The sequence below is a fragment of the Poecilia reticulata genome, chromosome 15 (genome assembly GCF_904066995.2).
Source record: "Poecilia reticulata chromosome 15, P_reticulata-male-v2, whole genome shotgun sequence".
In the NCBI taxonomy this organism is placed as follows: Eukaryota; Metazoa; Chordata; class Actinopteri; order Cyprinodontiformes; family Poeciliidae; genus Poecilia; species Poecilia reticulata.
In genome coordinates this window covers 6,065,008-6,175,291 of record NC_088844.1, presented here as the reverse complement: position 1 = coordinate 6,175,291, position 110,284 = coordinate 6,065,008, and the positions used below count along the sequence as shown (strand labels likewise).

The following is a 110,284-nucleotide window of genomic DNA, read 5'->3' as shown; positions in this document are numbered from 1 at the left end:
GCCGCTCTGCGTAACATGCGGCGACCGGCTGCTAATGAGGCAATGAAGCTTCAAGCTGCTTCGCCACGTAGAGACCAAGCAGGCTGTGGATATAAGCAACACTTCAGGTGTCATTGTCTCCCATCACTCCCAGATGGGACCGTCTTGTTGCAGAGAAACAAGCTCAGGGCTCCCGTTAGTCAGTATTGTGAGTTAAAGCTTTCACGAAAGTAAAATGTTTGTTTTTGTGGCGCATCTGTGTCTTATTTTGAAGGGATATGTAAACATTACAATAGCGACCAGAGTCAGAGCGTTTGGGTAGTGGTCGAGAGGAGATGAGTAGAGCTTGTGAGTCTTAGGTCTGGTTTAGACGGCAAGATTTAAGAATTGTCGGCCGATTCTCTAAACCTCTGTGACCACAGAGCTGATAAAAGTACAACAGGTTCGATCGGTTCGTGTCTCCGGCCATAAGGCAGGAGCAACACACCACACAAACACGAACATCGCGATTCCAGAGGATAATCCACAAAACCCCCAACATAGCATACGGGAATTTAGAATAACCAAACACGGATGACGATGTAGAAGCAATAGTGATAGTTTGTGGAGTCATTTTAAGAGATAAAAGACGTAACAAAAAGAAAAGGCTGTGGATAAAAGACGACGGGAGCAGCCGCTTTATTTGCTACACTATGATTTGGAGGTGACTGTTTTTTCATAGTTAACATTTTTAACTGAATAAACATAATAATGACCTTTAGATTTAATAATAAACATTTCCATATATCATCTCCGATGTGTACCGGACTCTCAGTTGCTCAATATGTCAGCTGTTTAAGATTCCCCTCTGTTTTTACGGCACCGCGCTTTCTGATTGGCTACCTGTCACATTCAACAGGTTGGATTCTCGTTCCAAGACAGAGAAAACCCATGGAAGATTTTTTTTTCTTTTTACGGTACTTTTGCGTTCCCTCGCAACAGATTTTGTGTTACCTCACAATAATACTCATCAGTTTATGCGGCGTAATTGAATACTGCAAGCCTTTCTTACGGTGCCCATCGTACTTTCTGCTATATATAAGGTTTTCGTAAAGTTTTTCCATGTATGTTAATATCTCGTTGTGAACTATCTGAAGTTTATATCTTTTTCTTTAGGACAGAAATGCACCACAGACCTGATCTAAACAGAAACTTTCTGTAAGAAGGAAAGAAAAAGAAATACATCCAAACTATTTGGACTATTTCTGAGTTATTATCACAGGATAATAAAGTCATCAGACAGTTTGATTGTGTCTCTTTGTGTTGGTCTGAATGATTTAAAGGGACGTTTCCATGTGCAGATCCATCTCAGCCTCACACAAACAGACATTATCATGCATCGATTTTCAAACAGTTTTGTGCATCAAAGAGTTAAGAATAAACACATTTTCACTGAGGCTCTTTAATCTGTATAAATTTCACATTTTAAATTGACATTTATCACTGTGTACAAATGTAATTCCAAGAACACTCATTTAAAAGGCAAACCCAGCCTGGCACTCCACAGTCCACTCAAGTGGGTCAGTTAAGTGATGCCTTGTGCCGAGTAAAATTCTGCACAAAATGCTGATTGTATTTGCATAGGCCCATAAAAGCATAAATCTCAGTTGCTGAGGTGTGGGAGGCGGGCAAGCTCACAACCTTCTTTGTGTTCCAGGGATCAGGAAAAGCAAACTGTAGACAGTCCATGCCCCAACACCGCATGATCCCTCATAAAATGACTTTTCTGTTGTAGGTCCTCCTATTGCATCAGGGACAAAAGTGCTTCCAAGTGATCTAGGTGTACTAATAAGGTAAACTTGACTAACACATCCCATTCAAGATTAAGTAAAGTTATGTTCTTAGAAAAAACGTCCTGTCCAGGCAGGGAACAGTCTGAGGAGATTCCATCTGTACATGGATAGTGCTGCTATGAGTACGTCTGTTCCAGACGTAAAAGCACATCAATCATCCCTAAATCGTCAAGCGCTCATGCAGTGAAGAAAGTTCCTCTTCAAGGCTGATTGCTAAGGGTGGGTACTGCTATGTGAAACGTTTCACTGATCAAAGACTCTGGTTCTTGTCTACGGGACAGGGCGATGGTAAATCCACTCTAACATTCCTACTGAGCAGGTGTCTGTCACTTCATTCAAAAATGGACCTGGACGGATTGCTGTCTTTCATATGGTTAATCAAATGAATTAACTTCATATTCTCTCCATCTTTTTTTCCAAAGGCATACCATTTCCCCAAATAATTTTCTTCAACTTTGTCTGGTCCACGGATAGCGAGCCAATGAAAGAGATAAATGTACATCTACAATCAATTGTGAAAAAGTTCTATATTTTTTCCATTCATTTTCAGAAAGTAAAACCTTTACTTTCTGAAAAACTATATAGAATATATGTCAAGTGAAATATTCCAAGCCTTTAATTGTTAAATCTTAAGGTTAGGACTTACATATACAAAATCCCAAAATTGTGTCTCTGAATATTTGAGATAAAGGGATTCTTTACCTCAAACTACTTAAAAATGTAATATTTTGACAGCACTCATGAAACTCTACCAGAAAGTCATCTGGCCCTGGGCATTTACCAGATCGCATTGATTTAAAGGCCGTAAAAGAAACCTGTGGTAGTTATTTCACCCATACATCCTTCCATTGTCTTCTGTTTATGCGGGATCTGATCCCGCAGCAGGAGCCTAAGCAGGGAGACCAAGACTAAACTCTCTCCAGCCACTTGGACCAGCTTGTCCAGGGGAATCTTAAGGCATCTCCTGGCCAGTCAAGTTACATTCTCAATCCATCATGTTCTGGGTCTCCTCCTAGTGATACGGGCTTGGAACACCTCACCAGGAAGGCATCCAGGAGACATCCTAACTAGATGCCCAAGCCACCTCAACTGGCTACTTTTGACATGGAGAAGCAGAAGTTCTCCTCTCAGTCCCTCCCAGATGACCGAGCTTCCCACTCTATCCCTAAGCGAGAGCCCTTTTCTGTGACCAGGATAAGGCACTCACTCTATCCTTTTCTGGGTAAAGACTGTAGTTGGAGGCATTAATCCTCGTCCTGGCTACCGATCCGGTGTTCCATGACCTGGACGAAAACCACCGTGCTCTTCCTGAATCTGAGCTCTGACTATCTGATTAACCCTCCTCTCCAAACCTCCTGAATATACCTTACGAGGGAAGCGTAGGAGTGTGATCCCCTGTAGTTGGAATACACTCTGCAGTCCCCCTTTTTGAATACTGGGACCACCACCGCAGTCTGCCATACCACAGGAACTGCCCATCTGGGTTCTGGGCAGACGAGTACCTCACTGAACCGTCACTAAACTCAATTTATCTCGTTGACCAGAAGTTGAAACCATGTAGAAGAGTTATGGACAGGATGCTTTGAAGAGCGCCTGGTTCAGAAGGTCATTCAAAACTTTGGTTGAAGTGACGCTTTTAATTCCAGTCTCTAATGTGGCAGAAGAGTGCAGATTAGCACTTAGATATATAGCCTGAGCCTGACCCAAAATTTGGGCCTTGTAAGACAACTAAATGATGTTGTATATCCAATGTATATCCGAGAGGCCTGGGTCACATTCGAAAAAAATCTGACCTGTGTTGTTCAGACTGTCATGAAAAGATCAGATACAGGTCGCATTACGTCAAAGAAAAGGAGAAAAATTCAGAATTGTGTCACTTCATGGATATCTGATACAGTGTGTCCGATTCAAATGTTACCTTATGTCCAGGTCGCATTTGTCACTATTCTGCGTCCTGAAACCTGCAGGCAGGAAGAAAACAACAACCATGGTGGATGATAATGAGGATTAAGTTGTTAATATGCTTCTCAGGTCGGACAACAACTTCAAATGTGTAAGCTATGCTCCACCTTTAGCATCAATGTTTACTTCTGCAAATACTGAGCTCTTCTTTTTTATGGCGGTTGGCAAAACACTGAGAATGCTGATGTTAGAAGTTCCACCGGGGGGAATCTAAGTGAATGGGAGAAAGCCCACTCACCAAATCGAGTGGAATAGTGTAGGTCAGGTCAAGTCTGCTATGGATCATCCCAGAAGTCCTATAACAAAACACTAGATATACAGTCCTATATGTTTAAAAAATGTCCTGCCTGAAATACTCCCATGTAGCTCAGAAGTTTTCGCGAACACTAGCTTATACATGTCTATTTACTCCAGATCAAACCCATTATTATTAGCATTTTGTAGCATCTAGGTAGCACAATAACTAAAGATGGTTTATAACCAACAATTGTTGTTTGCTTGTTAAGTGTGAACTCTGCTGTGCAAGTCTCTCAGACATTAGGCAAGGCAAGGTAAGCTTATCTCTATGGCACCGTTGTCACAGCCATTGCTATGAAGGAAAAATAATGGAACAGAGATTATAAAAAAAAACTTAATATCAAAAACACAAAGAAAGCATCACTTAAAGCATCAAATATAAGATATAATTACATGAAGGGAAGGAGTGTTAAAAGCAACCTTTGGTATTTATGAGTAAGCAGCAGGAAACCGTAACATCTTCAGTCCTGATTTGAAAGACAAGACAGGTTCTGTACACCTCAAGTTTTCAGGCAAGCATTTCCAGAGATGGGAAGCAGTGAATTTAAATTCCTTCAGTTTTGTACCTAGAAACTTAGGGTGAAAATGTCTCTGATGACGTGAGGGATCTATAGTTCTATAGTATATAAAGTATTCATTTCCTTCAGCTTCTTGATTGACATGAAAATAAGTCAGCATGTCAAGCTTTTAGCACAGAACCTAAAATTTGAAGAAATATTTTTTTGCTTTAAATTACTGAAAAATGTACAACACATAGGGTCAAAGTTTGCTTAAAGTCATGTGTTTAATGACATTGTTGTTCACAATAAATTAACAATAAATATTGTCTCAAACGTTACACAAAAAAATCCGTTGGTTAAATCCAGACGTACAGATTGTATTCAAATTAGAATACAATCATCATCAAACAATGCAGTCAAATTCAGTTCATTGTTCAAACTGGTAAAAAAACAAATGTCTTTCTTACAATTATTATCTTACAATTATTAGCTGAAAAGTGAACAAATAAGCAGCATTGTTTTTTTTATCTTCACATATATAATTTTTAATGCATCACAGAATAAATTATTATTGATGGCGTGAAACTAATGTAAATGCTGTTGACAGGCACATCTCCATCTATGTGTTGTTCAGGGAGAATTGTGGGTGTAGTGTAAAGGTCTGCTCTCGCTTCCTGTTCAAGGTTCAGGTTTTCTAGATTGTCACATCAAAATAATTAGTAAGCGACATCTGATCATATCGTGTGATATTTGTCTTATGAACCACTGGGTTGGATTTATAGTTCTTGTTGGATTGAACATCTATAATAGTGAGATCCTTTGCTATATACATTTTTCTTTGTAAAACAGTCATCAAAAACTTGTCCTGTCTAATAACTAGTCAGTATTACACATGTTATCTGCTGATGTGACCGGAACACATAATAAACAATAATTTTTCTTATGTAGAGATAATTTTTTTTCTTTTTCCAAGATGAAAACAATTATTTGACCTGAGTAATTGTGGAAGTGGACATAAAAAAAGAAACACACTTTTAATCAGGATTTTAGAATTTGATATACCACTCCTTTAATCACAAAATGAAAAATCTATCATTTAATTCATTCACGAATTTCAAATACTGTCATCTTGTACAGGAATCTAAATAATTACTACAGCTTAGATATTTTCCCACATTTTTAAAGATATTACAAAATAACTTGTTGGGTGAGGTTTTTAGAAGTGGTGCTTTTTTTTTTTACAACATATTTGTGTAAATTGATGATAGGAGCAAAAATGAAGTACACCACGAGGGACACTAGAGGGCAGTACAGATGCAGAAACTGCAGGCTTCCACCGTTATTAAATTACAGCTCAGACAAAGAAATCCTCACAGGTAAAAATCATTATATTAGAAGGCTGCACATTGTTGTAAAATCATTTCGTCTCTACAAATGTCCTTTTGTCACTTCACTCATTTGTAAACCCACGAGTTAAGAATTTCACGGACAGTATCTTTTGATTCGGTTCAGTTTCTCATTAGAGCAAAATTCTGTATTTCATGCACGCATATAAATTTGTCAACATGGATTGTAATAATTCCAACAATTTTACTAAACTTACAGGTTCTTGTGAGCATCGTTAACCAGCAGAGAGGAAGAATCTGACGAGTCTTGGCCATCAGCCAGTTTAAATCCTCCAGTTTAACTCCTCAAGACACTCAGAATGGTGTTACTAGCAGATTTATAGGTCTAAAAAAAGTCTTCTGAAAGCTCAGTAGTCGTTCATGTTATGGAGTTTGAAAGTCTGGATTGATGAAGAGATTTTTTTTAAAGTGCAATATAAACCTAATAAGTGTTTTAGGTTGAAATCAACAGGCAGTTTTGTACATGTGTCAAAGATGATTTTTCAGCCAATGAAGCCTGATAAAACAGCAGTAACTTAGATCACTTTCCAATTTGAAAGGTCGGTACAGAGTTAATATTGGACAGAATAATTATTAATAATTGGCTACTATGAATAACGCCATTAATAATTAATATAATCAATTTTAAAGGCACATCAATAGAAGAAGAATGAAAGATTAAAAACATTCCTAAACTGCATGCTGAAATATGATGGCTGTATGGAAGCGTAAACAAAACGCTTCTGGGCGGCTTTAAACAACTTAAAAAATACGTTACTATGGTTTCACACGAAAATATTGTACTTTTCATACAAAAAATTAAAAAGATATTCTACCAATAATCTTCCCCATGTATAATCTAAAATATTCAATAGTGAAATAAAACAGACAGGATTAAAAATAAAGATTAATATGTCTAAAGTATCGTTGGACATTATCATATTTGTTTAATTTTAAAAAAGCAAAAAGTTGTCTCTTTTAACTCTATGGAGGTTTGTTAAAATATCCATTAAATTAATTACGTTTTGTTTAAGAGTTTTAAATTAACGTGATTTAGCTAATCATATCATTAAGGATGTTTTCACATTTGGTGACACAGTCACAAGTTCAGTGCTGAACCAAACACACACACACTCCCCTACACACACAAGCACACACACACACACACACACACGCACGCACGCACGCAAGCAGTGAGGCGTAGATGTTTGGTTTCCTCCAAGCTTTCTGCATCATCGTCGCAGGCGATTCTTCTTCCAGATAAAACTCAGGAACGTGCTCCAAAGCCCACCAGTGTTTCCATTCAAACCACACCTGGTCAAGTTTGAAAACACGATTAGGGGGATTTTAATTAGATGCAATTAGAGATGGTGGTGGCCATGTGGAGACCTGGATGCAACAACTGCTTTTTAAGCTGAAGAAGAAGAAAAAAAGAAAGAAAAAAAGATGTGCTAATTAGGCCAGAGGCTACTTTTATTCATGTGACCTGTGGAGACCCTGAACAAGCTGCATAACGTCAGCACTCCCAACAATTACAACCGGGATTCATTTGAATGACATAAACACCATTGCGCCTCGCCTCGCCTCGCCGCGCCGCACCGGGATGAGTCGTCTGGTGAACCTTGAAAAGCTTCTGAAAGGACAGACAGCAACAGGTGGTCACCGGAGATCTGCCTGGTAGGAGAAACACTGAGCAGAATCTCCCTGCACATATAAGGTAAAACACATACAAATTAACAGTGATCCAATGAACAGTGTTTTTTTTTTTTTTTTGGTGCAATAATTTTTCTCTCTTTTGTATTTCTCTTTCCATTTAGCTGACCCCAAAACATTTGGAGTCAGCTAAATGTTTCTTTTTTTTTTTATCTTGGGGGAACAAAAAAAGAAAAACACCAAGTCCAAATATCTGAAAAGAGAGAATAACAGCAACATTGAATTGTTCCCTATTTAGCCAGGACACCCAGCACAAAGCCTCTCTAAGGATCCCTAAAACCCCTCAAGGACTCCTAGTGGATCCTTACAACGGGCAGCAGCACTCTAACAAAAAGATGCTCATAGTTCGTCCTGTGACAAATTAGTTCTAGACACTTTTCATACAACCCAATTTATATGCCATTTGAGTCACTTAGACCAAACTGGTCATCACACGTGAATCATTTTCTTTGCAGCTGCTCCATTTTTTTTAAAAGCCTATAGGCACCCTAGAGTTTCTAGCTGGAGGTAAAAAGAGGAAAAAACACACGCACACACACACACACACACGCACACACACACACACACGCACACGCACACGCACACACGCACACACACACACACACACACACACACACACAGAGCAAAAGGAATGACAGCTCTATTATAACCTTAGATGTTGCTGGAGAAAGTACAGGACTAACCCGGGCTTTAAATAAAAGCTACACTTTCTTTAAGGATCTCAGCTTGAATGTGGAGTTTCCTGAGTGGATTTTACTTTCTGCTATGAGCCGCCTGAGGTTGCGGCTCCTTGCCGGACTCCATGTCTGTGCAGCGTGTTGTAAAATTTGAGCTGTTAAAACATGAGCTTCTTTCTGACTTCCTCTTTTGTGAATCTGTGCCATATTTACAAAGGAGATTAAGACAGAAAAACTGAAAGCCAGACTTGAAGGAGGAGGAGAGAAGAATAATGTCCCACATGGACCCAAATTCTTTTGCTACAGAGATTTGCTGTAAACCGTATACCGAAATACAGTCGTATTTTGGGTTTTTAGTTGATTTTCTAAAACAAACAGCATGGCATTAAATATGTGTATTCAGTCAGACATTCTGAATGTCATATATGAATGAAATGGTTTCAGATTAGATTTAGTCTGGAAGGACGGGCTTTGAACAAAGATTTTGTGGTGAACATCTGCACTTCTGTCTTTCCCCGGCGTAGCACATCCTATTCTTTGTTTCTTCTTTTTCAGCCACACAACAGAGACACAAAGAGTCCAATTTGGTCACCAGTTCCCTCACACATGCTTGATTTCCTGCGCTGGATCGGTGGGCCACCCTGGAGCACCGGGGGCTTGTGGGCCCTCTGACCATCCAGCCAGAGGCCCCCCAACCAGAACAACGTCTTCAATGAAAACTGAAAGTTAAAAGACTAAAGCAGTGTGTTTCAATTTGTGGAGAAAAGTTCACTTCTTATCTGTTTATTTACTGGTTTGGTTTTGTTTGTTGCATGTGTGGAGGTAGTAAAAAAAAAAAATGCATTGACACATTATTATTACTATAATAATTAGAATAATCCTTTATTGATTTACACAGGGTGAAACAAAATCCTACAAAAATAAAAAATAAAAAAATGGGGGTCAAAATAAAATAAATAAATTCCTTTGTTCACTCCTTATACTTTAAATATCGACCATTAAAAAGCCCTGCGTAATTTGCTTCTTCAGTCTGGATTACTTGAAGTGTGTTGGTGTGTCTGAGAGAGCAGCGTGATACACAACAAAAGGCTGACGACACGAGGTGCTGTCATCACTTCCACACTGCTGACAGCAGGCGCAGCCTGGACACGAGCTGCGGCTCACAGTCATCCTGGTGTCAGGAGGAAACGTTCGAGCTTAAAACTAGTCCAACATCATGGTAGGACTCGGGATTTCTTGATGGGAAAACTTTTAAATGAAGGCCTGTGTAACATAATAATAATAATAATAATAATAATAATAATAATAATAATAATAATAATAATAATAATAATAAATAATTAATTACATCAAGTTTTTCTCCATGTCAGATCACCGTGGCTCACCGCACAGAGCCGAGCACAGCAGGCAGCAGCTCGGACTGCGGAGGAAGGGGAGATGGGGGGAGGGGGGGAGAGGGGGGAGGGTTTGGACCGGTCAGCGGAGCGTTTTGCCGCAATCAGTCCAGCGTTGTTCAGTCAACAGCTCTTTGAAAATAACATGATCAAAGTAAAAATATAAAAAAATAAAATTCACAGAATTCCACAAGACATAAATTCTATTCTAAACTGAGAGCTTTTAGGTAGGACTGGTAAAAAAAAAAAAAATAAAAAAAAAAAAAAATTATTTTCTTTTCCTTTTTGCGATCAAAAAGTAGAAGGGACGCCCCGTGATGACATGACCAAATTAATCCTGACAGAAAATGTTACATTTAAAGCAACGACTTCCACTTCCACTGGACAGTTTGGAATAAAACTGCCAAGGCCTTTCTATTCAATGAAATAAGAAATCAAGAATAGGCAACCAACTTGAATTAATTAATAACAAAAATAACAACAACAATAATAGTAATAACAAAGATAACACTTTATAAGACGGTGTGTGCACATGACATGACATAAACATGACATCACCCGTCATGGCGATGAAAGAGTCTTTATGAATGTTTATGACTGTTGTCATGAAGTGTCATCCGGTAAATAATGACACTTTTAATGCAAAGTTGATACTTTTAATTGACTTTTAATAAAACCTTTAATACAACTTTGCATTAAAAGTGAAAAGTGTCTTCATGTTCATGACCGTTATGTCATGTTTATGACAGTGTCATTTCAGTCTTATGCACGCTCCGTCAAATCAAGTGTTATAATAATAATAATAATAATAATAATAATAATAATAATAATAATAATAATAATAATAGTAAAAATATTAACATGTTTCTATTTTATTTGCTTGTAAAGCCTTGATTTGGCAGCAAGAAAAGGAAGAAAACAAGACATTTCCAGAACATTCTTCTTCCGCCACTGTAAACACGTTCTTTTATTGGCCCTGCACAATGTTGACAATCACTAATAATGGGAGGAATTCTGGCCAACCCTGGCGGCCTTGCAGGGATCAGTGATGAAGTTGGATGTGCATCAGAGCAATCACAGCCGACTGTAATGGGTTGACACCGGCCGTAATGAAAAGCAATCGGGGTTAAGGCCTTCCAAGCCACGCTCAGGGGCGTCCTTATTCCAGGAATATCCCCTAAATTCATTCTCTTTTTTTATTGCTGTGATTGGTAGTCATGGTATTTCCCCTAACATTGTCACACAAAGGTATTGGATTACTAATTTAAATGGATGAACAAAACCAGAGTCAGTCAGTAGACGAGCAGATGTCAGTGAGACTATGAATAAAGAAACTGAATATAACTTAAAGGTATAGCTTCCTGATATTCTGTTGTATTAGTTAATATTTAGTGGATGTGTGAGTATAAGGTAGCAGAAAGAGTTAATGAGTGTAACTTGTTCACAAGAACATCCTTGTTTATGTTTGTCACGGCTCATAAACAAACCTACAGTTTGCTGTGAATGATAATTGGCCCCGTTGACTCTTTCAAATAAAAAAAGGAAAAATGATCGCAGCACTCGACTTCGACTTTCCATGCACCCGTTGTCACCTGTGCATTATGTTTCCATGGTAACACACAACATCAAAACTGTTGAAACAGTTCGAATTTGTCTGTGTGTGTGTGTTGGGGGGAGCGGTTGGACAAAAAGAAAGAAAAAAGAAAAAGTCTACATCAACTTTAAGCAGCCCTCGCCCGGAGGAGATGGACATACACAAAATGAGGATCGCGGCTGCCGAGTTTTACCGGAAGAACGGAGTTCCGGCGATAATAGAGAGAGCTCTGAATGAGCTCTTCCTCCGGCAGCCCGCAGACGTTCATGGCTACCTGGTAGGAGGTTGTTTTCTTCTCCCCGCTGAAGGGGTAATTCACACGTTACGGTTAAACCATCCGATTATAAAGCCAATTAATCTGAGATAAAAAGCCACCACTGTTTGAGTTATTCTAAATATGTTTAATTATCAAGTGTTTATGTTATTGGGCCCTGTCATTAGCATTAGATAGGGAAGAGCAGTGACTGCCTTGCGAAAAAGGAGCGAAATTTTCAACTGCTGAAACTGGATTAGTGTGGCCATTTAAAATGAAGCTTACTGAAAATTTCAAAATAAAAGCCTTTGCAGGTTTCACTTCAGGTAAGTGCTTTTTGGGCTTTATGTGACTGGTTTAAACGAACCACTGTTACACATTGAATTAGTGTAGTAATTCAAATGAAGCTTACTGAAAGTTTCAAAATAAAAGTCTGTGTATTCCCTCTCACGTCAGTGCACCGCTGTAGGCAGTGCAATAATATTAGCCTTTTTTATGGGTTTTTTCTCTCAGGAGAAAAATGAACTGCCTTGCCCAGCAAGGCAGTTCATTAACATTAGCGCAAACATTAGCATTTCACTGCCCTCCACTAGTGCATTAGCATTAGCCTTGTCCCTAAAATTTTCTTATTAATTAGAGATGTTTAGTATACTGAATGGAACAAGTCAAATTAAAACAACATGCTGGTGATGCTCCACATGCTACTGCCAGCATTTAGGCTAGCATTAGCATTTTGGCTAATTTTAGCTTATAAACTAATTTTAGCATATAGATTGGCATAAGTCCATGCTACTCAACAAGCTTGAGACTCTCCACATGCTGTAGAGCAGAGACATAATATAAGAGTAGACCCCGCATTGGCTGCTCCGGTGCAAAAAATACGACGGCCATCTTGGAGCGGTCGTCCCTCCTACTTTGCTCAACCAAAACAGCAGAAGATGCCTCAGCACTGAGGGATATTGTTGTTCTGATCTATGGATTATTGATGTGAGAGCTCCACAGACAACATTTCACAAGTAAGATGAACATATTATTGTGTATATTTTGTGATTAGAATATTACTTTACTGTATTTATGTCCACTGGTGAGATACCAGCTAATATTAGCTACAGTGCTTGGTGTAATACGGGTTCAGCCTCTCTATGAAGGCTAACTGAGATTCTGTAAATCTAAAAAAATTAATTATTCTCTAACATTGACTTAGATTATCAGACACAAGAGCCTATTTTAGAAATGAAACAATATAACACATATTATAAAACTTATATTATGTGTTATAACATTCACCAGCAAAGTTTACACAGGTGGTAGACTATTATTTACATGTAATTCTTTCACTAGTAAGATACATCCCACATCTTCCGTTTTTGTTTTGAAAGTTTCATAAAGACACGATGTGAGGAAGAAGAGGGAGACATCTTTAAAGAGAAACAGATTCACTGCAGCACGGATGAATCTCACATCGGATTTTGGACTCAATCTCAGCTGCTGAATCTCTCTGAAGCTAGAAATCCTCGGGTGAAAAACACACATATGTTTTTCAGCCAAGTATGTATGTATACATACATACATACATACATACATACATACATACATACATACATACATACATACATACATACATACATACATACATACATACATTATTCAGTATTAATCATTATTTATTTGTGTTTGTATAGTTATATAAATATGTATTGATGTTACTAAATAATTTATTAAATAAATTATGAACGGCTGTGTGCTTTGTAATATGCTCATCATACATCAATATCAGAATATTCAATTCCTATTCCATTGTTATAGCCACTAAGCATATTTAAATATGCTGAACTATGTATTAAAAACATACTTCAATAATACAATTGTTTATAAATGTAGCTTTGATAGATGTTTGAATATGGTTTTCAGTAACAAAAAAGCGTGTTGTGATCGATTAAATGAGCTGATACGTAATTTTGCCTGCTAAACACATAAGCTGAGTTGAGTGGTCCACCGCTCCAAGATGGCGAGAGAGGTACATGAGGCGTCTATCCTTATATTATGTCTATGCTGTAGAGTACATTGCAGCTTTCTTTAGCATTGATGCTAATTTTTAGCATCAGAATACTGGGTTCCAACCGACGGGCACACTTTGGCAGGCCCCGGTTAAATTTCTTCAGGAATTTTCTAGTTAAGAACGCTATTCTGGTGAGAAGGCTATCTGTGTCAAAATTGCAGCACATATGGAATCGCATTGGAGCTGTTTTGTTTTTCTTTTTTCCCACTGCTGGTTTCCACAGGTGTCATTAATATAACCAAACATTTTTACATTTTCACAGCCAAATTCAACAACTAAACTGTCGCTTTTGCTTCTATTGTTAGTGATTACAGAGACCTGTTATGTTTCATTATGAAACTGGATCCCTGTAATAGTATCTGTTGTTCTCTGTTTCAGAAATACTCAACAGCAAAGGACCTTATGACATGTTTCCAGAAAAAAATTACATTTCTATTCTATTGCAAACATGCAAAAATGATGTGGGATAAGCATTTTGAAGTTGAAGTATAGGCTCCGTCTTCAGCTCTCTTCTGTTTTTCTCTGTACAGCACTTTAACTTACCTTCTGGAAGAATGATGCTGTGGGCTACTAATGAACTTGCTTTCATTTATTGAGGTTTTTTTTATTATTATTGCTAAGAACTTTGTCAGAAGAGAGCTTTCCACTTTCCAAGTCACGGAAAAAGGGGCAATGTCATGTTCTCAGGTTATCTCAGTCAACACAGAAACAAAAAGTTTCTGGATTTTTTGTTCTCGTCTTTAGAAATATGCTAGGCTTTCTCTTAAACTGAATACAGTTGTTATGCTAGTATCAAAACAAAAGCTACAGTAGGAAAAAAGACTTTAAAACTACGTGGCCATAGTCAGACTAACAGTAAAGATTTTTACATGAAACTGGAATATTAAATCCTTTATATAAATATTGTTTTAATTTTTGTAATTTGGAGAAAAAAAACTAGTAGATGTAATTTAAACATTTTTGGAAATGCAACATCCTATTGTCAGATTACCAGAGATCTGAGAGTGTTGGAATTGAGAAAGATTTTTTTTCTCTGTGCTTTTAATCTTTAGAAATAAGCAACTTTCTTTGGATATGACATTTTTGTGCATTTTTCATGGGTGATTTTTGTTAAAACAAATACTTTCCTTCAGGCTAATTTCTTTTTGGAACTGTCTACACCACCAAGGATCAGTAATCTGAGAGGAAGAGAGGTTTTTTCAGAAAATGGACAGCTTATCGTTGAGGTGGAGGTTTTCAGCATCGTCTGTAACAGAGAAAAGGTAAAAGTAATTCAGAAGTCATCCACCACATCCACACAGATGAAGAACAAGTTGGTTGTCAAATAATCACAAGGTTAGATTATTTTAATATGTCACAAATTTATAATATCTCACTATTCTTTGTTCCATTGATCCCATTAATCCCAAATTGCAGCCTTAATTTCCCTTTTTTTCTATATTCAGTAAATTTATTTAGGTTAAAATCTGCTAATGTTTTAATCACAGCAGGATATTGTTGAGGCCGGCCATAAAGGACAGAACTTTTGACGAAAAAAAGAATGGTAAGATTGAATTCCAGAATGCACTCCATTAAACTTTTTTTTTTTTTTTTAAACATCGTAAACTAAGGAAGAAAGAGTGTCTAAGCAAAATCAAGGTGTAAAATGACTGAGATTAAAAAAAATAATTTCTTCCTTTTTGGTGCATCATTACTTCAGACACACATTAAAATCCTCTTCCCTACTTGCCAAGTAAAAGACTTCATTTTTGAAAAAGCTTTGGATCCAAGCTACATCTACCACTCTACTGTTTTGGGCATCTGGTGACTAATATCCCAACTGAAAATGAGTCTTAGACTGGCTTCAGCTGTCCTGGGAGAAGAGAATCACAGCTCCACACATGGTGCCCTGGCCGAGCCGAGCCCTTCTCCAGCTGCTGCAACAGAGTGACCGCTACAAAGGCTTTCTTCTTTTATCTGGCCCAACAAAATGCCACAACTTATGTTTTGAACAGTATCATAAACCATACTGCTCAAAAGAATGGTTAAAGTAAAGAGGTTGTGTAACAAAGATCAAATTAGGACATAAATTGCTCTCTGCGTTGTGTTTTTGCATTTTTGATGCTTGTCGATCAGAGCGGAGACTGTTGGTCATTCAAACTTTTGAGCACTAATAACATTTTGTTGCTATCTTTCTTTTTCCCACTTTCTTCACTAAGCTATGCATCCATAGTTTATCTCCAGAACAGCCATGAAATGAATTGTATTTATGTATAACTGGATGTTATAAGGGCAGCATGACTGTTACACTATTATTTGTATTATTAAAAATACCAAACGCTATCAAACAGATACCCAACTCTGTTTACTGAACTAGTTCATTCTCTCGTTCAGAGCATGTCATCAGCAGCCGTCGTAAGTCACTTTGCACCAGTGGGAACTGGAGAGAGTCAGAGGAGCTCAGATCATGTGGAGACCGCTCTTCAGTGGATACATGAACCGTTCAGGAACCTGCTACTGAACCAGAACCCGTGCGATCAAGCTGAAATTGATCAAATGCTGAGGTGATGACTTCACTTGTTCAAGTTAACAAATGACAACCAACGTAACAAATACAGGAGGCATTTTTAGGGGTCTGTAACCAGATGCAGAAGAGGGTTTAATGTGGTCCTGACAGCAGGGAATGGGAGTTTTAAAACCTAGAATCATATTAATTTGGATTCTGTCTATTGCAGTCCACAACTTCTCTGCTTTAATGCTGCTAAATCCTACGCAGAGTTTCTGAGATGTTTCAGAAATGTCCGTGTTTCGATTGATTGTGTTATTTCCTGGCAGCGATTTCTTCACGTCCTACCAAGAGGAGGAGAAAGCAAGGCGTGACAAGCTGAAGGCTGAAGCCAGCGAGCTCGAAGCACCGGCTCGCACACCGCCAGCAATGTCATCAAAGGACAAAAAGAGCACCGGTAAAGGTAAAAGTCACTCAACGTAACCCTGAAGATGCTGCTGGAGTTCTAGAATTGTGCCCGTCAAGGTGGCAGCCATGTTGGACCAGCTCTGTTACTTTCCTTATGAATCAGTCTGAAAAAAAACAAACAAACAAATAAACAAACAAAGAAAAAACTCAACCGCAGCCACAAATCCCAGAGGAGATTTGGAGGCATCATGATCAAATAGAGAAACGGAGGAAGTCCAAACCATCTCTTTCAAGAATCCTAATGTGAGATCACTGGCAAACAGTCCTCATGCATTCATCTTTCTGGAAGAAGGTAAATCTGGACTCATCAGAGCACATGACCTTCTTCCACCTCTCTAGAGTCTAATCTTTATGCTCCCTTCCAAACTGTACAGTCTATTTCTGTGTTGTCTCACAGATTAGTGGTTTTCTTGTGGCTATACAGCTTTTCAGACCAAACCCCTTGAGTTTCATCCACATTGTGCGTGTGAAAGTGCTCTCACCTTTACTATTGGTGACATTGATGTCATCAAACTTTTAACTGATCACATATTTTTCTCATGCGGGTTTTTTTTTTTTCAGTTTTTGTCCTCAGAAATGTTGGTTCCCCACTATGCTTCTGGGTTTTAATAATGTGTTGGTTGGACAATTCTCAACCCAATTTTAGGAGTTTCTCAAATCTCCTTGGACGTTTTCATTACTTTTTGCCAATGAAAATGTAATCGGCAAAGGATGTTTACATTTGCCAATGACAGGTCAACCGTTCTTAAGACAGTTGATCCGTCTTAAGTGCTTGAACCCCGTTGGTGGAAGCACCCCTCAAGAATGATTAAAAATATTAAAGCTTATATGTAGAACTCCAAGATACATATCTAACACTTGACATGTTTAGTTTCAGGGGGGAAAAAAGCCACTAACTTTTCATCTTTTTTTTTTTTACATTTCAGGCAAAAAGAGCGTTGTTGACGAGAAGCAATTTCCTCCAGCAGAGCCACCAGAGCCAGTTCTGCTGGAAGGCATGGCTGTCGGCTCGGTGTCCCTGGCTGTAGCTAAATCTGGGGCAAAAATAAAGGGAATGCCTCTTTACAAATATATATCAGCTCTGAAGAATCAAAAGGTTTGACTTAAAGCAGCAAAACAAATATTTTACAGATATTTTTACAGAAAATTGAAAGCATTCAAAAGGTTGAACTCATTTCGCCAAAGGAACCGGCACATTTTCATGTTCCTGTCCCCTGGATCAGTCTGCTCAGCTGTGGGAAGAAATCCCCTGGGAAACTATGCTTACTGGAAGAAATTATTCTCATCTCCAAAGTGGGACATCCAGTCAAACAGGTATTGATCTGCTCTACCATACTTTGCCTTTTTTGTCCTTTACCCACAGCAATGAGTTAACAGCTGTGATGGACTGATTTGCTGTTTCTAAGGTAATTTTTTCGTGCTTGCCCCATTGCTTACTTTTATTTGTCTGAATTTAGCATATGGATAACTGTGGATGTTCTACATTTTACTACATTTGTCACATTTCCCAACATCATATTTAAAAGTCACAAAGACGTAAACGTCTTCAACAGAGTGTCACGTTGGCCTGTGAGTTACAGAAGGAGATGATGAGACTGATGAGCATGTCAGGAAAAGGCGGGGTGAGAGACACTGCTACATAAATTATATGTTTTTTACTTGAAGGATTTGCACATGAAAGAGCACTTTATGGGTCATCTTCAAATTAGTATAATGCAGGATGACAGAGAAAGCATGAAGGTCTGAAAAGATATTCAACGCTTCCTCTACTTCACCTAGCTGAATGATGTTGTCTTAGTTTCATCAAACCTTAGAATCGCTTGATTTAATTTATTATGCATGCATACTGTACTTGCCATTCACATGATAGCTTAATCTAAGCTGTTTTTGTACAAAGCCAAAAATTTAATATGCATGTTAGTGTCATCCACTACTGGATATGTAAAAAACCTTTACATCAAAGCTGTCGGGTTGTGTGAATACTCCAAGATCACCCTGTCCTCGGTGTCGCACAACGGAGTGCTCACAGCGAGTTGTGAACGACCCGAACAGCCTCTGGATCTCATCAGTAATGCCTGCACCAACCTTAAAGTGCCACTGGGAGTTGATGTCTTTCTGGCTCTGAACTGTGCTGCCCCGAAACTTGTGGACTATGTAAGTCAACCAAAGATTTTCCAACTACAATAGTAATACTACCATAGTGATGGGGGTTCTTATTTTTTCAGTCATTTATTACATGGACACAGGTCAGTATAAAAGAACCTATCTGCTTCATTTCAGTCTAAGGGAAAGTATGAAGTAGCAACAGGAGGTCTGAAGTCTCCGGATGAATTGATCGAGGTGTATCACAACCTCATCAGCAAATACCCGGCAGTGGTGGCCGTGATCGACCCTTTTAGGAGAGAAGTGAGTTCAAAGCATCTGAAGTTATCTCCTTTGATTATTACTGTATGCAGTTTTAATTGTTTGCTGTTATCGTTTTTATACTTCTGCCCAATGTCCCAAACTTTTTGTTAGAGGGTGAAACAGAAAATGCACGAAATCATCAATAACTCACAATAACATTCAGAAGGTCATTTGTTTCACACAAATCTGTCTTCCATTCATAGTGAACGTTTTTACTGACGTGCGCTTTAAATGGCTGTTTGTTGGGCAAATCTGGCTTTTATGTTTATTAATTACCATTTAGTTCTGAACAGTTCTTCAAACATGTGACCTGATTCTCGTCTGTGACTGCTTTAATGTGTCTTCTATTAGGAGGCAGAGCAATGGAAGAAACTCAGCAATAGGATTGAGATTTCATGTTCACTGCTGTCTGACATCACACACAAACCACAGGCTCCAGCTCTGCCAGGAGTCCATGGTTATGTCTTCAGACATGCCAACGAGACAACGGTCAGCGACATCATCCATGCTACATTCTGCTACCAAGGTGGGAGGTGTTGTGTGTGTGTGTGTGTGTATACTAGGTTTTTATATCCTAATGGGAACCTATTTCTATCAAGATTGTGGGGTTGTGGGAACCATTGCTCCTTTGGGGACATTTTCTTGGTCCCCAAGAGAGGAAATGCTGTTTTAGGGTTGGGGTTAGGATTAAGGGTTAGGCTGTAGAAAATAAATGGAAGTCAATGGAAGTTCCCACAAGCCATGAAAACATGACTGTGTGTGCGCGCGGATAAATATTACTAAAAACATGCTGTTTATCTGCCAACTGTTTTATGAACTTTACATTTGTTCTCATCTGTGTTCTTTGTTCACATAAATTTGCACATTTCAATAGTTTTGTATCTAAAACAACTGGTTTTAAAAATGTCATTTAATTTTCTATTAGAAATGAAATGCGTTTGCAAAGCTCTTCATTAAGAACACATGTGCTTGCTGCCACTTTCAAAGCATTTAAAGGATTTAATAAAAAAAACATCTGTAGTATCTGATTTCATAAAAATCTAACATAAATTACAGTTAGAAGTATAAAGTTTTTTGCTGCTGCAGTGTGCATGCTCGGCATGAGCATTGTATGATAACTAGGATCAAACTGAAATGTGACTTAGTGTGGCTGATCAATGATAAAAATCTGTCTTTTTCATTTATGGATTATGGGTGCTCACTTACAAGACTCAGAAGTTTAAAAATGCATTCGTAGCCTCCCACATCACTATGTTCTTTGCAACAGGATAATATTTAGTTTCAGTTCTCTTTGCTTTTTGAATTGTGTGTGAAATTCTTTGCGAGTGAGAAACTTTTATAGACGAACATTAACTATTAACCTTGTTGATATCAGGTGGATGCTGAGAATAAGCAAAGCTTGAGTTATTTGGACAGTTTCCTCTTTATGAGACAGGCAAAAGGCTCGGTTGGGATGTTCCAGACTAACTGGTGTGGCAGTCCCAGTTTTCAGGGTCATACTGACAGCAGGTCCAAAGCAGGGAATTGAGATTGAGCTGGTCCGGATCGAGTATGGTGTTGGACCGGCGACAATCCTGTACGAGTTGAACAGGACGTGCAGATGGGTCAGTCGCTTGTCAAACCTACCCAGAGTACATAAATGGCCTGAAGGTGTTACAGCACACAGCTTCACAACAATTTGATGCAGAGCAGGAGGAAGATCCGTCCTTTTACATAGTAGCTGCTGTGCCCCAAGAAGACGATGTTAAAGTGTGATGCTCACAATTCAGCAGCAGGTGTGGCATATTTCAGCTATAAAATATATATTTGATAGACCTGCCACAATATATCAATTAATTGTGATTTATTGCAAATTGATTTGTGATAAATCAAGCAAATTTTCATTTACTTGACTTAGTGTTTTTATCTTTTATCTCTCTCTTTTTTTTTTTTTTACTAAAACCTGAATGATATACCGGTAAGTCTTCAATCTGGTGTTTTGCTCTCAACTATCCATTTTTTTAAAAGACATTCATAATTCATTTTGCTTGTTGTGTTTGTTGTTTTCTTTATTTATTTTGAATAATCCAAATATCTCCCAGTTCCAGTGTTTAAATGTTCATTAGAGTTTAAAGTTTATTGGTCCTTCAGAATGTGTCCTTGCATTATTATGCCATTGTTGCTATTGTATTACTTGAAAATGGTCCCAAAACAACAACATTATCGTTTATCGCCATACGTTCTGGTACAATTTATCGTCCAACAAAATTAGTTATCATGACAGGCCTAGTATTTGAGAAGAACTGATTCGAACAGAACACACACAGGCCTTCCTTTGATAATATTCAGAGGATATTATCCAGATAGAATATAAATCCTTTTTTTTTCTGTCTGCTTTTTTAATCTTTACAAGTTTTCAATGGATTGCAAAAAAAATCATTATTTCCTTTTTGTGTGAATCTTTAAATTCTAACCTGCAGGTTCAGTGGTGTTGGATACGATGCTCAGTGAATCCAGCACTGACGGGTCCTTTGCAGACTTAGTAAGCTCTCTTCTCTGTCATTCTGTGTTCAGTGTCACATGTTCCTTTATATTATGTCACTGTAACCTTTCTGCTGAACAGCAGCTTGATTTAATGTGCTCAGATTCATAAATTCTCCTTTCACTGTTTGTTTAATAACTCAAGTAAATGTCAATAACTCAGAATATCACTCATTAGGCAATTCATTCTTGTAATTGTGTGAAGCTAAGGAATTAATTCAGATTTTTGTATATATTGGTGAATAAGTCTTACAGTTTATAACAGAAAAAAAAAAGATCAGCTTCTCGGAAAGGTCAAATTTGACAACAAAATAATACAAAGGGATTTTTAAGACAGTGTTACAAAAGTCTTGGCCACTTTACGGCCTACAGACGTTCGGGAAGACGGCCAGACGGAGGTCATAATGTTACAAAATAAATTATGAATTTATCAACTGTGATGACTCATTGGTTAACTGTTTTGAAGGACATTGGGCTGATCCAATAAAATGTCTTGTTATGGAGCCCAAGGCATAAGCAAACTAAGTGGCTGTTTGTGGCCCCCTTGGCCACTAGGGGGCACCCCAAATGGAATTGATTTGGGGGTTTTTTTCTATGTGGTTGCATTAACAAAAACACCCCACCTCTCGCCCGCTGGAGATAGGCACCAGCACCCCTGGTGACCCCAAGTGTGTTAGAAAACGGACGGACGGATGGAAAACCTGTGCACCTCATTGAAACGTTCTCTTCTCCCTCAGGCTGTGGGGCTGGGGCTGGACTATGTCAAACTGGGAGGTCTGGGTGGCGCTGAGACGATGGCTAAATACAATCGCCTAATAGCAATAGAAGAAGAACTGGCCCAACAAGGACTTCTGGGTAGGTGTTTTTCTGTTTTTCTCTGACTTCTTTAGCTGGACAGAGAAGGAGGCGCTCACAAAGCAGGGAAAAGTGAGGTCTCAGCTTGAGAACACATTTCTGTCTGTGTGCTGGATGTGAAAGGATGATGTGTGTGAGGAATCATGCAAACATGTATTGGTGTGGGGGAGAGTGGAAGAATGAGAACACCCTGCCTCGCCTCCCCCCTACCTTGAATCTGTTAATTGGCCACTTAATTACACACAAGGACAAATAAGTTCCCATTCATCATTTCTGGAAAAGCAGGCGGGGACACCAGAGGTTTAATGAGCACTGAGTATGTGAGTCTAATCAAAGACCATAAGACAGCTGTAGTCAGGACGGCTTTTCAGTGTTTACTGTTTGTCTTGATACTTTTTGCTGACTTCAGAGTTGACTGAGAAACAGAAAAAGAGCATATGTGTATGTTTAGTAAAGATTCGCAATGTTTAGCTATTTCTGTTATTTTGGTCTTGTCCCCAGTCTGTAAGGAACCGCCGCTCTTCAGTGAAAAGCCAAAGGAGCAGCCGGTTACAGCAGAGGAAACCATATGACTCAGCCAACAGCCCGGCCTGTTTAAACAAGCCTTGAAAACCTGCTGCACAAATCAGTCCCAGTTTTCCTGCTGTTGTTACTTGTGAGCACTAATACAGCTCACTCAGTGGTCGGCATTAATCTGAATGTTCTTTTAGCCTTTTTATTTTTATTTTAGCCTAGATATGAAACTCAATCCAAACCACTTCTGATAAAGCAAGAGTGGAAAACATCTGTTTTATTCATGTGTTCAATGAAAGACCACACAAAATGTTCAAGCATATCAACAGCCAATAAACTGTAAGTGAAGAGTGAAGATAGAAAATAGCAGTTCAGTTCTTTTTGGAAACATAATTTATGAATTTATTTTGCAGCAAATAAAAACATGTTATGATTGAGGTTAAAATTACGTTTTAAAAGCTTCCAAATGATTTTTGGTATTCTTTGATTTCCAACTTTGTGTTATGCAAGATCCACAAACAGACTAAAATTGAAATTGCATTAGAAAACAAATGTTTCAATAATGGTAGGGTAACTGTTTCATTGGGCACTTTGAGTAAAACAAGACCTGTTTTATTTATTTATTTATTTTTATTTTTTTGCTTCCTTCTCAGTAAATGTTAGGTTGGCTTTTAAATAAAATGAAATTACACATGTCTTTGGCTGCCCTCAGTTTAACTTCTTGACTGTTTTTATACAGTTTTGCCGTAAATGTCAGAGAACAAACCTTTAATCAACAAAATATGCAGAGACCAGCAAAGGCTGGACACACAGCTGTGTGTGAGTGAGGGGCCCACACTGTGTGTTGTGGAAAAGTTAATAAAATGACTGACTAAACAGGTCACGTTAAGTATTCCCACAACACACACACAAACACAAAAAAACCTCCCTAATTGCTGTTCCCTTATAGCAATTAGAGAAGAAAACAAACGAAAAACAACAAAACAATTTATTCCATTGCTGTGCTGATTAACGACGATCAGAGGTGTGGCAGCGGCAACCAGGCAGAGGGGAAAAAAAGGACACAGCAGCACGGCTCGTGTAATTGTATGTTTTGCCTCGATCAAAACGTGTGTATATCTGATAATTAAAGTCACCAAGTCTGGCGGGCTTTAGTAGATTGCAGAGGGAAAGAACGAAGCAAGTTGTTAGCTCATAAAAGGAAGAGGGAAACAGTAGAGTCACTCCTCAAAGCTGTTATTAAATATGGCCTTACTGTTGAGCCTAAAGGACGGCCTGAACCATAAAAACATCTTTAGTCGTGGAGGATTTAATGAGGCAGCAACATAAACCAACACAAACAACCTGAGTTTCATTTCATGTCATAGGAAGGTTGACTGTTTAACGCCGTCCTTCAATATGCAATCCAGGATAATCTACACGTTATTCCGCTGTAACACACACTCTGTATGTTGTTTGTTCACACACCTTCACCCTGTTTTTACAGACATGCTGCTAATATTCTGCTTTTGCACCCACAGACAAAGTGTGTGTGTGTGTGTGTGTGTGTGTGTGTGTGTGTGTGTGTGTGTGTGTGTGTGTGTGTGTGTAACATTGTTTCTGTAGCATGGAAGAAAAAGGAAACCAATAATTGTGCACTTCAAAACGTGCTGCCGCTGACTCTGGTCAGAGATACGTCAGTTACATTCGTCCACAAACTGTGTTAGGTGGATCGGTTGGGGAGGAAATTGTATCTCAGTGCTAAATGAAGCTTAAAGCCTTAATTAACAGCCCAACACAATAGGTGACGGACATCTGTCATAGTTCACAGCTCTCGTGTTTCACTTCCTCGCCGGAGCAGGAATCTGGGAAGTCTGGACAGGTGTCAGGGAAAACAAAACTGAACCAGGAAAGCCTAACAGCGTGGTTTAATCAGCAGTCTGGCCATTGTTGCATTCAAAGGATGCAGGCTTATCCTCTGGTCTAAACCTGACTAAAAGCCATCACTAGCTGGAGCTTTGAGGGGAAATCCAGCCAAAGACACTGTAACAAAACAGCCGGCAGATATTTTAGTCTGATCTCTGTAATTCTGAAAATTCTCAGTGGTTGAAAAGGTGGTAATAATTACTGATTACACGCATGCACACACACACGCGCACACACACGCGCACACACACACGCACACACACACATTTGCGTGGCTATTTTTGTGGGGACTTTCATTAACTTCCATTCATTTCTACAGCCTAAACCTTATCCTAACCCCATCCCATACTCAATTCACACCATAGTCCTAAATCTAACCCCTGAGCACAAACACATGTGTAATGTCTCTCTCTCTCTCTCCATATATATATATATATATATATATATATATATATATATATATATATGTATTCCTAATTGCTTTTGTCAGTCAGATTTGTTCCCAGAGTTCCAGGGACTAAAAACCATCCTGGCTTCTGAAGAGGTTCCTGCAGTGAATATCTTCAGTGAGTCATATTCTGCCGTCATCTAACAGGATCAGAGCCAGTAAAAAAGCTCAACAACCTAATAAAAAAAGGCTGCTGCTGGGTTAGGGATGACTCTGGAACCTCTGGAGATTGTTGCACAATGAAGGTTTTTGCATAAAATGAAAAACATAACCAAAAGATAAAAGGTGTCCTCTTCGTAAGGTTGTAATCCACCAACAGTGTCTTCAGTCAGAGGCTTCTCCTGAACTGCTGCAGCACAGACCACAGCAGTATCTACAAAAACTCCTGGGAGAAACTGACAATGAATGTGAAGTGGCCCTTGACTGTTGCTGCTCTGTAACAGTCTCATGACTGGATATGGTGATGTTAGCATTTTATGACAAGCAGCAGCAACATAATTAGCATTGCTAATCCACCTCATTTGCTTTTGTAGCTTCTCTTTAAATCTTTGTCTGGCCATCTGGTTAGGAAGCCAGGCAGAGAGATGTTGCCCACTATGATTAATGCAAGAGATTGATTGTTTCTGACCAGGAGGGATGAGTTTCTGCGTAGGGAGGAGCCAAAGGAAGTGGATTTGTTCACTATTGTCCTGTACTGTGAGGATATAGTGAATGTTTGAACAAATCATATATTTGTCAAATGTACCTATCGCAGCTTTAACTGTATCATTTGCCTGTAATTCTTGCTGTGCAAAATATCAATCTGTTTCTGTGAGCGTTGTGTGGGTTGGCTACAAGCGACCCACAGAACGCAGACATTTTCTGCAACATACTGTATTTATATTTTGGTTTTATTCAAAGAAATTCAGCAAAGAAAATATCAGCTGCAGGACAATAACAAAATTGCAAGGAAATTGTATGCTACTGATTTTAATAAAACGAGATATTATTTTTATGTCAATAAGATCAGGCGAAAGCACTATCAGTCAAAGTTGCTGCTCATCAAGCCTTTCTGTTGAAGATAGCTGTAAACTTGGTTTGACCATTGATTCAGGGTGATGCGTGGTTTTCAGCACACTTAAATATTTAAAAGTCACCAAGTATAAAACACTGCTGAGTGGATGCCTTGCCAAAACCACGATGGCATAAAGAGCAGGAATGACATCCTCTATGACCCAGAGCAGCCCACTGAAAGGCTGCCAGACCCAACCCCAGCTAAACCGAAACAATATGCATTGAAAAAAGATCAAGGCTACAAATTCACAACCTTATTCAACACATAGCAAATAAAAGTGCACTGATCGAAAAAAGAGTTTAATAAGCCTCAAAAAAGTGACGTTGCGTTTATAACTTTCATTTAACCAGACTAAGACTCTCAGAGCAAATCAATAGTTATTCATTTTAGTTCAAAGGCACCCAAACAGTTTCTATTTTTCCCTCTTTTATGTGTGGAAATCTTTTTATATGTAAAGTATATCAGGGATTCTTAGAATCAAACTTCATTGAAAATGCAGCTCTCTAAAGGTGATCTACTGTTTTCCACATCCAACCACAGGAAACCATAAAGTATCACTGTCACAGAAAGAAACGGAGACAACATCTGAAAAGAAAACCAAACCCAAACCTATCCAAAATATTGACTTAAATTTTCGTTATTTGTCCTCAGAAGGTAAGACAGTAAGTTTGTTGAGACAAAGGCTGCAGCCTGAAGTTACCCAATTCCGGATTTTTTATTTATTTTTTTTGCTGTAATCTGATGTTTTCATGACAGCCTGACCAACAAATGTCGGATTTTTTTTTAATGCGACCCGGATATCCGATACCTATCCGATTCAAATGAGACCAAAAGTCCATCTTACTATAATGAGGATTAAGTTGTCAATATTCTGGCTCCAGTCGGACAATAACTTCAAATGTAATCAGCTGTGCTCCACTGTTATCATCCATGTTTACTTCCACACTTAGCACTTCTTCTTCTATATGGCAATTGCAAAACACTGAGAACCTCTCTATGTGTGACGTTACTGATTTTTTTTCGACTGCGCCCTCTAGTGCACATGCTGGACACTTTCAGGTCGTTTGCCCGTTCACAAGTCGTGTACATTTGGAAGTGTGAAAAAAATGTGTGACAAAAAAAATTGGGTCACTTCAGGCTGCAGTGTGAACGTAACCAAAGGGATCATCCTGTACTACATGACTCTTATCCACTGAGGCTGCGTGAAAGCTTTCTTGACTTTAACCTAAACATTACACTTCTGGATTAATCCAACAACTTAACGATAGAAGCATTTCATGATGTAGACGACTTGTGGCGTTATGTTAGGACTTCAGGATGTCCCGCCTTCTTAGAAGAACCCTCTGCAGCTCTTCGTCCTGGCCTGGTGATGGTGACACAGCTTTGGGCTGAGGGCGAGTTTTGCTGAAATTCTCCTGGACAGGTTAAAAAATCATGTGGGACACATAAGGAATATTAAATACAAATAAATGTAATTCTTGAATTTGTTTTACTGTGAATTCTCGACTAAAAGAACATTTAATCAGACATTTAGTTATGTATGTATATCCAACCAGTTAATTACCTCAATCAAATAAATGTTTTGTACTTTCTAACTATACTGTTTTTGACTACTTTTCTAGAAACAGATGCTAAAGTAAACATTTCTGTAACACATAAAGAAAAAAAAGGGAAAGTTTAACTAGCAAAACACGGCTTCAAAGTCCTATTACCATGATTCCTTTAAGTTCTTGAATGGCAGAATTAGAGGGCAGCCTCTCCATCTGATAAAAGGAAAATAGGAGGAGAAAATGGGTTTGGTAAATAAACAGTGGCCTGACACATTATGCTTATTTTACCTCATTCAGCACTTAAAGAATAAATTGCTTCTCTCACCACAAAGATACAACATTGTACTCAAGCATGAAGATGTATGCTTTCTACAAGAAGCAAATGTGTTAACACATAAGCATTTTGAGTCATGACAATTTTTCCATCCTCATTATTTATAATGACCTTGCAGAGCAGCCCCTAATGCTATCTAATTTGACAGAGTTGTTAAGGAGGAACAAGGAGACTGAAAGAAGTCCTGACCGTACGTCATGTTTTAACAAAACAAGAAGCTCTTAGATAATCCCGAACACTGATGGATTTGAGAGCACTGAACAATATACTGTATGCTCAACACACATGGAGACACACACCCACATGGGCGCGCACACACGCGCAAAAAAAAAAGAAAAAAAGAAAACAGGCTTTGGAACACTTTATATCTGCAGCTGGTATACTTCAGTGATTTTAGCAGCAAAGACATTTTCTGTTCCAATCACATTTCCCATGTCCGCGTTTAGTGTTTAATGTATTCTGCATTTGGTACTGTTGTTCTTCAAACTCCCGACCATCGATGTCAGTTTTAGTGTGAAAGAAAAAAAATCTTTTGAGCGTAAAGACACAGAATAGCAGACGCATCTTGGTGCTCTGAAATAAATTCATGCTTCGTCATCTGAATGAAAGTTAGAACCGCGACTTGTTTGAACGTGCTTTGTAGTAAATGTCACGCGTCTGATTTTTAAATGTTTTTCTGTTGTAAAACTCTGCCCATGTCTGCATCAGATATCATAAATTTCAGAGGTGGATCTGAAGCTTCAATGAGTCTGTGTTAGGAATTCAGGTTGCACCGACTGTACAGCACAGAACTGGTACAATCTACCAAGTTATAAGCTGACTGAAAGATAAAACGTTGAAAATCCCAATGACATAAATCTCCAGTGTACCAATTATTTCCAAGCCCAGAAGACTGCCCATGAATTTTACCATGATCCTGTAGAATCAACCTTTCTATTTTCTATTTGTCCTCAGCCTAACTAAATCCTACAAAGAAACCCATTTTGACCATGTTAATTCACTCGGTTTGAGGACACACTACCAATTGGGTCTAACACAAACTAAAGGATAAATGAATCAGAGGAAAAAAATAAATAAATCTGGTCCATTTTTATTCACAAAGGCCTGCTGATGAAAACTTAACACCTCAAGTGCTTTAATCATCAACTTGATCACAAAAGGACACTGAGTGCAATGAGAGTGGTTTCTTGTTATTTTTGTTTTCTTTATGTAACCATCCAAAAATAATGTTTACAACACTTTTAGTCACAATTTTGAAAACACGGGCATGGTTTTTTATAACACTTCACGCAATTATCACCTCAGGTCAGGCCTCTTGAAATCCGGTCCTTGAGGCTCTGGTGTCCTGAAACTTTAAGATGATTCAGCACGCCTCAAAGGACCGAACCACCTCCTCGGTATGCAGTCAAGTCCTGCTGATGGCCTGATTATTTGACTCAGATGTGTTGAAGCAGAGACACTTCTAAAACCTGCAGGGTACCGGTCCTCCTCTAATCTAATAATAGATTATTTTCAGTATAGAACGCTTCAGCAGGTATACCCTTGTAAAAATCTTACAACACTCATAGCATTTCTACAGAGAAAGTGTAAAATCAAATTCACCAACGCTACATGACATAGACATAGACCTTCTTCTCTTCACGTCACACTTTTTTGTAATTACTTAAGTCCAAAAAAAAAGGTCACACTAAACATAACGAGCCTCTCTCTTTCCCCAGCCACAAGGCCTCGTCAACATTACAGGCAGTGTGCTGTCAGTTAATAATGCAACATGGGAAGAGTCTTCTGGAGTGACCAATCCATCGTTGTTTTGTTACATCAGTTTGGTCACAAGCTTCCTCTATAGCCTGGATGAGCAGACAGATATACACCTTTCACCACCATGAGGACAAGAACTCCTCATTGAGGTCCAGGAAGGGTGGATGGTGCAAAACTGTAAATTGTGGTCGTTGTGGACATGTTGGCCAGAGTGTTACCCTCACATTGACCTGGCACATTGACAACAGTCCATTGGCCAATGATATTTCTTCCTCTTTATCTCACTGTCATCCATCTATCCATCTTCTTCTGCTTATCCAGGGTCGGGTCACAGGGGTAGCAACCTAAGTAGGGAGGCCCAAACTCCCCGCTTCTCAGCCACTTGTTCCAGCTCCTGAGGGAGAATCCGAAGGCGTTCCTAGATCAGCTGAGAAACATCATCCCTCCAGCGTGTTCTGGATCTTCCCCAGGGCCTCCTCCTGGCGGGACGTGCCTGGAACGCCTCACCAGGGAGGCGTCCAGGAGGCATCCTAACCAGATGCTCGAGCCACCTCAACTGGCTGCTTTTGACGTGAAGGAGCAGCAGCTTAACTGAGTCCCTCCTGGATGCCCAGGCTTCTCATCTTATCTCTGAGGGAGAGCCCAGACACCCTACAGAGAAAACCCATTTCGGCTGCTTGTATTTGTGACCTCGTTCTTTCAGTCATGACCCAAAGCTCATGACCATAGATGAGGGAAAGTAGATCAACTGGTAAATCGAGAGCTTTGCTTTGTGACCCAGCTCTCTCTCTCTTCACCACGACAAACCGGCACAGTGCCTACTTCAATGCGGACACTGCGCCAATCCGTCTGTGGATCTCCCACTCCATTTTCCCCTCATTCGTGAACAAGATCCCGAGATACTTAAAATCCTCCACTTGAGGCAGGACACTCTCCCCGACCCGGAGAAGGCACTCTACTCTTTGTCTATAAATTCTTGTTGAAGACAGTTTACCTGGTCCGTTTTAACACAATCTGGGACTGAATAATGCTGTTTGGTCCAATGTCATCTCTGACCTTAACCGAATGCACATTTGGGTGCATCCTACACTAACCTTTTGTTTTTAAGTTTTTTAGTTAGCTCCTCCTTCTTCATTTCTTTTGTAAATTGGGAGTGGCTGCTCATTTCTCCTCTAATTATGAAAAATATCAAACTGGCCCAGTCAGACGGTTCACTGGCTATGAAGCACCAAAGCAGCAGTTCTGTCAGTTCAGCTGAGAGTCCACTGCGTGGCGTGCCCATGTGTTTATTTCCATGTGTGAATGGGTGTGTGTGTGTATGTCATGCTGCATACATTTGTCTGTATAAGTCAGATACCAAATCCAAATTTGATGTAAGGTTCTACTTTTGAAGCCTTACAAGCTAATAATTTTGACTCTTATTAGCTTCAACCTTCCTTGTATCAGTTTCTGCCTTCAGGTGCTTCATCATGAATTCACAACATTTGCAACTGAAAACAAATCCATTTTAAAATGTAAATATAAAGACAATGGATCATGTTAGCATAAAGGCTTCATAGGCTGTTGTTACCTTTGGTTCACTTCTGTTTGGTGACTGTTTCACTGGTCGAAGTTGAACTCCCTTTTTTATCCTCTGCATCATTTCCTCCACCGCCTGGTGCCGGACGTCTACTTTGCAGTGAGAGATGAACACAGGAGTCACATTTCACCACCAGCAGCTAAACATTTCAAATGTGTAGCTTTTACTGAATATATGGACACGAAAACTATTATAGAGTTAGTGTTAATAATGAATATAATTAGGGAGATAAAAATACAACATGGTCTTTAGATCAATGTTCCTACATTTGATGTCAGATGTTTAAACGCCCCAAAGAAAGAGAAACAACATTGTCCACATTGCTTGGCATTAAGTCACACAAATGTTTCCAAAAAAGAAAAAAAAAAAAACTTATTTGAAGTTTTCTTCAGCATTTGTTAGAATTACCTCTTCAGTTGTATGACTTGGGTGAAATGCTTTTAGTATATTTTCAAAAGCTTTTCATAAAAGTCTGCTAAGATTTCAGCCCATTGCTTCAGACACAACTGGTGGAACTGAAAGAGTTTTTTTTTTTGGCCAACTTGCTCACACACATCTTTGCAGCTCGACCCAGACATCTGAAATGAAGTAGCAGAACTGCACTTTACTAATCCTTCACCACTAAACAGTAAGTGGGATTCTGTGAAATTTTGAATGCCTGTCTCACCAGGACCTGAGCCGGACTGAACTTAAAACCGACGCTCACTGATTGGACCATCTTGTGGCAACATGAAGAATTGATTACAGAGTCGGTGGAGGAATTGAGGTAACCTTGATGTAACCCAGATCAAGGTCACATCAGGGCTGATGTGACCTTGATATGATCCTGTCATTGCTTTGTAGAACATGTGTAGAAGTGTTGTTAGAGGCTGTTTGTTTAATATTTACCATGTCCTTATCTATACAGCCTATAAATTATATTAAAATAAAGGTTCTGATTAGGCTCGCTTGTCAAAGTAAAAGTGTATTTTCTTTAAAAAAACAAACTTTAAGCAGGTGTTAAACATAGTTTTCATTAAGCTAATGAAAGTAGCTAAATGAAAAGCTACTTTCATTAAGCTACTGTCTTAAACGGTATTAAAAAATGTTTTTAAACTGATGTTATATACTGATTTTCAATGTTGTCTTGAAAAGAGGCCCAACATGCATCTTACAGCATTACATTAGCTGTAATGCATCTTACAGCATTACATTAGCTGTAATGCATCTTACAGCATTACATTAGCTGTAATGCTGTAAGATGAAAATCATTATAATAAAAAAAAAGGATTGAAAACATCAGTCTCGGTGTAATTAATCTATATATTGTGTGTCACTTAGGAAATGAAAATACGGAAATAATTGAGCTTTTCATAAATATTGAAATTTATTGAACATGACAGAAGGACCCTAGATTAAAAGTGTGTTTTTTTTTTGTTTCTAAAAGATATTAGCAGCATTAGAACTTTTCATTAAGTTTTCAACAAGGTCTAGAATGAAAGGTTGGTGAACAATCTAATCTTGCATCTTTTTGGCCGTTTGTAATATAATTATTTTTGATGTTGAGCTCGGCTGTAATCATGGGAAATTTCATAACTGTTACCATGACAACTGATTTAGCAGTAATCACAGTTCAGACTCTGTTAAATGGGAATATCTGAGGTTAGCAAACTTAGCCAAGAATGGTTGTCCATATAAAAGCACACGCGAATATGCAATTTTCCATACAAAAGTTTTTCAAGGAGAGGCTGAAAGAGATGAGAACAAATCATTTATTTCAGCCAAAAACTCTGCCCATTCACAAAAAAGGATGTTAATATTTAATTTTCTAAAATGGAACATTCAGCGGCGCTCACAATCGAACATTTGTTCCAGAGATGTCTTTTAAAAATGTTACATAAAAACAATTTTGTGTTAAAGTAATAGCAAAATATTTTCCTTCAGTGCTTAAAATGAAACCATTATTCAGGAGTCAGAGCAGAAGATCCTTGGTTGGTGCCTATTCAATCTCGTATGTAATTTTAAAATACTGTGTGCCTGGTGCTCAATTCAGACCTCACATTTTTGATCACTATTGGACAAAATGAGGACTCAACTCAATCTGTTTAGTCAACACGGACGACTCCGTGTTGAAGCCTTGACTTGCTTCAACAAGTCAAGGTTTCAATTTAAATTCACAAATTAAAGAATTTAAAATGTTAACTGAGGAGGTCAAACATGCAGATTTGGAGAAGGATGGCATCGTAAACCTTTTTTAAATGACACATTTTGTCCTAATAAGAAACTTTCATTTTTTAAAGTACGAATGTAAAATGAAAAACACCTTAAAGTATTTAAACCAGTTATGCCATACAGACAGAATACAATCCAGGGAAAAACAGAACTTAATTTGAATAATAAACCTTTGAACACGAAGTGCGCTTCTGGTTAAAGCAGCTGAAAGAGTATTTTAAAAGAAGGCAACAAAAGAAAAGGTATCATAAAATGTTGTTTTATGCCCCCCACTACGCACTGAATGGCACAGAGGAACAGGCAGTTAATTTTGTTCCTCAAAGCAGAGATCTAAAAAAAAAAAAAAAAAAGACAAAGAGATAAAGAGAATATTTTCAATCCTGAAATTTTGTTAACCTGTTAATCGAATTCAGAAAGTCACCCGATGGCATTTTCCACCAGCTTTTGAAAATCTGCATTGTGGTATAAAACTATCTGACCATTTTGCCACTAGGTCCCGAGAAATCCATGTTATAGCGTGTGGACTCTCTTATGAATAGTTGTAATCACGGAGTTTAAGTATCACCACTAAATGTGTGGCATAATAGAGATGTGAACGAGGATATGTTCCCATGCAAATAGTAAAATAAACATATCCTTTTTAATCAAGCACATACAAAAAGTATTCACCCCCCTGGATGTTAAACTATTAACATTGTTTTGCCATTCCAGCAGGGGGTCAGGGTGGACTCTCTATCGCTGCACTTTCCCTCCATTCTTCATGCTATGCTTTCCGTCAGGCTGCCTGGGGATCGCCAGTGAACAGACCACCACTTCTCCATCGGACCAGGCCGCTCCAGAACATCCACCTTGTTGTATTTAAATCATTTCTGTCTAACTTTAGGTGAAAGCTTGTTGTCTTGCTGGGGAAACAAATGTCCTCTGAAGCTGCAGTTCTCTGGCTGTATCTGCTTTTGTTTTACCTCCTACCTTCTCAAGTCTTCCAGGGCCTGCTACTCAGAAGGATCCCCCACAGCATGATGCTACTGCTACCATGGTTCATGTGAACCATGGTAGCAGTGATGTGTAGCATTTGACACAGACGTCTTGTCTGATGGCCAAAACTTCCATTTTGGTCCCAACAGACCAACTTTCTTCCACTTGACCTTGGGACATACTCCTTCCATATCTTGATGGATTTCACTAAACTACCTGAGATATGAAGTGCTCAGATTTTGTTGTGTCCATCCCCTGACTTTTACCTTTCAATAACATTTTCTTGGATTGGTTGTAATGTACTTTAGTCTTCCTGCTCTAGTGGTTAGCCAGGGATGCTATTGAACCAGGGAATGGACCTTCCAGAACCAGCAGAACTTAGACTGCAATAACTTGAGACACATTCGCTGCTGTCAACTCATCTCCATTTCCCTCATTGTGTGACTATCACCACTAGTTGGCGCTATCTCTGCCAGTTTTTTTAAAGGGGGTTTAATATTCCAGCAATCTGTAAATTTTTGTGATTTTTTTTTATTTAATTGCCATCCTTATGAAGAAACCAGATTTCCCTTTTCACTTTTTTTCCCTCATTTTTTCTCATTTTTCACCCACTTTGTTGATCATGAAAGGGGGTGAATACTTTGTAGCGACACTTTAGACATAATTTTCAAAATAAGAATGTGGCTAGGCAGGTTTTACTATGAGTCAGAGCAAATGTCTGGTTCAAAACAATCATATTGTGTTGACCTTGTGACGTAAAATGAAGCAGGCGGTGTGTAGATGTTTGCTGTGTACCTGCAGGTTTTGCTGACTCCTGCTCCACCAACGGGACGTCATGGCTGACGTTCTTTCTCTTTCGAATCAGTGACAGCAATGAGCTGAAGAGGGGGAGAAAAAAGCAAAAATCTTAGAATAAAAATGCAATATTTGTATTAGAGCAGATTGTTTTTTCATTCAAAATGCCCTGGAAAAACATTTTTGTTTCATCGGCACTGAAACAAAGTGGTTCCATTCTAGATTCTCAGGTCTAGAATCATGTAAAATGACCTAATCTAAAAGTTTTTATTGGTAAATATATTTCTATTTAAACATTTCATTGCATTTATTACATTACATAAGTGGATTCCTCAACAACTCCTCAAATACAGATGTTCAGAAAAAATAAAATCTAACCTGAGAGGGTTAGAGGTCGACTCTGGGGCTGCAGGAGGTAAGGGCGGAGGTGGAGGTGGAGGTGCTGGGGGTGGGTTGGTGGCAGCATTCAGCTTCTTCTGGAGTTGCTCAACTGGCCAATCAAACACAAAGACTTAAACAAAATATTTAGGAGCAGCTTCAAGTGTAGGAACCAGGGAATGAAAACAGTCCCATTTTAAGTAAAACTAAATCTTTTTAGAATTTAAGGATTTTTCTGCAACACAGATGGGAGGAGTGAATTTACTGCACTGTAAAAAGAAACTGGTTCAACTTAATTGAATTGCTTCGATTGGTTACGAGGAATTCAGTTAAGTTTATCCAACTTAATTTTCTAAAGGTTTTAAGTTAATTGAACACAAAAAAGTAAGTTGTCATCGCTAAACCAAAACATTAAGTGAGATTAACGTTAATAAAATGAACTACAGCCCAAATACACTTTTCAGAGTGTAATACTACATGGAATACCACAGCAGAATATGTTGTGCTTATGTCCAACACAAGCAAGCTTCCATCCATTTCCTAATACTGCTGCAGTCTGCTCAAAGGCTAAAGCTGTCCTGTTGTCAGTGCTTTGCGGTGTAGCTTGTGTGCTGAACTCCATTGACTCTCAGACTTCACATTTCTTAAGATTCTTACCTGTAAACTGTAGATCTTTAACTTGTTGTTCGGCGTTAAAGCAGCGGATACGGCACGCCTCCTTCTCCTCTTCCAGGAGCTCCAGCTTCAGCTTTAATGCTGTTAGTTCCTTTTGTGCTTCACAGGTCTTTAGTTTTTCTTCCATCTGCTTGATCTGGTGTCCAAACATAAACCATATTTATAGTCAGGCTAAAGAATAGTCACAAAATATTAAACAACTGTTTAATAAACTTTGGGTTAAGTGTTATAACCAATATTAATTGGCATATTTTTCACCATATAATAGGACGACTGTCTAATTAACTAATTTATTCCTCCTGACTAATGAGGGAAGGAAGGTAACCAGAAATAAGAGACATAAAGCTCAAAGTTCTGGTTACATTAAAATAATAAATGTCAGTATTTGTTTTATTTTCATGTCCTGTAACTCCTTTTCTCATGTTCCATACTAAATGCCAAAAGAGAGAAGCCAGTTCACCTGCAGTAAAATATCCCATGGGCCACTTTGATTTCTAAAACTGTATCTCCTGAGAAGGCTGCTTAGCGAGCAGCCTTACAAAGCTAGTACCCTTTGGGCTGCAAAAGCTAGTCAAGAACAAGCTAACTTAGCAAACTAACTTAAAGAAGTTCTTTAAGCTAGTTTAGCTTGAAGAACTAAGAAAGAACTTAGCTTCTTTCTTGTCCTTTTGGACAAGAATTTAGCTTCTTATCTGTAAGAAGCTAAGTTCTTATTCATAAGAAAGTAGCTTCTTATTTATAAGAACTATGAAGCTAAAGTTCAAATGTATAATTTGGTGTTACTGCTCATGGGCTTTAACTAAAACCACATCATTAAATCGAACAAATAAGATACTGTGAATATGCTTGTATTTCATTTTTCATTATTTGTGTTAGTTTTCACTACAGTTCAAGTTGGCAGTTTTTCTGATTGATTCTTAGGACAACTATACACAATATGACTTTTTCCTTTCCAAAGAATTGTAATGTAATGTGGATAATGTAACAGTTTTACATTATCCACAGATGTTAACTGATGTGAAACTAGCTTTAGATGACAAGCTACCAGCCCGTAATCCCTGCTGAGAGGTTTAGTATTCTAACAGTTTATATGTTTAATTTCATCCAACAGTTAGACATGTAAAAAACAAACAAACAAACAAACAAAAAAAACTTATAAACAAATTTTAAGAAGACAAAGATAAACATGTGAAAACACAGCTTCCATTTTCCAAGCTGATTAGTTTGTGTGGAAAGTGTTTTGCGGTTCGGATCGGACCTGGTTCTGATGCTGCAGCCTCTGGGTCTCCATCTGTTCAGTCAGAGCGGTCACCTGACTGACCACATCCTGCAGAGCTGGGCTGGGCATGCAGCTCTGCAGCAGGATCTGACTCTGCCGCTTCAATTTTGTCTGTTCGACCAGCATCTGAACACACCAATGAGTAAATAACAACAGCATAAAATAGATAAGACTCATGAACACAACGTCGCAGATGACAAAAGAGCGTGGGCTCACGTCTCTGGCAAAGTTTTCTGCCTCTGTCCTCAGGTTCTGCTCCAGGTCCAGGGTGTGCTGCAAAGCTTCGTATTCCTCCACAGCAAACTGAGAAACTGATATTAAGACATGTACACATTTAATTTTCTGTTAAACTGCATATTGCTAAATCCCAGTGAAAGACACCTCAGTCACTTTGTACAAGCAGCAAAGCCCAGCATGATATGTAAATGTCATATCATATATGTATGATCATTTCTCATTTTCTGCAAATAAATACTACATTTTTGCTTGGAATTTCAGAGACATGTTGTCAGTAGTTCATAGAATAAGAGAACAATGTTCATGTTATTCAAACATAAAACAAAAAGTAAAACCAGAGAAACTGATCATTTTAAGTTGCCTCCTAATTTTTTCCACAATTAAGAGGCAACTTAATTGCCTCTTAATTGCACATATATTTCACATATATAGAAATATATGTGCTTTTTTCTACTGAGCTAACATACAATATTTTGTGCAGATGCATCATATACAATTTAAACTTAAAAGCATTTAAATACAGCTTATAAAATAAAACAAAACAAAATATTCCAAGAGGAGTGAATACTTTTGTGTTACTGATTTCAAAGCTTCAATTGCAGATTTGTCCACTCATAAATACCTCAGTGCTACGAGTGCTACTCTTGACAGTCAGAGAGTGAAAAGCCCTTCCTACAGACGGTAATATTTTAAACCGACTCTCACCCAGAGCTTTGAATAACCTGTTAGATATTTCTGCTTTAGCAACCTGCCAGCCTTTAGCAAAGGCTTGAGGATTCCTTTTGCTCTGAATGTAGACGCTTCAGCGATGGGATTTGAAGTACAGCCTTTTGCTCAGTTACTGCATTTAAGCGTACATTACAAAAAACACTCTGGATAAAATTCTTTCACATACAAGTTAGAGTGGGATTATTCCTCATATAAATCAAAATAAAAAGAGAGTCTTAGGAGTCCTTCTTCTGCTTTCTGTGCATTAATGACAGAAAGCAGAAGATGTGTGGAAGTTCAGACTGACTTATAAGTTACCTAAAAATGTTCGCTCTGAAACTTCTGTATCATTTATCGCCCATCCAGAGCCACCGATCACTGTCTCTCTCCTTCATGCACAGATGACTGCAAAGTGGAGCGGAGGCACCAGGTGAAGGCAAAGATAATTATTTAGATGTTGACAGTGGCGATAACGTTGATTCAATACCTCAGCTCTGGGACAATGCATTTCGAAGAAACGTAATGACACATGTCACATTTAAAATTACACGTATTAAATAAAGAGTGACCCCTGTGAATCAGGCCAAAGTTCCCGTAACGGTTCATTTTGTGTGAATAGGACATTTTCTCTCCATACTGTATGATTCGTTCATTTTACTGTTGCTGTGGGTGAATGTGAATAACGAGAGGAGAAAATGTTGCACTATATGCGACCCGCAATGTGTGTTCATAACAAAATAGGTAATTTTTGCAAATCGATGAGGCGAATAATGTTTATTCCTTACACTAAAAGGGTTTACATCTTTTCACACACGGCATGAATAATGATACTGCAGCATCTCTGCAGCATGGACGGCTCTCTAACCTCTGCTGTAATGCTCCAGGAGCTTCTTTTGTTGCAGACGCTCGGCAATTAAATCCGTGTTGTTGTGTTTCTCTTTCATCAGCTGCAAAATAAATAAATAAATAAATAAAATTAAAACATTATGAAAAAAAATTAAATGGATTTGTCTCTTTTGTATACATGTCACTATTTTACGACGTCGTCTCTTAAAGTGAAACTGACATTAAAAGTCAGACATTAATCTATATGTGTGACAGATTAAAAAGCCTTTTGTCAAACACTGTGAAGGTAAAGATAACAGAAAGAAAGTTCATATACAAAGCACACAGGATTCAAAAAGATAAAACGTAACTTTGCAAATTTAAATGAAAAACATTTCTGTCTATACTTCCTGGACCTAAGGTCTCAATGGGTTGTTGAGAATTTGTTTGGTAGTTTATGGCTTATTATTTGGGATATTATAGTTTAATATTTAAGTAACTATTTGAGTTATAATTGTAATAAATCTAGTTAGTATTTCATAGTTAGTATTTGGTTCAAAACTGACTATTTGTGGACCTTTAATGGAATGGACTACATATCCCATGATGCTTTAGAACTAGAAGTTAGAAGAAGAAAAACAAATATGGAGGGGTTTTCCTGAAAGAGCTGTGTTTTCTGTGACACTATGTCATATAACATATCATGTATGATTCGTTCATCCTTTTTCTTCACTAAAGTTTGTCTGAATAATCCGTCCGACTCCTTTTCATCTGTGAATTAGTAGAATATACAACTTGGGTCTCCCAGCAGCATAAAATCTTGCTATTGTGGTAAAATCAACATGGAATGAAAACATATTACCAAAGATACGTTCACAAGGGATTCTAGGAGCTCAGAGTGGGATGACAGTGGCAAAAAAAAACAAAAAACTACATGTGAGCTTTACTTTTGGAAGGCCTCCTTTACACAGTAGAATAAGCAGTTGGACAATAGAAACATTACAAAATCTATCTTTTCTCTCGTTATTGAAAGGACAGGACAGAAACTGCGTCACAGGACTCAGTTTGCCAGGGGAAAAAAAATCAGATCAGTGGGTTCACCTGAAGAAAACCGCAGACAGTTTTTGAAAATTTTTGCAAGCCACTTTTGCAATATTGACAGACTGTAATCAAAGAAGACTTAAAGGTAAAAAGAAAAAAAAAAGCAAATGTGAATTTGCTTAAAAAATATGGTCTAACTTTTGCTTAAGGGTGTGCACATTGAACCTAGTAACTGCAGCTTGTTTGAAGTTTTTTTGCACCTCCCCTTGAACACATTTATCTGTTTTTCAGTTGAACTGCACAACTGTTTCAAGAGAAAATATTTTGAACACATGTTTTAATGGCACTAATATGTCAAAATTTAACAGGGCGTATAAACCTTTGAGAGCCACAGCAAATAAGAAAAACGGAAGAAACAATTCAGCCACATTTTATTATGTGTATTAATAAAATGGCAGTGTTTAGACAGGTGGACACAGGAGACAGAGTGTGATCCACTGTCTCAGTATCGAACGTCGTCTTACGTCTCCCTGAAGAGACGACGCTGGCCGATTTTAAAAGCTGTTTTTGCAAAGCGAGCCAAGCTGGTGTGTCACTCAGTCCACTTCGATTATGACAAATATTCTCCTTACAGGATGCTGCAAAGTATAAAACTATTAGAAATCTTAAACTTACTTCGTCACAGGCGGTCTTAAGTTGTTGCCTCGTGGATTCAAGATTAGAGATGACTTCATTTTTCTCCTTAAGTGTCAATTCCAACTTATTTTGTAGCTCTGAAACAATAACAAAGTAAACATCGTTATTGGATCGATGGTGATTTTAAACAAACATGAACGTCAAGGTTTCCCCTAGAAAACTTGCTAAGCCTGGCGGCTGGGCACTAGGTCAGTCATTCATCCAGCGGCCCGTCATGGTTTTGAGATAAAAAATGTTTAAAGTTGAGAGGAAATTTGAAAATATCACTTGATAATTATGTGTCATTGAAAGACACATAAACTATAAAGTTTAAAAATGCAAACATTTTAAAAAAGACCTAAATAAATAAGCAATGATTAGCCTGATGGCCCGCCAGGCTTATAATACACCCTGAACATAATAATTTGGATGAAAATAATATACATTTTCTGACTAGTAATTCTAGGTAATTAGGTAACTAGGTAATTCCCCTGCCACTGCCTTTTTATCTTTGCCCAGAAATCAGTCAATCCCGATGCTTTTAAAAATGGATTAATTACCAGCTTTGATTGTGAAGTTAACCTTCTGCTTCAACAAGCATGTAGTGGAAGGACGACTGGACTTTGTTTGCTCAGTTTGAAGATATCAGCTTGTTCCAGGACTTTATTGGTGGAATTTTATTTTTCACTCTGGATCCATGAGAACCTTTATTTTGTCATGAACAAATTCATCTGATACAAGTTGCTTCGTGCTAACTGGCCATTTAACAAGCTCTGCTGCACAATGTTGGTAATTTTCTTAACTATTCCAATGAGAAATACTGTTGCTGCAATAATGCCCAAGCTTTTTCGAATGGTATTGCTTCTCAACACTCACAGTAGTTTTTTTTTTCAGCATTCCCCTTAAATGATCAAGGATTTTCAGTGAATAAACACACCTTGTACTCTGGACTTTCTATAAAATCTGTTATTTTCTCCTATAAATTTTGATTATGACCAGTACTTTTTAATCATTTCTAGCAGATAAGTGGTAAAAAAAAACAAAAAACTTTTGAAAGTTTTGCTGAAACTCAGATTTCTGAGATTTCTGTCTTTGTTGATTTTATTAAACATGAAGTAAATGCAGATTGATTCAAAGGTGAAGAAATTATATACCTGAGATGAAGGTTGTGCAGTCGGCGGAGAGGCAAACTCTGGCAGCGGATACTTGTTCCTCCTTTTCATCCCCAAGGTTCTCTTCATCGCCAGCTTGCTCTTCTTCCTCCAGGTTGATGTCTTTGATGGTTTCTGGGCTGAGGTACGATATCATCATCATGCTCTTCCTCTTCAGAGAGCGGTTTTCACGCTTTAACTTAAGTTGCAGAGAGAACACAAGAACAATGCTTGTTTGCATACTTCCTTCTATTTGTCACAATACAAAAAAATCAAATCTCATTGTATTTTTGTTTTCACACCAGAAAAGTCCTTTGGACCATCAACGCATTCCAGTTGGTTGAAAAATAAAAAAATTATATATATATAAAGATCCTCACTCATATCAGAACTAGAATTCAAAAACCTAACAAAACTCTCCATGTCCAAGATAAATAATTTCTATCTATTCAAGGTTCATTCAATATATTCAAACTCTCATCTAAATATTTAAACTTTCACTTAGTATATATGATGCTTATTCAACATATTCAAACTTTCTTTCAATATATATATATTTTTTCACTCAGAATATTCAAGGTTCATTCTACATATTCAAATACGTACATTCATATAGATATATGTATGTCAGTTATTCTTGATGGCAGAAGAGGCATCGGTACAGTAGTGCACATTTATCTGTATAGTTCTGTGACTGAATTAAATGTGTTTACTCAAAGCTCTTGTGGAACATTTTTAGCCGTGTTTTTCTTTGTGTTTTGTCCGTTTGACATGATGTTTAACTGTGAGAGTGATGATTGCCCTTTTGAAAGGTCGTCCACCAGTCTATCAAATGTATCAACAAAGCAAAGACCCTCAGCACAACCGTCATGAGGCTCATCTGAGGGAGGGGAGTGTAAATTATGCATCTAGATGTCATCTGAAGAAAGAAGTGGGGACAAAGAAAAGGACACAAAAAAGTAAAAATAAATAAATAAATAAAATAAAATAAAAAGCATTATCAATGGCATCCCGTAGAGAGCAGATTGCAGCAAATCTTGCTTTTGATGACACCCTTCAGACTGCATCTGTTTTTTTTCCCCCTGAAATGCAATCAACAATACATAACATGGAATTGCATTCTTTCAACAAAATTGAACAGCTCAGCACAGATGCCCATATAAATTACATACTCAGATGAATCCAGACTGACATCGCATTGGCTTGCTCTCTCCGAAGGTCACTATTATGAAGCAACGGCCCCTTCATCTTACCTTGATTACACAACACCACAAAAACATTAAGTGTCAAAACCACGTCTTCATCTTTCCAGTTTTAAATTGCTGTTCCCTCGCAGCTACTTTTTTTTAATTCGAACGTAGGAGTGTCGAGAAATTTCACTCAGTCTCAGCATCTTTCCAGCGTTCTAAGAAATATTTTCGCTAACCTACCGTCATCGAGTTACTGCGAGTTTAATTTGTTTGTCATTTTCTATGGCTACTTAGACCTAATGGATTGACTTAAATATGTTTTGTGTAACGGTGACAATGTGATACGGAAATCTTAAGTTTGTAGTTCCATTTTTTTTACAGTTGGCTTATTGTTGGTGATCAGTGGGTTTGAATCTGAGCTCAATATCTGAATCTTAAGATCTACAGACTTAAGAATTATATCACTTTGCCTCAACATTTAATGTTGTTTTTGATTATGTTATTGTACTATCTAATGCAGTAATATATGTCAGCTGTGAAGCCATTGCAGTGTGAATTCACCTGGCAAATTCACAAACTGTTTCTCTCTGTCACTACTAACAGTGTGAAACATAAAAAAATAAGATTTGAATGTAAAATTTCAATGTAAACTTTATTAAGAAAATATATTTATTCATTATTTACTTACTGTATATCCATAAACTGCTCTGGTACAAATGTAGGATTCTTCTGATCATTATTGTGTGTTTTCTTTTTAACATAGGTATATTTCCTTTTTCTTTCTTCATTTCCCATTATTTTAGCGTTGACATTGGAGGTAAGTGCTAATGTGTGTCATTAAATAGCTACTTCAAATAGTATCTTCTCAACTTTGTGTAATCTAATGTAGGCACTGTGTGCTAATAAAAGTTTTTTTATTTATGGTTTCTGTTCAGAAATCCACTCAGATTAGATCCCCCCCTACCAACCCACTCTGATGAGAATTATATTTTTGCTTTGAATTAATCACTGAAGAAAGAAGAGAAATAGTTTTATGCTTTTCATGTCTTCATGTTATGAGTCTGATATGTGTCTCTTAGGTCAGGTACCGCCCTCCTGGTATCTCAGTCCTGTTTCCTGTCTGGGTTTTTATTTTGGTGTGACACCCCAACATCATCACTGGCCTCCGTTTAAGCCCACCTTAAAAACTTTCTGGATACATCCCTGACCTGCAGTCTCAAGGAGACATTTTTATGCTAATATAAAAATATATATTCCAGCATTAATACCTTTAAATTTTCTAAATGTGCTCTAAATTCAAACTTACTGAAGGGTAACAGTGAGTTAGTGGAGGAAGTATAGCAACGTACAGCTGACTATAGTAATCAGAAGAACTGCAGCCAGGCGAGACGTCGACTGTTAAAGAAATTGTGGTTATGGTGGTAATGAAACCTCCCCTCCTTTCAGTGCTTTAAACCTCCAGCATTTTCCATGTATGACAAGAATGAGCGCTTTCATCATCAGGCTTAAGGTGTGATTTAAAAATTATTCTCGACACTTTTTGTCCAAAAGTATTGGACTCATTTATTTGAGGATTTTTTAATGATCTGTCAGCATCAGAGGAATCAGTGCTATTTGAGAACAGTTGTTTGTAGAACTCTCAGAAAATATGTAATTCTCGAGAGACATTAAATGGTTTACCACTGCAGTCAGTGTTTACTAAAATAGTTTTTTTTTTCTTTAATCGTTTTTAGATGATTTGCAAGGAATGTACTGTGATCAACGTTCTCAAAGCATCGCCTCTGTGTCTGGAAATATGTCATTACCTCAGACATTCTACATAAGAGTAGAGATTTTTATTCATTTTTAGTAAACTGAGTTTTAGGTGAGTTAGCCCTAAGCTAAACATCCAAGCATTAAAAATGTTTAGAACTTTTTCAAAATCTTTGAAGTTGTTTTTCTATCTTCCACACTCTGACAATGTTTGAAAAATATACAGTTGAGGCGGTTTGAACTATAAATAAGTAACAATGTTTATTCTTAAACATTCATTCAGTTTTTGTTTTTTTATTGAACTCAACCCAGATTAATTATTACAATTCTTTTCCAAATAGCTTTGGGATATTCCTCTTTTTGCTTTATTGTAGATTAATGTGCCCCTAACAACACCTTTATCTGGTGCACTGTGTCAATGTCAAAGCTATTTTTAGTAGCATGCAGTGAAAGGAAAGTAGTTTTATACTGGAGAAGCCTGGTCGTTGCCATCCTATGGAACTCTGCTCGACTCTAATCTCTCTTACAGCTCCGTCTGGGCTTTCTCCCATTGACTTGGATTCCTCCAGTCCTGGTTTTTCAAAATATATGTAGTGATAAGAAAAGTGAAACAGAAACTAAAACAAGTGTATGTTTAGTTTTATTTTTAAAGAAATTTCCGCACTAAAAATATTGATATGCAAAAAACAAAAGAAAAACAAAAACAAAAACAAAAACGTTTTTGGGATACAGAAAACAACCTAACTTTATAAATGGGCTGATAAAAGTGCTACTTTCCATAAATTAAAAAGACCAAACAAGCAGAATGAAAAGACACTGAAAGTTCAAGTAGCAAGAAAAAAAAAAGAGGCTGAAAAAAAAAAGCCTAAAACTTGACCTTCACCATAATTCACCATCAGTCTCCCACTACCCCAAATTTGGTCCGGCTAGGTGGACTGTAGGGGCTTTTGTACAAAAATTGAATAAGAAATGATTACAGTTATAATCTCTGCACCAGTGGGCTACAAAATCACTATGTGCTGCCTCCCTCACACTCAATCACAGCCCACAATGGGAAGCGTCCAACAAGCTTGCTCTGAGGAAGGGAACCGGGGCAATTTTCACCCACGAGATGTGCTGTTGACGACCGCGCTTCTGATTGCAACATGTATGATTCAGTAGAATAATCTTCATGTCAACACACTGACCATAAAGCCATCCTGGGAGGCTTCTTTAATGTGGTATGGAGGATTCATTTAACCCAGACTTGAGGTAAACAAAGACATGAGTTAGTTGATTACATTATTTCTTTGGTCATGTCGTTTTAAAATACATTTCTGTTCATTAGATTTATATTAGTGTGACACAAAACTGAAGCAACACATCTGTGTAGGGGTACTGTGTACCTTTGAGGCCAGGGCTTCAGCACTTTCTCGACACATCCTTTCAATCTCCAGGTCTTCCTGAATCGCGCTGACTTCCTCGATGACTCTCTGAGACACTGAAAAATCACACATATTTTTTCTGCTGTTATTGGATGTTTTTAACACCCTATCCTGAGGTTTTTTTTTCCCCCCACACTCACACACTGTAAAAAGTTTCAGTCACATCACAGCAGTGATGTTAAATCCAATATTGAAATTAGAAAGTGCCGTAATCATAGTAATTGGGAAATAAAAGGTCATTTTTGTTTAACGCTCTACCTGAAATAAGTGGCACAGAGCAGCCCGACTGGTACATTTTAATATGGCAAGTGGTGCAATGGTTTTTTGGTTGCTCGTCTGTCCATCCGTCCAATAAAATATTATAGAGTAAAACAAAATTGTCAGAATTTTTTTATTTTTTTATTCTTCCCTTCCTTCTTTCATTTCTTCCTTTCTTCCTACTTTCCTTCCTTTCCTTCCTTCTTTCTCTCCTCCCTTCCCTCCATCAACAATCCTCTTTATCTGGAAGATACTGAATGACATAAAATAGACAGTTTCAGTATTCAAATATGAACTGTACCCAAGGTTCATTTACCTGAAACGTTTGGATGCATTCTGCATTAAACGAACAAGAACCGATGCTAATTTGAGAAGACTTAAGTCTAACAATGGAGTTTTTGTTACTATGCGCTGGTAGCTGTAAATTATTTTCATTTTAGTACATGAGTGCCGGACTCTATGGGAAAAAGTGGAGCGCCATAGAATCCGACTGGAAACTTCCAGTTGGAAGTTTCCAGTCGGTGATGGTTTTGTGGGGTGGCATGTCATCTGGTGTTGGTCCACTGGGTTTTCTGACATCTATGTTCAATGCAGCCGTCTAGGAGAAAATATTACAGGACTTCACGTTTCCTTCTGCTGACAAGCTTTTTCATTTTCCAGCAGCTCTTGGTATCAACCCACACTGCCAAACATACCAAAAGCTGTTTCCAGAGTAACTCAGCTGCCAGGGCGTTACTAAGCTTGACTGTCCAGCAAACTGGCCTTACCTGAGCCCCATAAAGACTCTATCAAAAGGAAGATGAAGGACACCAGACCTCAGAATGAAGATGACTTGAAGGCAGGAGGCTGATCGACTCTATATCACAGTGGATTGATGCGATAATTAACACAAAATCTCAATTCACTAAGTAAAATTGTGCAGTTAATCAGATAGATTAATTGCACACAGTTTTCAAGCCTTTATTTTAATCATTAGGATTTTCCACTTACATCTAATGATGTATATATATATATATATATATATATATATATATATATATATATATATATATATATATATATATATATATATATATATATATATATAACATATTTTAAATTCATTTCCCTTTGAAATTGGACGATATTCCCCACTGAAAAAAGAAGACCGGTTGATACAAAACTGCCTGGACCAGAATGAAAACCAGGTATTTGAAAAATCCCACCGTCTTAGTTGACCTAACTGATCTCCATCGTCTTTATGCTGCCATTGTTCCTCTTCTGTCAAAAATCGGGCAGCATTTTGAATAATTCTTTTAAATTAGAGAAGCAGTTAAAGTCCTTTGTCGAGACAAATTATAAAATTTTCAAAGCATTTAAGCAAATTTGTTACAGTTTAGACAATTCCCTCTTCATTGTTACCGATCATCTGATTATGGGTCCCGATTGTTCTAAAATGCTGCTTAATCAATAGGTAATAAAATTCTCTATCATATCAGTGTAGTGAGTTGCAACGATCAACCCTATAAAGATAGAACCTATATAACAATACATAGGGCTAAATAAATTAAATTAACGTTATTAACATTATCTGCTAATACTACCTATAACTTAGGTCTATTTTATCATTAAAAAATATCATATTTTTCTAACTTATGACCTTATATGCAGACATTTGGGTATATTTTTATTTTTCAAACCAGTATTAGGAATACTTTTCACATGTTAAAAGACGTTACAAATTACTTGGTGGTAAATTTGATATAAACAGTTGAAAACTGAAACGTAATTGTACAGCAAGAAGTGTTTTTTTTTTCCTACAGAGGTAGCAGCGCTGGTGTGATCTCTGCTATCAACATGAATTTGTTTCCAAAGCTTCGCATACACACTTCAAATGTTTTGCCCCCGCCGTTTAATTTTCCAAGCCGATTCCCCTTACAGGCTGAATGCTTTGCTGTGACCACTTTTGTGAAGGCAGAATTTGAAACAGGGCCCCACATGTCAAAAGATGGAGCAAATAGTTTGCCTTTGTGACGCTGACAGTTGTGTGGATTTTCATTTGAATAAATCTGGCATGTGCCTGTGTGTTCAATGATTCTCCAGCCCAAACACATATTGTGTTTGACTTACACATTAATAGTGGCTGCCTCACTGTGCCAAGCAGCTGCATATTAGGGCCTATTACGTGATTTCATAGCTCTTAGAAAATTGCTCCTATTCACAGCGAATCGGCTGGGGTGGGGCAGGGGGGCTGGTGGTGGTGGTGGTGGGGGGGGGTTAGGGGGGTGGTAGAAGGACAGGAGGAAAAAGCCTGCAACACACAATCATGCCTTTTCAACCGGAGATGGCAAGGTTGATGACAACATGACCATTGTGTTATAATGATAACACCACAAAGGCATCTGCCCTGCTCATCAAGGCTTTACAGAGGCTGCAGATACAATTTAATTCACTGCTCTGTTGGCGGCGCTGATACCATTATGCAGCGCGTTGGCACGGGGGGTAATCACTGTCTTTCTTGAGAGCAAAATAAAAAATAAAAAAAAGAAAGAAAAAAAAGACAAGCACAAAAAAAAATAGGGGAGAGAAAAAAGATGGAGTGATGATGATGATGGGGAAGCCAAACTTACAATTAAGACTTCCAATTCGGAGGTGTCAGAGCCCCCCTGTAGACTTGCGCTCATGCACTTGCAACGCTTAAAGTACTGTTTATTTACCATGGCTACCAGTAATTATAATTAACATATCATTCAGTCGTAAGTGTATTTTCATCGGTGGCTCGGTCTGGCCACTGTGTTGTTGAAACAGACAGACAGGACAGCTGAAAAGGTTGAGCAATGAAAACTGGATGCTAAGTGCTTTTGTGCGGACTGGTGTGGACAGCGCCGCCGTTACGTAGATATCACCCTGCACTAGCGGTGTTCATCAATTTCTTAATTAGGTGTCACCATGGCAAAGGAATTGCCCACATCAGTGGCACTAATGCTTAATTTCTTCCTTGCTCGACAGTCGTGTTTAATTAGTTTAATGGCTGAGCAGGGGGACTCTCTATAGGCATTCTCGTGCGAGCACAGCTTTAAATATTACGCCAATTTGTAATAAATAACTACATTTGGGTTGATATTTCAACATCAAGAAACGGAATATCGACCTAAGAAATATCGCTGGATAAAAGGTAAGTGTTTATTTGCATATTGGCGAGTGAAGTAAATACTTGGCTCTCTGCTCTTAAGAGAAACTTTCTAAATACCTTCGTTTTCTTAGCTGCTGCTTGGGAACGGTCAGCTTCGGTTCCCTCCTCTGGTGTTTCTGTGAGGTGGAGGGCTGGAATCTAGGTAGGCTGTATTTCTTCCTTAGCCACTCTTTTGTTACCATGGTGACATGTTTGGGTAAACACCATGCTGGAAGGCACACTTAGGGCCCATCTTCATTGTTCACATCCAACTTTGCAGTACTGTACGGCGCGTGGCCCTGCCCACTGCCCTTTCATGCAGTCATTTTGTCTTGTATCTTCGGTATACGGACACTGACAGCATTGAGCTTCCACCTCCTGTCTGTTTTTTTTCTTCCGGCCCTACAAAATCCTTCCCTCTTCGTTCAAACAGAAGTCTCGTTGACGCCAGTGAGCTTTATCTTGGTCTCATCTCAACACAACGTTTTTATCTCAAGCATTCTCTGACTCTTTTTTGATGTTTACTTGCAAGCTTAAGATAGCTGTAAGGTTTAAACAAATAAGATGTTTAGGGGCGTCCAAGTGACCGTACCCAGACAAAATGAACACACGGTTCAGCTAGAAGGCCTACAGACACACATCTATTGGCATTTAGGGTTTTTTATAAAAGTTTGAGTGAAATCAGACGTGTCTTGAGAGAGCTACATCTGATGAATGTCCTTCTGGGGAAAATAAAGAACATATTTTGTTTTCCTTTAGGGCGGAGCTAAACTGACTCTTTGCTAAGTTGCAAAGAATAGAATGTGTTCAAAATGAACAAAATGGTTCCTTTTGTTCAGGATTTCCTGCGGGGGCTAGACTACGGTTTCCAAAAGGCAACGTTGATTTGCTGCGACAAATCAAGTTTAAATACTAAGCAACATCTGCTTTGTGACACCTGGTACAGTTTAAAAGTTGATACTTTAAAAAGGGTAAAGCGGAGCCTCCACAAGAAAAACATGACTTTGTGTTCTCAGTGAACAGGCAATGTGAAAAAATTGTATATATTCTCAGCATCTGTGGTAACTCCATAACAATAATATTTTGTGTTATGAGTTATGCTAAGCTTGTGTTTCATGGTGAGAGGTTAAAGTTTTGGTTTGATAACATCAATGTCCACTGAATAAAATTCAAGATTTTAATTATTAATATGGAACACAAAAAAATCTATTTTGTTAAACTATAAAACAAAATATGACACAAAAAACATTGCGTCAATACTCATGTGCATATTGAAACGTGTGCATGAGATGTTCTGTAGAGACCACTAGAGCACCTGTTGGACGTTTCTCTTCATAACCATTAATGCATGTGAATTGTTATTGCAACTGCATTACCTGCACAATATTAGACATTCTGGCAACTGTTTAGGAGTTTAAAAAGGGAATTTATTTGTTAAAAGACGGAAGATGAGGAATGAGATTACGCTGATTAAAAAATAAAGACGTTGCAGCATAAGTCTTCCAGTGCTCAGGTCAAAAAATGTGCTAAAAATACCAATAAGATGTATTGCACTGCATATCTCACAGAGCATCACTTTGACACTGCAAAGATTTCTAATTTCCTTTTTTTCCCCCAAAATTTAAATTGCACTACTTTTTAGTGCTGTCTACTTCTGATTGCAATTTGTAATTTGTAAATCCCTCAAAATGAATTATGTCAGCCCCAAAATGTAAGCTATCTAAACTGGGAAATGTCAAAAGAACCTAAAATATAACACATTGATTATCCGAGACCTCGACTGATCCTGGGAGAGAAGACTCACCCATCTGGAACTCAGTGAGTTTCTCCACAGCCTCGTTTCTCTCCCTCTCCAGCTTTTGCCACTTTTGGAAGAAAAAGAGACAGAGCACGTTTCAAAAAAGATGTTAATTTCAAATCAATTGATAGTTTATAAGTAAGACAATAATAATACTCAGGAAAACATTTTCTTTACAGTAAACTAAGAGGAGCGACAGACTGGCGACCTGTCCAGGGTGAACCCTGCCTCTCGCCCGGAACGTTAGCTGGAGATGGGCACCAGCAACCCTCCTGACCCCACTGAGGGACAAGGGTGTAAGAAAATGGATGGATGGACGGACGGACGGATGGATGGATGGTAAACTAAGAGGAGTGTTTTTATTTTTATTTTTCCAAAATAATTTTTTTAAAGCCTCAAGAAATGATTTAATGTGAAACTGTACAATCTAAATCACACTGACTGGAATAAAAAGAAATAACATTGTGTGTTATGGATAAAATGTTGAGTTCAAATGATCTGCAGATCATTAAAAAAAACCAAGCTAATTGTGTCGGTTTCCTCTGTATGAGTTATAAATAGTTATAATAAAGTTATAATAGAGTTATAATAAATAATTATAAATAACTGTTTTCAAACTGAGAAACAATCATCTAAGAAATAACCCTAGATAAAAGGTGAGTGCTTATTTGCATTTCAGTGTTAAATACGTATTTGATCCCCACGCAAACATTGGATATTATTGAAGGAGCCCTCACCATGACCGTAGATCATTACAAAGTAAATTATGTACCAAACGATTGCTTGTCTGTACCAAATTATATTTTTATAGGAACATTACTTCCTGTTTTCACTGCCTCTCAGTCAATAGGTGCAATGCACTTAGTAGGTCTAACGCTAAATAGTTTTTAGAACGGCTTCATTAACATTACTTTAGTCTATTTTAATAAAGCTTTTAGGTAAAAAAAAAAAGACAAACTAGGGTTGTTTTTTGCAAGTATCAAAAATATTACAGATTCATTTTTATGTGTTAAACTTCTGAACAGATGCACCGATTTATCGGCCAGTCGATTTATCGGTGCCGATTTCACTAAATTTGGGAAATCGGTGATCAGCCGATTTTTACACGTGAAGCCGATCTTAACCATCGATTTTATCTACCTTGGCAAAAGTGTTTAACTCAACTGTTGTCTTCTTCTGCTCTGCTGTGAAAGAGGTTTGACTAGCAGACCAGCTCACCAGATCAGGTCTATATGTTTGCAGTTAACAACAGTCATCTCACTATTGGCGACTTATCAACTTTCTTGCTACATTTAGCAACATTTTAGTCAAAAGAAATCGGTATCGGCCAAAATCTTAATTGGCAGGTCAGGATTTTTAATAGATCGGTAATCAGTGATCGGCCAGAAAACTGCAATTGGTGAACCACTACTGCGAAGCAAGTTACTTGCCATTATTAGCAGAACCACATACCAAATTGTCAATATCTGAACACTTACAGTTCTATCTGCAGTCTCCTCCTCCTTCTCCTCCTCCTCGTTCTGCTGGGCCTCATCTTCACGCAGCTCTGTGGGAAGTAAAGGATGCCAGTAAGCCATCTTCATCACAATGTAAAAACATCTGTAGGAAACCCAGTGCTAAGATCTTGTTTAAATAGATTCAAAGGGACACTCATGCATCATGTGATTCTCAGCAAGCTATACTTGTGACTCATGTCTCAAAATAATTATAGGACAACGGGCATGGCTGCGAGGTGACGTGTTTGATGCTACTCCTACAATGATTCCAAGAATCCTCTTTTAAAAAATGACTGAACGCTCCAACAGTAATAACTGAACGTGGTTAGGGCGCAACAGCAACATCAGGCCCTGGAAGTCCAGAACAAAGATAATGTCAAGAATAACCACAAAATCTAAGTTGACAAACTTTGGACCGCAAAGCATGGAGCTTAGCACAAACAAGACAAAGAAGTTAGCAAAGAAGTTAGCAAGGAGTCGAGCTTTAGCAATGAAGCTGGCAAGGAGCTAACAGCTAATCAGGATGAAATTAATAAACCACCCGGCGACAAAGCAGAGATAATGGCAGCAATGAAGAACATAAAGTTTTCTGGAAGAGTTGATGGCATTATGACAGCCATGGAAATGAGATTTCATCATTAGATTGGTGAATCTAAGATGTCTGTGGATTTTTGGACAGTTGGATAGCAGACGCATTGGATTCTTGAAAGAGCTCATCGCATAGGACTGAAAAGAAACGCAGAAGCATCGCCAAGAACGGTAATTACGAGGTTTCTTAGCTATTGGCAGCAAATATGATATTCAAAGTCACCAAAGTAAAGATGAGTATCTTCTATAACAAATGTGTCAAACTGGAGGCCCACAGGCCAAATCCAACCCGCCATAACTAGAAGGTCACGATTCATTGAACTTTTCATTGTCCTTAAATATCATTTTATCAGTCAAATCAATTCAGCTTTCATTTGTACAACACCACTGTGAAAAAATGTTAAAAATTGGTACATTTTAAGTAGTACTAATTGAATGCAGGGAAAACTGTAATATTTTAACAGGTTAGCAGGTAATTTTAATACATTCTGCCACAAGCAGCCCATTGAGGACATTCATGATGTCATGATGTCGATGTGGTCCAAAATGGGGGTCAAAACACGTTTGACCCCCCCACTCTAAAAGAACCATTGGGTGAGATTTGTCACCACAGAGGTTCACCAGCAACACTATGATTGAATCTGACTGAATCCAATATATACTTTACTACAAGAATATACCTTTTGGTATGAACATTGCTGTGTTCATAATGTGTCAAGGAGTACATACTCTATTATATTTTGAATGTTTTGGTAAAAAATATATTGAACCAATATTGTGCTTGTTAGAGATCACCTCACATGTACAGGGCTAACTTGACTGTTGGAGTTGGAGGAGAAGGTTGAGAATTACGCAAACATATGTTTTGTTCGTTAAGGTTTAGTGTTAGATAATAAGAATCTAGAAATAACAGTGGACAGAAGTAGTATAATGGAAGAGTCTGACTCTGATATTTTGTTTTTGTTCCAAATCTGTTATTGTATGTTATTGTAATGTTCAATTATTCTTGTTACACCTCTCGGACTAATTTTTAGAGTTAGTGCATCATTCAGTGCACGGAACTCGTAAAGACTAACATAAAACCATAAAACCAAAGAAAGAAAAGAAACAAACAGGTCATGAATAAACTGAAAGACATGAACTCTGAAAATAGCATCACAAGAGACGATAACCTTAGAAGAGGAAAACAGAAGATTTCATGGCTGCTTCACGTACGTCAAGATCCAGAGGTGTAACAACTCTAATTCACAAATCTGTTCCTTTTTTTAGGTCACCAATGTTTTTTAAAAATAAATTTGGGAGATATGTCACTCTTCAGGGGTCCATCTTACAAGAAGATCTGAATTTAGTAAAAGTATGTGGTCCCAAAACAGATGATTATAGTTTTGTCATAAATCTGTCTTTAATCCTTTCATCAGAGATAGAGAACTGCTTTATTTGGAGTAACTGTGTTCTGGACCCCACTCTGGATTCAGGACCTGACCAAACACACACCAGAAGCAGAGAAACCATCTGTGATGTTATGAAAGAATTAATAGATATCTGCGTCTTTAGCGCCCATTTAAATATTATTATTATTATTATTATTATTATTATTATTATTATTATTATTATTATTATTATTATTATTATTATTATTATTATTATTATTATTTGTAATACTATCTTAGATTAAATTGGCTTTGTTCAATTAATCTAAGACAGTAGATTAATTCAGCAAATTAATCTACTCTATTTGTTAGACACACACATTCTTGCCCTCATTCTTTGGGTCTTGTGCTGACAAGTGGCATCAAGTGTGAATAAGAAACAAACTAATGATGTGATCAAGTTCTCTCTTTTTACTACAGGCTCAGAGCATCGTCTCTTTGTATTTAGATCTAGGCTTCCCATCCTGGACTCATCCAACTAAAGACTGAAAAGTATATTTCCCAACTCTGTCCTGTATTGTCATATTTCAAACCTTTCACAGTTTAACCTAATCAATTGCCCTGCCCCTAATAATATATATAGTAAATCTTCACTAGACAATTTTTTTTTTAGACAATGCTGTGACAACTGTTAAAGAATCTTTTTCATTGTTAATGTCTTTTGTAGCACAAAACAGCTCAGCAGAGGGCAGCAGCCTTATTTCTGCCCTCTCCCATATTAGTGTCAATAATCCTGGCCTCAGACGATGGACTCATCTCTATACTTGTCCTGTTACATCTCAGCACTCTATTCGATAACATCGACTGTGAAAAACAAGCTTTTTAGTCAGTCTCCATGGATGGCAATAAATTGTCTGGACATAATGTGAGGAACCTTAGTGCTATTCCATGACCAGGAAATGTCATGTACATCCCACAATAAACTGTGGGACTTCCTTTGTTCACCTCTGCTATTTCTCTTTTATTGACAAATCATCTGCCTCTGTTTAGTTTTGTCCTCTGCGTCCGCTACGCTGATGCCAACTAACTTCCTGTCCTTTTTGACTACATCCATAAATCTCCTTTTTGGTCTTTCTCTTGTCTGTCTCTCCTATGTCCAAACAGAACAGATACATAAAGAGCACAAATAGCTGACTAAACAACAGCTTTTTCCCAAAAGCTGTGAAATCTCTCTGCCTCCTTTCAGACACACCGTCACCCTTATGCTGCACCCTAAGAACTAAGATTATTTATCTATTTATAATTGAGGGTTCAATTTTCAATCCAAATCTGTTCTTGAAACATAATGACAAATAAAAACCTCATGTCTTATGTCTTTCTCTGACACCAATGAATGTCAAGTAACCTTCAACAAGACATAAAAAGTTGTGAACCAGATGATCTTTTCCCATTCTGTACATTTGTTGCTTTATTTTATCTCCACTGCGACAGACTGGCGACCTGTCCAGGGTGACCCTGCCTCTCGCCCGGAACGTTAGCCGGAGATAGGCACCAGCAACCCTCCCGACCACCACTAAGGGACAAGGGTGTAAGAAAATGGATGGATGGGTGAATTTTATCTCCACAGAAGAGAGAACCACAACATTTGACCAAACTATGGCAAAAATGAAACAGAAAGTATGCTGTTCTGAAAGATTTACCTTTGTTTGGCAAGTCTGTAATATTCACAGTCAGTCCCTCTGCAGCCATGGTGAGAAAGTCTTGGACTAACCAGAAGAGAGTTCCTCACTTGCGACACACCAGCAAACAGAAGGCAGATAAGGAGAGTGAGTTGAGATTACAGGAGACTACAGTCCAAGTGCAATAAAATGCACATTGTACCTCCGAATCTCTTAAGCATTGTAAGTAATTCGATTCATTAGTGCAAGGAAGTATATCCCCTTTCAGTTCCAGAAGTTTAGTGAAAAGCAGTGATTTGGTGTCTAACCTGGTTGTCAACAGGGTCCGAATTAAGAAGGTGTGTGTGAAAAATCCACTGCTCCACCTGCTGCTTCAACAAGGTTTAAGAAGTAAAAAACAGCAGAGAGGAATTGCTGATCAAGCACAATGATAGGATTGGTAGGGTCTAGAATGTTTCATGGGGTGGTACAGAAAAGAACAAGGTGGAAGATCAAAGTTAATACAAAACTAATTATACAAAAATTGGGTAACACTTTATTTGATGGGGTGTGCATAAGACTGACATGACAGTGTCATAAACACGACATAACATTTGTTATGAACATGAAGGAGTCTTTATAAATGTTTGACTGTTGCCTTGTGTCATTCAGTAAATAATGGCACTTTTAATGCAAAGCTGAAACTTAATTAACTTTCTATGCAATTTTTCATAGAACTTTACATTAAAAGGGTCATTAATGCAAATCCAAATAATGCAAATATCACACTTTTAATAGACTTCTCTAAATACAAATTTTAAAGCATTAAAACTGTCGTTATGTACTAAATAAAACTTCATAACAGTCATAAACATTCATAAAAACTCCTTCATGTTCATGAGTTACGTCACTCTTATGCACACCCCTTCAAATAAAGTGTCACCAAAAATGATATTATGATCATGATGATACCGGGTATATTATACCAAGTGTTTACTTTTTGCAAAGCAAGACTTGACATTGTGCAGCTTATGTTCCAGCGTCATTTGGTAAATAATGACACTTTTAATTCAAAGTTGCTTTAAGAGTTGCATTGAAAGTCCATTAAAAGTGCCAGTATTTCACTTAAGTGTCATTATTTACAAAATAATACAAAGTTGGCACTTTTAATGGACTTTCAATGCAACTTTGCATTAAAAGTGTCATTATTTACCGAATGTTGCTTCATGACAACAGGCACACATTCTTAACTCCTTCATGATCATAACAGATGTCATGTCATGTTTATGACACTGTCTTGTAAATCTTATGAAAATTCTGTCAAATAAAGTGTTACCAAATACACTTATTAAAAATGTCACTATGACGTGACAGTGAGACGTACATGTAAAAAAAAAAAAAAAAAGAAATTCAAGCCCTTCTAACTCTTCCATGTGGTCCTACTGCCATCTGCAGAAACACTCCACCCAGTCAGAAACAGGCAGTCAGAGCCAGGAGAGTCTTATCATTGAGTGAGCTGCCGCCTTCCTGCAGCTGTGCTAATAGTGGAGAAACAACTTAACGTTACAGGAAACCCGTGTATCCGCTGCTGAATCGGGGCTAAATTCTAAGTAGCCAAACAGACTCTCCTTCTCTTCACTCAAACAGCTGGGTGGTGAGTTTCCACAAATGACATTAAACATGCCTATAAACATGTTTATTTTTCTCAACAGTCCATATGAAATGCTAACGTCTCAGATTGCTGCCAGTTTAAACGCTCCTCAATCAGATAAAATGAACATTAAGTTAGACTTCACAAAAGTAAAACAAGTCAGTCACTATAGGCAGCTGAATTTAGAAGTTGGAATTTTAAATAGCCAAGTAACTTTATTAGCTCATTGTTTGTTCAAAGGCATCTTTTATTCTTTTGGTTTTTGAACAACTAATTCATGAGCATCTCAAGCAGCAGCGCCTTCAACCAGAACTTGATTTTGAAGGCCATTTTCTTTTCCCGATTCTGTGTTTCAGTGTAAGATTATCATAAATATACACTTCTATGCCTAAATTTTAGTAAGAAGCTGGCAGATCAGCTACTGAAGTGACCGGAAAAAAATATGCACAGATTGGTTCTTATATATTCAGAAAAATAAAGCTGGGTGATTTCAATGTAATGTTGAATTGTTAAATCAGGATTCAATTCATTACCCCTTATTGGTAAATCTAATTTTAATAATGATTAACTTAATGAGATTTTCACAGCTTTATCTAACATTGATGGTAAAAGAGCTTTTTGTTAGATCCCAGAATAAGCAAATAATTTATTCCAAGAGCTTTTCTTTGATATCATGGAAAAACTTCTTGATTTGAAATGTTAACAGCTAATCTGTTAAAAGCATTTCTATCATGAACAATCAGTTATCAGCAGGTCAGAACATCACCACTGTACGTCTAACTTGAATACTTATGTCAAACAAAAAATAAAGACGCCAACGCGGTTCAAGAAAGAGGAACAGCAAAGGGTTTACATATTAATTTATTCACATACACATGCTCACAAACGGCTATATCTGCACAACAAATCATTTTTTGCACACAGTTGGGAATGTTCATTATATGTTTATATAACCTTATCAACAAAAACACAAATAATGTAAACTTGCACCGTTATGTGATGAGGCCAGTGAGCCCATATAAGAGGAAATATGGGAAAACATACAACAAACTTCTGATCCGTTTAATATCCACATCTTTGGGTGGATTTTCTAAAGAGGTTTGAATTTGATGCGACTGCAATTAAAAAAAGAAAAAAAAGAAATTAACAGCAGTTTTCTGCAAGCAACGACAAAAAAAGAACAAAAAACATGACAATAAAAGCATTTTCAATTAATAGCAATACGGTACTAGGAAGTTGAATCAATGACGTTTAAATTTGTCCCTTAATTTAGAAATATAGATGCAACTTTCTTTACCTGGTTTGTTTCTGGAGTCAACGTGTGTTGATCGACAGAAGGTTATAATAAATAAGGACTGATCTCAAACTACTATGATATGTTCACCAGTTTGCACTTAAAAACAGATACTAGAACCACCAACACTTTCCACTCTTGACTGGAGAATACAGATAAACTACAGTACAACCACATATCGGAAAGGTCTGTCCTCTTCCTGAATGAGGGTAAGGGGAGGGCGGAGGTGCTGAAGGCGGAGGTGATTTACAGACAGAGTCGACCTGGAGGTGAAAAGTGAAGATGAGTCGAGGCTTGACGACACAAGCTGCCGAGGCCACGAGGGTGAAAGATTGTAGGTGAGGAAAAAGGGAAGGAAAAAAACAACGAGGAGAGGAGAGAGGCGGACCTAAACGAGCCTTAGTGGCGAGCAGCAGATTCTCTGGGGTAGAACTCAGCCAAGGTGCTCTGAGGAATCCTCTTCAGCATCTCCTTGGGGAAAATTCGCAGCAGCTGCCAGCCGATGTCCAGAGTCTCGAAAACAGTCCTGTTGTCATACGGGCCTGAGGGAGAGCAGGGCCACACACATTAACCACCAGAACCGCATATGCCACATCCACTCAAACAGTTCAGAGAGAGGCAAGATGGTGGGTGTCTGACAAACAGACAATTATTTATCAGTTTAGTTTTAAACCCAGATCAAAGGCTGATTTGAACACTTTGAAAGATCTAGAGATCCATGGACTTGGCTAAAATTTAAGGGCAGAAATTTACATCAACATTTTCAAGGTTTCCCCCAGAAAACTTGCTAAGCCTGGTGGTTGGGCGCCAGGGCAGGCATTCATCCAGCGGCATGTCGTTTTTTTGAGTTAAAAAATGTTTAAAGTTTACAAAAAGTTTGAAAATATCACTTGATAATTATGTGTTATTAAAAGATTGGCAAGATTAATGTCTGATCACCAACTGTAAAGTCTTAAAATGCAAACATTTTAAAAAGACTTTAAATAAATAATCAATGCCTAGCCTGGTGGGGGCACAAGTAAAGCCTGGTGACCCGCTAGGCTTATAATACACTGAGGGAAACCCTGATTTTGCCAAACACCAGTATTCTCTGTTTGTTCTGCTATGACACTGGACAAGTATTTAAAATGCTCTTTTGAAATCTAAAAGTTTTTTTTCCTCATCATGGGCATAAATGTAAAATTTATTTTCAGCCTCTTGGTTATGTCTTTGAACCAATGATGTGTCTAAGAATAAGAAACGGCTCAACAAGACAGGTCACAATTGCACATAATGGCTCTAATAAACACCTAAATTGATAAACAACCTTTAGGCATGTTGTACGTTTAGCCAAAACCCATCCTACTGGACTGATTCCAGTAGGAGGCCCTGACTAGACATGTTATGAAAATGGTGCCTAATGGTTGAGCTGAATATACAGACTGGCCTTCCTGTCCAATTTTGCTCAGAAAATATTCTCGCTTACAGCACAAACGGCTTTCTCCCTTTCACTCGGATTCTTTCTGGTCGATTTCTGACTGGGCCAATCAATGAACAGAAGGAGAGGTTGTGAACGATGACATCAATTTTCTGCGCCGTTTTAGACTTCTAGTCCGCTTGTTGTTTTAGCAATGGCAGCAGAGGAAGTAAATGAAGCTGTTCAGTCCTTGTTGGTCACACTTCTAAATATTGAATTAACAATAACAGTCGCCTCGTTCAGCTCAGCACTTCCCTCTTCGCAGTGGAGGATGGTTGTTTACAACGCAGCCAATTTCAGATAAGCTTCAGCGTTAGTGATTGGGTGAAATGTAAAATCTCAATCTGTCCACGCCTCCAGGAAGTAATCATTTCTCACAGCCAAGAGCCCAGACCAAGCAGAGTGGTCTGGTTTTCACTGAATATGTAGTGAAGGGCAAGTTTTTCTTCCAGCAGCTCTACAGTATAGGCTTTCAAAGAATCCTACATTTTAGGTGCAGCTGCCAGAAAAATGTCTTTTTACCTATTGTTATATTGAAGTCATAAAAACATGTCTGTATCTATGAACGATGACGTTTTATATATATATATATATATATATATATATATATATATATCTGAAATAACTTCATCACAAGTTATTGTTCTTCGTTTTTTACCCTGAGCAATAAAATTCTTCTCAAACTTCTGCAGGAACTCCAGGTAGAGGAGATCGTCAGAGGTAAGGGCCTCCTCTCCCACCACAGCCTTCATGGCCTGGACGTCTTTACCGATGGCGTAACAGGCATACTGGAAGCAAACACAGGGACACATCATGGTCTTGATGATGGCTGCTCTTTGAACATCACTGGCCACACCTTAAACCAGTGGTGCCTGGAGGGCCGGCATCCTGCGTGTTTTACTTCTCTCCCTGGTTTAACACACCTGGATCAAATGATGGCTCATTAAAAATCCTAAAAACGTTACTGACATGCTGAGGAGGTTGTTACTACCACCAGGGAGGATCTGAAACACGCAGGATGCCGGCCCTCCAAGACTGACTTTGGGCACCACTGCCTTAAACCATTGCCTTGGATGGGATTTGTTACCAGCTGGTTGGACACATCGGCGTGGTCTTTCCTGGTCATCCCTTCACCGATAGCTGACTTCATCAGACGAGACAGCGAGGGCAGCACGTTAATGGGTGGGTAGATCTAAAACACACAAGTGTAAAGTGTGTAATGAACAGAGCTGAGCAGGAAGCAGGAACATTTAGTAACAGTTTTATTCTCTTTCAGAATATAAGCAGTTCATATCCCAGAATGCAGAAGCTCACTATGTTCATTTACAGAATGAATGGTTTACTGACTAACGGTGGCGGTGTGAGCAGCACGGCTTCGCTGATGTAAACATCTAGGATTCAAGTCTGTTCTGGATAACTTTAAGAAAACTTTAGCATTCGTGTTCACCATCAGGAATGTTTCAAACAGATGTGAAACTGATTTCCTGTTACGAAATTCCACCTAGCCCAGTCGTAATAAATCAATTAATCCATTAATGATCAATTAAAACAAGCTCAATCATTCCTATTTGCATGATTTATCGTTTTTTTTATTGTCGGTCCTAACCAGCCCTTTTTTGGAAACACAGTTTAGTTTACATGCTTCAGAATTCATTGTATATTTTGTTTATTTATTTTGGATATTTAAAATGACTTCCTGTCGCAGTGTTAGATGTTCTTTAGGATTTACAGTAAATCTTATTAATCTTTGACAAAGGACTCTTGCATTATTATGCCATTTCCATTACATTACTTTAAAATGGTCTGAAAACAACATTATCGTTTATCACAATAACTTAAGTGACAATTTATCGCCAGCAAAATGTGTTATCTTAACAAGCCTAATCCCAGATAAATAAATAAGAAGACTACTATTACACTACAATACACCATTTTCTTGCAGTGCTTAGAGCACAACAGGGACTCAGAATTTTGCTTTGTTTTAGGCGACGAAGAGCAAGACATGTTTATATAAAGAGCTTCGGAAATTCTCCAACCTGTCTGTTGTGCAGCTGTCTGTCGACGTAGACCTGGCCTTCTGTGATATATCCAGTGAGATCAGGAATTGGATGGGTGATGTCTGGGAAAACAAAAACAAAAGTTTTTGTCAATTCAAAATGTGTCCTTAAAAATACAGACAATCCCCAGCCGTATTCAATAACTGTAGTAGAAGAACTATTTGACAAAATTAAGCAATCATGACTATTCTTAGTGCTGGAGTAGGCTGATAAAACCATAGTCTGAATAAACTATGAGAGCCATGGAGTGTGTTGTTGCTGCTCACCGTCGTTGGGCATGGTGAGGATGGGGATCTGGGTGATAGAGCCGTTCCTTCCCTCTACTCGACCGGCGCGCTCGTAGATGGTGGCCAGGTCAGTGTACATGTAACCCGGGAAGCCTCGGCGGCCGGGCACTTCCTCTCGAGCAGCAGAGACCTGACAGGCAAAAAAAAAAAAAAAAAAAAAGTTATTTTTGTCAAAGAACACAAGAAGCCATTTCTTCTCAGTTCAATCACTTTCTGTCCTCTCTGTGCTGCCACTGATTCAGAGTTTCTGATAAAAACAATAAAATTCTATCAGACAAAGGTAATACAAAAGAAAAAAGGAAAACAAGACCGTTTCAAATAACGTCATTTATTAAAGCTGACATATGTAACTTTTTTAAAAAGAAGCTTTTTTGCAAATGTGTTAGAAATATCAAAGTCGTGAATGTACAATATCATGTCATGTCATAAAAGTACTAAATTGATAACATTTATTCAAAGTTTCTTACTTTGTCATTTCAGCCAGAAACTATGTTGATAAATAATTTTGATTTTTTTTTGGGGGGGGTGATAACTTCTTAATGAGGCGTCAGCGGAGGCAAACATCTGTTTATCCATGTTGCAAATTCTGCTTTCAGACGCTCCACGGAAATGACCGAGAGCAAAGCTGACATCAAGTCAAGTGAAATCGCAGTAAGAAGGTAAGAAAATGCATCCCATTTATCCTTGGATTCAAAGGTTAATGGGCACGGTGCACTCGTGAACAGTCGACTCAATGCGACAAAACTCAACCTTCACATATGAATGAGAATGGAAGTAAGTGATGATGTCCTGGCTCTTTGTATGGACTGAATTGCCCACGAAGCTGTCTGGGTATTAGCTGACAATTGCTGCAGCTGTACATGGACCAAGGTTATGGCCAGCCACCACAGAAAGGGAACATGCACGTGCATCATTTAAAGACCTCCATTGTGCTGGCGACACATCGAGACAGCAAACCGTACAACACGGGAAGGAGGATTCCAGCGGCACAATGGAATTCTTCTCAGGTTCCTGAGAATTCATTCGTTTTCCCTCTGTGTGCTCTCAGTCAGGTCTTTTGTGTTTAAGTTTTTCAGTTTCGGACCATATTTGGCTTTTTTTTTCTCCCTTAGAAATTCCACAAATTAAACATTTTAGTTTGCTTGTTTGTTTTGTGTGAAATGAGACAAAGTGTTGTTTCTTTGGTGTGTATTCCCACTCTTCTTTAGTGTTCTGGGAAAATAAAGAAAGACCACGCTCTGTATAAAATAAAACTGCTCACTAAAGTAGAAGAGCATATAAACAGAGGAGCAATCCAAGGTTTCTCCTTAGTTCAGTTGTTCCACTTGCAGAGTCACAGCTCTGTTGAGCCACCCACTCCCTCAGCTGTGGGCAGTGGAACTCTTCATAAATAAAATAGATCCTATAAAAAATTTAATTCTCTGTATATCTATGGTAACAAGGTCATCAAATAGTTTGGCACTGACGGGAATAATGGATCTGGGTTTAGATTGCTGAATTCTAGCCGAGTAATCCACAGTACTAGCTTCATCTAACCAATCAAACTGTATGTTAGACCACATACTCAGCTAATTATTTAAAAGCAAAAAAGTGAAGCTCTACGTTTAGAACTTTTTAAAAATTGCCTTAATAAATTAAATAGCTACTTTTACTGGTAACACTTTGACAGGGTGTGCATAAGACTGACATGACACTGTCATAAACATGACATAACATCTGTTATGAACATGAAGGAGTCTTTATGATCTCTATGAGTCTTATGAAGTGTCATTCGGTAAATAATGACACTTTTAATGCAAAGCTGGTACTTTTAATGGTCTTTCAATGCAACTTTTAGAGCAACTTTGCATTAAAAGTGTCCTTATTTACAGAATGACACCTCATGATAACACGCAGGCATTCATAAAGACTCCACCCAGTCAAATAAAGTGTTACCCTTTTACCTACTTTCTCCGAGAGCTGTTTGAGAAGTTTGAGTCAGGTCTTAGAGCTCATCATTGCAATGGGAAAAAGCAACAGTCAAAGTCACTAATAATTTCATCCAGTTGGCCACACTGTTCTCTTAAAAAGACTCAAACATGAGGTAGGGACCTGGGGAACAGCACCGGGCTGTTTGGATCCTGTTGGACAGACTCCACTTTGTTTATGTCACTAGTGAATCCTCTTCACTCTCCAGGGTTACTTATAAAGCACCACAGGGTTTAGTGCTTGGGCCAGTTCCATTTCCAATGCTTTCACTTGCTACAATGATCACTGCACACATGTCAGATGTAGTAGAAATGGTTCTAGTACCTCTCTCAGGGCTTCGGCGTAGGAGCTCATGTCAGTGAGGATGACCAGAACGTGTTTCTCACATTGGTAAGCCAGGTACTCTGCTGTGGTCAATGCCAGGCGGGGTGTAATTATGCGCTCAATTCTGGTAAGGAACAGAAAACATATAAAAACACTTAACTTTGCTAAAGTAAAGAAAGAAAATAAAATGGTGTTCCGGTGTAAAGCCGCAGAAGACAGTAAACGGTTTCCATGTGTGTCTTACGTGGGATCGTTAGCCAGGTTGAGGAAAAGGCAGACGTTGTCCATGGAGCCGTTTTCCTCAAAGTCCGACTTAAAGAAACGAGCAGTTTCCATGTTGACCTGAGACAACACAAGGTCATTAAGAATCTTTTGTTCAATCATTCTGACCACAACCAATATTCACACATTTTATCAGAAACACTGTTGGAACGATCAGATAGGTTTAAAGATCAAAGTTTGATCTCTGAGCATTAAATATCAATGGTATATTATTATTCTGTGCTTAAAGAATAATAAAAAAAGAATAATGAAATAAAATTAAAGCTAAAGGGAGATGGTTTCAAACTCAGTGTGTTAACTGGTACAAAAAGTATTGCGGTAACTTCCTAGCATCTTCTGCTCGCTCAGTGATTGGTATTCCTGATGAACAAGCCCCGTCAATGGCGGTTCAGACTGCAGTAAACGACTAAGAAAAAAGATTTGATGTAAATATTTCTAACATACCGAACACAGAATCTTAGTTGAATTTTTAAACCTCATGTAGTTTAAAAACTATGGGTGGGGGCAGTGGCTGTCCCCCTATGGCTGTAAGTACATCTTCCCAACTTGATTAAATTATTTGATTTTGCTGATTTATCCTTTTGTTTTACTGTGAAGCAGCTTATCTGATACACAAAAGTAAATTCTCTTGCTGAAAGCCCGAAAGACCAATGCTTCAGCAAAAACGCCTCTTCTAAATGTCAAACCTACATTTTCTCATTTGTAGTCATTTACAGTAAACCACCGGATGTGATGAGGTCATTCTTTCATCCGTTTACATGACTAAAAGCAAATGGAATTAAAAACTGATTCAGCCACGTCTCCCCAGTTAAACAGTAAGCAGCGTTTCCCTCAATCTATTATAAGCCTGTGAAAGTCACTAATAATTTCATCCAGTTGGCCACACTGTTCTCTTAGAAAGGCTCGAACATGAGGTAGGGACCTGGGGAACAGCAGGCTTTACTTGTGCCCCCACCAGGCTAAGCATTGTTAATTTATTAGTTTTTTTTATTTTTTATGATTGCCTTTTATAAGACTTTATAGTTGGCGGTCAGGTATTAATCTTCCAGTCTTCTAAAAAGGCATAACTATAAAATGATATTTTTAAATTTTCTGTCAACTTTAAACATTTTTTAACTCAAGAACAAGGCGGGTGGCTGGATGACTGCCGTAGCGCCCCGAGTGCCAGGCTTAGCAAGTTTTCTGGAGGAAACCTTGAGTAAGGTTTACTAAAAATGTGTATGATGGATGGGCGACCTGTCGTTGGTGCTCAATGACCTTGGTAGAAGCAACTTGGGGTCCTACCAAATGGTTCAGACATTGGGAGTATGAATGATGAAGAATAGTACAATAACAGGAGAAATTTTCCCCATATGAAATTTGGGTACAAAATTCATCATAAATCAGTGTCATAATATTTGACAACATCTATTGTCAAATATTATGACAATAGATGTTGAATTATCAAAGCTGACTTAGAGACAGAAAAAAGCCAGAGAACCTGAGCTGTGCAAGAGAGAGGAAAAAAAAAAAAAACTATTAATGCTTTCCGTTTGGTCCCCTCCCACCCGCCCCGCAATAAAGATATGCAGTACTGTTACAATATGCATCATTTCCTTTTGAAAATGCACATCCATGTGCCTCTTCACATGCTACTGCCCAATGAAAGGCAGAAGGACAGATCAGCATTTAGCTAGAGAGACACAAACCCTTGTGTGCATGTATGTGTCGGGAGAGGGTCAAGTTGTCACAAAGGAGGCATTACTGCAGCCAGAAGGAGCAGCTGAGAGGCAGAGAACCTGATACTGCCAAGCCTGAAGGTGTGAAAAGACTGTTGAATAAGGAACTTCCCTTCGTGGCTGGAGAATATGCTCACAAGTGCAGAAGTAAAAAGATGAACTTAAAGGTTAAATCCACCTGATGAATAAAAGGGAACGTTAGAGAAAGCGGGCAAGGCGTCACCTCAGGGATTAGCAGTGCAAATTCAGGCTGACTTTAGAAACGGGGGTCGATAGGAGAGTGGGGGCCTGTGGCTGGTAACAAACCTGCAGGATTCAGGATGTCATTTGTTTGCTTACCCCCATGGCTGCAAAGACAATGGCAAAGTTCTCAGCGCTGTAATCCATCACGTCCTTGGGCTTCTGCACGAGGCCAGCCTGGCGACAGATCTGAGCAGCGATCTGAAAGGAGAGCAGCACACGTAAAGCCACTCTTCTGGTTTCTATGCCAGATAGTTTTCTGGCTGGGTTGATGCAACGCATCAAGGCTGGCTCCAAGTGATTCACATGAAGCATTATTATTATGAATAGGCAACAGATAAACAGTCCGAAGAAGATAAAACTACAATGGAAAAAAAAATTTAAAAGCAGACCAATGCAAAAGTAAAAATAACATGAAGGTGAAGTGAGCCAGCTTTAACAAGCTCGTCTGTTTGTCCCAAATTCTGTTTGTCCAAACTGAGGTGGCATTAGAGTTTGACATTTTGAATAGGGTTAGGGATCTCATTGTATTTTCGTAGATTAGAGCAATTTAGGGTCCAGTCTAAACAGTTGAAGACATAATGAACTAGATTTGTTTGTCTGCAAGTTGCAAGAAAATACAAACAATGGGATTTGCTCATCTCTGGTGTAATCTCTGGGGATCGGATGGGTTTCTCCAACCTTCCAGGAAGCACACCATCTCAACTGCACTTTTACAAATCAACTTGTAAAATTGATGAAGAGCTCAATGGTTATTTTACCAGCTGTAAAATTATGCCCCACTCTAGTGCCAGTGACTAGTCCTTTACTAGAGGTATATATCCGTTTTTCTTATTAATATATACTTGACATATTTCAGAACTTAATGGAAGGAAAACTATGATTGAACCTGAAGATCTCACCTCGTTATGGGGCAGCCCAGCAGCAGAGAAGATGGGAATCTTCTGCCCTCTGGCAATGCTGTTCATGCCGTCGATGGCAGAGATGCCGGTCTGAATCATCTCCTCGGGGTAGATACGGCACTGAGGATTAATGGGCTGACCTGCGATCGAACACAAACACACTTGGCTTTCAGAAGATGTTGTCTTGTTTTTTTCTTTAAAAAGAAAAATCAGCTGTGCTGCAAAGCATGCCTTTTTTAACTGAGGAACTGATTCAATTAACTCAAAAAGTCAATATTCCTTCTTTAGATCTGAATATACACAGTAAAAAGTTGAGATGACATGTTTCCGGTTGTTAACAGTTTCATGCCCCACCTATATCAACCCCAGAAAATTGATGCGTTGATGGACCTGGTTCTGAGACTCCAGCCACACTGAAAACGTTCATCTCAACAAGTTCAAATATTACTGGAGAGTCCATTTATTTCAGGGAGTCATTTTACCATTTACCTCTTTAGATGTATTGTTTTACACACAACTAAAGAAAATGCAACACTTAATTTCTTAGAATAATACATCAGGCAAATAATAATAATAATAATAAATCCTTTAATCCAGAAATGTGGACTTAATAGAAAGCACTTAATACCTGCCTAAAGGTTGTCGTTTTCAAAAACTTCTGATCTGACACTAAAGAGTGTCATGAGTATTAAATGTCAATGCAAATATACTTCTGGTTGTTTAAAATAAAAGCTCTTCCTGCTGAAATAATCCAGAAACTTCACATTAACAGGAGCTAACCTATTTCTGCTGATAAAAATGAATTGTCATTTTTCAGGCTGAAAATGACACCTCATTAATATCTACAAAATATATTTTCATTTAAAAATATATGTTCAGACAACAAATATGTTGAAGAACATGCATTAAGGACAAAACATCAAATTTTAAAAACCTTAACACTGAGCCAAACTTTAAGAAACATTAAAATTTAGAACAAAAAGCAAACAGTATTCCAGTAGGGTTAGGGTAACCGTAACCTTTCCACTGCAAGGTGATGCGATTTGCAAAATTTCCATGTAAACCATCAGAAAACATTTTTAGAAATAATGAGGTCAATAATGAGGTCCCCATGTTACCCATACTGCTTTGCTATAGCCTCCTGACTACCAGGAAAAAAAATATTGTCCAATCACCATTTTTTTTAAATACCACAATTTTTGGAAGGTAATTGGAATACTGAAAACATTTTTTTGGGAAAAAAAGTTTTTATTTTTGAAATATGATGTGTCCACTACAGTGGACATCAGAACCCCATACATTTTGACAATGAAACTTGATGGCAACCAGTTTTTTCCCAAAGAAAATATCCAAACATCAACTTAAGAATGAATTTCACATTGACAAAACTGAGCACTGTTGCCTAGCAAGAAGGCTCTGGGTTCGATTCCCGCCCCGGGATCTTTATGCATGGAGTTTGCATGTTCTCCCTGTGTATGGTGGGCTCTCTCCAGGTTCTCCAGCTTCCTCCCACAGTCCAAAAACACTACTGTCAGGTTAATTGGCCTCTCCACATTCTCCCTAGGTGTGAGTGTGCATGGTTGTTTGCCTGTGTGTTGCCCTGCGACAGATTGGCGACCTGTCCAGGATGAACCCCACATCTTGTCCGCTATTTTAGCTGGAGGTAGGCACCAGCAACCCTCCCAACTTCAAGGGTTGGCTGGTTGGACGGACGAACGGACGGATGGGTTGGATGGGTTGGTGGGAGGATGGATCAGTGAGTGGGTGGATGGATAAATGAATGAGTGGGTGGATGGATAAATGAATGAGTGGGTGAATGACTGGATGGATTGATGGATACATAAAAAACTAAAATAACAAATGCCTGGATAAAGCCCCAAAGCTCTCTGTATCCAGAGTGTTCCTGCTCATAACGGTACGCAGGGACATGCCAACTTTGCAACACTTCTTTATTTAAAATGCTCAAAAACCAAAACAAGGTCGTACCCATGATGTCCAAGTAGTCTTCAGCCAGAACGCTGGGACCGCGGTCAATGGGTTTGCCTGAGCCGTTGAACACGCGCCCTGAAAGCAAGATTTTATTTTTATTATTTTTTAGTCAACAATTAATCATGTCTTTGGTTGGATAAATGTCTGCCTGATTTATATGGCAGATGAATTCATTACTAAGACAGCAATAAAAAGAAATTTATTAGATTACTCCCTCGGATGTCTGATCTATTCTGTTTTCTGTCAAACTCTTAAGGGAGACTATAAGTAAGGGTCTATTGGCTCTCGTCAAACCCACAAGTAGCAAGTACAAATGATTAATTATATATTCAGGGACATGATTAATGACACTTGAGAAACAAAAGCAGGTTTACTTTCTGTTTGCACTCAAATGTATTTAACCTTGCGCTGCACTGAGATAATCACATTGATTGAGACATTCAGGAACATCAAATGAAGCCTTTGATTCAGGGTATATTTTGTTCAGTTTACTAAGGAGTCAGATGATTCAAGTAAATTAGCACAGAGGAGGTGAAAATAAAAAAAGGCATATAATAGCAGAGGTGTCTGTAAATAAATAAAAAAACAACAAAAACAGCTAAATCTGAGTCGAAATGTTGTCTGAGGTTTAATAAGTAAATTTGAAGGAACTCTGGGATTTGTACCCAACATGTCTTCTGACACCGGGGTCCGCAGGATGTCACCAGTGAACTCGCAGGCCGTCTTCTTGGCATCGATGCCCGACGTCCCCTCAAACACCTGCAGCGACACAAACAGACGGAACGTGCCGCGGCTGAAAACACTCTCCATACTGCACTGGAAATACCACTGCTGTTCACCCAATAGTTAGAATTGCTGCATGACCTTATGAGTGATCTTCACGGAAATTAGTCTAAAATTCATACGCCTCAAATTTTTAGGTTTATTTGAGGTCTCGTTTTAATAATGTTTGTCGCAACTCTGCAAACACATTAGCCAAAGCCATCTCTCCGAAATCGAATGATCCAAACAAACAAAGAAAGTAATTACCAGACACACAAGTGGAAAAACACAGTGAATAAACATCATTGTAATATCATTGAATGTTCAAGGCAAATAGATTTTTGCTGCTTCTTGCAAACATGCATCATCTGGGGGGGGGGTTCTTCTTTTTTAAGTTTTCAAAAATTTCCATGGTATTCAATCAATAATAGACTATCTGGTATGGTCAGGAAACACACAGAGGATTCTAATAGAAAAGTTGCTTCCTTCGCAAAGTGTTTGGTCATAATTTAGCTCCACCAATAGCAGCAGAAAATGTTAATATAAGGTGATGAGCTTTCTTTCTGTGCTGCCAGACTTAAAAAACAAGCAAAAAAAATGCTTGAAATGTGTTGTAAAAGAGATCATGCCTCAATATACTTGACTTCAAACAAAGTGAATGAAAGTTGAGGTTGTGGAGTTTCTGGACACATCTGGTCCCATAATCCCGATACAGGGATTTTGATGAAGTAAGGAAAAAAAGGCCCTCTACAACAGGTTGTAGATGTAGGCTCTTTTTTTTCTGTTCAGGAAGAACAAATAAAGTAGACAACACCCCATCTACAATAATAAGAGGTGCGACTTTTAACAAAACTAACCTGCAAGTAAAAAAACCTGAGTGTTCAAATCACCCAGCCTTGTTCTTCTATAAAACCTGCCATAAATAATTATTCAAGGAATTCCTAACCTAAAAAAACAAAAACAAAACATTTACTCAATAATAGTTTTTTTTTCACCTTCTTTCACTATTGGTCGATTATTCTGGTCCTACAGAGATCGTCCTCCGTTTCTCACCTGAACAACTGCCTTGCTGCCGATAACCTCCAAGACCTGGCCACTCCTCCTGGTGCCATCTGGGAGGGTCAGATGAACAATCTCAGCATACCTGGGGAACTGACACACAGAAGGGTTACGCATTTCAACTACAGATGCTACAACTGTTCAACTAAAAATCCCAGGCTACAGTCAGGACATGGTGAATATTTCCAGTAGCCTCACCTTCACATTGTCCAGGATCACAAGAGGTCCGTTTACCCCAGACACAGTGGAATAGGCTGAAACACAAGACATCAATGCATTTACTTAGCATACATAAATGAAATGAAGGAAAACAACTCAACAAATAAAGAGCCAGAGACATTAAATGTATATTTTCACAAATAGAGCTGTGGTTCAACAGAACGTTGAATAAACATAGAATCTCATATTTTTCACAATTAATAAAAGAAAATCTCCCTTGTAAAAATAGAACTCAAAGCCAAAATATGTCTCAAAGAAATCTTTAAACGGTAAACCCTTGTGCATACTTTCATGACTATCAGGACTAATGTTAATTAATATTTCCTAACTTTGTCCCAAACATCTTCGCTGAAGTACATTTTTGTACCGTCGGTGATTTTCTGTAGAGCTCTCATTTTCCATTTGCAAAAACAAAAACGCACTGTGTGTTTTACAAATGTTGTCATTTGCCATTTGCAACTGGACTCATCTGGACTTTGGAATTTTAGTCTGCCTGTAGTTTTATCCATGACAGCGGAGTAATTGAAAAAAGCTGTTCAGTCTGTGTCGACCACGTTTCTAAATATTGACTTAACATCAACAGCCATTTTGTTCAGCTCAGATATTCTCTCTTCGCAGAGGAGGTCGGTTGTTTACACCACAGGCAATTTCCGGTAAGCTTCCTTACATCAAACTGGCAAATTACATAGTCTGTATTACCAAAAGTATTCGCTCGCCTGCCTTGACTCACATATGATCTTAAGTGACATCCCATTCTGAATCCATAGGGCTCAATATGTTGTTGTTCCACCCTCTGTAGATAGAGCAGCTTCAAATCTTTTGTGAAAGCTGTCCACAAGGTCTAGGAGTGTTTATGGGGATTTTTGACCATTCTTCCAGAAGACTATTTGTGAGGTCACATACTGATGTTGGACGAGGAGGCCTGGCTCTCAGTCTCTCCTCTAATTCATCCCAAAGGTGTTCTATCATGTTGAGGTCAGGACTCTGTGAAGGTCAGTCAAGTTCATCCACATCAGACTCTGTCATTCGTGTCTTTATGGACCTTGCTTTGTGGACAGTCATGTTGGAAGAGGAAGGTCCAGCTCCAAACTGTTCCCACTAAGTTGGGAACATGGAATTGTCCAAAATGTCTTGGTTTGCTGAAGCATTCATAGTTCATTTCACAGGAGCAAAGGGGTCAAGCCCAGCTCCTGAAAAACAAGCCCACAACATAATCCCCCCTCCACCAAACTCTACACTTGGCACAATGCAGTCAGACAAGTACTGGCTGCATTGTGTCTCCTGGCAACTGCCAAACCCAGACTGGTCCCTCAGATTGCCGGATAGAGAAGCGTGACTCATCATTCCAGAGAACGAGCCTCCACTGTTCTAGAGTCCAGTGGCGGCGTGCTGTACACCCCTGCATCCAAAGCTTTGTATCGCACTTGGTGATGTATGACTTGGATGCAGCTGGTCACCATGGAAACCCATCCCATGAAGCTCTCTGTACACTGTTCTTGAGCTCATCTGAAGGCCACATGAAGTTTGGAGGTCTGTAGTGACTGACCCTGCAGAAAATTGGTGACCTCTTCACACTATGCGCTTCAGTATCTGCTGACCTCACTCTGTCAGTTTACGTGGCCTAACACTTCTTGCTCAACGAGTTGCTGTCATTCCCAAACACTTCCATTTTCTAATACAGCTGACAGCTGACTGTGGAATATTTAGGAGCGAGGAAATTTCACGACTGGATTTGTTGCACAGGTGGGATCCTATCACCGTAACACGCTGGTATTCACTGAGCTCCAGAGAGCGAGCCAGTCTTTCACAAATGTTTGTAGAAACAGTCTGCATGCCGAGGTGCTTTATTTTAAACACCTGTGGCCATAGAGGTGACTAGAACACCTGATTCTGATCATTTGGATGGATGAGCAAAAACATTTGGCAATATAGTGTACATCCCAAGCAAACGTTAGCAATCGGATACAATTTAAAACCTCAGAGTGCACATCATGAGGAAACAATCATTTCTCAATAACCAAGAGACAATAACCTGTGGACGAAGTGAAGCATAGAACAATGGGCTCGTTTTTACAAGGGTGTAATGGCCTTAAATATGCCAATTTTGACTTTTTACCATTTAATACTTTTTAAAGACTCACAGACACCCCGAGTTACCTGTAATCAAGGAGGTTCCTATACAAGGGATGAAAAAATACTTCCCGGAGTAGGTATGGCTGCTGGTCTGCACTAGAGCAGACGTTCTTCACAGAATGAGTCAGTGCTTTTAGAAACTCTATCCAGATAGATTAAGGTAGGATAAGAAGAAAATCTCTGCCTAATCCTCACGATTTTGTGAAACAGCTGACCTCCCCAGTCTAGTGCTGTCCTTATACAGTTTCTACTTTCATTTGAAAAAAGAAAAAAAGCAATAGTTCAAGGTACCCACTTATATGTATTGTAGTGATTAAGTACATGGTTTGCTCTTTAATTTTACAAGGTAACGAGTGCTCAATGGACTATATGTTCATGGGGTGTGAAGGAGCAACATTTCTCATTAGGTTTGGAAAACTTTCTCCACCCCTCTTTTGCTATTTCTGCTCAAGTGCAGCGGTTCTCTGGCTTGGCATGCAACAGCAGTGTGGGTCACCCTGCAGCCTGTTCAGCTGCCAGAGCCCTTTGTGTACAAAGATGTTAATTGGTTCTAATCCGCCACTAGAAGCTGTTTTGGTAGCCTGACCTCGCACCCTGAAGGACATCTTGGTGCGAAATACTAAAGAGCCCATTCAAGTGGCAAAGAAAAGAGGCACAGAGCATTCCAACACAATTCAATTTCCCCACTGAAAGAGAGAGAGACTCAAAGGGAGAAGGGAAAAGGGGGAATAGGTGCTGGGATGAAGATGGGAGCGCATCATCATTCTGGCAATCAATGAACAGCACAAAGCAGTGGCTGCTGTGATGTGCAGCTTCACAATCACATCTTAGCCTCTACTTCAAGGGATTCCCACAGTTGAACTGGACATGGGAATGCTTGCTGCCTAAAAGCTGCAGGGCCTCATCCCTGCTGCAAATGAACGCATGCAGACAGTGAGAGGCACGGGGGACAAACAAGCAATAACTGGGATCCACATGTTACTTTTTATTTCAAGTTAGAATTTCCTCTTAAAGCTGAGACAACAAAAAAGAAAGAAAAAAAAGCAGAAGCACAAATGCCCCAGACAGCCTCAAACTCTGGTGCTCAGGATCTCTCATTTGTCTCTCTTTACATAATCATGTTGGTTTTTTAATTTTCAGTTTAAATTATAGTAGGACAAACTCTTCAAAGAGTTGTTTAAGTTTAGTTTAGTTGCAATTTTAGCTACAAAGGCTGCCTCTGAAAATCGATCTCTCCTACGGCGGAGATCTATTTGACATTGAACGCTGGAACCAAAAGACATCTTAAATATCCAAAATAAATGGGCAAAATAACAAACAACAAAAAAAATGAGTTATGAAGTCTCTGTAACCAAAAAACAGCTAATTAAGATTAATGCTTTTAAGCTTCATCATCTAATTTTTGGTAGAAAGAGAGAGGGGGAAAAAGAAAAACAATTACAATGCAAGTGAAAATAATTTAGCTTGTTTTAATTTATCGTGCGATTGACTGATTTATTGCTTATTGCGACAGGCCGAACAAAGATCACCGCATTGTTATCATTGACAGAATCGTATCAGATAAGTCCCATGGTTGGGGGCTGATGTAGCAGATCTGATTGGGGATTTGTGAATTTCAAAATACAGCCGTACTTCCCCAAAACACACTCGCCTGTTTTTTTAAGATGAGGAATATGGGGAAGTGAATCATGAGCAGTCGCACCATTCACGAGGTCTGGTGTCTCTTCATGCTATAGACAGAAATAGTGTCAAAGCCCAAGCTCACATTTTAATGTCCTTTCAGAAAAAGAATAAAGGCATCCGCCCACTGGACTCTTTTTTTTTTTTTCTACTGACAAGCTAGCTGCTTAAGCCTTATTAGAATGTGAATTGCAGAGGTGTTTCAACACTGATTTTATAGAAATTACTTTCGTAATGACAGATGAAACATTTGTTTACCATGACTACATTATTACCAATAATTAAATCTTCACAAAGAAGTATAGTGCCTTGCTCGTTTCCTTTTCATAGCGCTAAATGACAGAATGCACCACTAAAACAAAGACGAGCCGTTTCGCCTGCTAATAGCTTTTGTCCCATTTGACATGAGAGAGACAAAGGCCTCTTAAAAGAAAAGACAAGGTCTGATGAGAAGTCTCCTTATTTGTTTATTTTCCAGCTCCGTCTCGACAAGGCTTTTTACTGGCTTTATGCATTAGACTGTTCACAAATTAATACAATGGTGAAAAAGCACCTTAACACTGTGATCTTATAGGCTGGTGCTTTGCTAGAGTAAAACGCACAGCTGTCAGACTTTCATTCTGCACCAAACAAGTAACAGTGAAGAGTTGCACAAACTGGGAAAGAAGGTTTGGGGTTACTACAACCAAGCAGAGACATGGCCATGTCATGTCAGTGCTGAAAACTATGCATCATGCAGATCAAAGGAAAGCAACGTGATGCAAAACAACTGGGGATTTTTTTATTATTATTATTTTCACTGAATTCCCATGCAAAATAAACATCCATCCATATATTATCTTATAGGAAGGTTGCTGGTGTCTATCTCCAGCGGTCAACGGGCGAGAGGTGAGGTCACCCTGGACATGTCGCCAGTCCATCGCAGGGCAACACAGAGACAGATAGGACTAACAACCATGCACACACACAAGAGGAGAATTTATAGAGATCAATCAACCTGCCAGTCATGTTTTTGGACTGTGGGAGGAAGCCGAAGTACCCAGAGACAACCCAGGCATGCACAGGGAGAACATGCAAACTCCATGCAGAAAAACCCAAGATCTTCTTGCTCCAAGGCAACAGTGCTCCAAATTAATCATAAATATGTAAAATTGAAATGGAAGGTTTTAAGTGTGAGGGTATGTGTGTACTTGCTCTGAGATGGAAGGGTACAGTAATATGTTCAAATTCAAATAAAAAAATACTTGTTGTTGTAACTCATTAATTTGGATTCTTCAAAGAGTTATTGAAGATGGTGATGGCTGTTCGGTGCAGCAGTCTGTACTGCACTGAATCCGAAGCAGCCTCTGACAGAAGATGCTCTGCCTTCCTAAGACAGTCTCATGAAGAGGGTTGTCCATAATTTTCTCGATCCTATGAAGAATCCTTCTTTGCATAATCATCTCTTTTGACAGGGTTACAACGTTTCTGTAGAGCTGGACTAAATGCAGAACCACTGGTTCCAATATAACATGGCAGATTTTGATGGTCTGGCTCTATGATGAGAGAACAAATATTCACTCTTCCGTCTGACTGCAGCTTATGTTTATGTCAGAGCAATCAAGCAAATATTACACAAGAAAACCGTTCAGGCTGACAATGTCGAACATGCAATACGGAAGGACGTACAACGTCACGTTATCAAAATACATGGAAGTGTTTTATGCTGAGTATTCGTGACTTTATGTTGGTAGGACTAGGGCAGCAATAATAATAATTTTTTAGTTTTGAATGTTCTTAGTTGTCCGTCAACGGAACCTACTTCTTAGAAAGCGCAAGGATTTTTTTTCCACAATAAGCACGTGATCGAGTCACATGACCGACCATCCGTCTGTCACCTGATTTATTAATCATGCTAGAGTTCTGAGATTTCAGCTCAGAAGTAGATCCCACTACTCACTGTGTGCACACAGAGACACTCCAGAGGTGGTGGACCAGATGTTACCGATGTAGGTTTTCCCTCCTTCATTCAACAAAAGCCCGTTCCGCGTCTCATTCGTGAAGTCAGCTGACTAACACAGCTAGCTAATCCTCTGTCCTGACAGTTAACAGTTGAACTGGGCACGTCGAGGTTTAATGCAAAATGTAACAAACGCTCCTTTAGTAGTACTATCAGGAAAAGATCAACTCATTCCTCACGTAATTACTTAATTAGTATAGAAGTATTTATACTTATATCATGTTCGAAATAGAAATTAGCTTCATAACTTATTAGCTCTTGGTACGGTGACGATGCAGAAACAAAAAAACAAAACAAAAACAAAAAAACAACTTTCCCAACCAATAACAGAAAATAAGTCGATATTAAAAATATATTTCCGCAGTCCACTGTGCCAGGTTTCAGCAGAACTAAATGTCGACCAACAAAGTCACTGCTCCTTTAGCTAGCACCGTTACATGATTCATGTAACCAGAATGAGTTTTACATCTGTTGTCTAAACACTCATGAACTGTATATTGGCAGGAATTGCTTACCATAAAAAGCTCACATTGTTCACGTATTAAATTAACATTTTATATTTCTCCGTCGTAGCTGTAGCATGAACAACAGCCAACAAGCAATGGCTGCAGCTATCTGTAACAGTTAGCAGCTAACAGTGTAGCATCGTACTTAGCCTCGGCTGGGAGATGTAATTCCTCGTTACAGCCTGTGTGTGTGTCCTCGCAGCTGCTCCAAGGCTGTTCACATCCATTGCTCGATTTGCCACCAGTGTTGCCATTATGATAGCTGAAGAAAGCTTTCGGTGCTTAATGTGCTGATACGGAGTATCAGAAATGACAGTAGAGGGTAGGTCATATGACAGTCACGAACCGGAAGTCCTATGGTGAAAGCGCGCATGTGCAAACAGTAAAAACATCAACTTCACCCAGAGCGTGATTTCCCTCATCTTATCTTGTGAAAACAAGCTTTGAATTATTGTAAAATTAATTTTTAAAAAGTATTTTAAAATTATGTTTTTCTTTCAATGTTTCAAATATAGCTTACTTCTCTTTCCAGTTGCTTTATAATGCGACCTGTATATAGATCCATTCCATAAATTAGAATATTACTGAAAAGCAAATTTATTCTAGGAACTTTATCACACTATTTAGATTAATTACACTCGGGTGGTTGGTTGCAAAGACCTCTGTAGGTCATGACCTCATTTCAGTTTAAGTTTGATAGTTGTCATTCCTCACAAACTTAAAGGTAGTTCAATAGCTATATTTAATGTATAAACATGTCAGGATTATGCGTTATGTCCCACAGCCGTCTTAATTTTCAAGTAATAATATTCAGTTTTTTAGGAAATCAGTGCAGACATGCACTTAATATAGAAAAGCAAAACAGAGCCAAAAATAAATGGCATAAGTGTTCCAACAAAATACATGACATAGAATAATATTTCTGATTGTTTCCCTACCAGTTTTATTGAGTCAGCCAGGCAGATGAGGGTTCAGGTACAGAGAGGCTGTGAGAGAATGCAGCCGGTTTCTGTGCAAAAGCAGACAGGAGCGGAAGCAGAGGCTGCTGGGAAAGTTGGCAGAAAGAACTGGCTTCTGACAGAGAAGGCACAGCAATAACACTATGACTCTTTCACATCCAAGCTCCCCGTCTGCTGTTCCCTGCTGTGGGAAATGAATGAAGTCACTGCGTAGCAACTTTAATTGTAATTCGCAGGATGATAGAAAATATGCAACTTTGGACAATCAAAATTAACAAACAAATCCCCAAAGTGCACATTTAAAAATATCTAAAGATGTTTTCTCTCCTTCTCTTATATAGGACACAAGTATGTAAACAGAATCTAATTTAATAATTGGAGTCAAAAGGTTTTCAGTCACCTTTTGAAAAAAAGATGGACTTTGAAATACTTGCACAGTATTTGCTATATTTTAATGAACACAGTTGTGGGAGCTATTTCTCTATTTTCAGTTGAATTTTAATTATTTAGTTTATTTTCATATACTTACTTTCTGGTTGATTTATAACAAGAATTTTTGTTTAATTTCAGTTATTTAGAGTACGTTTTTAGCTAGTAATCTGTAATCTAGTTAATTAATTTCAGACTAGAACATGGGTGTTTCGTGTATAAACACATTATGCATGTGGGTGGTCACATGGTGTTTTACCAATTTATCCAACCAATCTACCCAGCTAGTCTAGCCACCAGTCAGTCTATCAGTCAGTCAGTCCACAAATGAGACAATCAGGCAGCCAAACAATACAACAGTAGGGCTCCTGTGCTTGTTCCATGTTTAACCTGCAACTGTGGAATAAAGTACCAAAAAACTGCATTTTTGACTTTTGATCTTTTTGGGAAGTGCTTAAGCCAGAAACCCACTGTGCATCAAGTGGCTATTTGAGTTGAATTCACTTTTACTTAATAATAACTGATAAGTTTTTTGATTTTTGGCTTTTGAGTTTTTGGACAAATAGTCACTATTTTGTGAATATAATCAATTCGCAAAATGGTTTTGATGTTTCATAAAGATTTGGAAAAGCAGAGGCAGCCAGTCTTATGGAGGGAAAGGACACTGTTCCAGATATAATTTCCTTAAACATGCTCTGCAGAGGTTTTTGATCCAGATGCACATGGCTTCCTTAATTTTCAGTCCTAATATTGTTCCTTATCTAACCTACTACCACTCCCCTCAAAACACACACACACTATTATATTCAACACATCTTTGTCCCACTGAGGACGCTGTGGAGTGATGGGTAAAATGCCACGGCTGCACACATTTTCTCCCTAGAAGCTATTGCGTTGTCATTTTCTTGTTTTTTTAAGCCTTGATCCAGTCTCATTTGTCACAGCATTTCTTGAACAATAGCTTTTAAGCTACAGTTTAAAAACAATTTTGGACCAATCCTTTACAACCAGCACACTGGCAGCTGCATATTGTCCTCAGTTCCCTGAAAATAAAATAATAAAAAAAACCACTACAGACTGAAGTGGTAAGCACTGCTGTGGTGAGGCTGACTGTGGCCCCTAGAGAGCTCATTCAAATGTTTTAGGCTGCAGGGAAAAAAAATAGCATTTTAATGCAAGTGAAGGGCTCTTGCTGACAGGAGCGTTGCCCTCATTTAACAAATACATATTTTTTCAACTGCGTCTTTTCCGATGAGTTCAGAGGCTTCCAAACTCCTCGTGTGGATCCATATTTGAAGACAGGTGGCATGTTATTCATGAAGTCGCTAAGCATGTCTGCTCCGGCATTCACAAGTTGTCTAGTAATTAAAAGACTAAATTTCAAATCTGCATGTCAACAATGGTACCCAGCTGATGACTGCAAAGCAAACCCAAACCATCAGTCCTTCTTCAGCTGACAGCAGGACTTTCTTCGATGTGCTTCACAGTATGTGGTTGCCGTGTATTGTGGCCACGTATCTCCACTTTGTTCCCGTTTGTCCAAATAAAAGTGTTCCAGAAATACTTTTGGTTAATTCTCATGCAGCTTTGCAACCTGAGGCACCTGAAATGTGACCTTTGATATCTTGTTCAAATAATAATGATTGAATTAAAATGAAAAAAAAAACATGCATTTTCTGGGATTCAAATAAAGAAAATGCCTCAGAAATGATATTGTTGTTATTTATGTTGTAAATAAAACCTACTTTTGCTGTTCTATGTAAAAAACCGCAAGAACAAGAAGCAACGTTGACATACAGTACACTTCATAAAGTAAACAGAACATGAGCAGTATCAAAGTCCAAAGAAGTTTTACTGAAGAAAACATCAGTAAGAGGATAGTTGTTTTTTTCCCAGCCTTCTATTTCTAAGTGTTTCTTGTTGAGAAATTTGACTTACTTTAGCATTTTATCACCTGAGGATAGAAGCTCTTTTTCAGTCAGTGTGACTCAAGACTAATGAGTCTGTGTCGTAGAGAAACAGGTGATATCCAGGCTGAGAGTGCTCCGTCTTAGTGAAACAAATTATTTAATTCAGCTCAAGTATATAATGCTAACATTAAGAAACTCTACAAGTCAAATATCCCTCAAAATATTTAATATGTTTTAACATGTTAGCGATCTCTGTGTATTTTTAGAGTACACTTTTTAGAGTACACTTCTCTCAAAAAGTGTTCAAAAAGGTTTCCTTGCCAAAAGAACACCTAGTAAAAAAAAGAGATAATTTATTAGTTTGCTTCTTTATTTGAAGTAAGCTAAATTATTTGAGTAGGACTGACTTAAATTTAGTTGGATAAACTTAGTAAATTATGACTTTAGTAAGACATAATAAATTAAGTTGGACAGACATAACTTGAGTCGATTAAACTTAAATTAAGTAGCATAAACTTAATTGAATTACTTGTTACCAGTTGAAGCAATTCAATTAAGTCGGTTCAACTAATTTCTTGTTACAGTAATCCAAGACTTATTCTTTCACACAATCTGTTGAACCTGCTCTTTCATTTGAAAGTCAAGTGACTATAACATAAAAAGGATATATTTTTACTGTTCTAATATTTATAGATTAAATAAATAACAGGTGACCATGGTAGTTCGCCCTGCAATCAAAGGGTTGCTTGATTCCTGTTCCGTCCACCGCTGTCGTGTTTTTTGGGTACTTCACCCACCTTGCCTACCTTTTTCACTCTTTGTTTTTTTAAGAGTTTAATTAAAATATAAATAAATAATTATATTTTTAGTGGAGTACAATTTTTGGCTACATCACCCTTCTCTGTAATGTAACCTTAGTTGTGGTGGGGATGGCGTTGCCCACAGAGAAGCTTAGACAGTGACTCACACGCTCATTCATGACATCACATTTCATCTCCTTGTGGCTTCAGGCAATTTTACCTTCCTGTGACGTCTTCATATAATTACGTCCCTTTCAATTCAGCTTTTTATCACAGGCTGTCTTTGTACAAGGAGCTTGTACACCAAGCAAGCAATAAAAATAAAAAAATAAAAAACATCCGTCGAGTTTGGGTGTGTGATATTGCAGACCCGCACGTTTCAGTGACCGGTACTGTGGCTGGGTATTTTGTCTTTTAGAGAGAGAGTTGAACAGAAAGAATCGAGCATATTATCTCTCAGTTGTGCAAAAGTAAAAAAATAAAATAAAAAAATGTAACTGCAAACATTCTTCCATTTGCAAAGCATCTAAAAACAGAACTAAACAGAAAAACACTTTGACTATAATGACTATAATGGAGCAACTCCAACAAGCAGCAGTCTTCCGTAATTAAATTAGAATCCCTATAATCCCATCATAAAGACTGATTCAAATTCAGATGTATATTTCTTTTGACTCCACACAGTCAAAGTCAGTTTATAATGCAAAATGCTGAAAAGCCGTATATTCAAAGACTTGAATGTTGCTACAGCTTCCCTTCTCAGAACCAGAATGATTCACTTTCACTTTTGCTTCACTTTCTCTTTCTCCTATTTTCTCTTAGGTTAATAATTTCCAATCTAAATTTTAAAATACATTTATTTGTTTTCTCTCAGCCGATGTTATTCAATATGTAAAATGCTGAAACTAAAGTCAGACCTAAATTGCTCACTGATTACAGGATTTTTTTCCAGTCCCATTTTGTGACTCGTGAGCGTTCTATTCCATTTGAGAAGAGAAATAAGTTTGTGAAATCAATCAGTCAAATTTTATTTGTATAGAATTTTTCAGCAACAAAGCATTTCAAAGTGCTTTACATCATAAAAGCAAATACAACACAAAGTCATAGAATCAACAATCAAAACATTACATTTAATCAAGTGCCATCGTTAAGTTCTTAATCGATTACGCTTCAAAGGCAACTCTATAAACAGCTGAGTTTTTAGTCTAGAGGAACTCAGTGTTTCAGCAGTTTTGCAGTTTTCTGGAAGTTTGTTCCAGATTTGTGGAAAGGCTAAAGTCTGGGACGGTTATGATTATTACCCGGAGCTTTGGGTTTCATTTGTATTTGTGCTTAGACCACTTCCTTACTACTTATGTTTGTCTTCCCTTATACCGCTCATCAGATCTTAGAATATTCAGTTTCATTAGCATTGCTTTAAAGGTCTTGCCTTATATATTTTAGTTTATTCTTCCTTCTGTTTCTTGTATTTTTGTATTTATTCACCTTAGATTATTTATCAGGCTTTTAACTTTGGGTTTAGATGCTCGGAGTTCATGGTTCAGTGACTTCTGTGTTCTTTTTTATCTTCCGTCAGCTGGACCAGTGTTAGCCATGCAGGCGCTCGTGGCACAGATAAGTTTAAAATGATCAACCTGCGCAACATTTAGTCATTTGTGTGCTGTTTATAGTTACAGTTTTGCATTCCTTTCTAAATATTAAATAATTAGTATGTTAAATAATGTATGAGTTAAATAATCACTGTAATGAGAGATTGTTTCGCATGGCATGTTGGGCCTTGTGTCGATCAAAGCCACTGTTTTTATGCGCTATGTTCATGTGTTTGTCATTATACTCACATTACTGCATTAAGAATGTTTTTTCAATAGTCTGACGTGATATTCTTATCTTAAATGTCTTGTTTAGCTGTAAGCAAAAAAATCACCATTACTAAATCAAGGTTTTAAAACATCTGTTTGTAGGAAATTCATCTTGATATGTGTGGAGGTTCCTCCATCTTTTCCCCAGTGTTAGTATTTATTTAAATGTTTTCATATAATATATTTAGAATTTCACTTTTTCTTTGGTGGTGGTTATTGCATTAGATTGTTTACTAATTTGGGTGCACACATTTAGTAAACACCTTATGTTTATTTAGGATCATTAACATTTTGTTTTGCTGAGTTTAAGGACTGGCTTGCAGAAGGTGGTTGGTTGGAAGAAAAACCAGGAAGTGGAACAGTCCATCAGGCTGCTGGAAGCAGGGGACTTGATGTGAAAGAATCTGCCTTTGCCTTTCTCCACTAATAGCATAATTGCTAAAACCTTTTTGGTATCAGGTTATTTTGTTTTTTATAGTTGTGTTAAAGTTAAAATGTTTTAGTTTAAATTAGTCATTTATGTTTATATATTATTTGTCTTTCTCTCCTTCCCTACAAATTCTCCTGTTCATTGTCTGAGGTTAGTCTTTTGTTTGTTATCTTGAGTTATGTTTGCCTTTGTTGATTTCTTTTGTGCCCGTTTTGTTATATTTTTTAGATTTGTTGTTAAAACCTTTTGCCCCTGTCCTTTACTGGTCGGAACGTCACAATATGTATAATGTGTAAGCTCAGTTACTGAAATACATCTGAGTCTTATTAATATTCAAATTTAGGATCTTGTGAATCAAATAATAATGCTGTTATTCAAAGGCGTACTTTAAAATTTAAAGACATTGTATATGTAATAATAAATTATATTATCCTTCTGGAATTCAGAAATTATTTAAGTTAAGAGAGAGGGGATATGATTTACAACGTTTGTTGATATTTTAATGTGCTAAAAAGAGAAAAAAGTGAAGGAAAATGTAGACGTGTTTCAGTTTGCAGAGGGAAACTGTGGAATGAACTGAATGATTATCGATCTCAAGTTATGTGCTTTTTGGTGAGCTTTAAAAGAGCATTGAAATGTAAAGTTATAAAAGCATATTCTAGATGTATTGTGTAACCACGTACTTGTAATGTATCTGTACATATGTGCATATTTAAATGTAAATATGTGTACTGTATGTATTTACATAAATATACATATTATTTATGTAAGTGAATTGACAGTAGATATCTTTCATTACTGTAAACTGCTGAATCTATAAATAGGACAGACAGGTAAGCCCATCAGCTTCAGCTGATTTCTTTATTGGTTAATTGTTGGTTTGTAAAACAGTATTTTGTTTTTTTGCAATGTTAATTTACCAAAATAAATTTCATCTGAATCTGAATTCATTAAAAATGACTGCAGTTTACGAGACTAGCATAGTGATGCTGGCTCAGTGGCAAGTTGTCGCACTGTTAGCTTCATCCAATGTAGATTTATAAGTAGAATCTAAGCGAGTGTCTCCCACAGCTGGACACACCTTAAGTCTTGAAAGATCTTCCCTGAAAAGACAAACATGCACATTTTTCTGCACAAAAACTGTTGATGTGCAAAATGTTGCATTTCATGTAAAATATTCATTTGACACAAGGAATCATGTTTTAAGCCAGCTGAAATTTATTTGAATAAAATGCAACACAGTCCTTTTTTTATTTTAAGTTTCTTTCCAAACTCAATGAGAACTGATGAGGGCAAAAAAAAAAAAAATTGGTGTTACTGAATATGTATCTGTTCGTGCACAACAGAAAACACACCAGTGTTTGAGAAATGTGACTAGAATGAAGACCTGACTATTAAACACTTAACAACGCTGGTTGCTTAAAAATGAAATATTCAATTTTCATTATGAAGCTAAAAAGAAAAAAAAGATAAAAAATTTGCATTCTGGTGGACTGTTTTGGATTAGAAAGTCCTTGAACTAGTAGGTCGTTGCATGACACGCAGAAACCTGTGTCTATGTAACGTAAAAAACAGAAGAATGCATGGGCATAGATGTGGGATGTGATTAAAAATCCAAGAATGTTGCAGGTGAAAAACATGCAATGTGCCACCAGTGACTGTTAACTAAATGGTCAAAGCAGCCAAGTTTTCAAATTCCTGAGAACAAAGTGGAGATTCGAGAGTCGTCGTCTATTATGTATTTTCTATTTATTATGGTAAAAGCAAAAACAAAACAAAAAATAATAATTGCTTTCCAAAACATTTACAATGGATTTTGAAAAATTACTTTTTATAATTATTCTTGGGAGGATATTACATATTCCAAGAAATCCATCACATTTCAGGGTCAGAGTTGTTTTGCAAGCAACTGTTGATTTAGTTGCAACTTCTTCTGTCACATATCAATGCTCTCTGTGGGCAAGACAGCTTGTTGCATACCGAACTGCAAATAGTGTGTGAATGCAAGTGTGTGTGTGTGTGTGTGTGGGGGGGGGGGGGGTGCGTGTGTGTGGGGGTGTGTGCGTGTGTGGGTGTGTTTTTGGGAATGTGGCTGGGTGAATGTGGCTTTAACACTAAAGCTTTCTGAGTGGCCCTTATAATTAAAAAAAAAGATTGAGTCTTGAGGGCAGCATTACATGACTTTATTTCCTTGGAAAGAGTTTAACTGGTGTTAAACAAATGACTTCATATTAATTATATAACAATGGTTTGGGTTCATTTTTTATAGATAGAAGCTTAATTTGACAGTTTGATGCATTTTACTTGCCATCTATCTCCTTCCTTTTGTTGTTGTTCTGTTGTTTTATTTATTTTTTTCATCCTTAAACTGGTTACTGGACATTGTTTTTCTGCCTGCAGATAATCTGACCAAGTGTTTTCTTCCTTCAGCAGTCTTCTGAAGAATCGTCAGTCATTCCACTAAAGAAGCAGGTGACATAAAACATTTTATACATATTCAATTATTGTTCCTGTTTATGTGGTCTTTGGTCCAATGTCAGATCTGTGGTTTCATAGTTAGTACCGGTGGCAGTGGCAATAGCTTCATTATCATTTAAAAGAGCTTGCAGCACTTCCTGAGTTTTTTGCTCACTAGCAGGTGGTGGGATTTAGGGGTTTGTGGATAAAAACTGTCGGTACAACGTTTGGTTTTAGCTTGCCGGTTATAGCCTTCATCAATTTTGCTTGTACAAGTGACTCAAAGTCTTCTGGAGAGAAATCTTGAGCACAATATTTGTAAGTTGTGTTCTTCTAACAGCTTTTTCCATTGCGCTCTTCTTCTGTTTTTGTTTTTTTATTATTACAGACAACAGTGACACAGTATGGGAATATATGATGAATAATTATGAGATGATCTTTGTTGAATGTTATACTGTTGGATTTTTTGCTAGTCACATGTAAAGCTTCAATGCTTCCTCCCCCTCTTGTTGAGTTCAGCCCTGATAGCCTTTCAGATTCATATGTATAGGTAAGTAACTACAGGAGGGGGAAGGTCGCATCTCTCATTCATTCGGCAAGAAATATACAACTTCATCCCAGGGCAGATTCTGTGGTTACATATCTAAGATCTAACCCGAAGCAAGTATTTTTGCTCAATAGCCCCCAATAAGCAGCATGCAGGGACCATGCTATCTCCCTCACTTCTCACTTCAGGGTCAGTGGAAGATATCACTGCATATTCAATCAGTTCAATTCATAGGTTTCCTCACAAACAGGATGAGAAACCTTCCCAGTCGGCATCTTCTGAATAACAATTACCGAGATGAAATTGTGTAAAAGGGAAAAGAAAAATAAGAAAAATGTTTGTCTATCTGAAATTGCATTCACTCTCATAACAAAGAGTGAATTGAAGATGGGTGTGAAATAACAACTGAATAATGAAAAGTGCTTTTCCAACATGTAATCAAGGAAGGTGAACACTAACTAACTAATTTGTCCCTTATAGGAGGATCTCCCTCACGCAGAAAATGCATTTTATGTGGAGATGAATGATAATCACAGACGTATGAAATATACCCATGACTGAAAGACTAAAGTTGAAGACTGACATGAACTTTACAGATTCCACAATGACGAGGATGACATTTTTCAGACTGGACAGGACTGACAGAGTCATCACTTATAAGAGACTTTTGACTTTTATGTCAACCATGAACACATGGTTGACATAAAAAAATATGACTAAATGAAAAAAAATGAAGCATTTAGTACAGAGTCAGTGAAAACAAAATAACATTAGAATTATAAGAAAATATTGTCTATTTAAAAAGAAAATTACATTTGTAATTTTGAACAATAATTTTAGCTTGAACGTGAGGAAAAATGTGTGATTCGAAAAAAGAATTTTTGGTTATGTGGTAAACAAAATCAGCACAAAATTGGGAAATTCCAAATTAATGTTTGTATTTCAAACATTAAAGTGCGACAAACAAATAAAATTACTTTGGCAGGAAAAATGAGAATATTTTTTAAAAACTGTGAAACCAGTAAATGAAATAATGCTTCTGGGTGATGTTCTAGAACTAGAAACCAATCGATGTAAAAGCATATCTTACATTTCTGGGAATAAGATTGCTTTCTTTCTGGTATAAGGGGGTCGAGGGCCCAGTAAAACCCCTGCCGCCCAGTTTCAGTCAGACTGCAGCTTTTGTTGCATCCTGCAGCTTGTCACCATAACAGCGAGAATGAGTGTGAATGGGTGTGACTGGGAACAACTGGTTTTATTATGGGGAGTCTATGATGGGTTTGAAAAGCGCCATATAAGTTTGACGTCACTTCATTGTCTAACCTAAAATTTATAGACGTAGTGATTTTTTTCTTATTTTCAAACAATGTAGAAATAGCAAATGTTTTGTTTATAATCAAAATATGGACAAATCTAATGAAACTTACAGATTGGTTGTCCATTTGCATAGATTTCCATCCTCAAGTCATACTTGATTAGACAGAAAATCTTAAAAAAAAAAAAAACAACTACTGGTACACATGTGGAGTAAATAAATAAATATTTTACATTACTTTAAACAATTTGAGATTTGTCTTATGGGGTTGAAGCAGCCAAAACCTGCAAGTCAGAGGGAGCCGGATGTGCTGAACTCTACCGCTGTGCTTTTTCTGTGAAGCATATCAAAAACCGATTCCTCCTCATGGGCAGACGCTCCACATGTACCACCAAGAAAGCAAATGCGAAATATAATGTGGTTTGTATTCTGCTTTTAGTGTGATGACTTCTTCCTTGCTGAGTAGGCTTCCAACTCGTGCCGGCACCAGACTTCGTGCAAATGTTAACTATTAGCAGCTTTAGCCAGTATCTTCACATTGGTATACGCCATTTTATTCTTGGGTTGAAACGCACTGAAATACTTTCAGTGTGTTCCATCTTCCTCCTGGCCAGTACAGTGGTTTGACATCCTGTGCTGTTTATACTCCCACAAATCAGTTGAACAGGTGAGCATGGCACAATCAGGGTCTGGGGATGCTATGCCAGGATGAACTAGGCTCACCAAAAATGATCTTCCTGACCTCTTGGCTGAATTTGTTTTATTTGTCTGTGATGTTTGGCAAGGAGGCTGTTTGGTTTAAGTATTGCCTTAAAATGCATACAGAGATGTGACTCAGATGAAGTCTGGTGTCGTGGCTCAACCTATCAGAATCTTGCTGAGAGAAAAATGTTCATAAGGACATTTCCAAACTATTAAAGTTTCAGTGTTGTTCCAAATTGAAAATACACATTTTGAAACTCATAAATGATCTAAGTTACTCTCACTTAATGTTAGACAGTGAGGGGAAAAAATATGTCTTTTTTTATCATGTATATAAATATTACATTGTTGTATTTTCACAGTTCTACAGTGATTTTGATGGAGATTTTTGAAAGCCTGCACTGCACCTCCAAACTCTTTTCAGACTTTTGTAAACTACACAGAAAAAGGGTTGGTAGATTCTTAGTTTGAATTCTGCCCATGGTTTTGGTTATTATGTTCCTTTCTATAGATGAAGGACATCAGAGACAGCTCTTTATTGGTTTCCAATGGATGCCTGACTCGACGGTGGGATTTCAGGCATTGCTCCATTTTATTCAATATATGTCTTCAATGTGTTTTTTAACAAGAGAGAGAGATGTCCATTCTGGAAACACTGGAAACACCAGATCCTTCCTCATTTTCTCTGAAATTTTACTCAATTGAAACTACTTCTTTTGTGTTTAATGTTTTTGTGGCATAGTCTAAAACAGACTATGCTAACTCTGCTACGGTTTGGTCCTGCTGCACTTGGGAAGATGATTCCGTCTCACACTTGTATAAGATATTCTCATGTAGGCTGTAAACAGTCAGTTCTGTTCTGTCATAAATGAAGTTTCACCCTTAATTAATCCTTTAGTATCACCCACATTTCATAGATTTTTAGCAAAGGATCTGGCAGAAAATCCTATTGGAACAAATGCTTTTCAGGGTCTTTTCCCACTTTCTCATTTAATTACTTAATAAGATAAGCAATTTTTGAAGTGGAAGCAGATTGAGGAGGCTCTGTAGCTTTTTTTTCTTTCTGGTCCAAAAATGCTTCCAGTGTTTTTGTTGCATTGTGGTGCTTTAAGGTGCTGGATTCTCATGGAAGAAGAGAATCTTTCGTTACTAGCGCTTGTTACTGTGTTATTCCTCAGATTCTCTGTAGAACCCAAACCCTTCCAAAAAGATAATAATTACAGGATTGGATGTACACTTTCACAGTCCCCTCATAAGACCTGAGCCCGAAGGGACCATGTGATAGGAGAAAATGTGTTGGTGGTCTGCAGCACTGGCAGCCTTCATGCATACACACATGGATACACACATTCAGGATCCTAACCCCCTTCCCCCAACATCCTGCTAATTGGGCCAGGGGTAAAAAAAAAAAAAAAAAAGAAAATAGGTGGGGGTAGAGGGTGTGATTGTGACATCTCTTTTTTTTTAAAAACCCCAAATGTTCCAAAGACATAAAAGAGCCTCCATATCCTCTGTTACTTAAACACCCCTGTGTTTAAGATTCAGACGCTAATCCTAAATTTTTATTGTATATTATCTCTGAATCCAATTTGTGTCCCGGTTTCATGCTGCAGGCGTCAGTAAATTCTGTTTAGCATTACAGAGTTTAGAGTTCAATAGTTCCCGCTGCAGAGATAAACAAGACAAACAACTCTGCATGGTCAGTCTCTGTCAGATGCATGTCTGGGAGAACGGCAGGTCACCTGGAGAAACTGCTGATCGGTAAAACATGGCCTCTCTAACAATGAGGCGACATTAGCAACCGTGGCACACCGTTTTATTACACTGCTATAATCAAGAATATTTGGTCATTAATAGCAAATTTCAATGAAGCCACTGAGAAGCCTCTTACAACTTTGAAAATTGAACGATGCGTCACCTAAACTAATAATAATTTTTCTCTGTGTGTTGCCTTAAAGAAAACGGAAACTCCTGGAGGTGAGCTTGTGAGACGTCTCAGTCGCTTTCAAAGACACAACCGGAACCTAATTATACATTTTTTTCTTGAGTGTTCACAGAGTATTGATTGATGACAATGAGGTGCTGCTGCTAAGATCCTTGAAGTACTGAACAAAAGTTTAATTTACAATTTAGTTTAAAAACCTCAGTTTTTGTGCAGTAAAATAAAAATATTTTTACAACTTACTTCTAGTGCTTATAAATTCTGTCAAATCACAACTACACTGAGTGAAAATAAAATCTGTGGATTTATTGTATATGTGAATAAGATTAATCCTGTGCCATGTTTGGTCAGGATAAAGGCGATGTAAGGTTTCTGCTTCAATTAATGAAGAGATTGTGACCGTTTGTTTAAAAAAAAAAATGAAATTAGGAGAAGGAGGTTCACAACAAATCAGCTGCCTCTCTCGATACTTTTTAGGGATTTATTGCAATGATGAAGAATAAGAAAATAAACATCGTGGACAGTTCTTTTATTCACTAATGCAGATAATGGTAGAAGCAACACTGAAAGCCTTGTCACGAAAGCTGGAAAAAAAAAAAAAAACTACGGCGATTGGGAGGGGGGGGTGTTAAAAAGAGAAACGCCAAATTCCACTCAAATTGTCACCTTGGCTTTTGCATTGTGGGAAATCTAAAATTAAAACCCTTACTGTTTTGACAATTAGCCAATTTGCACAGGTCTACGAGTGAGGAGACAAAGGCAGCGTGCGGCTGCACCTGCCCCATCTTTGGAGGCCGTGGTGGTGGATGCGTGTTGGTGTTTGTGTGTGGCGACGGTGGGGGTGGAGGTGGGAAGGATGGGTGTGTGTGTGTGTGTGTGTGTGTGTGTGTGTGGTGGGGGTGGTGGGGCTGCAAAGCAATCTTCCTCACACATCATTTGTAGAAATTCCAACTATTTCCTAATTCAAGTCTCTAATGGGAGATGTTGCAGCTTTTCCCTTGTGAGAATCTTTTAATCTTTTGAACGTGTGGCTGTTAAAAGTATTTCGGCACCTCGTTGTCTGTGTTGAGACGCTTTTTCCACCATAATCTATAGAAGTAAAAAAACAAAAAAAAAAAGGAAACTTTTCTCTTCTAAAACCCTCTTTAAATTTTCTAATGGCTGTCACGTCTTGGTTCCTGGTACTTCACGTTTTGCCTTTGACTCGTCGATTGGTGATCTTTGTAATCTGACGAGCTTTGACTCTTTACTCACTCACTCACTGTTTCCTGTCGGTGAAAGCAGCAATCACATCAGCAAACCACGCTAAGAGCTTCCTCACGAGGCTGCTTTATACGAGGTAAAACAGTCATGAAATGCATCATAACATCATTTGCAGCGACACGTATGGAAAAAAAAGACACTTTGTAGCCATTTACATATCATATAGGCACATTTGTATAACACGTTTCACAAATTTTAAGATATTTCACAACAACAGCACCAATAACCTTTAGATCGATTTATCAACCACACTAAAACATTCATCCATACATTACTTTCCCAACTATACAAATCATCAATTAATTACAGATGTCAATATTTTACAATAAAATAACAACTTTATGGTACAATTCTCAATCGGTGTTTTTACACAACAGCAGTAGCACGCGTTCTCTTGTCTGAACTTCAACTTTATTTTCTGTTTGTTTTGGTTGTTTTTTTTTTGTTCAAAACAGGAGATGGGGTTATATCGTGGAAAACCTTTCCTCCAAAACGACGCTGCTTACAGTTTCTCCTCTCAGATGTCTGCTCATGTCACTGGCACAGAACACACACCTGCATTAAACTCAGTAACACAGTGGGGTAAAAATAGCATTTACAAAAACAAAAGAGGGGGAAAAAAATCTTTTAGGTGTACTGCATTTTGGTGGCAAAAAAGTAAACAGTGAAGAGTATGCTGTTAAAATCTTCACAAAACAACAGAAAGATAACAGTGAACATTCCACATGATCACACTGTCTCTACAAGCTGATTCATCCTGAAGTGTTTGAAAATCCAAGCTGCGTCTGTGCGTCAAAAGCGCTGGATTATGAGTTTGAGACTGGCTGTGCAGCAGCTTTCACTTAGAGGCGCTTTCCTCCTCCCTCAGAAACTCCCGCTTTATTCATTCATGCTGCCGCAAATAGGTTTTAAACGCTCTGATGGGCTCACTAGATCACACAAGCTGCTGCTGCTCGGCTATTTCTGCCCTGCGTCTTCTCGCCTCGACGTGTTGCATCGAACCAACAATTCCAACGGATGAAACGCAGTTTAGATAGGTGCCAATTACCTTAAATATTCTACTGCCTGTCTGAGACTTTGCTGCTGTGCAGCAGCGTAAAGCGCTTGCTTTAACTGGCCTGGACCTTTTATGCTTCACACTGCCTGTGTTAAATCAGAATATGTAGCAAAGAGATAATTTCTTTAACCAAAAAACCAAAAACAAAATAAAAACGTACAAATTTTTTGCATCCAACTCTGCCTGCCTTTCTGTTTTCGTATAAACATTTGTGTGAAGATTTGTGCAAAATCCTTTCACTGACATCCGTTTTTTTGTTTGACGAGCGAATGTTGTTTGTTTTCTCCGTTCCTCCTTCGCTCCTTGTACAAGGTGCCAGATGTGCAGGAATACATAAGCTTGTTAGAGAAGGTGACACTGACAAATGACGGACACTTGGTAAAACCAAACAAAGATAGGAACAGCTAATAAAACTAATGAAACGCTTCCAGAAGCAAACAGGAATCCGTACGAGAGCAAAACCACAAACCATCATTCCAGAGTCTTCTTGTCCATGGATTCTTTGCCATTGGTCCGCGAGTAAGGCTCAAAGGCAGAGGAGCTCAGGTAGCGTGCAGAAAGCTCCTGCAGGTTGCCTGCCAGCGAGCCAGCCATAGACAGGGGATTGGACGAAATGCGGGTGGCCACGCCACTGAGAATGGACGGCATTGGGAAGCTGAAAAAGCCGTGAGCGGACGGCGGGCTCTGCAACCCCGCCACCGTCCCTGACGAGGTGACGGCAGGCAGTGGAGGGCTGCCTCCTGCCGTCCCAGTGCTGCCTCCACTGCTGCTGCTGCTGCTGCTACTGCTGTTGTTGCTGGCCATGGCGATGGAGGGGGGGCGCAGGGCAGAGCCGCAGTGGGGCAGGAGGCCCGGCAGGCCTGGAGGAGTCAGCAGCCGCCCCTGCTCCAGCAGTCTGAGCACGCTGCAGGTCGCGGCCGTCTCCGAAACCACCGAGCGCAACTCTGAGTCCTTCCCCTGGTCCTTCTTCTGCTTTGTGCGGCGGTTCTGAAACCACACTTTTACCTGGAGGAGAAAACGAAGAGAGAGCAGTCAGAAACATGCCGTTTCAGATACTTGAGCCACACGTAGCAAACATGTTGGTAACTTTACAGCAGGCTGCCCCGGAAGTGTTCACACTCAATACGGCTCTAGTGCGATTTCACAATCTGATCGTCTTCAAGGATGTAGATGTTTGACTGATCAGTGTACCCACAGAGTCCACTTCAACACTTTATACTTTATTTGTATTTCTATACCATCACATTCTACAAAGAGCCTTCAAGTACTCACTAATGTATGTAATAGTAGTTACGCACAAATGCAGGCCCTTCCATACATAGGAGGATTGTACGCAGGAAAAACAAACCAGTAGGAATTGACCTAATTCCCTCCAGAGGTAGAAAACCTATTGTAGGAAATTAATTCAATCAAAACTTGCCTAGAGATGTCCTTTCACATGCTAACCACCTCTTAATTTGATCAGCCAAAAATACAACAAAGGTTTACGCGTGGCTTGAGATCCAAACTCCCCGTCAGCTCATGATAACACACACACGCACACACACACTCACTCCCTTCTTTGGGTTGGGGGGAGGAGGTACATTTACAGCTGAAGCAGTTCATCCAAATGTCTGCAGTTAGAAGCTCTGAGAAGGTTGCTACACTTTTTATTGTGGCGAGAATGCTGAAATGTATAATGTGGTGAAATTAAGATCAGTATTTTCAGCTGAAGAGGTAAACGTTACCTCTTAAACTGGTCATGTTAAAGAGGCCATTTTAGTTATTTCACCTGTTTTTTAATTTTGAGTGCATTCAATTCTATGCCGCACATTTACAGCACATTCAGAAACCTGATGTTTAGAATTTGTTTGGTTTATGTATGCTTTTATATTTAATTAGGAAAACATGTGATATGTTATATTTGTATTTATGTATTTCTTAAACGCATTAAAACTTTTGCTTGTATAAAATTGAATTAATAGCTGATCAGTCAAATTTATTTCTCTCTAAAATGTGCACAGTTTAGTGTTAAGAGTATCAGAGTGAAACAAATTCTGCATTTTAATTCGTTAATATTTTGTTCTGGTGCAAAAGAAAAAAGGCAACTAACAGCAACCACCTGGCACGGCCACGCCACTTAGCCAATCACACTGGAATATTTTCCACTTCTCTTCAGATGTGACTTCACTCTTCACAGGCTGTGGGGGAACCAGAGGGGCCTGCTGCTCGCTCTGTTCGAGACGTAGAAACCACTCAGAAGACGCTCCGGGGCGAAGGGAAAAAACACAGCGTAGCCTGGTAGGTTCACGTAAAGATAATTAAGTGTGTACAGGAAATGGCGGTCATTCCTCCATATAATGGCCTCTTAGCGCCAAAGAACAAAACGTTAATTTTGCCACCTTGTTATTAAAAGGCATCTCGTCGTTACAAGAAGCAGATGCTGAGAGAACATCCCGGCTTTGTCCTGTCTAAATTAGGAGCAAAGGTTTTTTTTTTTTTTTGCCTTTTGTGAGCGAAAAGAACCGTCTTTACACGCCACACTTACTTAGAATAAATCTGCTAAAAGCAACCTCTAAATGAAAAATAGGAAATGTTAAAGCTCTAAAAAAAAAAAGTTTGAGGAAACAGTAGTAAGTTCATCCTGACGGGGCTGTTAATGAGGGTCGATTGTTTGCCGTCGCCTGTTGTTTTGGTAGAATGGGCTGACCTTACGCAGACCTTCTCTCAAGGTCAGGCTTCTTCAGTTCTGCTGAAACACATTAACCCCAAAGGCCAAGCCACTGATTACGGCGCTGTTAGCAGCTTTCAGCGTTTATCGCAACAAAAGAGTTCCATGAAATACAAAAATAACAAATAAAAAAAAGATCAAATAATTACAAATGTTTTATCACTTAAAAAAAAAAGAAAACCTTGACAAAGTAGCCCACGTTGCAGAGAATGAACAGATAATAGCGATGATGAAGTCAGTGCTCTTCACCAACAATTAAACCCGGGTTAGATGGATGCTGCTTTAGACTCTACATGAGTGCAAAGTTTTACATGACTGTAGTCTCTTTTAAAACCTTGTTTGTTTGTTTGTTTTTTAGCCAGAAAAATTAACAGCAATTTGCATAACCGCATGAACAAAATGCTTCAACCAAAAATAGACACACTTGTCAAAAAAACTGTCAGAAGGTGCAAAGCTGCATGTATGTATGCAAATGTAACGTAACGTATAAACTCAGTTGAGCCACCAGAAAGGTTTTTTTTTTAAACACAAGGACACGAGGAATTCTTGTCCCATTATTACCAAACTGAAATTTTAATAACCTATCTTTATATTACAAAATAGTTGCACATTAAGGGAAAAAAGCTCCTTTAAAGACAAATATATTTTCCCTTTAAAAACAGAGAATCTATGTGCTGTTTGGTGCAAAAAAGAAGAAGAAAAAAAAAACACAAAGGAAATGGCTTTTGTTTCATGTTTTTTTCCCCTTTCTCTAGTTTTAACATTTCGAGACAAAGAAATGCAAACGATAAGAGAAAAAAACAAAAACAAAAAAACGAAAAGCAAACAAACCTGAGTTTCAGAGAGATTGAGCTGGCGGGCCAGTTCGGTCCGCTCCCTCCCGACCACATACTGGCACCTCTGAAACTCCATCTCTAAGCGATAAAGCTGCTCTGCAGTGAAGGAGGTGCGCGTTCGCTTTGGTCGGTCCAGATCCAAACCTTTTGGCAGGATGATTTCTCGGATAGAGCCTTTAGCATCTGCAACATAGAGAACTTTGAATCAACAACAAGAACTCAGATAACAGCTGATTTCAATGTGTATTAATATTATTATTATTATTATTACAATTACAACTACTACTAAAACTGTCCTGAATATAACCGAATAAAAAGTTTAATATGAAGTCATTTGAGCCATTAACTGTCAACAAAGTCTTTCTAAACAATTTTTGAATTGCAACTTTGGCTTAAGGAGAAGCATAAAGCGTATAAAAACAATAAAAATACAAAACCCACTGCGCTGCAGAAATATTTACAAAATAAAAGCAACGAGAAAAATAAGACCCATGTAAGTATGTTTACATTCTTTGTAAATATATTCTTTCATACTCTAATTAATATGTGTGCTGTAAAATACTGTAAGAATCTGTCATTAGGTTTTCAGTGATACTTAAAAATGTTCACATTTTTTCACTTCATGTTTGCTTCAAATTTATTTATCAGTTTTTATTCATGATTATTAAATCCACCGGTATCAGAAGGTGGACGTCTGCAAACAAAATACAATGAACAAAATACTTTATAGATGTTTTCGCCCTAAAAGTAAAGGCTTGTTGGTAAATTCAAATAAATGTTAACCTGAATAAAATTGCTTTCTGACCCACTGACCTTATTCAAATTAAATGAATAACAATTTCTTGACACTGAAAATATATAAATATAAAGTAATACTTTAAAGCATTTTATTATTGGGTACAGTTCATTGAGATTTATTCTGCTGGAATTGAAACACACTACATTAATAAATGTGCAAATAATGCTAAGAAAATTTTAATAATCAGGATAAATTATGTGGGACAATTCAAGTTAAATTATATCGACTAATGATCTCGATCACACAGAAAGGTTTCAGAACCTAAATAAATATTGTTTTATCATTTAAAAAAAACTCACCCACAAAACTGAAATTAATTTAATTAAGAATTCATCTATAGACATATTGCATTTTTTAATGAAATTAAATTAATCACTAAAGTTTCCAAAACATTTTTATTTTTCTTCTTTCTTTGACGGATTTTTATTTTACTTAGTTTGCGAGTCACATCAGATTTTATTAACACTTTCAGTTTATTTTGGTGATGTTTTAAATTTCAGCATTTTTTTTTTTTACTGTACTTTGGTTTTCGGAGTGTGAAAATCACACAATTTCTTAAATCTAAACTGAGCTGACAAACAGGACTATCGACAATCTAAAGAGAGAAAACACTAAGTGTTACCTCGGACAAGGATTCTCCGACAGTAGTCGGGATCCCCCGCGTTCCCCCTGTTCTTCTCACAGTTGTCCATGTTCCCAGACGGTGAAAAGGAATCCTGCTGTTCCTTAAGGAAGCCTTTGGATAGGTTGCCTTGGGAATCTTTACTGTCCTTTGCCTCCTTTAGTCTGTTCTTCAGTACCATTGCTTCTGTCTCTTGGTTGTACCTAACCTCCATGCTCGGATTATCCTCCTGGACCGGAGGCTCGCCTCCTTTTGTCAGGTACAAAAAAAAAAAAAAAAACAGAAAGATTTCAGAGGATGCGGTACTGTGAATTGTCACTGACCAAACTCCCTTATCCAATAATCATGGACTTCTCAGTGAAACTCAACAGTAATTTAGTGCACCCCTTTCCTTGTTACATAGACGTCGGGCTGATAGATTATCTCCAAATAATCGTAGCGATGGATGCACACTCGCTGTTTCAACTGATTACAGTAATTTTGCTGCCTCCACATTAGTGTAACCTCATGAATACACTAAACTGTCGGTGGAAATAGATCAGGTCTTGATAGAGGGTTTTGCTCGTCCCGTCCCCTCGGCTTGCCCGTTCTCAGCCCATGGAATCAAGACAAATGACTGGCCTTGTCCTGCAAACCGCACAACCTTGTACACACACACACAATCACAGAGGTAAAAGTCTTCCAGAGCCGATAAAAGTTCCCAGGCACTTCATTCCTCCATCTGCAGAGTGCAGGCAGACATTTTCCCCACCGACTTCCTTCCAGCACACCTGATTGTCACAGCATGTCGGCAAACTTTGATCCTGTTTTTTCTTTTTGGCAATCAGCGGAACCGTGCAATGTGTAGATCTCACCACTATGCCATTGGAGGAACTGGTAGAGAGCCAGAAGAGTAGAAAGCGAGAAAGAGATGGAGGAGGTGGGGTGGGGAGAGATAGAGACAGAGTGAGAGAGAGAGAGAGAGAGAGAGAGACAGAGAGAGAGAGAGACAGAGAGAGAGAGAGAGAGAGGAGATAAGTAAAAAGGATGATTAACAAATCCTCATTGAGCAAAATGTATAAAGGCGATAGCAACCCAACCTGCTCCTCCGCCACAGCAACGCCGGATTCCCCTGAAACTGGAACTGTATCAAACTTCCTCCTTTTCTTTCCCTGCCATGTGTTCAGTGAGAGAAAACCAGCAGCATCCTGTCAATGCCTCGCCCTGCAGTGTTCCTATAAGACTGCACCCCTGAAGCCGCACTCGGCTCTTATAATCTTAACCTGCATATTTTAAAGTGAAGAATAGAGGAACAAAACTTGTCATTAGTGCCTAGGCTGTCTCCACTCCCGAGCTCACATGTATACCCCTGGAATGGCCCCTGCCTCTCTCTTCCACTCACCCTCCAGCCCACAAACCACTCACCCAACCACCAACTCTTAGCTATTTTCATTGTCAGTGCAACAATAACTCTGAACACAGCAGTGGCCAGTAATCCAATAAGACCATTGATTAGGCCACAATGATTCAATTCAAAGTGGTGGACTAGTGCAAGGAACGGTCTCTTGCCCTTCTTGTCACCTTAGCTGGCAAAAAGCCCTCTTCAAGCTGCACCCCTCCTTGAGTGCCATTCATTGCTTTATGGGAAACGGAGAGGAAAAAGAGTGAAAGATGGCAATTATCTAATTGGACTATTAACAAACAAATCTGTAGTGTGGCTGCCCAGCAGCAGTCTCAAGGTGGGTTTAAGGCCTGCTGGCCTAACTTTATTCACGCTCTGTTTTGGGGGTCTGGTGCACGGAGTGGAGCAGGGTTCTTTGTTACGGAAAGGTAAAAAGAAAGCTAAATAGAGAGCGACTGAGGGAGAAGCGAGCTCCAGTCTGGGAAAAACAATGAGGACGCACCATCTTTCCCTGTAAGTGTTTTACAACAGTTGAGAAGAAAAAGAAAAGACTTTACATCCCAAAAAGTCTTACAGTCTGACAGCATGAAGGATACTGTTAGTATCTATTTGTATTCAATACATTCTCATGAGGAGACCTTTTGAAAAATACAACTTTTAAGCAGTTATTAATCATACTTGTCATTGTATTTCAGTATTAATTATTTTTTATCACACTAATGTATAGACAATCTATAGATTGTATATACCCTCTTAACTTTACAAGGGTGCTAGAGCCTATCTGCCATCGTCATTGAGACAGGGTACACCCAGGAGAGGCCAGCTGATATAACAGTCTAATATTTATTGTTGTGTTTTTATTAGCTGTAGGCAGAAAATGATCCTATTTAGCATAAAGGTTTAAAAAAATGTCAGTCGGTGTGTGTAGTTATCCTATGTAATGTGCTTCGTTTAGTGAATTGAGTTGTTGAAATAAATGAACTTTTCAATAATATTCTAATATTTGGAATTGATCTGTGTATAATAGGTCAGTATTCATTTACACTCACCGGTCACTTTATTAGGTACACCTGTTCAACTGCTCATTGACACAAATGTTGAATCAGCCACATGGCAGCAACTCATTGCATTTAGCAGTGACGTGCGGTGAGGTTCATAGCTGGTGAGGCACCGACTTAATTATAATCGGATTTGCAAATCTAGAACCCCTACATGTTATTGTTTACATAAGGAAATTTCGCGCATGCGTACAATAAAAGACTATTCTTTAACATGTGATGCTTAGCCGCCGCCACAGAATAATTCCGTTATCTCAATCAAACTTAGACATGTAGATATTATTAATTGCGTGCTGTGCTTAACAGCAAAGGGAGAAACCGTTAAAGTACAACTCAAAACCACATCTTTCTCACTCTCTGTATCAGCGCAGCTTCCGTATGGCTAGATCGCTGTTACTGTCTCTTACTCTGCAGTTGTGGAGTTACAATGTCTGGGATCATGAGCGCCCCCAGCGATGAGGCACTAGAACTGCCTGCCTCACCTCGAATCTGTTCTCTGCCGTTTCTGATCGCTCCTCTGAACACCAAATACGTTACACACACAATTGGTGAAAATAAAAACACAGTACATGAAATACATAAGCTAAATTATGGAAAATCAGTTCATACATTAAATGTTTTTAACCATTTTATCGGCGACGTACAGACAGGAGGAGCATGCTCTCATAGAATGGCAACCGGTGCAGTTAACGAGAGGTTGTGCAATCCCAGGTGAGGCGCAGCTCGCGGCTCCGATTTTGAAGAAAAAAAATCATCAGATTTGGTTAAATTAAATGAAAAGTAGGTACTTTATAGTACAAACCACAGGGTGAAAATATCTTTATAAATGATTTTATTATTATATAGTATTTTTCCATGATGACAGGTGAGGCTCTGCCTCACCAACCTCCCCTGACCGCACGTCACTGGCATTTAGGCATGTAGACATGGCCAAGAATATCTGCTGCAGTTCAAGCTGAGCATCAGAATGGAGAAGAAAGGTGATTAAGTGACTTTGAACGTGGCATGGTTGTTGGTACCAGACAGGCTGGTCTGAGTTTTTCAGAAATTGCTGAGCTACTGATATTTTCACACACAACCATATCTAGGGTTTACAGAGAAAATGTCCATTGAATGACAACTGAGGTATGCAGAATAGCATCTCTGAGCACACAACACGTCGAACCTTGTGGCGGATGGTCTACAGCAGCAGAAGACCACACTGGGTACCACTCCTGTCAGCTAAGAACAGGAAACTGAGACTGCAATTTGCACAGGCTCAACAAACATGGACAATAAAAAAATGGAAAAACATTGTCTGGTCTGATGAGTCTCAATTTCTGCTGTTACATTCAGGTAGTAAGGTCAGAATTTGGCGTCAACAACATGAGGCATGGATCCATCCTGCCTTGTATCAGCGGTTCAGACTGGTGGTAGTGGTGCAATGGTGTGGGGTATATTTTCCTGGCACACTTTGGGCCCATTAGTACCAACTGAGCATCGTGTCAATGCCACATCCTACCTGAGTATTGTTGCTGACCGTGTCTATGACCACAATGTACCCATCTTCTGATGGCTACTTCCAGCAGGATAACGCGTCATGTCATAAAGCGTGAATCATCTCAGAGAACCTTTGGGATGTGGAACGGGAGATTCGCATCATGGATGTGCAGCTGACAAATCTGCAGCAACTGCATGATGCTGTCATGTCAATATAGAACAGACTCTCTGAGGAATGTTTTCAGTATCTAGCTGAATCTCTGCCATGGAGGATTAAGACAGTTCTGAGGGCAAAACGGGCTCCAACCCAATACTAGCAAGGTGTACCTAATAAAGTGGCCAGTGGTTGTATATTTGTGTACATTTTTAAATTTTTTTTACAGGAAAACATCTGAAATTTTATTCAGAAAGAGCTGCAGTATCTTCCGTAAAGAAGAGCTTCAAGTCACTGGTACATTTTTTCTGCTTTCCTTATTTTGGAATCTTTGTAAATTGGGCCCTTAAAGTTATATAAAAACTTATTTATTTAATACATTGTTGAACATTTTGCTTGGTAATGGCAAGTTCAAGATCTCTTTCATACCCTCCTGACTACCAGTAGCTCATTTTTGTCCTCTGTAGGGGACATTTCTAAACTTGAATATCTCCCATCCCCTGCATTCTACTGAATTCATTCATTTTGGTATCTGGATAGGACATTTTGGGCTTTTCAATGATACCACATGTGAAGGGGTGGGACTTTTGTACGTACCTTTTTCTAATTCATAAAAATGGCATTTATCAGTAATAACACATTTTATGGGAAGAGACAAAGTAAGTGCATAAAACCTTTTATTACCTTACAAAGACTGTAGGATTTAAAAAAAATTGTGATTGGACATTTTTTTTCCTGGTAGTCAGGAGGATACGGAGAAACTAATCACACGTATTATCTAGTGAGTAGTTGCTAACACTCATGTATTGACCAGGTGTGATTTTGACACATCACAAACTGTCTTCACATCTTTAAGATTCTGGAGGTCCCATGCACTCTGATCTTGAGTTATTTTGAGGGATTTTCAAAATAACTCAAGGGGTTGGTTTAGTGCATTGACTTGGTCATTCTAATTTTCTTTCTGAAATATCAATTCGTAGATTTTTTTTTTTTTTTGGCTGCGTGTTTGGGACTCCTTTCAAATTCATATTCTTGCCTGATTTCCCTGTAATTATTTAATGCCTTCCAGTGACAATGTTGTGCGAGAGTCCACACCATGATGTTCCCACCTGCGAACTTCAGTTTGTAGGAGTGATGTGTGGCTACATTCTTCCTCCAAATACAGCAAACGCAAAGATATCCAAAGAGTTCAGCTTTGGTCTCATCTGACCACACTATACTTCACTGGTTGTCCAACTCTTCTGTACCGTTAATCAAACTTCTACACCGTTGTAGTTGAGAGCATTACTGTACCTGCTACTTCTGAGTCTTTCTGCAGATTGATGTGAGTGCTCCTTCACTGTTGGACAATTCTTTTGATCATTATTTTTGAGTCTGCTAGGAATGCTAGTTAGCATGGCCACATATGACAGCAGAAACACTGTTTTCCTGGAACAACAAGTTGTTTCTCATCCATCAGCACATTGAGTATCACGTACACAAGGTTGACTGACAGCACTGAGACCTTCCTCCTGGCTCTGATGGGTTGTTTTTGGTTAGGAGTCTCTTCAGATGGCAATAGTTGCTCAGAGAAAAGGTAGAGGATCTTGATCTTTTCACAGATTGTCTGTCTCATACCATACTGTCACAACATGATGGCCTTTCTAACATGTTAAAAACATGTTTTCTAAAAAGTTACATGCTGTACCTTTAAGGGTGACTTTTTACTGATGTTATTGTATGACTTTGCTGATCCCTGGAAGATCCAGTGAATAAATTGGTGGATTTTGACAAACTAATACTTTTGATTCAGATATTTTTTATGAAGTAAACATACAAAGAAGTGCTATAACTGATCTCAAAGAAATGCAAAATCTATTTTTCTTTAGGTTAGAAATGCACCCCAAACTTATGTGCAAAAGCAAAACAGGTCAAACGTGGGTGCTCCATCTCTTTCCATCTCATAAACAGAAACTTTCTGCAAGAAGGAAAAGGAAGAAAAAATATCAAACTATTTGAACTATGTTTGAGTTATTTTCGTGAGGTAATAACGTCACCTGACAGTTTTGATTGTGTCTTTTTTGTGTTTAAATGGTTTATAAAGGGTCATTTTCATGCACAGTCCCATCTCAACTTTACATAAACCAACATGAACAAGCAGTGATAGTATTGGCCTTTTTAATCAGTTCGTAGACTAGACTTAAGAATGAATACACGTTTTCACCGTGGCTCTTCACAGGTATCCGCAATTTTTAATTGATATTTGTTATCATTGCAGTCTGTGTACAAAATAGACCGTGGTGAATTTGCTAATTTATTGAAGAAGGTTCTTGGTTTGATTCCCGGCCCCGGTCTTTCTGCATGGAGTTTGCATGTTCTCCCTGTGCATGTGTGGGTTTTCTCCGGGTACTCCGGTTTCCTCCCACAGTCCAAAAACATGACTGTCAGGTTAATTGGTCTGTCTAAATTGTCCCTACGTGTGAGTGTGTGTGTGCATGGTTGTTTGTCCTGTGTGTCTCTGTGTTGCCCTGCGACAGACTGGCGACCTGTCCAGGGTGACCCCGCCTCTCGCCCAGAACGTTAGCTGGAGATAGGCACCAGCAACCCTCCCGACCCCACTGAGGGACAAGGGTGTAAAGAAAATGGATGGATGGATGGATGGATGGAAGGACGGACGGACGGACGGACGGACGGACGGACGGACGGACGGACGGACATGTCCCCTATGGGGGTTTGTAAAAACTAACTCTGGACGAGGAACAGAAACGGTTTTAGAACGAAAGCTTATTGGGATCCAGTTATTTTTGACTACCTTGGCTTTCAGATACTTTTTGTATTTTCCTCTTCAAACACATTAAAAAGCTAACTAAAAAAAAATTATGTTTACGTTCCAATAAAATTAAAATATAAAAAAAAAATATGAATGACATTTACATTTAACATATACATTTAAAAATGTATATGTTTTCCTACAAATATAAAATCACAGAGGCCTCTATTGCCCCACTGCTAGACCGACAGCGAGCCCATCCAGACAAAGAGCTCTGCAAAAGTGACATCACCATAGATCAGCACTTATTCAGGAACATTATCCTCACTATTACAAGCATAATTCTAACCCGAGCTTCCACAGCATACTATAAAACGGTTGCCGTTTTTCATTACTTTCAAATTGGGCATAAGCAGTATTTTCTGAATATATTTATTGTTCCACCAAAATATTTGTATCTCCCCCTAATTCGCTCAGACATGGCTCAGCTGAATAATGGCGCAAAATTCCTGCTTATTTCTGCAGAGGAAATGGTTAGTTTTGTCACAAGACCCGCTGAGATTCCAACATCTTTATAATTCCGGCTCCGCTGCTGTGATTGTGCCACACGCAGTCACTTAAACACAGTCGGCAATTTCAGCCACTAGCGGTCTCAAAACAATAAAAAACAACACAATGACAAAATAGCCTGTGGTTATGGGAGTATAGTCTTCTACATCAGTTATGGATGAATATCTACCTGATGTCGCATGAGCAACAAATCCGGCTCACAGAGACCAGGTCGTATTCCCGACACAATTGGCCGTGTTCGTTATTATTGCATCAAAATGAAACATTCATAACACTAACTAACGCTATCAGTTCAGAACTGACAGATTAGAGCACGAGATCTTGGGTTGCAAATGAGAGCAAACGCTCGGCGGGGCGGTCACACGTGTTCGCTTTCATTTTGGAATATCCAAACTTCCTTTATTAAAAGCTAAGGAACGTTTACAATTTTAATATAACAGAGTGTGCAGTCATCCAGCATGGATTTCCCCATGCTTTGATGGCCAACAGAATGTGCTCCATTTGTTGCTTTGAGAAAGAAATTTTTTATTTAAATGTGCTCTGTTAGTTTTTACCCCCCATTTGCTCCAAGTTGGCTTTTAGTGGCCTTTTTAATAGAGCCCAGGGCTACTAGGCACTTTTTTTTTTTTTGGCAAAGCCGTTTAGGTTTTCTAATACAAGGTGGGTTGCTGTGAAGAGTGTAGGCCTTGGAAAGCCTCGGTGTGTGAATAACAACACGGTAACTCAAGATGAATGGTTTTATTCAAAGCCCTGCTTTACGTTTACAAATGTGCTGATTATGTTCCACAGTGAAAGAGCAAGCTGTTCTTGAACCCACTAAATAGAGCGCTGGATTTGCTCTGCGGTGGGTGGGAGTGGTGGTGGTGGTGGTGGTTGGGTGGGGGGGGGTAGGTGTACACAGACAGATGAGCTCAAAATGTGTGGAGCACTTTTTTTTTCACGACGACTGTGAGCAATTTTTTTTTTACCCGGCTTTTCTTTAGTTCAACATCTCCGTCGCCTTAAAAAATATTGCATACAGACACTAATGCTGCGGTGGAAATAGTATTTGCTAACAAGCACGGATCCATCGAGGCACTTGAAGTTTGCACTTTAGCATGAAATTCTGAACACTTTTACCAGCTCACCTCATAATTGGGATTAATTATTGTTTGTGTTGGTTAGGGCTGCTGATCTCAGGCCAGTGACCACTCCATTGTGATTCGGCTCTGAGGGTTCTCGGATAATCCTCTCAGCTAATGGCCAAAATAATAAGCACAAGCTGGGTGTAGCAGGGATTTAATGACGAGTGGCAGCATTTTGGTGTCGCGTAGTGGATGAAATTATTTCCGTGCGCAAGGGCGCACGGAAATAATTTCACTGCAACTTTTGTGTACAGAGAGACAAAAAATGAACACGCTACCCCTACGCCCACTATTGGAAAGTCTGGAAAAATATGCAGTAGTTTTGTTATAGAACAGAATAGAAATATCCTTTACTGTCCCATCAGTGGGGAAATTCAGGTCTATCCATAACAAACTGAAACTCTAGAAATGTTTATTATGGAGAATAAATACAAATGTGCTTTAGAAAGTTTTTCATCAAAAGGAAATTTGAAGCCCAATAATTATTCACAACGTTGTATTATTTATATTAAAGATTATTTTAATTCAACCAAGAAGTTTGCTTTTGATAGGAGATGTGACAGGTTTCTCTCAAAAGATAATAGGAATATAAAAAATTAGAAAATAAAGTGCTCTTTTTGTTTAACAGTTAATCTTTGGTAATGAGTTTCCAAGTCTGAGCAAATTTTGATCCTAGTCAAAAAAATATATTGTGATTTTTTTTAAGCCTTAATCTATCAGGAATATGTGCAATTATGGGCTCAAATCTTAATTTAACCTTGTAATAAAGCTTTAATTTAAAGTTTTTTTTAAGACTGTAGAAGCAACAGTGGCAGTACCATCTCATGTTCTGAAATAATTTGCTGTTTTTCTAATGTGCAAATTATGACTGAACAAAGACGCGAGTCAGAACCCAATCAGCATACAGCAACATGGAATAAAAGTCATTTTGTGAAAGCCGTGGTACGTCTTATAGGTCATTTGTATTTACATCATTATGTGTAATTTAGCTTATTTTTAGACAGAAAACATCTCGGAGCTATTGTACTAATCTGCTGTTGACATAGCAGTCGGCTTAAAACCTGCAACAAAGCTTTAGTAGTAATTGATTTTTTTTTTCCTGTACATTTTCTGTGAGTAGTTTTAAATGACACTCCTTTGTCCCGCCGACAGCAGCAGTAATTGTCGCAGGTGTAATTTGAGCAGCTCCTTTGTGTCCCTGCTACAGTTTCGTCCCCGCTAGTCGCCGCGGTGCGCAACAAGACTGCGGGAGAAAGGGAACAAAAATCATCACGAACGCTGGAAAATCAACATGTTTTTTTTTCTTCTTCTTTCATGCTCTACTTTTGCACCGTTAAAACCAACATGTGACAAAACACTCATTTCATTTCTTTTCTAATTTTTTTTTTTCCAAGTGGAGCTAATATATTGGGGAGTGTTTGGAAACAGTGCAAGCTCGACTCCAAAGCTGC

General features: G+C 38.4%; 4 protein-coding genes across 7 annotated transcripts; 1 reads left to right on the top strand and 3 right to left on the bottom strand.

Moving 5' to 3' along the window:
- The first annotated feature begins 11,011 nt into the window (after positions 1–11,011).
- eno4 (enolase 4) lies at positions 11,012–23,340 on the top strand. The gene is made up of 13 exons (XM_008428969.3): positions 11,012–11,610; positions 14,779–14,907; positions 16,019–16,188; positions 16,460–16,593; positions 17,525–17,694; positions 17,784–17,912; positions 18,152–18,220; positions 18,588–18,752; positions 18,879–19,004; positions 19,356–19,530; positions 21,464–21,525; positions 22,262–22,379; positions 22,881–23,340. The coding sequence occupies exons 1-13, from the start codon at positions 11,485–11,487 to the stop codon at positions 22,949–22,951; spliced, it is 1,644 nt and encodes a 547-aa protein (XP_008427191.1). The 5' UTR covers positions 11,012–11,484; the 3' UTR covers positions 22,952–23,340.
- A 3,237-nt stretch (positions 23,341–26,577) lies between these two features.
- On the bottom strand, positions 26,578–54,426 carry shtn1 (shootin 1). 3 transcript variants are annotated; one of them, XM_008429008.3, is made up of 14 exons: positions 53,522–54,426; positions 52,050–52,110; positions 46,798–46,892; positions 42,474–42,669; positions 41,320–41,417; positions 39,644–39,725; positions 38,050–38,144; positions 37,813–37,959; positions 36,537–36,690; positions 35,880–35,991; positions 35,502–35,584; positions 31,512–31,612; positions 28,012–28,062; positions 26,578–27,714 (listed from the first exon to the last, which is right to left on the bottom strand). In XM_008429008.3, exons 1-14 carry the CDS (start codon positions 53,624–53,626, stop codon positions 27,604–27,606), a joined length of 1,491 nt encoding a protein of 496 aa, XP_008427230.3. In that variant the 5' UTR covers positions 53,627–54,426; the 3' UTR covers positions 26,578–27,603. The 3 variants fall into 3 exon arrangements, with proteins under 3 accessions (XP_008427230.3, XP_081472370.1, XP_017164295.1); XM_081616244.1 differs by having other exon boundaries at positions 31,512–31,609; XM_017308806.2 differs by lacking the exons at positions 52,050–52,110; positions 53,522–54,426 and adding an exon at positions 50,324–51,242.
- A 5,223-nt stretch (positions 54,427–59,649) lies between these two features.
- Positions 59,650–80,040, bottom strand: atp6v1ba (ATPase, H+ transporting, lysosomal, V1 subunit B, member a). 2 transcript variants are annotated; one of them, XM_008428973.3, is made up of 15 exons: positions 79,827–80,040; positions 73,343–73,398; positions 73,139–73,237; positions 71,989–72,082; positions 71,321–71,398; positions 69,335–69,474; positions 68,532–68,633; positions 66,437–66,534; positions 66,193–66,316; positions 63,880–64,030; positions 63,593–63,675; positions 62,644–62,748; positions 62,215–62,344; positions 60,489–60,642; positions 59,650–60,363 (listed from the first exon to the last, which is right to left on the bottom strand). In XM_008428973.3, exons 1-14 carry the CDS (start codon positions 79,933–79,935, stop codon positions 60,500–60,502), a joined length of 1,512 nt encoding a protein of 503 aa, XP_008427195.1. In that variant the 5' UTR covers positions 79,936–80,040; the 3' UTR covers positions 59,650–60,363; positions 60,489–60,499. The 2 variants fall into 2 exon arrangements, with proteins under 2 accessions (XP_008427195.1, XP_008427194.1); XM_008428972.3 differs by having other exon boundaries at positions 59,650–60,642.
- Positions 80,041–93,498: 13,458 nt separating this feature from the next.
- Positions 93,499–101,930, bottom strand: vax1 (ventral anterior homeobox 1). Its single transcript, XM_081616532.1, has 3 exons — positions 100,319–101,930; positions 98,893–99,080; positions 93,499–96,356 (listed from the first exon to the last, which is right to left on the bottom strand). Exons 1-3 carry the CDS (start codon positions 100,530–100,532, stop codon positions 95,823–95,825), a joined length of 936 nt encoding a protein of 311 aa, XP_081472658.1. The 5' UTR covers positions 100,533–101,930; the 3' UTR covers positions 93,499–95,822.
- Positions 101,931–110,284: the final 8,354 nt, after the last annotated feature.

Coding starts and splice junctions, on each gene's coding strand:
- eno4 (XM_008428969.3), top strand. CDS start 11,485: ATGGACATACACAAAATGAGGATCGCGGCTGCCGAGTTTTACCGGAAG. Junction 11,611..14,778: donor CAGACGTTCATGGCTACCTG/GTAGGAGGTTGT, acceptor ACTTTCCTTCAG/GCTAATTTCTTTTTGGAACT. Junction 19,531..21,463: donor TGCTACATTCTGCTACCAAG/GTGGGAGGTGTT, acceptor TCTAACCTGCAG/GTTCAGTGGTGTTGGATACG.
- shtn1 (XM_008429008.3), bottom strand. CDS start 53,626: ATGAAGATGGCTTACTGGCATCCTTTACTTCCCACAGAGCTGCGTGAA. Junction 46,893..52,049: donor ACTCACTGAGTTCCAGATGG/GTGAGTCTTCTC, acceptor GTGATTTTTCAG/TGTCTCAGAGAGTCATCGAG. Junction 41,418..42,473: donor CTGCACAACCTTCATCTCAG/GTATATAATTTC, acceptor TTATTGTTTCAG/AGCTACAAAATAAGTTGGAA.
- atp6v1ba (XM_008428972.3), bottom strand. CDS start 79,935: ATGGCAACACTGGTGGCAAATCGAGCAATGGATGTGAACAGCCTTGGA. Junction 64,031..66,192: donor ACGCCGAAGCCCTGAGAGAG/GTACTAGAACCA, acceptor TTTGCCTGTCAG/GTCTCTGCTGCTCGAGAGGA. Junction 63,676..63,879: donor CCTCACCATGCCCAACGACG/GTGAGCAGCAAC, acceptor TTGTTTTCCCAG/ACATCACCCATCCAATTCCT.
- vax1 (XM_081616532.1), bottom strand. CDS start 100,532: ATGGAGGTTAGGTACAACCAAGAGACAGAAGCAATGGTACTGAAGAAC. Junction 99,081..100,318: donor TCGGAGAATCCTTGTCCGAG/GTAACACTTAGT, acceptor TCTATGTTGCAG/ATGCTAAAGGCTCTATCCGA. Junction 96,357..98,892: donor TCAATCTCTCTGAAACTCAG/GTTTGTTTGCTT, acceptor TTTCTCCTCCAG/GTAAAAGTGTGGTTTCAGAA.